Source organism: Phocoena phocoena, chromosome 10 (assembly GCF_963924675.1).
Source record: "Phocoena phocoena chromosome 10, mPhoPho1.1, whole genome shotgun sequence".
Classification (NCBI taxonomy): domain Eukaryota; kingdom Metazoa; phylum Chordata; class Mammalia; order Artiodactyla; family Phocoenidae; genus Phocoena; species Phocoena phocoena.
Window position 1 is genome coordinate 79,735,262 of NC_089228.1, and position 121,896 is coordinate 79,857,157.

The window sequence follows — 121,896 nt, forward strand, 5'->3', positions numbered from 1 at the left end:
ATACAAGTTGGAACATGCCCAAAGCAAAGAACTGCTTTCACTTTCTTTTATGATCCATGTGTGTTGATAGCTAGAAACACTAAAACTACTTGGCTGTGGACGGTACGTACCATCGCATCCTTCCATTGTGTGAGCAGGGGTTGCACCCATGTGTGCCTACACTCTAGCCATCACCATTCCCTGTAAACCGGGCTGTTGTGTGCCTCTGTGCTCTCGCAGCTGCTGTTCCCTCAGCTTGGAATGCTTCCCTCCCATCTTATCTGCTTATTCGACCTCATCCTTCATGGCTCACCTTGGAGCTTTTGCTGACCCTCTTAACACTAAAAAGCTAGGTGACTAGCACCTATTCTGCTTTTCCCGTAACATCCAGTGTGCCTCTCTTACAGCCCTTGTAACACTGTATTGTAATTATTTGTTTGTGTGTCCTCTCCACTAGATGGACGTTGAGGGGTTGTATCATGTTCATCTCCTTATCTTTAGGTCTTAGCAAAGTGCTCTTAGCAACCTAGGTCATTTTCAATAAATAGTTTCTGAAGAGATGAAAGAATTAAGAACAGAATACTGCATATTGAATGATTGCCACATATCCCTTTGTTACCAGACTAAATCTTATTTAGTATCCTCACAGCTTCCCTTCTCACCTAAACAATTTGCTGACCCCCTTATTAGAAATGTAGAAGGGTCAGGGCCAATTGGATTTGTCTAAACAGAAGACAGGAAGAAAAAGAGAGAGAGAGAGGGAAGAGAATGATGAGGGGGAGAGACTTAAAGCAGCCAAGCCTCATCTTGCTGCAGAGTTTACTGGACTCAATCTCAATAAAATTGGATCAGCTGGCACAGTTGTCCTCCAGCCCTGATTTAATAGAGGGACAAGTGTTGAATGCACCATTAAAAGGGTATGTGGGGGGCTTCCCTGGTGGCAGAGTGGTTGAGAGTCCGCTTGCCGATGCAGGGGGCACGGGTTCGTGCCCTGGTCTGGGAAGATCTCACATGCTGCGGAGTGGCTGAGCCCGTGTGCCACGGCCGCTGAGCCTGCGCGTCCGGAGCCTGTGCTCCTCAACGGGAGAGGCCACAACAGTGAGAGGCCCGCGTACCGCAAACAAAACAAAACAAAAACAGGGTATGTGGGAGGAAGGGATCCAAAGGAGCAGGTCAAAGGAGAAAATCATGCCCATTAGTGGCTGTGAAGAGAAGGGACACATTGCCTATTGCACACATGTCCCTTCCAAGAACCTCGGGATCCTGGAATCTGAGCACGCTGAGGCTGACTTCCCTGCCACCTGCTCCTGTGGTACCACTGATGATGAAGTGACTGACACAGTTCATTGCTGCCTTGAGCAGGTTACCTCTTTTTTTTTTTTTTTTTTTTTTGTGGTACGCGGGCCTCTCACTGTTGTGGCCTCTCCCGTTTCGGAGCACAGGCTCCGGACGCGCAGGCTCAGCGGCCATGGCTCACGGTCCCAGCCGCTCCGCAGCATGTGGGATCTTCCCGGACTGGGGCACGAACCCGTGTCCCCTGCATCGGCAGGCGGACTCTCAACCACTGCGCCACCAGGGAAGCCCAGGTTACCTCTTTTAACATCTATTTAAAAAAGAGAATAAAGATTCTCGTTTGTTGTTGTTATGAGCTCAGAAGCACAGTGCCCACAAAGCACCCTACAATTGCTATAATTAACTTTATTATATTTCTGTCCTGTAATAATCTACACTTAATTATAGTCCATGAGAAGTATACTTAGGTACAGAACTATGAACAACAGCCATTCATTTGTGTATTTATTTTATTAAGGCTATTTTTGAATAATATTGAAAATTATAAAAAAGAAAATTAAGTTTTCTGGGAATATCACCATTTAGAAATAATCATTATGAGGGTACAACCTTTTTCCTTTTTTTTTTTTTGTAGCGCATATATGTCTTTAAAAAAATTGGATCACACTTCACTATAACCTGCTTTGTTTTACCAAACCACAGAACTGCAGGAGCGTGTTTCTCTGTGCCATATAGTCCCTACAATTTTTGAAGACTGTACAGCATTCCATCTCATGCACGGACTCTAGTTAATTTGGTCAGGCCTCCCTCAGTGGTTATATCTTATCCCAGGGACTACTTGCCTTGTAAGCTTCCTGCTAGAAATTTTGGTTGGCATTGCCAGGATTCTAAGGCTCTGGTACAGACCCCCAGGCTGTCACATCATTCTTGGAGTCTCTCAGGAACATTTGGGGAGACAGACCTAGTGAAGTTGGGTCCCACACATGAGTGGCTTTCAGGTTCCTCCCTGTTGTCCTCAGGGCTGAAGGATCCCAGGTTAGTGGGAAGGGTAATCAGAGAAATAGAGAAATTCGACTCGACGAAGAAGGAGATTTTTGCTTTAGTTGGAACTCTTCTGGATGCCCCTTCTGTAGGCTGCATGCCTACAATTCAGTTTACTTCAGTTCAGTTCGTTACTTAAAAAAAAAAAAAATTGAGTGGTCTTTTCTGCAGCACATCCTACTAGGGACCCAGAATTAACCCTGTTCATTATTTGTCCTTCTCTCTCCCCTTCTCCCAGATGGGAAAGCATTTCACCTCAATTGCTTTTTCTTGTCGTTGTTTCCACCCCTAGGACACATCCCCTTCTAGTCCATTTCTAGATCGTTCTAGCATCCTCTAAGAGTTCTGGGGTAAATGATCGTGGACTCCTCGTCTAACTGAATTCCAAATATGCTAAGCATTCATGTTATTTGGTTCATTCATTCAACAATATTTTTCCAGCGTGTACTGTGTGTTAGGTCACATGGATTTGGCAATTAATAGCATGTACATAAACCTTGCTCTCTAGAAGCTTACAGTCCAATGGAGGAGCTAAAGAAGTAAATGGGGAATTACAAAATGATGTAACGATGTAAGAGAAGTCAGCTCGGGATGCTATGTCTCAAAAAAAAAAAAAGATGCTGTGTCTCATTACCCAAGTCCCTGAGCTCATTCAGAGAGGCATAAATATGAACTGGAGAAGATTCCAACACTTAGCTGTCCCATCCCAGTCTCATCTGGACAGGCCTAGCTCCCCCCTAAGCAGTGAAAAGAGACTCAGTAAACACCAGCTGAATTAAACTGGTCAATTGATGCAATGCTTTTTTTTTTCTTTTTTAAACCATTAAAACTCTGAAACCAAACCAGAATCAAGCATGAATAGTGCAATTGTTACTCTTCTTGTCCAAAATTGCCATTTTCATTTTTCCATCCTATTTAAAGGAACTGAGAGCCAAGATAAGTCCTCCAGACAGAAATCAGCTAAAAATCTATGGACTGAACACTGCCACTGCAGGGGATTCTGAGCCCCAGCTGTTCAACAGAGGATGGTGGATGGCTTTGCTCATCGGCCTAATTTAGATGACAGATGACTGACCAAAATGAGCCATCAGAGGGTATGTACCACCCCTAGCAATGCACCAACGAGGGAGTGGTAAAGTCCAAAGGTTCAACCTCAGTTTTCCATCCTGGGTAAATTCACATGGCCTCCTTTCTTTAGTAAATCTGAGAAATTTCCTTCCAAAATCTTCGTTTAGAACTCAGTCTGAATTGGAGTTGGGCAGACTGAAAAACGTTTACTTCTCAAAACTTTTGACGTCAGTCTTTGAAGTTCAATTTTTCTGATTTTCCCCATCCCCTACCCCCCCACCCCCACATTCCTCCCCCAGGATATAATGATTAAGAATCAGGAGCAAAGTGAATGGAAGAAACACAGTTTTCAGGACCTTTGAAGAGGGGAGCCTTTGGGGCTTTTTACTCTGAGGATTTTTAGTTGCAAATTTCTACTGAAGAGTAAGAAAAGGCCTCATATTTTAATATCCACATGTTTATTTGCCTTTAAATTACCATTTACAATTACATACTGTAATTGTAAATGGTAATTTACAATTGATCCAATTGATCCAATTACATACTGTATGTCTTAAATTTAAGTCTCATTTAGGAACAAATGTTAAAATTAACCCTTGTACACAACAAGTGTTGCTGGGATTTAGCAATTCATGTTATTTTATTAATAATATGAAGGTTTCCTGTTTGGTCACTTTATCATTCATTTTTTTTCAGTTTGCCATTGGTAACTCTTCAACCAGGAACTAGTTACCTAGAGGGGAGATCAGATGCAATGCCACACAACCTCAAACATGCTCAGGTTTACTGAGGTCCCAGGAGCAAGTTCTGCATCTTGTCTCTCTTGTCTACCTGTGTTAATTGGCTTGCTCCCGGAATTGTTAATTAATAGTTATTATTAAGAAATAAAAGGGAAAAAATAGGGGCTTCCCTGGTGGCGCAGTGGTTAAGGTTTCGCCTACCAGTGCAGGCGACACGGGTTCGAGCCCTGGTCCATGAAGATCCTGCATGCCACGGAGCAGCTGAGCCCGTGTGCCACAACTACTGAGCATGCGCTCTAGAGCCCGCGTGCCACAACTACTGAGCCCACGTGCCACAACTACTGAAGCCCAGGCGCCTAGAGCCCATGCTCCGCTACAAGAGAAGCCACCGCGGTGAGAAGACCATGCACTGCAATGAAGAGTAGCCCTCGTTCACCACAACTAGAGAAAGCCTGCTTGCAGCAACGGAGACCCAACACAGCCATAAATAAATAAATTTATTTTAAAAAGAGGAAAAGAAATAAAAGGGAAAAAATTAAAAGGAATGAACCACACCAGATGAAATCAAGCTAGCCTTTAATGAAACTTATCATTCCACTATTAAATGAGATAACATAGACACACAATATAAGAAAATCATTATTTTCATTTTCAATCTGATTCAACCATGGCTCATCAGCATCCTGTGTGTGAAATTGGTGAAATTAGTGTCATGGTCACTTTCCCAGTTGGCCAGATGGCAGGGTATGTAAATAGAAAAGCTAAGTATGGGCAGCTATCTGATGATGGAATGTTGAGGAACAGAAAGATTTGACTTAAGGGTTTACCAGCTAAAGAGTGTTTGTCACCATCAAGTTCTACAAAAATCAAGTCAGGACTTCCCTGGAGGTCCAGTGGTTAAAACTCTGTGCTTCCACCGCAGGGGACGCGGGTTCAATCCCTGGTGGGGGAACTAAGATCCCACATGCCATGCATCACAGCCAAAAAAAAATCAAGTCAGTAGCCACTGCAGTCGCTGACCTATGCAATACAAGTTGAAAGGAATTCAGGGCACTCTGTGCTCTGGGAAAACTGGCAGAACGGGTCCTCAGATAGTTGGATGTTTTCAGGAGAAAATTTTATGAACTCAAATTCTTGCATCTTCTCATACTGTACTTAGAAAAGCACTAAAACCATTAACTAAGATACCTGTTCCTCGTGACTAGCAGCCCTTTCTCCGGGATGTGTGCTTGACTGCATATACCCTTCACCAAAATCACATCGACACTGACCTCTTCAGAACAGTTCCTTGGAGCTATCTGAGAGGCTGTCTCCTGTGCTATAGTCCTCAGTAAGTCCCCAAATAAAACTGAAACTCACATTATCTGTTTTTATTTCAGTTGACAGGCTAAAAATTTAGATCTTTAAGTTTCCCCAGTTCCTCCCATGCCATTCCCTACATCTTTCCTTCAAGTAGAATTGGATCAGGGATCCTATAAGCAACCACTTACATGAAACTATTGCCTTTTTACCCACGTTTATCAAGCCCTTATTCTGTGATAGGCACAATGCTGAGTGTCTAATGTGTGCCTTTCATTCAATTCTAGCAATAGCTGCATGAAGTAGCTATGATTATTTCCATTTTACAAATAAGGAGCCTGAACCACAGAAAGGTTAAGTAATTCACCAAAGGCTCTAAGTGGTGGGGCTGGGTCACAGACTCAGAATGGTCTCACTTCCAAGACCACACTTCTAACCTCATCGCAAAGTGCCTCTCTTTTACTCTGCCAACATCACAAAGAAGTCAATGGCCCTCAGTCTTTTGTCATATGTGAAAAGAAAACCATAATAACTAGGGCTTTTAAACAGCTCTGTTTCTTGTGTAAGTTTTCACAAGTAGGTCTTGTAGTTGGTCTTCTTTTAGGATAGACCAGTATAAATGAGTATACTAGACATTCCAGGCAGATGGTTTAACTACATCACACTTCCATGTCTCCATGTTTACAGTAAGGCTAACATTTCTTACCCCTTTCCTACTTTACATAAAATTATGAAGTTTAGGGATATGATGTCATCACTTGCACTTTGGACTTCTTGGAGAAGCAATTCTATATAAACACACAGTAGAAGTGACAGAAAAACACTGTCAGTGTGGTACGTACATAGTATAAAATGGACCAAATTAATTCCTTAGAGCTTGGGACAAAAATAGCCCCTTAGTCTTGCATATCTATTTTTTAATCATGTTGCATATGCCTGTTCTGTGGCTTTCAAGAGCAGTCAGAAAGGGCACTGTGTCTGATAGAATGTGGATTGCAGTAAGAGTTTAGCATTCTTCTTTTAGAGGAAACACTGCAATCCAAGATCTGGCCTCTTTCCAGCTTTTGAAAAACCACAAGTCAAAATTTTGTTGCCATATGAGAGCGTTGCATGGAGGGACATTAGCTATGAATTTCTATATACTAGAGACTATTCTGTCTTTTGTGGATAAAAAAAAGTTAAGCAATAATTAATCTAAAAAACAAATGGAAAATTTTATTTGACCCAACCTGAGGATTATAACCCAGGGGACAGTCTCTTAGAGAGCTCTGAGGACTGTTCTGAAGAAGTAAAAGGGGAGGCCAGTATAGTTGTGATTTTGGAGAAGGGGGTACGTGCAACCAAGCACGCATCTTGGTAGAGGTGACCGCTATTTGCGAGGAACAGGTACCTTGGTTAATGGTTTTAGTGCTCCTCTAAGTATGGGAAGATGCAAAACACTGGATTCATAAAATCTTCTCCCGAAAATATCTAACTACCTGAGGGCCGGTTCTGTCAGTTTTCCCTCAGCACAAAAGACTTCATCCTGACCTTCGCCCTGAATTCCTTTCAGGGTGTTCTGCATAGGTCAGCGACTGCAGTGGCCAATGACTTGTTCCTTGTAGAAATGGACGGTGGGCAGCATTCTTCGTTTTACACTCCCTTCCCTTTAGTCTTAATTTTGACCAAGGTTTCGGAGGCATTTCGTGAGCACTTTGTCCCACAGCTCTAGGAATGCTCATTCCCAGGTCAGGCGAGGATTTGGTTGATAAGCCACTCAACGTGCTATTACTGGACTAGGCCCTGTTACCAGTGGCCAAAAGCCACTGGTGGATCACCTGTCTTACATTCCGTTATGGTCCAGGAAATGGTTCCCTCTTGTTGCCTCTTCCCACATCTAGAGTTACACTATTATAATCATTGATTTTGTAGAACTATATCTTTGATCAGTCGTTTCAAGTCGACTAATCATCATTAATTTTATTGGCGGCTCAGTCACACATTTGATGATGCAAGAAACAATCATCTTGTACAACAGGCAGAATACAAGTAATATAGCTGGTAGCATTCACAAGGTCAGAAGCAGGTATTTAAGTGAAGAGCTTTCATTAGGTGTGGCCCAGTATCTCCCCAGGTCATCTGACCAGTCTGCCAGTCTGCTCTGCATCAATAGCTGTCTTTAAGGGCAATGACATATTGTTATTGTATGTAAAGTTCACTAAAGACATCTGTAGGTACAAGGTGAGTGGTGGGTCACTGTGACCCCTTAAGGATTGACAAAGGAATGTTATCTTCTAAGGCGTTAAGTGGCTGACATCCAAAGAACAACTGGCATTTATGGTTGAGCAGGTGTTTCTGCCATTGGGGAGTCTAGCTAATGCAGAATGCAGATGCACAGTGAATGGTGGAGGGGAGGGAGGAGGCCAAAGGGCAGAGGAAAAGGTTTATGCTTAAAGTTTTCTTGGCTTAAAATATGAATTTTATGTCATCTCTTTTATGAAAGATCCAAGAGCCTCTTATAATGACTCAAAAATAATAATAAGGTCACTCTTTTTTCCAGAGTTACCAAAGTGGGCCATCATCTCAGAGTAGGAAATGAAAGGGGCCAGTGTGAGATCCAAGTAGTTTTAAAAGGCATGAAGGATATGAAAGTACTTAACACTACTGAACTGTATATTTTTTTTAATGGTTAAGGTGGTTAATTTTATATTATGCATATTTTACCACAATTAAAATGTTTTAAATTTTGTTATGTGTATTTAGCAAAGCAAATTTTATTTTTGTTGTTACTTTTTGGTTTGATCTCAATTTTTAATTTTTTTAAAGGATAGTTACCTTTTTAAAAAAATTTTATTTATTTATTTTTGGCTGTGCTGGGTCTTCGTTGCTGCGCGCAGGCTTTCTCTAGTTGTGGCGAGCGGGGTCTACTCTTCCTTGCGGTGCACGAGCTTCTCAATGCAGTGGCTTCTCTTGTTGTGAAGCATGGGCTCTAGGCGGGTGGGCTTCAGTAGTTGTGGCACGTGGCCTCAGTAGTTGTGGCGCACAGGCTTAGTTGCTCCGTGACATGTGGGATCTTCCACGACCAGGGCTCCGAACCCGTGTCCCCTGCACTGGCAGGCGGATTCTTAACCGCTGAGCCACCTGGGAAGCCTGATCTCAATTTTTTAAATTGTAGCATAGTTGATTTACAATATTACATTAATTTCAGGTGTACAGCATAGTGATTCAGTATTTTTGAAGAATATATTCTAAGTTATTACAAGATAATGGCTATAATTCCTTGTGCTATACAGTATATGCTCGTTGCCTATCTATTTTATACACAGTAGTTTGAATCTCTTAATCCCATAGGCCTATCTTGCCCCTCCTCTTCAGTAACAAGTTTGTTTTCTATACCTGTGAGTCTGTTTCTGTTTTGCATATACATTTGTTCGTATTATTTTTTAGATTCCACATGTAAGTGATTTCATACAGTATATAATGGAAAAGTGCCAGGTTTCAACAGACAAGAGTCGGGCCTGCCTGTCTCAGCAGAGTCATGAAATGAATTAAATGAATCTCTTAGAACAGCGCTGGTGTGGACCATCCTCCCAGGATCTGATGGGCCTCTCTTTTTTTCCGGATAATGAAGACTGCTTTTTTAACAGAAAAGCCAATTTGATATGTTAATTGACGTGGCGCAGCATGCGGGATCTTAATTCCCCCACCGGGGATCAAACCCGAGCGCCCTGCAGTGGAGTGCGGAGTCTTGAACTCCTGGACAGCCAGGGATGTACCGATGCTCCTATATCTTAAGTGTATTTTTCTTATGGTAAAATATGGACAGCATTGTGGGTGGGGAGGACAAGTCTGGGACCAAATGTGGAATTTCCTCTCCTGACCACCCCTCCCCGCCGTGTTTAAGTAGGTCACTGTTATCGGTACCCGCTAGAAGAGACAGGAGTATAGAAGTGGGTGCTAGCATGTCAGTATAAGAGGTGTGTTCCTGTGGTGCATAAGTCCTTCGAGGGTGTATCTCAGGGGTGTGAAAGTGTGCCTGCAATAGCCCTCCTGGGTGTGTCAAAACATGATTTCATAGGCAGAATGACCCTTAATGTGCAGATTCGGGTGGTGAGAGTAGATTGAATTCAGTCTTAAGATAAAAGATGAAGTTTGTTGTTTGTTCCCCCTCCCGAAAGACTTCGGCAGTGCCCCCCTGGGATGGGTCTCGGAAAGAACAGGACAGCGGTAGACTAGTCTCTTTTTCTCCCGTCCCCTTGGGCCTTTAAGGGGGCTGCGCGGATCTAACACCGGGCTGGAAGGAAGAGGCGTAAGTCAACTTCCTCGCCGGCTGCACCCGCGGCGGCCGTGGGCGCGCGGGTCTGCGCATCCCGCCCCCGGGTCGGGAAGGGGCGGAGCCGGGCGGAGCCCGCCCCCCGCGGTCCCCTCTTCCCTGCTGCTCCACTGAGAAGCGCTGGCCTCAGTCTCTGCAGCCTGCAGGAAGCTGAGAGCCGGGACCCCGGGCCGGGAGTGCGGGCTGGGCTGAGTGCACGGGCTCGGCCGCCGCTGCCGGTGAGTCCCGGGGCGGGCGGCGCGGAGCGGGGCGGGAGGCGCGTCAGGACCGGGCTATGGGGAGACCCCGGGCGCAAGCTCGGGGATGTCAGGCTCGCGACGTTGGGGAGCCCCAGACCCCAGCCCGGAGGAGCGTCGCGATGTGGAGAAACCCGAGCCCGGGGGCGGGGAGTCAGTGCCCCGGGGTTGGGGAGTCCGGGAGCCCTGAGGGCGAAGCGGCGGGTCAGGAAGGCGAAGTTGGGGCGTCCCAAAGCCCGAGCCTGGAGGACTGAGCGGTCAGGATCCTGACGTTGGAGAGGTCCGGAGGGTTGAGGAATGAGGGGTGCCCTGTCGGCATTCTTGGGGCGCCCTCGTCCGGGCGGAGGGAAGCAGAACCCGGGAAGGGAGTGCGGAGAGAGGAAGCCCGAGGCGGGCGGGGCGGGAGGGGAGCCCCGGAAAGCGTAGGGTGGGGCGAGGCGAGTGGCTTCTCCGGGGAAAGATGGAGGGGGCTTCTCCGAGAGGGCGGGCGCGGGAAGCGGAGTCGTGCGGGGAGCCTGGGGTTCTGTTCTGGAGGATAGGGGGGGTTGGAGGGCCGGAACGCCGCGGCGGAGGTCCGAGGTGGCGGGCTGAGGGGTGCGTCGGGGACTCAGGAAACATCTCGGCCTAGGGGACGCAATCCCCTTGGTGGAATGGGGTCATGGCAATCTCGAGAGGGCACCCACTCGAGAGAGCAAGACGGGCCACCCCAGACGGGGACAGGTTGGGACCCCGCACCAAGCGAGCTCGGGGAGTGTTGGGACCTTGGGCGGGGGGACCAGGGAGGGGCGAACCTCGCTGACCCCACGCGGGCACCGCAGCGCCCTGTGCGTCTGTGGGCCCTCAGGCACAGACTCACAAAAGGGAGACCCGCGGGCCGGACGGGCTTTTGGTTGCACCTCGTATTTCTGAGCTGGGTTAGAAGTGATTTTGCCCAGGGATCCGATGAGAAGAGTCTGGGCTTAAAAGAACAGTTCTGGAGTGAGTTTTCAAATGTACAGGTAAGCTCTACGTGTGTGTGTGTAATTTTTAGACTCACATGTGCTACTTGCTGCCCCCTCTCCTGTACTCTTGAGAGGCAGTTTCTGAGTAAAAACTGGAAGAAAATCAGGAAGGCGCTCTCCTGCACACATGCACACCCGAACCGCCCACAAATGCATTGCATTCCACAGCCGAGTAAACACGAGGAGTGCTGTACAGTGTTGGATTGTTTCTTTTGGCGAGGGCTCCCTTTACTGGAGTTAATAGGAGTTACCTGCATGGAAGGTGGACTGCCCTTGACTGCCCTCTTAGGATGTGCACAGCCTATACCCACCCCTGAGCCGCTACACCCTTGAACAAGTCACCCGGCAGGGCACTAGGCAGCTTAGGACCTCAGTGGATGGACATTCTAGAGTCTTTCTGAAGATAAACAAACGACCCGTACCCTGTCTGGTTTGTTTTTTTCTGTTGTTTGTCTTGGGTGCCTGGCTCCCTTTAATTAGTTAAATAATATTGACATATTAACATACCCTGTATGGTTAATTATGTGTTGTAATTAGTTTAATTATTTGATATAACAGCTAATTCTGGAAGACCCAGGGCCCTGGGAATCCTGTTAAGTGGATTTCTCCCTTAGAAGGTTCCTAGGCTTTAAGGGGCAGTGGGTGAGAGATGCCTCCCATTCCCTTTCTTTTCTGCTGTAGATACAGGTCCATCTTCTGATGGACACACACTGAGATTTGAGCTTCCTGGGAGGACCAAAGATTTTTGGCAACTAGCATATGTTGGGCCCTTTTTTTTCCCCCCTTCATGAAAAGGAAAGCTCTTCAGTAATTATGCAAGTTAGTGGAAGAGTGATCTATTCATTTCACAGGTATCATTTCAGGAGAAGCTTTTCTTTTATTTTCACCAGGGGGTGGTCAGAACCTTGAACCAAAATCTGCATTATTATTATTGCGCTGGCATATTTATCCACTTGGACGTAGAGCTAGCTGATTCTTCCAATTCTTTATCCAAACGTTAGGATAAATACGCCAGTATTTATACATTCAAATAAATGCATGTTTCTCCCCTTCAGAAGCCTCGGCTTGGCCAGCTGTGTACTAATTCTAGTGATGCTGTCATTGCTGAGAATAATTTTGGAGCTCCTGCTTTGGAGTTGCCTTCAGAGCTGGCAACACGGTGACTGAATTGCCTCTGTGATGGCAAACCTTCTGAAGCTGGGAAACAGCCAAGCCCTGTGTGGAGCCAACTGTGGTGGAGAATCGAGGTTGTAATAGGAAGTGTGTCCATTAAGGTAATGAAAGTCTTCTTGAAGGACTAGCAGGTCTACAGGGGTCATCCAGTAAAGAGTATATGTATGTGTTTAGGATTGTAAAGTAGTTGCTGTGAAATGCAACCTTCATTTGGATGTTCGTGCTCTGGCACGTGTGTAAAAAACTGGCCCTATAGTACCTTGCTATACCTTATGGCTTATTGGGCTGGAGAAAATAAGCCTTTCTTTTCCCCTTCCATGTACTCTTTACCAGGCAGTTTCCATCCCTTTGCATTTTTACAGAAAGCAAGATGAACAAAAGACTTGTTTTTTCAGAAAAAAATGTAGTCAGAAAGTCACTTACCCCATGGGTCATTAATGCCTGGTACCTGAGTTTTTATGTGAAAGAATCTATATAGAATCAAGTGGAAGAGAATGATTTCTGAAAATCCATTTCAGTTTTGTAATTCCATAGCACACAGCGTGAAAAATTAACATATCCTTTTTCTGCCATTGGTTCCATAAATTCCCAATTTTTTTTCAGGTTGTTAACCCAAAGCTTCATATAGCCATGGCTTGAATCTTGATTTAGCTGTGATCTTGGACAAGTTATCCATCTCTTTTGGCCTCAGTTTTTCTACCCTAAAATGAAGATATAGTGAGTAGGTACCTCATGGGACTGTGATGAAGATGAAATAAGATTATGCATATAGAGCCCTGAGATCAGTGCCCCATACATAAAGTCTTGCTCTTTGTGTTATTAATAGTGCTTATTGATAGTTTTGTATTAAAATTCCTTTTAAGCCATGTAGAAATTTATCATTTCCAAGTAATGACATTCCCTTTGGCTGGGCTTTGCAAATCAACATGTCAGTGAGAACACCTGGTTTTTACTCTCCTAGCCTCTCAGGAGTTTTTAAAGAGTCGCCTTTACTGCAACCAGAGCTAGCTACTTTATTTTGAATTCTGATATTTTAAAAAACGAACAGTCCTGTTTTGATTGTGTGTTAGGTATAAGAGTTTGGTCAAAAGCTGAAGGAAAATTGTTTAAAAGCTTCTACAATTTTTTCCCTTGATCCAATAAAATATTATTCTAACGACGTAGCTATAGTTTTCTTGGCATATATTGAAAGGGATGATTCTGGGGAACATTTGTTTCAGTTAAACGAGTTTTGTTCTGCTTTTTTTAAATGATAGGGAGGAAGAACCTGGCACTATGTTCTCAGCTCTTCCATAAATATCGACTTTAATCTTTTGCAGATTTATGAATTTTATTAAAAATATTTGCATACAAATAATTTTATCATAATTTTTAATCCAATGGTCCGGGGTTACTATGAAATAGAGATTTCATGGAATGTTCGACATTTAGTGAGAGTTCTCTGCGTTTCAGCGAAGTTTGTTCAGGAGACAGAGATATAAGAAACAGATTTCTTCCTCCAGAAGTTCACGTAATGTGCTCTTTTAGGACAATGCATTAGCAAGAGTATTTTTTCTCCTAATGGCTTATAGGGCAAAGGATTAATATGGATTTCACTGCATGTTCTTTTCCCTCAATTTCTTGGAGAAGGTTAAATATATAGATCTCTCAATAGTGTTCATATTTTTTGACGTGGATTAGATCCTGCTATGTACTCACATGCCATAAAAGGAGATAAGGGCTCTAAAAGTATTTAGTGAATTGTAAAGTGATACACAGTCTGCCTACCCTGTGGGGGCTGGATGGGGGGGGCACTCTGCATCCTCAGATTCAACCAACTGTGGATGGAAATGTCAAAAAAATTAATCCATAGTCGGGGATATATGTATATGTAAACTGATTCACTTTGTTATAAAGCAGAAACTAACACACCATTGTAAAGCAATTATATTCCAATAAAGATGTTAAAAAAATATTAATCCATAGTCAATCTGAGAAAGAAATGGAAAATCTTTATTTGAGCCAACCTGAGGATTATAACCCAGGGGACAGTCTCTTAGAGAGCTCTGAGGACTGTTCTGAAGAGGTAAAGGGGGAGGCCAGTATAGATGGGATTTTGGAGAAGGGGGTACGTGCAACCAAGCACGCATCTTGGTAGAGGTGACTGCTATTTGCGAGGAACAGGTACCTTGGTTAATGGTTTTAGTGCTCCTCTAAGTATGGGAAGATGCAAAACACTGGATTCATAAAATCTTCTCCCGAAAATATCTAACTACCTGAGGGCCGGTTCTGTCAGTTTTCCCTCAGCACAAAATGCTTCGTCCTGACCTTCGCCCTGAATTCCTTTCAGGGTGTTCTGCATAGGTCAGCGACTGCAGTGGCCAATGACTTGTTCCTTGTAGAAATGGACGGTGGGCAGCATTCTTCATCTTACACTCCCTTCCCTTTTAGTCTTAATTTCAGTCAAGGTTTAGGAGGCATTTCGTGAGCACTTTGTCCCACAGCTCTAGGAATGCTCATTCCCAGGTCAGGCGAGGATTTGGTTGATAAGCCACTCAACGTGCTATTACTGGACTAGGCCCTGTTACCAGTGGCCAAAAGCCACTGGTGGATCACCTGTCTTACATTCCGTTATGGTCCAGGAAAAGGTTCCCTCTTGTTGCTTCTTCCCACATCTAGAGTTACACTATTATAATCATTGATTTTGTAGAACTATATCTTTGATCAGTCGTTTCAAGTCGACTAATCATCATTAATTTTATTGGCGGCTCAGTCACACATTTGATGATGCAAGAAACAATCATCTTGTACAACAGGCAGAATACAAGTAATATAGCTGGTAGCATTCACAAGGTCAGAAGCAGGTATTTAAGTGAAGAGCTTTCATTAGGTGTGGCCCAGTATCTCCCCAGGTCATCTGACCAGTCTGCCAGTCTGCTCTGCATCAATAGCTGTCTTTAAGGGCAATGACATATTGTTATTGTATGTAAAGTTCACTAAAGACATCTGCAGGTACAAGGTGAGTGGTGGGTCACTGTGACCCCTTAAGGATTGACAAAGGAATGTTATCTTCTAAGGCGTTACGTGGCTGACATCCAAAGAACAACTGGCATTTATGGTTGAGCAGGTGTTTCTGCCATTGGGGAGTCTAGCTAATGCAGAATGCAGATGCACAGTGAATGGTGGAGGGGAGGGAGGAGGCCAAAGGGCAGAGGAAAATTTCATGTTTAAAATTTTCTTGTCTTGCCTTAAACTGTGAATTGAAATAAACATCAGAAAATATTTAGGAAAAAAATTCTAGAGAATTCCAAAAAACAAAACTTGAATTTGCCATGCGCAGGCAACTACTTATGTAGCATTTACTTTACATAGCATCTACATTGTATTTACAGTTATTTTCATAACATTTACATTGTATTAGGTGTTATAAGTAATCTAGAGATGTTTTAAAGTATATGGGAGAATGTGGGTTTGTTACATGCAAATACTATGCCATTGTATATAATGGACTTGAGCATCCACAGATTTTGGTATCTGAGGAGGGTCCTGGAACCAATCCCCCACAGATACTGAGGGATCACTGTATAACCATAGGATAGGGGGCTATTATTGTTGTTCCATACTTTCCCAGAGTGTTCTGATTATCACCTCCATAGCAGTGTTTGGCCCCTGCTCTATCTCTCTTCTGAATGGTGGTTTACACCCAGAAAACAATACAGCAGCGTGGTTTAGACTAGAGCAGTGGTTCTTAATAAAGAGCAGGGGCTGTGTTTTTGCATCCGCCCGCCCCCCAACCCACCAGGACATTTGGCAATGTCTGGAGATGTTTTTGATTTTCACAGGTGGGAAGAGGAGAGATGTTATTGACATCTAATGGGTAGAGGCCAGAGATTCTGCTAGGTATAGTATAATTCACAGGACATCCCCTTACAACAAAGAATTTTCCAGCCCCAAATGTCAGTAGCGCTGAGAGACCCTAGACTAGAGCAAGGGACCTGGAGTGGGGACCAACCTGTGTTAGCATCCTGGAACAACCCTGAGTGAGTTCCTTAACCTGAGTGTCTATAAAATGCAAGTCTGAAGTGCTAATGTGGAATAGGTGAGATAGTGTATATAAAGTACTTAGCTCACAGAGGTGCCCCGTGAATGGTAACTCTTAGTATTATGTCTGGTTGGTAAATCCAGGGACTATGCTTTAAATAGACAGCTTTGGCTTTTGAACCCATTGTGTACAGAATCAAGTCAGGTTTCATTTTTCTTTTTCTATAAATTTATTTATTTATTTATCTTTGGCTGTGTTGGGTCTTTGTTGCTACATGCGGGCTTTCTCTAGTTTCAGCTAGCGGGGGCTACTCTTCGTTGCGAGCTTCTTATTCCCTTGGCTTCTCTTGTTTTGGAGCACCAGCTCTAGGCGTGTGGGCCTCAGTAGTTGTGGCACGTGGGCTCAGTAGTCGTGGCTTGCAGGCTTTAGAGCGCAGGCTCAGTAGTTGTGGCACATGGACTTAGTTGCTCCGTGGCATGTGGGATCTTCCCAGACCAGGGCTCTAACGCGTGACTGCTGCATTGGCAAATGGATTCTCAACCACTGCGCCACCAGGGAAGCCCTGCTGGACGGTTTTCGAAGTGCTTTTATATACCTTGTCAAATACAACTTTTGCAACCACCCTGTGAGGCATGGAAGGCAGATAGCATATTGATTTTTTTTTAACAGATGAAGGAAACTTGGGGCTGGAGATGGTAAGAAATTTGTCAAAGTCACAGTGAGAAAAGGGCAAAAACAGGGACTCAAAGCCAGGTTGAGTAGCTTCCGATTACTGCTACAGGGCTCCATCCACCACACCTTTCTGTCTCTTCTGATGTAGATGGAGCATGAACTTGATGCAACTTCAAATAATACATCAAAATAATAACTATTGACTGAACATCTACTGATGTCAGGAAATGTACAGTTGACCCTTGAGCAACCTGGGGGTTAGGAGTGCCAACCTTATGTGTGGCCTGGGTAGTCCTGGCTGAGAAGGAACCTGAACAGTGACCCTGTGGAGTGAGATTTGATGGACTTCTGGGAAGTGGTCTGAGAAGCAAAGGATATCTTGTTCGTTCACGCGTTTGTTTGTTCATTCATTCATCAGTATTAAGGGCTTACCAGGGCCAGGGTCTATGCTGAACACGGGGTAAAGATGGAATGTTGAACCCAAATGCAGTCCCTGCCCCTACAGAGGTGACAGTTTGGAGTTGAGTTGTAGGGAGGATGTTTTGCTTCAGAGGTAGGTGGGGAAAGGATTCCTCAAGGCTTTTTCATACCTGTGCACAGAGCTGAAGCGGAGCTCAGGCCATGTGTAAGTAGAAGGTGCTGGTTGGCTGTACTCAGGAGCTTAGAGTGGAAGAATAAGACCTCATGTTATGGGGATATATGTACATGTATAGCTGATTCACTTTGTTATAAAGCAGAAACTAACACACCATTGTAAAGCAGTTATACTCCAATAAAGATGTTTAAAAAATAATTAATTAAAAAAGAAAAAAAAGACCTCATGTTATCCATGTCAATATCCATGACATTCAGAACCCCACTTCCCCAAAGGTGGGGAACCGCCCTCTGCTGGAAATCACCTGGGTTGGACAATCAGGTTGAGTTAAGCCTGGGGCTTAGGGAAGTCTTTCGTCCTCAGCGTGTCTGGCAGGGTACAAACTCCAAACCATCTAGATTGCTAATAAACTGACCCTGTTGTCTTATGTGACGAAGACTCCATACTATAGCAGAGCAGGGCTTGTTGAATGAGTGAATTAATAATAATTATAATAAATGTTAGTCTATGATAGAGGTAATGGGAGACTTCAAGATTTCGAGACGAACACACCCAGAGAAGAACCGAGCTCTCCCCCTTTCCAGGCTGAGCTGGTTCCTGGGACTGTAAGAACCTAAAGGAGATCAGATATAGGGTTATTGATTTAAGAGGCTTTTGTTGGTCTTGAGACACTAGCATTAAGGGCATCTTAGGGTGATGTAGTCCAAGATTAAGAAAAGCAAAGAAGAAAAAAAAAAACACCTCAATTCTTAAGGAATAGATAATTTGTTGCTTTTCACCAGTAGCTTGAAACTATGTATTTGCCCTATTCTTGCACCTGCTCTTTGGAGTCTGAGAGGATTTCCCAAGAGGTTCAAGATAAGTCTATAGTCTAGAAACTGGAGAAGGGCTACCCTTACCCAAACCACTTGAAGATGGAATGAAAATACACATACTCTGCTGCATATTGCCTGTAGATCGTACTTTTGTGAGAAATGAGACTTTGTTGGTGAAAACTATCTTCTCATTTTCCTTTTAGACTCAAATTGGTTGTATAAAATATAGAAGAAAAAGGAGGAGGATGTAAAATCCAATGATGAGTGTAGTGGCTCTTGAATTAGGAAATTTATATTCTCCCTGGTGTATTTCACTCCATCCAAAGAATTCATTCCAGGAGTCTCATCTTAGCTTTTCTACTCCTGCACTTAAGCAAGATAAGGGCATCAATATTGTGTTCTTGAGTTGCCAGGAAGCCTGAGCACTTGATAAAGTCGCATTAGTCAGTGTCATGCATGGGCTAATGCTTGGGTTGGAACTGGCAGCAGTGGTAGAATGTCACCCAAACAGACAGCACCAAGAATTTCATTGAAACTGGGCAGCATTTCAGGCAGGTAGAAACTGGTTCATCAAATCTCACTGTGGCGAAGAGGTTCAGGTTAATTCATGAAGTACGTGCACAATTTTGTCCCATGAAAGAAAAAAAAAATAAACTATTTATAATTATGTGGCTGTGTTATGTCTTATGGCCTGGAGGACCATCGTGTCTAGATATATTGACCTAATTCCAAAGGGGGTAATGATAATACACCCACGTGTGCATGAAGGCATACAGAAGCATAAAATACCTACTGTGTATTGAACAATTCCTGTGTGTCAGGCATTGTGCAATGCGCTTTTTTTTTTTTTTTTTAACCTTGTCTCTACTCCCAGAAACAAGTTTAGGAGAGAGAGATCCCAGTTTACCAATGAGAAAAAGAAATGAAGTGGCTTGCTCAAGGCCACTACAGTTAGTAAGTATCAGAGCTGGTTATAGATTTCGGAGAGGGCCTGGGGCAGATGAGTTTGGGTTTAATAAAGGGCTCCCTTACAATGCATCTGTAACCTGGAATGGGTCCAGGGTGGGATTTCCTGTCCGCCCAGCTCATCACCCTATTTAAGGGATTCTGGAAGCTCGGAGTTACTAGATTTATATATGTGGTTCCCTGAACCTATTGAAAGCATAAGCTCAGGGGGGCAGGGGCTGGGGATAGTGCGTTGAGCCCATCTTCATGATTTCATATGCCTACAAAACCACATACTGTATATGTGTGTCAAACAGCTGCACAGACCATTAAAACTTGAAAGTCCTTTGCTTTAGGCTGGGGTGATAGTAGCTTCATTTAGAGCCACCTGCCAGCTCATCTAAACTCTGGCCTGTGATTAGGTGTATCTGGCTGAAAGATACAGGGTGATGAATCATTTAATGGATGTTGATTTAGAAAACTTTCAAAGCATGGAGAACTTACAATAATCACTTTAAAACAGGTTTCATGGGACTTCCCTGGTGGTCCAGTCTTAAGACCCCGCGCTTCCACTTCTGGGGGCACAGGTTTCATCTCTGGTCAGGGAACTAAGATCCTACATGCCTCACAGTTTGGCAAAAAAAAACAACAAAAAAAAAACAGGTTTGATGATGAAAAGATTGGGCAATAATGGATGGCCTAGAGTGACAGTGAAGTTCTCAGTTGCAACCCCCTGACCCCCCATCTTGCTGGCCCCAGAGCCAACTCATGTCTCTAGAGAGGCAAGCTGTGATCCTGGTTCCTTTTGAACCTAGAAATGACAGCTTCAAGACCCTCTCTGATCTAGGACAGATTGCATTAGTTGAGCGCATGTTGTGTGCTAGCAGTTTTACCTGTATTATCTTCTCTCTCTCTTAAACTTTCTATTATAGAATATTTCAGACAGACAGAGGTGCACAGAATAGTAGAATACACCTCCATGTGCCTATCCCCAACTTCAGCAATTACCAACTCATGGCCAACTTCTCTACATACACCTTACCTCCAAATGATTTTGAAGCAAACCCAAGCCACCATTTCATGATTTGGGAGCATTTCAGAATGCATTTCTAAAAGATGAGGGCTCTTTTATCATAATTCTTTAAACATGACAACAACCCTATTAGGTACCACTCTATCCTTATTTTATAGGTAAAGACAGTGAGACACAAGGAGGTTAAATTATTTGCCCAAGGTCATCCAAGGCAGAGTCAGGATTCAAACCCAAGTTGCCTAACTCCAAAGCCTGTCCTGTTAACCACCACATTGTGTTAAGGTAGCCATTAGACCCCTCTGCTCTAGCTAATCCTACACTGTGGAATTGGATCCTGGAAGCAGGAAAATAAACTCCCAGGGACAACACTATTGATTTCTGTGAATTCAACCACCCAGTCATTGCTGCAAGCAGGGTCTATTTAGGTACATAGGGTTAGAATGGCTGTGAAAGTCTTAGACTTGTCATCTCAAGGAATGAAAGGACTGGCCTGAAATATTAATGGATCCTCTTTGGGCAGCAAATCTGACAAAGCAGTCAAACCCTTATCGTGCTAGTGTTTGAAAGGGTGGAGAAACCCACAATGAAAAGGACTTCACAGAGAATATGACTGTCGTGCTCTGGCTGCCAAGGGAAGTAAAAGGTTTCTTTTAAAATGAATTTTCCTCTGGTTTTCTCTCTTGGCAGAAGGAATCATAGTCTTCCCACTGAGTCTTTTCAGTTTGTTTCTAGCACAGCTAATTGTGTTTATTTGTCTCCAGAATCACATGTCTGCCTCCTCTCCCTGGCCTTTTCTTAAGGTATCTTGCCTGCTCTGTACTACGGTTGCTGCCAAAAACGTTCCCCTCACCTGGGAGCGGTTGGCTGACAACACAGAGTAGATGTTGGGAGGCCACCTGTCTCTCCAGAGATCTGACCTGGCCTCAGGCGTCCAAGCCCACCTCAGGGGAGAGGGAGAGAGATTATATAAGCTGGTGGGGAAAGGAACCGTGTCATTTGCCTTGTGGCTACCCTTTTGGCCCATCAGGGTTAAGAACAGAGCAGAAAACACGTTGATTGACTGATCAGGAGCTTTGCTAGTTCAAGTTCAAGAAATTGATTCTCCATTTTTTCCTATCAAAACAAGCATCACACTGACTTTTCTGTTTAATACTTTTCCTTTGGCTTTGGGAATCGCTGACTTTTAAGTGATTCTCAAACCTCAGTTTCTTTTCTTACCCCCTTCCCCATGAAGTCCAATCACAGAAGCCATGAAATCACTGGAGGACTACCCAGCCCTTCTTAATCCTCTCACCTGTGAAGCACTAAATGGTGGTCCTTGTCAGGGTGCAGGTGAGGACGAGCCTAGAAATTCCACCTTTGACTCTCTCTGGGAACACCATGAGACCACTTTATCAGACAGTAACAATTTCTGGGTCCGTGAGGACCTCAGCCTGTGTCTTTTTCAGGGAACATCTGTTTTCCTTAAACCTTTGCTGTTGCAAATCTTTGAAATTATTTATTTATTTATTTTGGCTGTGCCAGGTCTTAGTTGTGGCACGTGGGATCTTTTTTTTTTTTTTTGAAGTTGCGGCATGCGGACTTCTTAGTTGCAGCATGAGGGTTTCTTAGTTGGAGCGTGCATGTGGGATCTAGTTTCCCAACCAGGGATCAAACCTGGGCCCCGCATTGGGAGCACAGAGTCTTACCCACTGGACCACTAGGGAGGTCCCTGAAATAATTTTTTATGATTGCTGGGACTTCTACTTTTTGAAAACTAAGGAAAATAGTAGACTGTGAGTTGCTAGCTCTTCATCATAGAGTCGGCTCAGGGATGGCAAATACATGGCTTTGTGCCACGGCCCCCTTCTGAGCCTGGTGTCCCCCAGGAGCGGTGGCAGACTTGTACATTGATCACAGCATCTTCTCTGGAGCTTGCCGGGGCCTGAATGCCTCTCAGTGTGGGACCCCAGGAAGCCAGTTACCAAGAGTGTGGCCTAGGGTTGACACCTCTGTGCCCTTTTCTAAGTAAGTGGTCTTTAAAGCCCTTCCCACACTAAAATCTCTTGAGCCTTTCTGCCTGTGGTCACATTGGGTCCCTAACAGCAAGGGACCAGCTCTCTCCTCTTTCACCAAGAATCAGATTAAAGGGAGGGGATGTGTTACCACTCAAGCATGCTAAACCCTTTCTGGAAAGCAGATGATGGGGAAAATGTTTTAAACATTGATGGTTCACGGAGGAATTGGAGGTCGTGACTCTTCCTTTCCAACCCATAGTGGGTTTGTAGATTGGGTTTGTAATTTGGTTGGTGAGTCAGTAAGACTAATTAAAGCCATCCTTTTTATGGAGAACCAGAATGTTTAATGCCCAAGGGGAATATAAAGGAAATGGGATCCCAAAGCCTGTCCTTTAGGAGTTCCTAATCTGGTAGAGCAGTTGTATTAAGTTGAATTTAGATTCAGTGTCGTTTAATGAGATGCAAGGAGAAATTTAGTGCCTGGTTATAATTAACTCACTCTCAGCTGACTAACATCCGTGCGAAGACATTTGGAGGGCATTAAGGTAATGCCTGTGAAGCAATAGGACTTCCTTGACAGAAGATGTTGTAAGTATTTATGACCATATTATAGATAATGTACAGGGCTGTAAGGAATGGTTTGGGCCCATCTGTAGTCACCAGAAATTGTTACCCTCTGATAAGCTGGTCAGGCAGAAGCTGCAAGGGCTGCTGCAGGCCTGGCTGTCTCCAGGATGGTTAACAGAGGATGCCGAGCTGCTGTCTGGGAGGTTAAGATCAGGCTGGTGTGCGTGTGTGTGGTTTTCTCTTGTTTTAATCAACAGTACATTCTTTTACAAGAAAACGTCAAGAAAAGTCTTTTCGCAAGAAAAAGCTCATTTTGGAGTGCTCTGACTTAGCAGCAAGGACCGGCAGAGGTACTTTTTCCATTTCAGAAATCTCAACAGTACAGTGAGGGCAGAGGAAGGGAGAGGGGGAAAACCGTATAGGTCAAAGAACGCATTAGATTGACCAAGTATTCTAAAGGTATTTTTCAAAAAATCAGGTTAGATTTAGAATCCCTCTCCTAAGTGTGTACTTTTTTTTTTCCCCCCGGTACGCAGGCCTCTCACTGTTGTGGCCTCTCCCGTTGCGGAGCACAGGCTCCGCACGCGCAGGCTCAGCGGCCATGGCTCACGGGCCCAGCCGCTCCACGGCACGTGGGATCTTCCGGGACCGGGGCATGAACCTGTGTCCCCTGCATCGGCAGGCGGACTCTCAACCACTGCGCCACCAGGGAAGCCCCTGGCTTACTATTATTCTTTACTTTCTTCATCTTTTAGGACATCATATAAAATAAGCCAAAAAACATCATTTGCTGTTGTCATTCAGGAACGTCCAAAGTATTTGAATTCTCTGGTGTGGATAAGTGGCCTGTGAGGCTGAAATAGCGAGCTGGGGAATAATTGCAACTTTTCAGTAGATACTACAATCCTTTGTGGAAGGGAGCACTGGGGCAGTGGAACTGCAAGTACTGTGCTGACCTTGAACTTTTCTCGTAACAATAAGTGCTTGTCTCTTCCCAAGACCATATGATCTGTGGAACTTGCTGGAATAGCTTCTGGCTGGTACTGTGTCTTTTGTTTTCTACCGGCACCCTGGGACTTGAGAATGCACTCTGGAGTTTAAAAGCATCTTATTTGAATGCTGACTTGATGGTGAGCTTATATAATTGGCTATTAGACACTGAATAAGCTTAAAACTTGGAAGTGACACTTTTTGGACCTGTAGTCATCTTGTCTTAGGCTTGTAATGACATTCTTTTTTTTTTCCCTTCAACTTTAATTCAGAAATATCAAATTGTTGGCCTTTAATATTCTAAGTTTACAGATGGCGCTACTGGTGCCAGAAGGATTGTGGTTTATTTTTAAGTATGTGATTCATTTAATTTGAGGAGAGTAGGATTTGGGCCTTCTGCCTTGCAGCTCACTTTACCTCCAAGATCAATACAACTTCAAAGGAGAAGTTGTCTGTTTCTTAATGGTGTTTATAATGGCTGTGGCTTGTTGATATTAATGACCGAGTATCTACTTCAGGGTAGCTTTGATTAATCAAAGTCTTCAATTAAACTAATATTTACTGACATATTCTACTTTGAAGACAAAAACATCAAAACACAAGAAAATAAAGTCCTGTTAGAACTTTTATTTAAGAACAACTTCCCAGTAAATCCTTAGGTTCACCACAGGCACCATCCAGTCTTCTTGACCATTGGTACCTCCATCATCCAAGCTGCGTCATGACCAGACATCCAGAAGGAGATGAAGGACCTGGACAGTTCTGAATTATCAAAATTATCACTTACACATTTAGGAAAGTGAACTAATGCATTTTAGAATGATGTTCAATAAATGAGACTGGAACAGAAAGCACTTCCTGAATAGGGTAGACATTCAGGGCATGGCCTCTGGAGTGAGCCTACCTGGTTCTGGATTCTGGCTCCACTACTTCCTGTCTAGGTGACCTTGGGCAAGACACTTAACCTCTTTCCTCATCTGTACAGTAGGTAGGAAGAATAAGTCCCATGTCATAGAGTTGTGAGGAATGATTGTGAGTTAATAACATGCAAAGAACTTAGAACGGTGCCCAGTGTAGAATAAGTGCTCCTTATACTGAGTTACTATAATAACTATTACTGGCGACTAGATAAAGAGGAGCACCAGGTAAAGATGAGGGAAAAATATATCTCTGGTTTCTGACTTGAGCACCTGGCTGAAGTGATTTACTGAACAGAAACAAGGAACATGGGATAGAAATAGGTTTAGTAGAGGAAGCTCAATTCTCTCTGTGGGTTGTATTCATTTTCAGGTATCTTTGTTACAGCTGAGCAGAGATAACCTTGTGGGCATTAAATAAGCCCCATTCCATGTAATGACTAAGTTTTCTGTGTACTATGGGTTCTCTCCTTGGTTTTCTTATGGATTTCTTGTGAGCTGTCAGAAGCAAATTAAACTCCAGGTGCTCAGAATTTCCATCTGAATAATATTGAACATAATAACGGCACATAGTAAACTCAGCAAATGCTTTCAAAGGGTCCTAAGGGGGAATTCCCTGGCGATCCAGTGGTTAGGACTCCGTGCTTCCACTGCAGGGGGCCTGGGCTCGATCCCTGGTCAGGGAACTAAGATCCCACAAGCCTCATGGCTCAGCCAAAAAAAAAATGTCCTAAGTAGCTTGGATAAAGGTTTTATATATATATATATATATATATATATATATATATATATATATATATACACACACACACACACATCTATCTATCTATATATTTGACAACTGTAGGACCTCATATAAGTGGAATCATACAGCATTTGTCTTTTTGTCTCTGGCTTATATCTCTTAGCATAATGTCCTCCAGGTTCATCCATGGAGGTTCATATATATATATGATGGTCAAAGCCAAGATTGAGATTTTGACATAGAAACAAGGAAGGTAAAAGCCAGTATACTTTTAGTATGTCTTTCTTTCATTCATCCATTTGTTCACTCATTCTTACAATAAATATTTACTGAGCACTTTTTGTACAAGCCAAGTAATGTTCTAGGTACCAGCGGATACATAAGTGAACAAACAGACAAAAATACCTCTGCTAATGGGGCTTATATTCTGGGCCAGCAGCAGGGCTAGGACAGACAATAAACTTAATAAATAAAAATAATATCTTAACCTCATACCCATTAGAGTGGCTACAGTCAATAGCCAGAAAATAACAAGTGTTGACAAGGATGCAGAGAAGTTGGAACTCTTTTGCACTATTGTGAGAATGTGAAATGGTGCACTCACTGTGGAAAATGGTATGGCAGTTCCTCAGAAACTTAAAAAATAGAATTACCAATGATCCAGCAATTCCACTTCTGAGTATATACCCATAAGAACTGAAAGCAGTCTTTAAGAAATACTTGCACACTTACATTCATAGCAGTGTTATTCACAATAGTCTAAAAGGTGGAAGCACCCTAAAGGTACGTCAGTGGATGAGTATATACATATTCATATAGTATATACATACAATGAATATTATTCAGCCTTAAAAAGGAAGGATATTCTGACACATGGTCTACAACATTGGTGAACCTGGAGGACGTTATGCTAAGTGAAATAAGACACAAAAAGACACATGCTGTATGATTCAACATATATGAGGTACTTGGAGTAGTCAAATTCATAGAGACAGAAATTAGAAGGATGTTTGCCAGGAGCTGGAGGAAGTGGGAATTGGAGAATTGTTGTTTACTGGGTGTAGAATTTCAGTTTTGCAAGATGAGGGGAGTTCTGGAGGTGGATGGTGGTGATGGTTGCACAACAATGTGAATGCACTTAACACTACTGAACAGTACAGCTAAAAAGGGTTAAGATGGGGAATTTTATCTTAGGTGTATGTACCACAATTTTTTTTTTTTTTTTTTTGCGGTACGCGGGCCTCTCACTGCTGTGGCCTCTCCCGTTGCGGAGCACAGGCTCCGGACACGCAGGCTCAGCGGCCATGGCTCACGGGTCCAGCCGCTCCACGGCATGTGGGATCTTCCCGGACCGGGGCACGAACCCGTGTCCCCTGCATCGGCAGGTGGACTCTCAACCGCTGCGCCACCAGGGAAGCCCTGTACCACAATTTTTTAAAAAAATATGAGAAAGACTATAATACGTTAGGTCACAAGGTGAAAAGTACAATAGAAAACCGAAAAAAGAGTAAAGCAGAGTATCGGGGTTCTAGAGAGCTCTGGAGGGTGCAAATGCAGTATTAGATCAATAGGGAAGTGGGGAGGCCCCTTTCGACTGAAGAAAAACGCACAGCCTAAAAGTTGCAAGTTAAGTTTTATTCAGGGGCCTCACCGAGGGCTGACTATAACCCAGGAGATAGCCTCTCAGACAGCTTTGAGGATCTGCTCTAAAGAGGTAAGGCAGGAGCCAGGATATATGGGAGTTTTTGCTCAAAACAAAACAAAACACGTAGTTGAACATCAAAAGATCACTGCTAGTCACACAAACCAGACATCTCAAGTTAATGATTTCAGTGTTTATCTATGGGAAGATACAAGAGTCTGGGCTCATTGAAATTATTCCGTAGATGTACATCTTAACTCTGTAGGGCCAATATCCTGTTTTTCTCCACCCTGAATTCCCCTCAAGTCTCACTGTAGTGGGGGCTGCAGTGACTGACAGCTTGCTGGTGGGCAGCATTCATTGTTTACTGGAATGGCAGGCAACATGTTTTGTCTGCACCTCCTTGAGAAGGTGAGATTTGAGCAAGGCCTGGAAGGAGTTGTCTGTCCCTCGGCTGTGATTACAGTCGGTGTCTAGATCGTCCAGGGCCCCCAGATGATGTGTGGCGAGGCCCGGGCAATGATCACGTGGTATGTATCTGTAAAGTTCACGAGCGGTGGGCAGCTGACGCAGAAACTGTGGACATGGGCATTTCAACTCAACTGGAAAAACAATCCAGGCACTCCGGTAGCACTTTGCACAGATTATAATCAGATGTCATCTGAGACTTGAGGTTATATTACAGTAAAGAGAAATGGTTGTTCTTATACTTGGCCCTTCCTACAGTCAAACTCCATAACCTAGAAACAACAGTCAGGAGTTTGATTTTTTAATTACACCTAAGTTTGCATGTTGTTGTTTAGCCCGTTTCCAATACATGTTTTAAACTCCGTAAGACTAGGATTTTCAGGGCTTCAGCTGAGCTTTCTGTCAACCCCAAACTAGGCAGTGCAGCTCAAGAGTACTTACTTCTGTTTTTCTCCATCTGGTAGGTCATATGGCATGGAGTGGTGAGCTGCTTAGAAAAATCCTGTGATCTGGACATGTTACATTACTAATTTATGAGGCTGGTATAAAGAGGTATCACCTTACCATCATTTAAGCCACTACTTTGTACTCACGAAAAAAATTGAAAGAGGTTTGCAGCAGTGGATTCTTGAATTGATTTTTTTTACATCTCATTTTTTAATCTTTTCCATGTCTAATCAAAAAGAAGTACAATGAGCATGAATCTCTACTTTGGAATCAGGAAGAGATCTGTCACCATGCCCCCACCTCCACGGCACTGAACTTGGAGGGGAGATGAACATCTGTAGGTATCAGGCACCTTTGCCCCTTCACGATCCTGGCCCCAGGCGAGGATCCTGAAGCCACACCAGCAGCCACTGAAAACACACATGCTGTTTGCGACTCTCTCCCCAGACTAAAGTTGCACAGTCATTGCTAAAGTTGCAGGGGCGAGGTGAAGGGAGGAGAAGCGTAATTCCTCTCTAGGTCCTGTCTACGCTGATGGCAATGAGCATAGGTTGACTGAAGAAGCACAGCACCAAGCTCAAAAACAGCCCCATCCTCACCCCCCAACCCATGTTTTGGTAACACTCTTATCTGCCCAATGTTTGCTTTTAGTTCTGAACAAAATTATTTTTATGCCACACGGCTTGTGAGATCTCTGTTCCCCGACCAGGTGTTGAACCCAGGTCACGGCAATGAAAGCCCGGAATCCTAACCACTTGGCCACCAGGGAACTCCCTGAACAAAATTCTTATAAAATTTTTGGCATAAACGTGGTATCTTGGGAGCTTTGAAGAGAGGAGGAAGAATATTTTCCTTGATCTTTATGCACAAGCAGCTGCCTACAGGCATTTGGCCCTTGGTGGTTATCAAGCTGAGTGTCCCCCTCTACATGCATTTTCTCCCAACACAGAGTGTGGACAGTAGAGACAGGCTTCTCTTGGTGGTGAAATGATAATTCATGGGAAGGTAGCACCCTTTAGGTATATACTGTTGTCATTAGATATAAGTCATTCCGCGGTGATAGCAGTACTTAGTAGCAAAAGAAGGAAGGAAAGTTCAGTGGACTCCACATTCATTCATTGAGGGTCTACTCTGGGCAAGTCTACGTGCCAGGCTCTAAGTTGCGGGGAGGGAATTTAATGCCACATGAGACAGTGCTTGCCCGTAAGGCCTGCTAGGGATATAGAAGTACCCAAACAACCACAGGACAAAGTTATATGTGATGACATCATTTTGTGACACAAACTTGCAGGTTGCAGGAGAAGGGATATTGCTTTGGGTAGATCGGAAGGTGGGGAGGAATCACCCTCTGAGAGGTGCCTTCAGGAATGGGTGAGGTTTTCTAAGGTAGAGATAGGGAGGAGCCCCTTCCAGGTAAAGGGAACAGCCTGGCCTAAGACCTGAAGGGGAATCCCCCTTCTAGACCCACAGCTAAGAAGACCACACTGCAGCCTTGTTTGTCATAGCAAATACAGGAAATAACCTGCATGTCTGTCCACAGGAGGATGGACAAATAAATTGGGGCATTTGGAAAATATTCAGCAGAGAAAATGAATCAATTAGAGAATCATGTAGCAATTAATATGGAAAAAACACAAAACATTAAATGAAAGAAAGAAGGCTGCAGGAGGTTAGGTGCAAAATTTATATAAAGATTAAAATATCCAAAACAATATATATAGTTTACGGATTTTTATTTTTATTTATTTATTTTTAATTTTAAACATTAACTTATTTATTTTCGGCTGCATTGGGTCTTCGTTGCTGCGTGCGGGCTTTTTTCTAGTTGCCGCGAGCGGGGGCTACTCTTCGTTGCAGTGTGCAGGCTTCTCATCGTGGTGGCTTCTCTTGTTGTGGAGCATGGGCTCTAGGCGCATGGGCTGCAGTAATTGTGGCTTGCGGGCACTAGAGCGCAGGCTCAGTAGTTCTGGCGCAAGGGCTTAGTTGCTCCGCGGCATGTGGGATCTTCCCAGAACAGGGCTCGAACCCGCGTCCCCTGCATTGGCAGGCGGGTTCTTAACCACTGCGCCACCAGGGAAGCCCTGGATTTTTAATTTTATGATTTTTTATTATATCATTACATGTAGTTATATAATTTTATAATCTCATAATGTTTTCATATGAAAATATTAGTGGGAATGAAAAACACCAGGTTCAGTGTATAGTGGCTGCTGCTGGGGAGGAAGGAAAGGAATGAGTGATTATAGGAGGCTGGGTCCCAGTTACCTGCGTTATAGGCATAGGTGATACATACAGGCATGCGTACGCACGGTCATAAATATGTATACACACACATACACATACATACGTACACGCATATATTTATATACATGCATATGTATATTTTTTACTTGATGTATAGTTGATTTACAATGTTATGTTAGTTTCTGGTGAACGGCAGTGATTCATATATGTGTGTATATATATATATATATATATATGTACATTCTTTTTCATATTCTTTTCCATTATGGTTTATTTACAGGATATTGACTATAGTTCCCTGTGCTATACAGTAAGACCTTTTTGCTTGTCTATTTTATATATAGTAGTTTGTGTCTGGTAATCCCAAACTCCTAATTTATCCCTCCCCGACCCCTTTCCCCTTTGGTAACCGTACATTTGTTTCTATGTCTGGGAGTCTGTTTCTGTTTTGTAAATAAATTCATTTGTAGCATATTTTAGATTCCACATATAAGTAATATATGGTATTTGTCTTTCTGGCTTACCTCACTTAGTATGATCATCTCTAGATCCATCCAGGTTGCTGCAAATGGCATTATTTCATTCTTTTTTATGGCTGAGTAATATTCCATTGTATATTTACCTCATCTTCTTTATCCATTCATCTGTTGATAGACATTTAGGTTGTTTCCATGTCTTGGCTATTGTGAATAGTAATGCTATGAACACTGGGTGCATGTATCTTTTCGAATTAGAGTTTTCTCTGGATCATGATTATATTTTAAAATCTGAAGTAGGGCTTCCCTGGTGGCACAGTGATTAAGAATCCGCCTGCCAATGCAGGGGACACGGGTTCCAGCCCTGGTCCGGGAAGATCCCACATGCTGTGGAGCAACTAAGCCCATGCGCCACAACTACTGAGCCTGCATTCCAGAGCCTGCGAGCCACAACTCCTGAACCCCAGGCGCCTAGGGCCCGTGCTCTGCAACAGGAGAAGCCACCACAACGAGAAGCCCACACACCGCAACGAAGAGTAGCCCCCGCTCACCGCAACTAGAGAAAGCCCATGCACAGCAACAAAGACCCAACGCAGCCAAAAATAAATAAATAAAAAAAATTTTAAATACCTTTAAAAAACTTTTTAAAAAATAAAATCTGAAGTAAATATGACATAAGATTTGACAAGCAATTGTTTGTCGTATCATCCTTTATACTTTTCTGTATATTTGAAGTATTTTGTAATTTCAAAATGAAAGTCACAGGGCATGTTTAGGAATAGTAAATGGTATATAGATCAGTGGTTTTCGAACTTTAATGTGACCCTTAGTAAGAGATATATTTTATTTTAGGAACCAGGAGTTTCATGACAGTACTTATCCTTAATGTGTGAGGTGCACCCTGACATGTATTTTATTTTAGGAACCAGGAGTTTCATGACAGTACTTATCCTTAATGTGTGAGGTGCACCCTGACATGTTCTGTTCTCTTCACTCTGTTTTGTTCTTCATGAAATCGACAGTGGATAATGTTGAGGATGTGGATCAGGGCAGGGAAGAGTTTGACGGCAGCCTCAGGGATTTGAGCTTTACTTGGCGGAGAGGAGAGGGCTCCCGGCAGCTTTGGGGCATTATCCTCATCAGAGCTGAACTTTAGCTGAATCAAATCAGACGGAACTGTGGCCAGAGATTGGAGGAGGCGAGGTCGTTTAGGTTATCATCATGGTTTAGCTGGGACAGTGTACCAGCCTGCAGGGGAGTGAGAGAAGGAATATACTGCAATTTAAACAAAAAGTGGGGGGGGGGGGCAGGATTTGATGACTGGAATGTGAGGGAAGGAGGAAAAGGAGAAATTTCACTTTGATTTCAAGGCTTGGTGACTAGGAGATTGGTCATACTGGTAACAGAACTAGGCACAGCCGAGGTTTGATTTTTTGATTGCTTTTTATTTATTTTTTTTTGGCTGTGCCACTCGGCATGTGGAATCTTAGTTCCCTGACCAGGGATGAAACTCACGCCCCCTGCAGTAGAAGTGTGAAGTCTTAACCACTGGACTGCCAGGGAAGTCCCAGCAAAAGTTTGGTTTTAAACACACAAAGCTTAAGATGCTGATGGGATCTCCAGATGGATAAAGTGAAGTCTTGTTGTGGTTAAAAGGCACGGATACAACATGGTCTCATAATGTTTGATGCGTTTTTATAGCAGTACACAGTACTGATGAGGGAAACAGAAAAATTCGATGTCATCAGGGTGGGGCTGGGTGGCAGGCGTGGAGTGCTCCAGGGTAGAAGCAAAGGGGCTGGCACGTTGGGATGGCAGTGGGGCAGGTGAAGCAGGTGAAGTAAGACAGAAGGGCTGGGGGTTATGAGGAGCCTGGAGCGTGTGAACTGGTGTGAGGAAATAGTCCAGGTGGAAACTAGGAGTACTGTGATCAGGAAGGAGGAATGTCAAATCTGAGATCCTGGAGCTCGAGTAACCCCGAGTGAGAAACCACGACCGCCTTATTGCAAGCCGGGTTGTAACAGGATGGAGATGAAGACCAGAGCAGTGCGAGGATTCACAGCTGTTGGTCTGAACTGAATAATCAACTTTTCCGATGAAACTTGCCTGTGGAATAACTAAGGATTTTTAACCAGCTCAGCTACTGATTATGAGTTTCTCCTTCAAATTGTAGAAAAGGCCATAGTGGAGAGGGGTTCCCTTAGGAGAGCCTCCTGGAGTGTCCTGGGAGAGGGCTCTGGACAACATAGCCAGATGTCCCAGCGGGAGTCAGGATTCCTAGCCTGCTGTCAGCTCACAGGCAGACGGGCTCCCACGTCTTATCCACCTCTTCCTATTCCATTTGTGTTTTATGGGCTTTCTTTTTCGGAGACCTAGGTGGCTGGGCTCTTGAGCACGAAAGTCAGAAGCAGTGCCTCTACCTTAGGGCTGATTCGGTTTAGAGCTGTGAATAAATCACTTCGATTCTCTGTGTCTCGGGGCGGGGGAGTTCAGGATTAACACGTACACACTACTATATATAAAATAAATAACCAATAAGGACCTACTGTATAGCACAGGGAACTATATTTAATATCTTCTAATAACCTATAATGGAAAAAATCTGAAAAAGAATATATATGTATGTATGTATAACAGAATCACTTTGCTGTACACCTGAAACTAACACAACATTGTAAATCAACTATACTTAGATAAAAATTATTTTTTAAAAATTAAAAATGCAAATTTTTATATACATAAAAAGATAATAGTGGAAACTCAAAAAAATTCTCCATGCCTCAGTTATTCTCACAATTAAGTAACACAAACATAGATTTTTTTAATGCCTTGAGTGACTTCCTTGTACAACTCAATGAATTTCACAATTTAATGTAAAGAAGGCACACGTACAACCAGCTATATCATAAGGCTAAGGGGATATAACAGGTTGTGATTAATTCTGCTCGAGTCTGTTGCTAAACTTCACAGAGGAGGTTATAGCTGAGCCTGGATTTGAGAGAGAAGCAGGGTTTGCCAGGCGTAGAGGGGTACTTGGCGATGCAAAGTGTGTGGCTTGTTCAGGGAACCAGGACAGTCTGTTCTGCTTTTTTCTATGCAATGAGAATAAAAAACTAGGTCTCCTAACTCCTGCTCCAATGTTCTTTTACTTTAGTTTTCTTCTGCCTCAATGTTCTTTTACTTTAGTTTTCTTCTGCCTGGCCTCCCTTCCCTGCATCTTTGCTTAGGCATTCTTGGGCACAAAAGTACCAATGATAGGAGGAAATAGACTAAAAGTCATCTGGTGATTGGAAATCTGGTGAACAATTTAAATATTGTTATGGATACCTCCCAAGTGGATGAACTACACCCAGATAAACAACATCCAAGTCAGATGTTATTTCCTGTTGAAAAATCCCTAACATGTTCCTTGTCTAAAATCTCACCGGTTTTACCTTTAGAAGCAAAGAGGGCCAAAGGAGAGTCTTCTTTCACTCTGTTTTTGAACAATCATCCATTGACACATTCTGGGCCACCTTTCCTCTGATAATTGCTGATAGGAGGAATAAAGGATGGGTAAGTCCGTGTTTCTGTCTCAGGGAACTTGCAACCCAGGAGGGCTCTCTGCACACACAGCAGGGAAGTAGAAGTAGCACGTAAGTGCAGACGTTCTGCTAACCGAAACGTGTGGAGTATAGGTAGGTAAGCACTCTGGGAGGAAAGAAATTAAGATGACCTGGAGAAAACTTCATGGCCAATGTGGGATTGAACTAAGGCCTTGAGGCTGTCTAAAGAGAAACTGAGAATGAAGCGACCTGCTTGATTCTTGGTAGCAAATAAAAAGCCGAGGTCTTGGGACCACCAGGAGAGTGTACAGCATTAGCTGCAAAGGGGTTAACGTTGAATTGCTAGGAAACGCCGAACACCTTACACAGCGCACCAACCCGGCTTTCCTTGGTTATCAGATTCTTCTATGGAAAGTACATTTCCAGTATTGATTTCCTGCCAGTGGCAATCTGCGGCTCTCTTCGGAGTTCACCTGGGCTGGCCCGGGTCCCAGCAGGTTTGCCGATAGGTGATGAAGCTTCCTACAGGCGAGAGGCTGCATAGCTGAAGCCAGACCATGCCAAATGAAGCCAGTGGTTACACTCTTGTGGAAAGTTCTGGGAGGCTTCCTGTCCCCAGGCTTTAATTAACAGGCCGTTCTGACATCAGAGCTTACCTTTACCCAAACAAGCAGTCTCTGAAGGAAAAGAATCACCATACCAGCCAGCCTGGCCATTGACCTTAGACTGCTCAATGCATTCTAAACTGTTCCCAGCTCCTCCAAATTCTCCTGCTAGAATTAAACACAGATACTACTTACTGCATGTGGGTGGTGCATTCTGGGTCTGTAGTGATGCGTTTTGAAAATAGTACCTGCTCAAGTGAGGAGGTGAGCTGAGATGTGGGAAGGATGGGAAGTAACAAAAAAGAAAATACAAGGAATCCCAGCTGAGAGTTCCAACTGGAGAAAGAAAAATCCCCAGGGCAGAGCAGCAAATTATAAGGCCGTCTTTTCTTTCTCCTGTCCATGTTAGGCGGAGCCACAGAGGAAGAGGTTCAGAGGTGGAGGGGTCACTGAGTCCAGGTGACATGTGTTCCTGGCACACTGGCACACAGGTGTGCCTCGCCTTTTTTATAGGCAGGGTTCAGCAGCGCCAGGTACCCACAAGGTGGGGGATTGACTCCCTCCTTAACTCTGTTTGGGTTTGTGCGCTGCGGGAAAAGTCTTACGACAATATTGCATATACTGGTTTTCCCAAGCTAAGAGAACATGATTGCTGCCTTACCAGCAGATGTTACACATTTTTTTCCCCTTTAACCCCCCCGCCCCCAGCCCCATGACCATTAGCTTACATCCGTGGTGGCAAGTATAGCTAGGTTACTCCTGCGGACAAAAAGTGTTGCCTGCCATTCCAGTAAACAGTGAATGTTGTCCAGCATCAAGCCCTCATCCACTGCAGCTGCCCCTGCGGTGAGCCCTGAGGGGAATTCAGGGTGGAGAAAAACTGGATACTGGCCCTACATAGTTAAGATGCATATCAGAGGAATAATTTCAATGAGCCCAGACTCTTGCATCTGCCCATACATAGAAAAGCACTAAAATCATTAACTGGAGATGTCTGTTTTTCGAGATTAGCAGTGATCTTGCGATGTTCTACTACATGTTGTTGTTTTTCCAACAGAAACTCCTATATATCCAGGCTCCTCCCTCACCTCTTTGGAGCAGATCCTCAGAGTATGTGAGAAGCTGACTCCTGGCCTATAGTCCTCAGTAAGGTCCCCGAATAAAACATAATTCTCAACTTTTAGGTTGTGTGTTTTTTCTCTAGTTGACACTCCTGACAATAACTTTATTACATGATCTGATAACTAGTTGAGCTCAAAATCCACAGAATGGTACAAATAAGTATGTATTCCTTTATAATGCTGGGGTGTTTTGGCAGGTGGGGGGAGGATGTACTAATTAACTGTACTAATTAATCGTTTTACCAGTTTTTACAGATTTCTGTCAAATATTCCTATTTGTTGAATAGCAGTAACTTCATTTATAAAAGTAGTAAATATTCATCGTAAAAAGTATTATAACAATAGTATCGACTCCAGATGAAAAGTAAAATTCCCGTCATCCCACCACTTAGCAATATCTCTATCAATGTTTTGATTATTTTCAATTCCATACTTTTTCTGTGCCATAGGTATATCATTACAAAAATGGGATGCATACTTTTAATTTGCTTCTTCCTTGTACTAATGTCTTTCATTTATGTATTTATTCAGCAAATCTTTGTTGAGCATCTACTATGTGCTGGTCAGTCACTGTTCTAAGTGTCGGGGAGACTGCAGTGAGAAACAAACGGAGCACACGTTTATGTCCTGTGTATCTCTCTATAACAATAAGTGTAATATATCTACATAATTATTTTAATGGGTGTGTAGTATCCTATTGTACAGATTTTATCATCATTAAATCAGATCTCCCATTTTTGGATGTTGAAATGCTGTTTGTGTTTTAGGTTTTCTTAAATATGGAGTGGATATGCATTAATGGTTGGTGGATCTGAATCCATGTTAAAATTGTATCCGCTCAAAATAGGATTCTGCCGCTCTTTAAAATATGACTTTATAAATAGTGGTATGATACTTGGCAGATGTGGCTGCAAAGATCAGTGTGGGCCCAGCAGCCTCTCACTTGATGGATGACTGGGGGGGTCCTGGGGTTGTCTGAGGCCACTGCAAGTCCACCTCTGTCTCTGGTCAGACCAGAGGCTGCTCACAGCAGGGTTCCAGGCCTTATAAATGGGCATCAAGCTGGCATTTTGGCTTCTGTTCCTTCTCAGCCATTTATGGCTTTGCAGCATTGTGGGAGGCTGGGCTTCTGTGGATTCTGGAAGCGTTTCTCTGCCGTCTTTGATGGAAATTGCTGTTCTTTTGTTCTCTGTCCAGCAACCAGCAGGCCACCTTCCTGACATCTGCATGAGGCCGTGACACGAGGTGATGTCACAGGATCTGTTTGTTGGTGACTTCAGCACACTGCTGGATCTTCAGCACGAAGCAAAACATAGTCCAGACGAATTTCTTAGCATTAGAACGTATAGAGATGATACCCTCAGTTTTATGGACAAAGACACAAGTGTAGAGAAGTTGAGTGGTTTGCCTAAAATCCCATAGTCAGTGGTAGAGCTGGAACTGCTAATTCCTCATCCAGGGCTTCTCCAGGGAATCAGCTATTCCAAGTTTGTGGTCAGTTCCCATAGGGCCCTTGTAATAGATCAGGGAACACCATTGCTTTAGAGTCCTCTATTTGGCCTCCAGATAAAATGTCATCAGTACCAGACTATGTCCGTTTTGCAAACATGGAGCTTTTAGTTTTTTTAGACGGCATACTCTAGGTGTAAAACTATTAGCATTATTAATAGTTTTAAAGGAGGACCTGAGATAAAACTTTAAGATTGGACCCGTAAATAGTCCAAGGCATGATGTAACATTTTATAACACTTTCTTGTGAATGTTAACTGAATTCATGGTGTAGATGTTGTTGTACTCAAGAAATAGAACTTTTAATTCCAATCCCATTATAATCTAAATCTAATTAAAGCTCTTAATAAAGCAGTTGGAAGAATCCCAGAAATGTAACCAAAAATATTAAATTCCTTTTCAATTTTCAAAGATTGCATTAAAATCAATTATAAGGTAGAAAAAATATATATTACTAAATTATAACCCTTCTGTGCGTTCTTTAGTTGAAATATTGCTGGTACTTTAATGTGCATGGTTTGCCTTTTCAAAGCATCATTCAGCTACTGTCCATTTTATTATTATCCACTCTCTTTATTTCCTGAGAGGTAGAGAGACAGGAAATCATCTCCCACCCACCCTTGTTTATGAGGAAAATGACCCTGAGTAGCTGAATGTCTTGGGCATGGCCACATAGCTCATTGTATAGAGCAAATATTAACAGCCAGACTTCCCGACTTGCAAACCATTATTTCTTTTTTTCCCTTAACCTGGCAGAACAGAAGGAAATTGGTGCCATACGTCTGGGCCTAAAGAACTATTTGTTCAGTAAATCATGATTAGGTGTATGATTATTTTATATGCCACATATCATCTTGGACATAGGAACTCGCATGCCACACAGCCCCTGCCCTTAAAGCAGCCGGGTGTGGTGGGAAGTGAGCTCATCACCAAGGGTCAGGGCCCCAGGAGAGAAGTGTGATGGGGAGGCAAGGCCAGGGTAGGTGGGGCACCCTCATCCAGCCTGGGGTTAGCAAAGCCCACAGGCAGAGCTGGCGCCTGGGCAGAGTGTTGATGAGCTGGGGTTGCTGGAGCCGCCCTTGTGTGCAGAAGCATACAGGGGAGATAGAGAGTGTTGTATCTTTGAAAAACTCCCAGTGTTATGATCCAAGCCATCCAAGTGGCCTGGGTGTGGGCTCTGGGAAAGGAGGCTGGAATAGGACCTGGGAAGGAGGTCTACAGAAGGGCCTGTTTGCACGGGCTGAGAGTTTGTGTGGTAAACAATGGTGCGCTCTTGAGGGACTTTGGGGAGGGGAGTAGTGAGCAGTTTCCGCTTTTAAACTATCACCGTGAAGTGGTTTGGAGACTAGAGGGCGGGTTTGGGGATATGAGGTGGGGGAACCATCTCTTGAGGAAGAAAGGTCAGTTATGAGGCCGCTGTTTTCCTCATCAACACAAGTTCATCTTGAAGGCCCAAATCAAGGGGGAGCGGTAGAAATGGAGAGGACAAGTGCATTCCAGAAACGTTGAGATAAAATCAACAGGCCTCCGTGACTGATCAGAGGTAGGGACAGGTCAAGTCTGGGCTGAAGGAGGAGGCTGAAGAGGTTGAGTTTGAAATGCCCGTGGGATATTCAGTTGGACAAAACCGCAGCTGCTGGATATTTGAATCCAAACTCAGGAAAGATCTGGCTGGAGGCATGTATTTGGGGATCCTATGATAACAGGGCCTGGCTGAAGAGAAAGCCTGCGTGCAGCAACTAAGACCCAACACAGCCAAAAATAAATTAATTAATAACTTTTAAAAAAAGAATGTGGATCAACCATAGAGCTTTTTCAGAGCAAGGACTGTCTGCTCAACAATATTCCAGGCTACCAAGGCCACAGAGGAAGAATAAAATAAGACCACCTACCTCAAGCTGCTTACAAGAAGAGTCAAACTTCACGAATCAACAGCCGCCACCAGACCGCACGTAACGGAGTGTTAAGTGGAGAGAAATACAAACAGGCCTCTACGGAGCAGAGCTGCTCCTGGGAGGATAGGACTTACACATGTGAAGGGGTGAGGGGCGGGCCTTCCAGGAAAGGGGCAGAACACGACCCAGGATGCTACGGCCTCTGTGGGCCCACGAGCAGAGGGGCCGCTGCGGAAGACAGAGGAAGTGAGTGCGGCGGGTGGCGTGGCATTAGCGAAGGGAGTTTCGGTTTGATGTTGCAGAAGGAAGAGGGGAGGTTTCTCATCCGTGGAGGGTTTTTTTGGTTTTTTTTTTTTTTTTTTTTTTTTTTGCGGTACGCGGGCTTCTCACTGCTGTGGTCTCTCCTGTTGCGGAGCACAGGCTCCGGACGCGCAGGCTCAGCGGCCATGGCTCACGGGCCCAGCCGCTCCGCGGCATGTGGTATCTTCCCGGACTGGGGCACGAACCCGTGTCCCCTACATCGGCAGGCGGACTCAACCACGGCGCCACCAGGGAAACCCCAACCCTGGAGATTTTGCTTGTTCAATCCTTATGTCACCTGAGCTCGGGGGACTCATGCTATAGACCGGTGCCTCCTCTCCTGGCTTAAGTGACACCGCCCTCTGTGGTCCCGCCTCTGCTTTCTTCTTCCATCACCCTGTCAACTGTGGCGTCTGTCCCCAGGGTTCCACCATCGGCCCCCTTTTCTGCCTCTGGTACCTCTCACACAGACACTTCTGCCATGTCCTTGGCAGATTCTCAACCACTGCACCACCAGGGAAGCCCAAGTTAAACACTTGTGAGGGCTGAAATTTGTTGCATACAGATTTGGGTTCTCAGGAGAGGCAAGTCCAAAACCACTTGCTTTCCAGAGCATAATTAAAAAAAAATACACACACAGTCTTTGCAATTAGATTTCATTAAATTTAGGCTACATGTTAATTTTGTTCAGCTCATAAGATTTCTCAGGATAGGGCTTTCCTGGTGGCACAGTGGTTAGGAATCCACCTGCCAATGCGGGGGACACAGGTTTGAGTCCTGGTCCGGGAAGATCCCACATGCAGTGGAGCAACTAAGCCCGTGCACCACAACTGCTGAGCCTGCGCTCCAGAGCCCACGAGCCGCAACTACTGAGCCTGTGTGCCACAACTACTGAAGCCTGCATACCTAGAGCCCGTGCTCTGCAACAAGAGCAGCCACTGCAATGAGAAGCCCATGCACCACAACGAAGAGTAGCCCCCGCTCGCCACAACTAGAGAAAGCCTGCGTGCAGCAACGAAGACCGAACACAACCAAAAATTAATTAATTAATTATAAAAAAAAGATTTCTCAGAATATGCCTTGGTTTTTACCAACCTGATTGATGACTCATTTGACCTTGAGGTTCAAGTAACTATTGCTTATCTCAGATGTTCAAGTTCCCAGTGAAATTAGTGGGTAATTTAAGATTAGGTGCTCAAGAAATGTAGGCTCTCATTACTAATATCAACATTGATAATTTTTGTATTTCGATATAATACTTCTTACTAAATAAAATACATAAAAAAGCTTTGTATGGATGAAGAGTGCTTTTGTCTTTGCCAGTTCAAGACTATTTGAGACTTGATTTGGAGTGGTTTACAAGATCCCTCATTTAAAGCGCCCTCTTGTGTCATTACAATGATGTGCAACTCTACAATGGATGGCGCCAAGGGACAGAATATAATGTCTAAGTGAAGGGTTGGTCTTCACCAAGATGGTTCTAGCCATTGAAACAGGGGAGGAGCATATGTGACAGAAATGCTGGCTGGTGGGTAAATGTTGTGGTAGTAGATTGCAGAAGTCTCTTCTGATTGATTGCATTTTCTCAATAAAATAGGAAGAAGGTTAGGCTGAGTGAGGATGGATGAAGAAGTATAGGAGATTTGAAGAGAGAAAACTACTAGGTTCCACTAGGAAGACATTGGGATAATAGACAATGAATATACAGCTAGATCTTTTCATGTCATTAAATACATTCACAACATATTTCTAATGTTTGCTCACAATTCTGTTTTACGGCTTAAATTATGGTTCTATGATTTTTTAAAACCAGTTTCCTATTGTTGAACAAGGAAGTTCTTTCCAATTTCTTACTGTTATAAATAAAATGGAACAGTGTCTCTTGCTATACCATTCCTTAAAAAAAAAAAAACAACTTTTGTACTGATAGAGCCTGTCTGATGATTACATTTTTTTTTTTTATTTTAGCGATTTTTAGTGAGTTTGTGTTGGTAGCTCACTGTGATTTTTTTTTTTACGTTGGCGGTAGGAGTTTATTAATTAATTAATTTATTTTTGCTGTGTTGGGTCTTCGTTTCTGTGCGAGGGCTTTCTCTAGTTGTGGCAAGCAGGGGCCACTCTTCATCGCGGTGCGCGGGCCTCTCACTATCGCGGCCCCTCTTGTTGCGGAGCACAGGCTCCAGACGCGCAGGCTCAGTAGTTGTGACACACGGGCCTAGTTGCTCCGCGGCATGTGGGATCCTCCCAGACCAGGGTTCGAACCCGTGTCCCCTGCATTGGCAGGCAGATTCTCAACCACTGCACCACCAGGGAAGCCCCACTGTGATTTTTAAAAAATAATTAATTAATTTATTTATTTTTGGCCATGTTGGGTCTTCGTTGCTGTGCACAGGCTTTCTCAACTTGCGGCGAGTGGGGGCTACTCTTTCATTGCGGTGTGCAGGCTTTTTATTGCAGTGGCTTCTCTTGTTGCAGAGCATGGGCTCTAGGCACATGGGTTTCAGTAGTTGTGGCACGTGGGCTCAGTAGTTGTGGCTCATGTGCCCTGGACCGCAGGCTTAGTAGTTGCGGCGTACGGGCTTAGTTGCTCTGCAGCATGTGGGATCTTCCCAGACCAGGGCTTGAACCCGTGTCCCCTGCATTGGCAGGTGGATTCTTAGCCACTGCGCCACCAGGGAAGGCCTGAGGGTTACATTTTAATGTCATCTAGCAAACTCGAAAGCTTTAAAGGTACCCTCACTTACCTTCTAGATGTCATTAAAATGGGGTGACTGACATTCCCATTTTACAAGATGTGACTTTGCCTCACACCGTAGTGAGCAGTAGAGACAAAGTCAGAATGTCAGAGCAGTAAGCGATCTTGGTCCAACTCTATTATTCTACATACGAAAAAAAAAAAGGAAGCTCAAAGAAGTTGTCTGCAGTCCCGCCTCCCCAGCTGCACTAGCAAACCCATAGTTCCCTCGCTGTCTTTGCTCAGCAGCCCCTCACCGCATCTTTGCCCATTTTACTCTTGTTTCTTGTAGGTTGCATCCCCGTGTAGCCATGACGACTGCCATCCTGGAGCGTCTGAGCACCCTGTCTGTGAGTGGACAGCATCTGCGCCGCCTGCCCAAGATTTTGGAGGATGGGCTGCCCAAGATGCCCGGCACCGTCCTGGAGACTGACGTGCCCCAGCTCTTCCGGGAGCCCTACATCCATGCTGGGTACCGCCCCACCGGCCACGAGTGGCGTTACTACTTCTTCAGCCTCTTCCAGAAACACAACGAGGTGGTCAACGTCTGGACCCACTTGCTGGCGGCTCTGGCCGTCCTCTTGCGGTTCTGGGCCTTTGTGGAGGCCGAGGGCCTGCCGTGGACCTCTGCCCACGCGCTGCCCCTGCTCCTCTACGTCCTGTCCTCCATCACTTACCTCACCTTCAGCCTCCTGGCCCACCTGCTGCAGTCCAAGTCCGAGCTCTCCCACTACACCTTCTACTTTGTGGACTATGTGGGCGTGAGCGTTTACCAGTATGGCAGTGCCCTGGTCCACTTCTTCTACACCTCCGACCAGGCCTGGTACGAGCACTTCTGGCTTTTCTTCCTGCCCGCAGCCGCCTTCTGTGGCTGGTTATCTTGCGCCGGCTGCTGCTACGCTAAGTATCGGTACCGCAGGCCTTACCCAGTCATGAGGAAGATCTGTCAGGTGGTGCCGGCGGGGCTTGCCTTCATCCTGGACATCAGCCCCGTGGCACATCGCGTGGTTCTGTGCCACCTGTCTGGCTGCCAGGAGCAGGCGGTCTGGTACCACTCCCTGCAGATTGTCTTCTTCCTGGTCAGTGCCTACTTCTTCTCCTGCCCGGTTCCAGAGAAGTACTTCCCGGGTTCCTGTGACATCGTGGGCCACGGGCATCAGATCTTCCACGCCTTTCTGTCTGTCTGCACACTGTCCCAGCTGGAGGCCATCCTCCTAGACTACAGGGGGCGACAGGAGATCTTCCTGCAACGCCACAGCCCCCTGTCCATCTACATGGCCTGCCTCTCCTTCTTCTTCTTGGTCACCTGCAGTGCAGCCACTGCAGCCTTCTTGAGGCAAAAAATCAAGGCCAGACTGACCAAGAAAGATTCTTGAGGCCGGCAGGTAGGGTGCGGTGTGGAGTTGGCTTGATATGATTTGGGGAAAACTTGAATCAGCAGTAGGAGTTGACTTTTTGTTTTTTAGAGCAGGCTTTTAAATGAGTACATATTTCCAAGGGTGGCTATGGCTATGGCATTAGGAAGCCAAAGGGTCCAAGAGTTTTGCTGTTATTGTTGTGAATGAAAGTATCCCTTTATCCTCTGGGCTGTAGCCTTACGAGACACAGGAAGGGAAGGGACCTTGGCTAAGATTCATCGGACACTGAATTAAGAACCATCTTCATGCCTGAAAATTTAGTAGAATTCCGACTGTGGCTGCCAGGGGCAAGGCCTGGTGTAAAGGGATAATCCAACTGGACTGGAGAAGTTAGGAGGTGGCTGGACCACACTGTATTGAAATGAGCATTCTTCTATGATGCTGGTCTTCGGTAATTGGGTACATTGACCCAAGGACCCGATTTCATTTGGATTTCAGATCGTCCTGGGTGGAGAAGTCAGAATCTTCAAGAATATTCCGTAAAACCCTCAGACCTCGTGAATTACTCGGTTCGTCTCACTTCCGGTCCCTTCTCTGGCCCACTCTAGCACCGACCCTTTTCTCAGGATGATGTCTGCCTGGCTGTTTTCTCCCAAGTGCTGTTCACTCCCATCTGTACCTTGCATGATGATAGAGAGGACGATGAAGCAGTCATACTTCCAGGAAATGCTTGGATCCATGGGGACATTCAGGAAACTTACTCTCATATAATACTAATGGAAACAGTAGTAGAAAGTACAGTGCCAAGAGCCATCAGGAGGTCCAGCCAGCAAGCATGGATACCGTTTGGTGTCATGGGACCCTTCTGGTTTATACCTGTGCGTTGCAGGATTACTTGAGATCTATTAGGGCTGCCTTACATGCCAGAAGATCTGGAGCTTTCTCCAGAGCATCTTCTCCAGATTTTGACCAGCATGTTCAAAAAGCCCCTGGTAGAGTGAATTGGTTCTGAGAGTCCCACTAGGGATCTGATTATTTCAAGAGGAACTCAAGGTCCAGCCTCTTAAATAGATGCTGCCCCACGAAGGACCCGCACAACTACCCTAGTTCAGGTCCTCGGGGAGGCAGTGGTACCTCAGCTTAGAGCATTAAATTAATCAAGCCCCAGGACAGGCACATGTGTGCATTCATGGTGGATTGGTCCCTGAAGGCTCCTTTGGGTGAGGATGGTGAACTGGGCACCCTGTAGCCAGAATGTTCTGTTTAGGACATAGCTGCCCAGCAGCTTCTATGGGGTAGGGGGGGCTTGCGGTTGATGTGTTCTGGCCATGCAGCCCCCCTGAGGACTGTCTTCTGCACTGATCCAGTGAAGGGGGCTGCATTGGAACCCTCCCCAGAGGCTGTATTTCCTATCAATATAAGGTCTGTTTACTAAAAAGGGAGGTGGGTTTTCATTCCAGTTTGATGAACCTCCTCTCTTCCTAGATTACTTTGTTGTCTTCATATCTTTGTTTTCTTCCTTTCTCTTGAGAGATGTGTAGAGTTTGTGCCTTATAAATGGAAATGTACGAACTTAATACACTTAATACATGGCCTTGTGGAATTTTCAGTTTGGGGTTATAGGGATAAGAAAAAAAGAATTAATTGCCTTCCAAACCATGGATGAAAAAACTTATGAATATCAGAATTGCTTATCCATCAGAAGGCTCTTTCAACCTGTATTTTGGAGGGAAAAATTCAACTGAGCCTTTCCTGTAATCTTTATATCAAGAACGCATATGTCGGGACTTCCCTGGCAGTCCAGCGGTTAAGACTCCCCGCTTCCACTGCAGGGGGTGCGGGTTCAATCCCTGGCTGGGGAACTAAGATCCTGCATGCCATGGGGTGGCCAAAAAAAAAAAAAAAAAAAGCAAGCATATGTCTTGTCAGTTATGTTGTTTTCCTAGATGGATTTCTCCTGGGAATCCTCATATACCTGAACTTCTGTGCTACCCAAGTGTCTTACACGAGCTTCTGGCATCCAGGCCAAATTCACTGCCAATAAAGTGAGCAACACCAAACCGGTTGAACTGATGAACAAGGGAATGGAAAGTTGTGTCACACAACACTGCAAGTAGAGGGTCAGTTTTTTTTTTTGTTTTTTTTTTTGCGGTACGCGGGCCCCTCACTGTTGTGGCCTCTCCCGTTGCGGAGCACAGGCTCCGGACGCACAGGCTCAGCGGCCATGGCTCACGGGCCCAGCCGCTCCACGGCATGTGGGATCTTCCCGGACCGGGGCACGAACCCGTGTCCCCTGCATCGGCAGGCGGACTCTCAACCACTGCGCCACCAGGGAAGCCCGAGGGTCAGTTTAAATGGAGATGAGAAAGTGTCTGAAATGTCGGTAATTATGGATTCAGAGGCTATCTTCTTTTAAAAATTGGAAGGAAGATGTAAGGCAAGCTCTTGCATGTAACCGTGGTGGCCATGGTGGGCAGAGATCTTTAGGCCAAATGCAGGTATTTTTTAAGGGAGAAAATACAAGGTATAGCAGTGATCTTCCAACGCCATCCGCAGCCCAGTGCCGGTCTGCACACTTATTCGTCTGTGACAAGATACGTACAGAGAGACACTAAACTCTTAGATATGAACATAAAATTCATAACATTTTGATTTTAATTTACCCAAGTATTGGTCCCTCAAGTACTGGAAATTTACAAAAAAAATTTTCACCAGAGATATTTGAGAAGAGTTGAGGGACTACTATCTGGTTAGAAATTCCAGTATCTCATGAGAAATAGAGAAACAGGAGATGCAGCCGTTTTTAAATACTCAGACTCTTGAGGGGTTAAATACTCCTTTTAAAACATTTTCATTCAAACGATTGAATCAGTAAGGAAGAGACCTAGTTTGTTTAAAAGGAATAATAAGTATTTGATAAAGGGGATGGTTCTTCTTATTCCACCAAAGCCAAAAGTTGACATCTATTGGAAATTCTACTGTCATTGCTCTTTTTTACTAAGGCTTTCAACCTATTAAAATGTAAATGCCTCTGGGAAAAAAAACTAAACTATTAGTCATTTACGTCTTGGGAATAAAATGCGTATTGTATGTGGCCCCCTACTCAGGGTAGAGAGAGGGAATAACAGGATGCAGCGAACTGGGGACCTATTTGCCTGTTTGTTTCCCTCTTGCAAGCACTTCCTGACCTATATTTACTAGGGAGCTAATGTTAATACCCTTCAGGTGTTAGGGTTTCCTCTCCCACCTTGGCTGAAAGTACCTCACTCGGTAATACTATTCTCAGTCCTCTACTGGAAGCTTGAAATAGTAGGCGCTCAAGCCATGGAATGGAGGTAGTTCTTTCCTGCCTCTGTTGCCCACCTGTTCACCAGTTGTACCCTGATGCTTGAAAACATTAGGTTCTTCAGTTGCCACGCTGTAGTTTCAAATGGGCCCTCCAGGTGGTGCTTACGTCTTACTCAGAGAAGCCATGACCATTGTCCCCAAGGCCTCCGCCTAATTTTGTTGTTCCTAGGGTTTTGCTTGACTGCTTGGCAAAGAAAAAATAGAACTATTTTCTGTTTATATAAATCTACTTACACAAATGACCGTCAAACAGATTTTGTAAATGCATTATTGTACTGTCATCAGCTACCTTGTGTCTTTGACAAGGCCTATCTTAAAGAAAGGTTTCATCTAGACAGATATTACCAGAAGGAGATCAGGACACTTCCTAGCCACCTAGAAGTAGGAAAGTATAAAAGCTTTGAAAAAAATCTCCATACCCCAAATCCCAAAATATTCTCCCCCTTCCCCAAATCCCCACTTGTGAGTAGATCAAATTGGGCCCCCTTCCCCAAAAGCTATGGAGTTGATTTCTCTAAGGATTTTCAATCTAATTGAATAAATATTTTAATCTCATGGACAATAGTGTTAAATATTCCAAACTTTTGAATTGATAGACTGTATTTTTTGAAACCTAAAGATTATGAACTATACTATTGTTATACCGTAACAGGTACTATGGTTGTGAAATGTGGCACCTGTCAACCAAAGGATTCTGTGGCCTTAACTATTAGATTTAAATAGCTGTGGAAAAGGTGATTCTACTGTCACCATAACAGGAAGAAAACAGCATTCTCTGGCTAGAGGTTTCACTGATAAAATTATGGATACCCCTCTCGCCCAAATGCTTTTTATCACCAGTAGGCAGTTTGCACATACTTCTGTTGTCACTGCTAATAGTTTAACCACTTTTCAGTTACTGATTATGAGCATCTCTTGGTGGCAGACTCCATGTTGGCTCTGGAGATACCACAGTGAGGGTAAAAAACTGGGACCCTCCATGCTAACGGAGGACCAGTGTCTTCCCACCTTGGGCCATCATGGGGGCCCCACTCCAGCACTTGGTTCCAGTCACAGCCTGAGGGTCAGATGGCCTGCCAAACCCACGGGAGGCTGGGACCTGCTTTGGGCCAGCCCCTTTTCAAAAGGATTGAGCTCTCTCCTTTCCCCTCCAGAGGTTGGAAACACTTCCCACTCCAGCAAGGCTGTCACCTTAGAGTCACCTCAACCTTTCTTGATACTCCTGCTGCCTCCCCAGCCCATCTTCCTGCCCTCTATTTGATTTAATCCAGTCCTGGGGAATCCTTGACACAGCCAGACACAGAGAGAAGCCCTATATTTCCACAGGTTGTATAGACTTCCCATAAAGCCCATCCTTTAGGGAAAGGGATGTAGGGTTCCAACCTGAGTGCAAGTTCCTGATTTGGTAAGTTGGAAACAGCATGCTATAACCTGGCTGCCTCCTTTGGGGGGGAAAAAAATCCACCTTATCCCTTATGGAATGTTTTTAGAAATATTTAATATAGAAAGAAAATCATTGCATTAAAGAGAAAATTCATTTAGATATTAACTTTGGGAGCATATCTATATAAGGTAAGGGCACTTCTTACCAAAATGATTTTCATAGGAAATTATGCACTGTGTTTTAGACTCTAGGAGGCCTTGGCCAATTCAAAGGCTCCAGAATAACAGCTCAGGTTATACAGAGCGCTGTGCTTCCCCAGACATTTCCACAACCATTTGCTTTCCTAAAGAGTCATGTGAGGTAAAACCAAAAAGAGTTCCATTAAACCGGAAAACACACTAAGAAAGTAGAAGGATTGCTTCAGAGTCACACAACTAGGAGTGTTTAAACTCAAAGTCCTTTTTCCTTCAGATAAATTCAGGGCCCAGCTAAATCGAAACATCAGCACCAAATATTTGCAGAGCCCTTTGCAGTGTGTAAAGCACTTTTTAACGTATTGTGTATACTTTACCTAATCTCATTTTAACTTTTGTTCCTAAATACCTCATGAATAGCCAGGGTCATATCACTTCTTTGGGGGTTAAGAAGTACATCGTGGATGTCCTTGGATATCAAATAAAGCATTCTCTGCATCTCATGGTCTCAGAAGCCGGAAAGTTCCATTGGCTGTAGGCCCTCAGTGGCCTAGATTTTAAAGTCAAATCTCACTCTCCGGTCATGGCTTCTTGAAAATACCTTTGAATCCTGGGAAGAGAAACCAAGTATTGATAATCTCGCCAAGATGATACAACCCTGCCCTCTGCTCTTTCACTGGGATTGTCAATTCTTCAAACGATTGGCTCTCCCAGGGATTCTGACAAGTGACAATGACTTTAAAAATGTTTCTCTGGGGGCTTCCCTGGTGGCGCAGTGGTTGAGAGTCCGCCTGCCGATGCAGGGGACACGGGTTTGTGCCCGGTCCGGGAGGATCCCACGTGCCGCGGAGCGGCTGGGCCCGTGAGCCATGGCTGCTGAGCCTGCGCGTCCAGAGCCTGTGCTCTGCTACGGGAGAGGCCACAACAGTGAAAGGCCCGCGTAACGTTTCTCTGCCTCATAAAAGAGTTTTGCACACATTAGTAGGAAGGCCCCCTCAAAAGTCATTGGTTATTTCTCATTTCCAAGTAATAAAGGCTTATTAAAGAAAATGCTAAAAAATGGAGAAAAAGGATAATTCATGAACACATCACTAAAATGAGTCCCTTCAGAGTAAGAATAAGCCCATGTCAAAATGTTGTCAATACGTAAATTAGCAGTGTGATATAAAGCTTCCTGAAAAGCCAGAAGTTAGGAATTTTTAGGCAACCTAATACTTTGATTCTGTAAAGTACAAAAAAAAATCAATCAACAGTCTGGCTCAGTTTACAGTCACATGACACTCCCTTCTGACATTTACGAAGGTAATTTGCTGATGCTGTGGCTGGGACAGGGGCTCATGAAACAAAGCCAATGATACATTATCTCGAGTTGAAAGAACTCTGTGTGAATCCAGCCCCACACTCCACAAACACTGAGCCCACAGGTGCCAGTCCATGTTCTAGGCACCAGGGATATAGCCATGGACAAAACAAATCCCAGCCCTGACAGAGCCTTACCCTCAGCAGTGGGGGGTGAGGGCAAGATAAACAACAAACCGGGACTTCCCTGGCGGTCCTGTGGTTAGGATTCTGTGCCTTCACTGCAAAGGGGCACGGGTTCAATCCCTGGTGGGGGAACTAAGATCCCACAAGCTGCGCGGCCAAAAATAAAATGACAAACCAAATAAATACATCAGAGAGTTAAGGTGTTAGAAGGTGTTGGTGCCAAGGAGAAACAGAAAGCAAGGAAGGAGAGGCCAGAGGGATGGAGTGAGTGTGCAACTTTAACCAGAATCAGGGGAGACTACAGAAAGAGGTGTGTGTGTGTGTTTTTCTCCCCGGGGGAAGAGGGAAGAATTGCAAGGGCCCTGAGGCCAGAGCCTGCCTGAACAGAGAGGGGTCGAGAGGGGCCGAGGAGTCAGACAGAGGTGAGGACAGATTGTGAGATCCTTGTAAGGACTCGGCTTTTACTGTAACTTCAGGATGGGGAATGCTGGGGAAGAATCCTGCCCAAGAAAACTGCAGGGTAGCCATTTATCTATGTGGACTAATTACTAATTGCACATGACCTTTGCTGGCAGAACGTAGAGCAAATTCTGTTGCCTGCCGTCTACCGGAAACCAGGTTATCATTAAGTTTTTCTACTTGTGGGCTTAGCCCTCTAGGTTGCATTCCTGTGGACACAATCTCGTGCTCACAGGATTCTTCCCAAATTCTCGGAGCATTTTTTAAGCTCACAGAATGCTGACCTCCACGTCCCAGACAGGCTTTGAATGCTTCCTTAAGTTCTGCTGACCCCGGTTTGTGCTCTGGGTAATCCTCCAGGCAGAAATGCAGTGAAACATCCAGGGCAGAACCTGCAAACCAGGAATAATAACAACTTGAACAGTGTACGTTATTTAGTGCTCACTCCTTGTCAAGTCCTTCACTGAGCTGTTTGCTTAGATTCTTTCCTTTAACCCTCATGTAATCCTCGGGAGGTAGGTACTGTTACTGCTCCCACTTTATAAATGAGGAAACTGGTAGATTAAATAAATTTCCCCCAAACTACCTGCTATTAAGTAATAGAATCTCACAGAAACTCAGACCTTTACCAATTGGGTGAACTGGAAAAACTGTAGAATGAAAGGGAAATGTAATGAGGATTTTTTTTTCCTCTGATAAATGAAATAAACAGAAAGAGGCAGTTTTTGTTTCATTTCTAGACACTTTGGCCAAGAACATTCCCTAGGCTGTGACCGTTGATGTGATGCCAATGGTGAGATTCATAAATATACTTTGTGCTGGACTCCAACACACACCTGGTCACATTAGTCTCCGAGGCCATCACGTTAGTCTCAGAGGCCATCTGTAACCACCTGGATGACCTCCAAGGACTCCAGGCAGCTTGAAGAACCACCGATTCTCCTCACATCATTTCCCTATGCTTCTCCCATGAAGCCTTCTTTGCCTTCAGAACCTGTTAAAAATACCATAGTCCTCAAAGTCAATCAGAACACTGTTCCAGTTAAAACAATTTCTTAAAAGCAACTTAATAGCAACATGCAAAACATCTCCATTCAGTGTATTTTCTTTTTCCAACAAGAACAAATCAGTTCAGAACCTGACTAATTTTGCTGCTGGGGGAAAAAACAGCACAAAGTTTGTGCTCAATCACTCCAAGTGGCAATTGTCTTAATTGTTAGGATTTCTACCACTTCCCCTGAGCAGGGAACTGTGGGTTCTATGCAAACTCGCCCACCTGCCCGGTGAGCTCCTGAAATTTCTCACCAGAGTGGGAGCTCACTGCCCTGGGGAAGGGTCACTCTCCACCCATGACAGATTAAGGCGTATGTCATTCCCCCAGGGTTCTGCGTGTGTTTGGGTGGGAGTTCCTCCTTCGTCACTCTGTCTGCATGTCACAGACCATCACAAGCAACAGCAGAGAACCTTCCTGCAGTGCCCAGACCCACCTGGACAGGTTAGCAGTCTGGTCCTTTTACACTGTGGTCCCCAGGGGTTCTCAGCCTATGGAGGAAACCCCACTTCTCCACTCACTGTTTTTACTTTTTTTTTTTAGTTGAAGTATAGTTGATTTACAATGTTGTGTTAGTTTCAGATGTACAGCAAAGTGATTCAGTCATACATATACATATATCCACTCTTTTAGATTCTTTTCCATATAGGCCATTACAGAGTATTGAGTAGAGTTCCCTGTGCTATACAGTAGGTCCTTATTAGTTATCTATTTTATATAGAGTAGTGTTCATATGTCAATCCCAATCCCAATTTATCCCTCCTCTCATTTTTTACTTCTTGATTCACATCTGTTATGTCGTGAATTACATCCCCCCTGCAAAGATATGTTGATGTCCTCGGAGAATAGCCAGGGTCGTATCACTTCTGTGGGGGTTAAGAAGTACATCGTGGGTGTCCTTGGATATCAAAGCATTCTCTGCATCTCATGGTCTCCTCGGAAGCCAGAAAGTGGCCTTCTTTGGAAATGGCAGCTGCAGATGTAAGGAGGTAATACTGGAGTAGGGTGGCCCCTTAGTCCAAGGTGACCGATGTCCTTATAGGAAGAGAGAGACACGGAGAAAAGGTGAGGACGCACAGCCCCGTGACAGCACAGGGACACACGTTGGGGAGAACAGTCACGGCAACAGAGGCCAAGGCTGGAGTTATGCAGGCAGGGAGGGTCAAGGGTGGACGGGAGCAACCAGAGGCCAGGAGGGAGGGTGTGGCCCTGCTGGGACCATGATGTCCAACTTCTGGCCTCCAGAATTGTTGGAGCAGAACTTTCTGCTGTTTAAGCCCCTCCGTTGTGCTGTGTGATGTCTGCCCTAGGAAATTAACACCTGGTTCAGGGCCGTTCTCAGTTTTTACTTCTATCAGCTGATACAATCTGGCTGTCCAGTGGCCCTGGGCTCAGCCTCAGGGGGAGGAGAGAACATGGAGACCCCATTGTCCCCACCCCCACTCCATTAAAGGGAGAAATGGGATTTGTGGTCTCATGGGTGAACTCAGTGGAAATACTCCTGGGAAGCTTGTCACTCGTGTGATGCAGTAGCACCTCTGTGGCAGGAGGTTAAATACAGAGAAGAAATTCCAAAATGCCAGTTTCAGTACTCGACCCAGTGAAGCAGGGGCCCCTGGGCCCCTTGGCAGCTTCCCTCCCAGGTCCTTGCCTCTTCTCAGCTCCCACAGCGACATGTCCACCTGCGTGCCTTCACCTTCGGCTGCAGAGGCTGCAAAGCCACAGTCTGCGCTCCATCCCAGTGGTGACAGAAGGGAGGTGGTGACCACAGGAACAGGGCAAAGGTCGGGGCACTGTGGGAAGCTCCGGTCCCCAGCCTCCTCCACAGCACACGGGAGGAGGCCGGTGCTTTTCTGTAACCCAAACCGCAAGGAGAGTTTGGAGTCCCACCCCCTAAAGGGATCTGGGGTGCGTGTGTGTGTGTGTGTCTGTGTATCTGTGTGTATCTGTGTTTCTGTGTCTCTGTGTATCTGTGTGTGTCTGCGTGTCTGTGTCTGTGTATCTGTGTGTGTCTGTGTGTTTGTCTCTGTGTGTGTCTCTGTGTGTGTGTCTCTATGTATCTGTGTGTGTCTGTGTGTATCTGTGTGTCTGTGTGTATCTGTGTGTATTTGTGTGTCTGTGTGTCTGTGTGTATCTGTGTGTGTCTGTGTGTTTCTGTGTCTCTGTGTATCTGTGTCTGTGTCTGTGTGTGTGTCTGCATGTCTGTGTGTGTATGTATCTGTGTGTGTCTGTGTGTATCTGTGTGTGTATGTATCTGTGTGTGTCTGTGTATATCTGTGTGTGTGTGTATCTGTGTGTTTCTGTGTCTATGTGTATCTGTGTGTCTGTGTGTCTGCGTGTCCGTGTGTATCTGTGTGTTTCTGTGTGTGTATCTGTGTGTGTGTGTCTGTGAGTCTGCGTGTCTGTGTGTATCTGTGTGTGTGTGTCTGTGTGTATCTGTGTGTTTCTGTGTCTGTATGTATCTGTGTGTCTGCGAGTCTGTGTGTATCTTTGTGTTTCTGTGTCTGTGTGTCTGTGTCTGCGTGTCTGTGTTTAGCTGTGTGTGTATGTCTGTGTGTGTCTGTGTCTGTGTGTGTGTGTGTCTGTCTCTGTGAGATGTTTGGAGGGTACAAGAGGAAAGACCTAAGTCACATGTGCCAAACCTTCTAAATGTTACACAGGCTTTAAAAGGCCTAACACACTTGCCCCCTTCTCTGTCTTCCTTTTACCTTCCTGTCTTTAGTTGATCATCCACAATTTTTCCAAGTCCCCAGTCACTCTTCAAACAGTCCACTCAGAAGAGTCCCCTCGACCACGCTAATGGCAAACAGTCCCTGGGTACTTCCTATGTGCCAGGCACCATGCTTCATACTTACATATACTAACTCATTTAATGCTCACAACAACCTTATGAGTTGCAAATAATTATTATTATATGTTTATAGTAAAGAAGGGTTAAGACACTCCCACAGTTCACAGATCTGGTAAGTGATAGAATCAGGACCCGTACCCAGGCCATCTGGCTCCAGAGTCCATACTTTTTATTATAGAAAATTTCAGTATATACAAAAGTAGACAGAAATGTTTAATGAAGTGTTTAGTCATGTCAACAAGGGTCAACTCACGGGCAGTCTGGTGTCATCTATGCTCACTTATTTGTTCCTTCTCATATTATTCTGAAACAAATTCCAGACATCTTATCATTTTCTCCATGATACACACTTGGGTATGTATCTCTAAAGGTTTTTAGAGAAGATGAAGACATTCTTGCAAAACCATCATGCCTAAAAAATTGAAGAACAATTTCTTAACATTCTCACACTCGAATTCCCAGCGGTCTCATAAATGGCATTGTTACTTTTAAAGTGTATTTGTTTGAATCAGGATCTCAACAGGGCCCACAAGTTACAGTCGGTCGACTTGTCATTTGTCTCTTTTAAACTATTGGTTTCCCTAACACTTCACTCTTTGTCCCCCTCCCTGCAATTCATTTGTTGGCCAAAAAGGGTCATCTGTCCTGAAGAGCTTCCTACAGTCAGTACTCTCTACCTACACGTCGTTCCGCCTCTGGGGAGCTATGATACGGACTCCTTCTGTATCGTATTTCAGACAGGGAACAGTTCTAGACCCTAGACCCACTGGGGCTCCATAAAATCATAACTAACATTTATACCTGTGAGTATGCACATTTGGGGGAGACAGGACCCATAGCTTTCACTAGGTTTTCAAAACGATTAATGATCATTAATTCTGGTCCAGACTTTTCATTTTAGAGATGAAGAAACCAGAAACACAGGTAGGTAAGTTGTCCAAGCTCACACAAATATTCAAGACACAGTGAGGACATGAATGTAGCCCTCAGGGCGCCCAAACAGGCATTTCACTTTCTGTTCCATGCTGCATACATTCTGCTCGTTTCATGCCGGATATGTGAGAGGAGAGAAGGATGAGTGGATTGAGATATTCAGAGGGAGAGGAGGAATCAGAGGCATTTCCCCATGTTCAAGGGTGCCATTGACCTGGATCAATGGATTCGTGCCCTGTCCACATTTGGAATCTAAACCTATAATCAATATTACTGCCATATCACTCTAACACTTCTTTTCTCCATCCTGTGAAGAACCTGATTAAGGCACAGATGTCTTACGAGCTGGATGCTAAGATCAATGATCCCTCATGTGCTGAAGGAAGAATATCCTTCCCAGCTGTGTGACGATTGAGGTTGAGTGTAAGAAATACCCGATTAGTAACCAGTCATTAACCCATGGTTTCTTAATCTCTTTTGATCTGGGGATTTCTCATCAGTAAAATGAGGGGCTGGGTTGTGTTAATCACTTTCCAAGTTTTTTGACTCTGACCGCACTAATACCCACAATGCCAATGTGTATGTTTTTATACATCTTAAAATACTTTTTCACTGAATTATTCTTACCCATTCAACATGGGATGCATCCTGATCATTTACACTCTATTTCTTTTTTAAAAAAAATTCTAGTTGTCACAATCATTAAGATGGTTTTAAGACCTAGTAATGGGGATCCACTGGCTATTTGAAAAATACTTTACTGGGTGATTTTCAAGTCATCATTTACTTGGTCAGTCATTTTACAACTGTTTATTGAGTATTTAAGAGGTGTTAGACACTGTGGTGGAAGCTGAGAAAATGGCACTGAACAAAACAAAACACTTATCCTGTGCTTACATCCTATGGAACCTCTAATTCTGTGAGGTCATGTTTGATAGGATTTTTCAGAGGGAAGGGAATTCTGAGTAAATCAGCTAAAGTCATAGAATGGGTTTGACTTAGAGGAAAAAGCATCAGAAACACAAGTTTTTTCAACCCTCTGGCAGGAGCTCACTGCAAAACTAAAATAGCCTAAACCCAAACTGTGTGATTTTTGTGTCAAATGAAGATTTCCTGTGGGTCCTAAATCTGTTCCAGAATCTGCTTAGAAATCAGGGCTTCTCTCACCTTTCTCCATACCTTGCAAAGATCAAAGTGGTTGACAGGCACGCTTTTCAGATAATCGATTCCAGAGACCACGGAGTGATAGAAATGAAGGGTAGAGAGCATCTGACTGAGGGACACGCCCTTGCAAGGTGTCATCTCCATAGTCACTCACTAGCCACACCCCCAGTACTTCCAAACCTGCAGGTGGGTCATTGAGTTTGCTTTTCAGAAACCTTGCTGTACCGTTTTCTTCCAGCAGAGGGCAGTAACGCACCACAATCACTGCAGAAAGGCCCGCGCGCGCGCACATGCAACCTGCTTGATATCTGTCCTGTGATGTTAGGTACTGAAGAATAAGGATGTCCCAGGATTTTAAACAAATTCTAGGTAAAGCGAGCTCCGGGAAAAATGCTGAAAAAGGAGACTTTTATTTTAGGTGGCTGCTTGCAGCCTCTGCCTTCCGACCCCTCCCATCAGGAGTCCCTGTGAGACGTCATCCAGCCTCAGAGAGGTCCTCTTTCAGGTTTGGCCCCCTGGCAGTCTGATCTTCCCATTTTTTTCCATTCTCCAAGCTTTGTAGCACCCTCTAAGGTCATGCAACGTCCCTGTGGCCTTCTGAGTCCAGGCTTTATGTACAGCCTTCCAAACATCACACTTTCTACTTTAGCTGCTGGGGATGGTCAGGCTCCCGCCCTCTCCTATATATTCCACAGGTGGGAAGTGGTGAGTGCAGGTTGATGGTGAGTGCAATCCATGCTGAGTCATCCTGATTGGGAGAAGTAGGCTGTAAACTCTTTTTTTTTTTTTTTTTTTTTTTTGCGGTACGCGGGCCCCTCACTGTTGTGGCCTCTCCCGCCGTGGAGCACAGGCTCCGGACGCGCAGGCTCAGCGGCCATGGCTCACGGGCCCAGCCGCTCCGCGGCATGTGGGATCCTCGGGCTGGGGCATGAACCCGCGTCCCCTGCATCGGCAGGCAGACTCTCAACCACTGCGCCACCAGGGAAGCCCAGGCTGTAAACTCTTAATCACACCCACCCTTCTCAGGGTTCAAGCGGTTTTCTGACGCCCTTTCTTCCCTCCTCTTCACAGACCTGTACCTGCGCTTTTTAGCACTGATGCAGTATGGCCTGGCTTCCCCTCCTCAGAGGTGATGGCATTTTTACAAGGCCACAGGCCAAGAGAATTTTCCTTCACCTTACATTTCTACGTGTGTCCGAAAGTAGTTAAAACGCTCTGTTAACCATTTAACTAGTGTGCTCTTCTGGGAAAGAAAGACATTTGAGCAGAAGGCACTCCTCCAATAGAAACAGATGCCACAAAGAAAAATGTATTTAGGCACGATTCACCTTTTCCAAGCCCCACTGGCTCCTTCCCTATCCAGCCCAGGGAATACAGACCCAAGTGCAACCCTGCAGTTAGTCCAGGAGGGCTCTTCTGAGTGTCTCCTAATGCCATGGATTTACTTTTATTAAGAGAAAGGGCAGCAAGGGATCATGTAACTGGGAAGAGTAAGGTTACCTTGAAGAGTCAGCAAGGATTACAGTTCCCAGTGATTCTGAGGTTGAACTTGCCATTTTGAAATATTCTCCCAGTGGCTGCCTTCTGTTGAATGGGAAAAAAAAAAATGCACAACCTAAAAGTTGAGAGTTATGTTTTATTCGATGGACTTTCTGAGGACTCCAGCCAGGAAGACAACCTCTCAGATAGCTCCGAGGGACTGCTCCAAAGAGGTAAGGGAGGAGCCCAAATGCATAGTTTTTGCAACAAAAACCAGGTAGGTGGAACATCAAAAGATTACTGCTAGGGCTTCCCTGGTGGCGCAGTGGTTGAGAGTCCACCTGCCGATGCAGGGGACACGGGTTCGTGCCCCGGTCCGGGAGGATCCCACATTCCGCGGAGTGGCTGGGCCCGTGAGCCATGGCCGCTGACCCTGAGTGTCCGGAGCCTGTGCTCCACAACGGGAGAGGCCACAACAGTGAGAGGCCCACGTACCGCAAAAAAAAAAAAAAAAAAAAAAAGATTACTGCTAGTCACAAAACGCAGACATCTCAAGTTAGTGAATTTAGTGCTTTTCTTTGTATCGGAAGGCGCCAGAGTCTGGGCTCATTGAACTCATTCCTTTTATATGCACCTTAGCTATTTGGGCCAATAGCCTGCTTTTCTCCATCCTGAGTTCCCACAGGGTGCACAGTTGTGGGGAGATGCAGTGGCTGCTGACTTGATGGTTGGAGACATCCGTTATTTACTGATATGGCAGGTGACATGCTTTGTCCACACTTCCCTTCTAGGTCAGTGGCTAAGATATAATGCAATGGACAGATACTTTTAAACGTTTTCAGGGGCTTCACTGGTGGCGCAGTGGTTGAGAGTCCGCCTGCCGACGCAGCGGACGCGGGTTCGTGCACCGGTCTGCGAAGATCGCACATGCCGCGGTGCGGCTGGGCCTGTGAGCCATGGCCGCTGAGCCTGAGCGTCTGGAACCTGTGCTCCGCAACGGGAGAGGCCACAACAGTGAGAGGCCCGCGTACCACAAAAAAAAAAAAAAGTCTTCAGTATCTTCAACAATGCATTGATTTTTTAAAAAAAAGGTTTTAAACACCTACATTAAGGTACTACACCAGTAGAAATTTAAAAAAAAAAATTGTAAAGGTGAAAAAAAGAGAGGGGACAAAAATGGGAACTAGAAGTAGTTGGGGAGAGGAAGTGTTATTAGAAAAGAAACTCGGGGCTTCCCCGGTGGTGTGGTGGTTAAGAATCCGCCTGCCAATGCAGGGGACACGGGTTCGAGCCCTGGTCTGGGAAGATCCCACATGCCGCAGAGCAGCTAAGCCCGTGGGCCACAACTGCTGAGCCTGGGCTCTAGAGCCCGCAGGCCACGACTACTGAGCCCACGTGCCACAACTACTGAAGCCCGCGTGCCTAGAGCCCTGTGCTCTGCAGCAAGAGAAGCCACCACAATAAGCCCACACACCACAATGAAGAGTAGCCCCTGCTCGCCGAGGCTAGAGAAAGCCTGCGTGCAGCAACGAAGCCCCAATGCAGCCAAAAATAAAATTAATTAATTTTAAAAAAAAGGAAAGAAATTCTTTGGGCAGGGTGTGGAGACAGCCACCAATAACTGCTTCAGTTACCACTAGTGGATTGATGTCCTGGGCCCCATGAGGTTTACACCTATTAGTGAAACCCAACAGGGGGATTTGCTTGGACAAGAAGCAGTAAAACTAAAGCTGCTGTGTCTGTATTGGCAGTAAACTACCCCATGATGCGGATGCCTTCTGATTGAGGTCTGTTACTTTATCATGTTCCTAAACTGGCTCATTATCAGAAACAGCTGTTATAAAAATCAGATGCCTGAGACTCCTTTCAGACCCGATGAATCCAATGTCTGGGCAGCTGGGTTTTGTTTGCTTTTTTTCTTTTTAAGCTCCTCAGTGCTGCTGGATAGCTTGTTTTTTCTTTCCTGAAAATGTTTCAGGAATAGGATTACATTTCTTTTAAGGGATAGTAATTTAAACAAGTTTTGTAAAAAGAGTACCTATGATTTTGATAATATGTCGCCACACTTATTTGCTTTTTTCTTATGACTTAGTTTTCTCTTTGAAGGAGATGCGTTTCCCCTCTTGGTTCTGATCTTTTCATTACAGCTGCAAGTAGGTAGATACTAGAGACGTGGAGAATTGACACGAGCGCCCTGTAGCTCTTCAGTCAACAAATATTGAGTGTCCTGCGGTGAATGTGTAAGACCCAAAGGCCCGGCCAACAACTGGGAGGGTGCAGAAGTGCAGGGATTGACAGTAGAATAAAGAAAGGTAAAGTGGAAAAACCAGAATGCTGTAGTGGGAGGATTAGGGACCAGATGGTTGCATTTGTTCATTGAACATCCTTGAGCAACAGAGTTATAACCACGAATAATCCGCAACCCCTGGTCCCAGGGAAGCACGGGTCCGAGAAAGGTAACACTTTCAACCGGAACCAACCACTGACACTTCAGTGTGAACTGGGACAAGAGCCCTTTTCCCACAGGTGGGAGAAGAGAGAGCGGGCGGAGCGCGGTGAGGACTGCGTGGGAGCGCAGGAAGGACCGCCCCTTCCCCTCTAACTGATCTAAGGGCCCGCCCCGACCCTGGACCTCAAGGCGAGAACCATCCCGTCATCACAAGTGCCTCCTCTCGCCCCTCCCACCCGCTCTCACGTCGCTAGGTCCCGAGAGGGGAGGGGCGGGGCCAGCTCGCCGAGGCCACACTCCCGCGAGAGCGCCCAGTCCCGCGGGCTGCGCACGCGCAGATCCAGTACGCCTGCGCCTCAGGCCCGGGCGCTCTGCCGCGAGCTCTCGGGGTGTTTGGCGTTACCAAGGAGCCGCTGGCCCCCACGGCAAGGCGGGAGGACCAAACCCGACCGAGGTGGCCGCGGCGAGAGCGGGTGCGATGATGTCCAACCCATTGCATGGCCTGCCCTTTCTCCCGGGCATGTCCTTTAAGGACTCCACGGTGAGGACTTCTCTGCCCAACCCCCTGCCCCCACCCCCGGGCGGCCTCGGAGGGCTCGCAGCTGCTTGAAAGATTGCGTCTCCTTTCTCGTCCGCTCGAGTTTGTCCTCTTTCCCTTCAAACCCGTCCCTCTGCCCCAACCTTGTTCTCTTTTCTCCCTCACCCAGCCTTACCCTCCCTGTCCCATTTTGCCCTCCGCCCATTCCTCTCTAGTTTTTCCACTCCACCCTGGCAGTGTCTTGGCCTCCCAGCGTTCTTACTTGCTGCTCTCCTCAAGCCTCTGCCTCCTCTAGATCACTGACTTCCCCACCTTGCTCCCGAGCTCCCCCTCGGTCCTCTCTCTAGCTCATTCTCCCACCCCCATACCCTTCTCTGATGAGCTCCACCCTTAAACCCTCCCTCCTAGTCTGGGCCCTTTCCCCGAATCAGCCTCTCTACACCTTCATCCTTATTTCCACAGCCCCATCCCACCCACTCTCCCCAGGCCTATCTTTCCCGCCCGCGTTCTTCCTCTTCTGAATCCTAGACCTAGTAAGCGCTCCCACTCCCAGCTGCATTTCCTGTCTTATTTACCACTTCCACCCATTGGCTTCTTTCTGCCAGGTCTTTTATTGCAGTCTCCTCCCTTCGTATTTATGCGTCTACCACATCTCGTCCCTTTTCTACAGTCTGGTCCCACCTTCACCCTGTTCTTGTTTAACCTTCTTTCCCAGTTGTCCTTTCTCCAAAAGTTAGGCTTTCAACGCTTGGCCGTCTTCCTCCCAAACCATCTTCAGGTGCTTTGTAGGAGATAATTCCACATAAATTCCCTCCACTACAGTTGATTCGTTGCTGTTTTTTCTTCTCCTAGCCCTTTTCTTTTCGCTTTAACATTTTTGTAAAAGATTCCTATTTAGATTTTGTTTCACTCTTCCCCTACTTTGTGTTTTTAGTTGCATCCTGTAGACAAAATTGAAGAGAAAAAAAAATAGGCTTGTGTTTTTTTTCTCTGACATAGTTTAGCCCTTGACAAAATTATTATTTAATTCTGAAATTTCAGGGTTACTGAAATATATGTTGGAATATCAACATTAAGATTCAGCAGGCCGATAGGCTGATTATCAGAGATGAAACGATAATTTATATTTATATAGTTTAATAATTTAAACTATTAGTTCCTCTCCCTGATCATGAAGGTCAGATAAAATACATAGTCAATTTATTTTCTTTGGGAGAATGAATTGAAATTGACTGTTTGGTGAGGGAATTTGGATTCTGAATCTCTTCTTCATAGTTATTCCTGCATTAAGACACAGCATTGTAGATTTTTTGCTTCAGTGGACTTTTCAGTTTTATGAAACTTAAAAATGTTGTAGGCACGTTCCTGCCCTGTGCAGGAACAGCTTACCATTTGCTGTTGGTGAGTGTGGGTTACCCATGGGGCAGGGTTGATTTGATTTGGGATTACAGAGGTGTGGGTTGGAGGTGCCAGGCTCTGAGAACATATATTGCCGTACTACAAGTAAGATGAACTGTGCATTGGACATCTTTCAGATTTTAAATACACTGGCCAAGTGTCAGCCAATTTGCCTTATTTTGATATGTGAAAAACATGATCACTATCTTCAGCCGTGAAAGACTAGGTATGTGTAACTCTCAAGACCTTCAGAAGATGAACCACAGGAACTAAGGTGGGGAGCCTGAGGTGGCCTTGCTTGGGGTGCCCTTGAAGTCCACTGATAAAGGTCGTATAGCTGAGTGATGGTAGAGATGTCTGTCTCAAACGGGAAAAGCAAATGAAGCAGATGATGTTGCTTCTGTCTTTAGAGGTGGGAGAAGAGGAGCTTGAAGTTACACAGGTTACCCAGTGATGAAGTCACCTCAGCCCATTTTGTTCTGTGTCATTTGTGTTATGTCCTGTCAACTGATATGTGACCTTGAATGTACAACCCATAAAATAAAGTTCACAGTCCATAACTCTTAGCAAAAGAAGTTTACTCTATTGCACCTTTTATGCTAGTACAGATCCTGAGAGATGGTTGGTTGTTGGGCTGCAAAGAAATTAGGTAGGTAAGTCAGTAATTTTTTTCATAAAAAACATTTTATGATTTATGTGTGTATATATATGTATGTGTGTAAATATGATTTTGAAAGCAACATTGCGAAGAACAGAAAAAGGAAAAAAATTTCCATAAAATTAACATAATCTCTAATTTTCCCTTCCACTTTTTTCCAACTTTATTGAGATATATAATTGATGTATAAATTTAAAGTGTACGACCTGTTGATTTGATATGCTTGTATTTTGCAAAATGATCACCACCATAGCATTAGCTAACACCTCCATCCAGTCATATAATTACCATTTCCTTTTTGTGATGAGAACATTTAAGATCTACTCTCTTAACTTTCAAGTATATAATACACCATTGTTAGCTATAATCATGCTGTACGTTAGATCCTCAGAATGATTTCATTTTATAACTGAATAAACTGGAAGTTTGTATCCTTTGACCACTCTCTCCCCATTTCTTCTACCTCCACCCCCTGTTAACCACCACTCTACTCTCTGTTTCTATGAGTTTGGATTTTTTAGATTCCACATATAAATGATATCATGCATACAGTATTTGTCTTTCTCTTGCTGAAGTTTTTCACTTGACATAATGCCCTCAAGTTTCATCCAAGTTGTCAGAAATGGTAGGATTTCCTTCTTTCTCATGGCTGCATACTATTTCATTGTATATACATGTATAGATAGGTATATACACATTCATACACACATATATGTCATATCTTTATCCATTGCTTGAAACATTGTTTCCATATCTTGGCTATTATGAATAATGCTGTATTGAACAAGGGGGTGCAGGTATCTCTTCAAGATCCTCTTTTCATTACCTTTGGATATATACCCAGAAATGAGATTGCTGGATTGTGTGGTAGTTCTGTTTTTAATTTTTTGAGGAACCTCCACACGGTTTTCCATAATGGCTGTACCAATTTACATTCCCACAAGGGTTTTTTTCTCCACATCCTTTTCAACAGTTGTTAGCTCTTGTCTTTTTGATGATAGCCATCCTAGCAGGTGTGAGATGTTATCTAATTGTGGTTTTAATTGGCATTTCCTTGATGATTAGTGATGTCAAGCACCTTTTCACATACCTCTTGGCCATTTGTATGTCTTCTTTTGGAAAAATATCTATTCAGTTCCTCTACCCGTTTTTTTTCCTCTGCCCATTTTTTAACCAGACTTTGTTTATTTGGATTGTTTTTGTTTTGCTATTGGGTTATATGAGTTCTTTATATATTGGATATTAACCCCTTATTAGGTACATGATCTGCACATTTTCCTCCCATTCTGTAGGTTGCCTTTTCATTTTGTTGATGGTTTCTTTTGCTGTGCAGAAGCTTTTCAGTTTAATGTAGTCCCATTTATTTACTTATTTTTGCTTTTGTTTCTTATGCTTTTGTTGTCAGATCCAAAAAATCATTGCCTAGAACAATGTCAAGGAGCTTTCCTATGTTTTCTTCTAGGAGTTTTACAGTTTCAGGTCTTATGTTTAAGTCTAATCCATTTTGAATTAATTTTTGTGAGTGGTGTAAGATAGGGATCCAGTTTCATTCTTCTGCATGTGGTTATCCAGTTTTCCCAACGCCATTTATTAAAGAGACTATCCTTTTTTCATTGTGTATTCTTGGCTTTCTTGCCAAAGATTAGTTGACTGTATATGTGAGGGTTCATTTCTGGGCTCTCCATTCTGTTCCATTGGTCTATGTGTCTATTTTTCTGCCAATACATATTGTTTTGATTACTGTAGTTTTGTAGTATAGTTTGAAATCAGGATGCCTCCAACTTTGTTGTTCTTTCTCAGGATTGCTTGGCTATTAAGAGTCTTTTGTGGCTCCATAAAAATTTTAGGATTTTTTTTTTCTATTTTTGTGAAAAATGCCATTGGAATTTTGATACTGATTGCATTGACTCTTAGATGGCTTCGGGTAGTATGGACATTTTAGTAATATTAATTCTTCCAAAACATGAATATGCGTTTCTTTTCATTTATTTGTGTTATCTTCAGTTTCTTTCATCAAAAGCTTGTAGTTTTCAGTGTACAGGCCTTTCACCTCCTTGGTTAAATTTATTCCTAAGTATTTTATTGTTTTTGATGCTATCATAAATGAGATTGTTTTCTTAATTTCTCTTTCAGGTAGTTCACTGTTGGTATGTAGAAACACAGCTGATTTTTTGTATGTTGATTTCTGTATCCTGGAATTTTACTGAATTTGTTGACTCGTTCTAACAGTTTTTTGGTGGAGTCATTAAGGTTTATAAGTATAAGATCATATCATCTGCAAACAAAGACAGTTTTACTTCTTCCTTTCCTATTTGGATGCCATTTATTTCTTTTTCTTGCCTGATTGCTCTAACAAGGACTTCCAGTACTATGTTGAATAGTAATGGTGAGAGTAGGCATTCTTCTCTTGTTACTGATCTTAGAGGAAAAGCTTTCAACCTTTCACCTTTGAGTATGATGTTAGTTGTAGGTTTGTCATCTATGGACTTTATTGTGTTGAGGTATGTTCCTTCTATACCCAATTTTTTGAGCATTTTTATCATGAAAGGATATTGTATTTTGCCAAATGCATTTTCTGCATCTGTTGAGATGATCATGTGATTTTTATCTTTCATTCTGTTGATGTGATGTATCACATTTATTTATTTGCACATGTTAAACCATCCTTGCATCTCAGAAATCAGTCCCACTTGACCATGGTGTATGACTCTTTTAATGTGCTGCTGAATTTGGTTTGCTGGTATTTTGTTGAGGATTTTTACATCTGTGTTCATCAGAGATATTGGTCTGTAATTTTATTGTAGTTTCCTTATCTGGCTTTGGTATCAGGGTAATGCTAGTTTTATAAAATGAGTTTGGGAGTGTTCCCTCCTCTTCAGTTTTTTGGAAGCATTTGAGAAGGACTGGCATTAATTCTGCTTTAAATGTTTGGTAGAATTCACCAGTGGTAGAATTCACCAGTGAAACCATCTGGTCCCAAGCTTTTCTCTATTAGGAGGTTTTTGATTCCTGATTCAGTTTCCTTACTTGTTATTGGTCTGTTCAGATTTTCTATTTCTTCATGATTCAATCTTGCTAGGTTGTACATTTCTAGGAGTTTATCGATTTCTTCTAGGTTATCCAGTTTGTTGGCATGTAATTATTCATAGTAGACTCTCATGCTTCTTTGTATTTCTATACTATCAGTTATAATGTCTCCCTTTTCATTCTGATTTTGAGTCCTCTCTCTTTTTTCTTAATCAGTTAGCTAAAGGTTTGTCAATTTTGTTTGTCTTTTCAAAAAAACAGCTTAGTTTCTTTGATCATTTCTATTGTTTTTCTAGTGTCTATTTCATTTATTTCTGCTCTGATCTTTATTATTTCCTTTCTTCTGCTGACTTTGGGCTTAGTTCTTCTTTTTCTAGTTTCTTGAGGTATAAAGTGAAGTGGTTTATTTGAGATCTTATTTCTCAATGCAGGCATATATCATAAACTTAAACCTGCTCTTGCAGCATCCTGTAGATTTTCATTTTTGTGCTTCCATTTTCATCTGTTCAAGATTTTTAAAATTTCCCTTTGATTTCTTTGACTCATTGGTTGTTCAGGAGTGTGTTTTTTAATTTTCACATATTTGTGAATTTTCCAGCTTTCCTTCACTTATTGATTTCTAGTTTCATGCCATTGTAATTGGAAAAGACACTTGGTATGATTTCAGTCTTCTTAAATTGCTGAGACTTATTTTGTGGCCTATCATATGATCTATACTGGAGAATGTTTTGCACATGCTTGAGAATAAAGAGTGCTGCTGTTGAATGGATTGTTCTGTATGTGTGTGTTAGGTCTCTTTGATCTAAAGTATGGTTCAAGTGCAGTGTTTTCCTTGTTGATTTTTTTTCTCTGGCTGATCTGTCCATTGTTGAGAGTGGGGTACTGAAGTCCCTTGCTATAATTGTTTTGTTGTCTATTTTGCCCTTCAGATCAACTGTATTTGTTCACATAAAAATCTACCCTTTTACTCCCCGCCCCTTATTTTTTTGATGTCACCATTTACATCTTTTTGTATAGTGTATCCATTAACAAATTGTTGAAGCTAGGGTTAAGTAGTCTTTATAGTAAAGTAGATAACACATCACCATGTTACAGTATTAGGGTGTCTCCATTTACCTTTACCAGTGTGTTGTATAGTTTCATGTTACTAATAAACACCTTTTTGTTTCAGCTCAAAGAACTCTTTTCAGCATTTCATGTAAGGCAAACTCAGTGGTGACAAAGTCCTTTAGCTTATACTTATTAGGAAAAGTCTTTATCTTGCCTTCCTTTCTGAAGGACAACTTTTCTGGGTAAAGTACTCTTGGTTGGCAGTTTTTTTCTTCATCGCTTTCTAGAGGCCTAAGCTGGCTGCCTGTGTGGTTCCTGGGCTCTGCTGGGGACAGGGGAGAGGAGGGAGCCAGGAGGGACTCAGGTGGTGGCCTGGGCAACCCTGAATGCCTGTGGGACAAAAGCTGGTGAAGTCTGCAGGGGATACATGGCAGCTGCAGCTATGCTGGCTGTTGGCTGTGGGTCAAAATCTGCTGTTTGTCTGCCAAGCAGGTCTCTGTGAACCACAGTGGCTCCCACTGAATGGGTGCTGCCAGTAGCCCCTACTTTTTTCTTCCTTGTTCCTAACTGGCTCTGTACACTTCTACTTCACTAGTCTGTGGGATGAAACTGAGGTGGGACCTTCGTGCAGTGTCTCCAAACGACTGGAGAGCTGACTGCCCACTCTGCTTTTCCTTTCCTGGTTGAGGGGAAGTTGCATCCTGGGGCTGAACAGTGCTGGCTTGGGGGATGGGATGATGCAGAGAAAATGGGTTGTCTTCCTTCTCTTCCTGTGTGAATATCCTCAGTTTTTTGTTTTACTGTGTTGCTGAAACCTCCTAAATGGACTCTGGACCTCTTCCAGAGGTGTTCATGGACAGCTGTCCAACCATTGATCTTTGTGGAGGGATGGGGAGGCTGGGTATCCTACGCCACTGTTTTGGTCTCCTCTGCCTTCAAAAATATTTCCTTTCCACTTTTTTTCTGTAATCTTTTGTTTTTTCCATTTACCAATAAAAATGTGTTGATTGTAAAAAAAAAAAAAAACCATAATCAGAAATGTATAGTACAGACAGAGAACATTCTCCAAGTCTAGCCTTTTTTGTGCACGTGTTTGCATGCTTATAATTAATGATGCATATAATTTTGTAAGCTGCTTTTTTGGACTTATTAAATCATAAATATTTTTCCCAGATTACCACATGGTCTTTAATGGCTGCATAATAGCCCATTAGGTGAGCTTTCCGTCAGTTACTCATGCTTGTCTTTTAGATTGTTTCCCATGGCATGTTTTACTATTGTAATTATAACTATTATAATCTACTATTATAATTATAACTATTGAACATTATAATGGTCAGCCTTAGGCATATTGTTCTTTCCTGTAATTTTGGGTTATATCCTTAAAGAATTGGGGGTGGAATTATTGAGTTCAAGTCTGTTCAATTTAAGTCTGTAATATCCATTTGCTTTCCAAAAAGTTATATGAATATATTAGCATCACTGTAGCAAGAGGGCCTTTGTTTCATTTCAGGTAAAAATTCATTTCACAGAACTAGATCTTCTCAGTTCCATGGTTTATGACCACCAGATAAAATGAAAAACATGGGAAGACTAGTACAAAATTAGGAGTATACATGTGATAATATTTTAGCCTTTTGTGGAAAGTGAGTTGGTAATTAAATTGGACTTTCAGCAGCAGGGCTTTAAGTTTTATTTTAAGATCAGGCTGCTGCATCCCTCCTTTCTGACCGAGTGTTTTAGCTTAAAATACAAGAACCTTCTAAAGTAGGTAAACTTTTTGATGTAAGGTTTGTGGATGTTTATAAACAAAGGTTGAAGTTATATTTTTGAAAGTTAGCTTTTTTACCTAACAAATATTTATAATATAAAGACACACTTCGTTTTTTTCTTCAGAAAACAGCATTTCATAGAAGCCAGACGCTTGGCTATAGGAATGGCTATGCAGTTGTTCGACATCCAACAGTTGGGATCGGCGGGGACCGGCTCCAGGTCAGCCAGCTGTCTCAGGCTGAGCTGGACAAGCTGGCCAGCAAGGCACCAGTCCTCACGTACGGCCAGCCCAAGCAGGCCCCGCGCGCAGAATTCATTCCTGCCTATGTGGCTTTCGACAAAAAGGTATCATCTGGGATGGAAGGGTACCCCTTGAATTCAAATCTCTGAGAGCCAACTGTTTGCAGAAAAGTCAACAGTAAACCACAGCCTCTCCAGACACTCTGAGGAGAAAATTGTTCAAATGCCCCAACCCTTAGTCATAGACAGCTGAACTCAGGATTGAAAGACCCTTTCTTTACTCAGGAAGCCGATTACAGAAAATAATTCCCTGTAGACGTCACTGAAATATTTTCTAAATACAGTTTAAAAAAGTTGGATGAGTTCTGAATTCTTGAGTTCATATTGCTATGTTTACCTGTTCTGTGTTTTCTACTTTTTAAAAATCCTATATTCTGTAGTAATGACAAATCCTTAATCTCTGTGTAGTGCAGAGTGTCATCGTGACGATGACTTCATCTGTTGTCGGTTTTCTCCAGGCTGTCTCCGTAAGTTTTGTTTTTCAGGGAACGTTTCAGATTTGGCATAATATAACCAAAGGGTAGTATAACATTTTTGTTTGTGTCTTATTTACCCTTATGCTTTTGTAATGTGAGTTACTTTATTTCCGTCTGTTAACATTTCCACATCATCCTTGATTTTCCTTGTCACTGAGCTTCCTCTTTTCACTAAGGTGAGCTTGTCCTAACCCTAGCCATGCAGCAGAATTACTGGTGGGACTTTTAAGAAACTTGGATGTTGCCCCAGCCCTCACTGATTCTAATTTCTAGATGATTTTTATGTATAACGGCTGTGAGAACTACTGACTAGTTTTTATAAGTTAGCTTTCTTCATTTACTCCTAGCCTATCTTATTTCTCTCTTTTTTTGGTCTTACGTTTCATTTTATTATTTTTGTTAAATGTCTATACCATTTTCATCCAGCTGGCCAATCTTTATTAATAAATAAAAATTTATTAATAAAGATATTTTGTACCTTCCAGCCTCTGTTGAAGCTAGAGGCTGGAAGGTACAAAATAATCTAGTGGTGAAAATATGCCATTTACATTAATAATCACTTAATTAAAATTTTTTTTAATGTATCAGATGTAATCTATATCATCTCCCCTTCCCCATCTCAACTAACTCATTTGATACAAACACGTTGACATGTCCACTTATAGGCTGAACCTAAACATCCATATCAATGATATGATTGGGTATTTCTTTACCTTTTTCTTGTTTCTCTTGTTTATTTACAGCTGTGACAGGCACTGCAAAACCAGCAGAAAAGGGAAACGGGTGAAAATACAAGAGAGGAGTGGGATAGGCATTTAACAGTTTATCAAGATACAAATGGTTAGGTTCAATTTTTACTGAAAACAATCGCAAATAACTATCGTAAACTAGAACGTGATAAAGTATTAATGAGGGACTTCCCTGATGGTCCAGTGGTTAAGACTTTGCCTTCCAATGCAGGGGGTGCAGGTTCGACCCCTGGTCGGGGAGCTAAGATCCCACATGCCTCGCGACCAAAAAACCAAAACATAAAGCAGAAGCAATATTGTAACAAATTCAGTAAAGACTTAAGAAAAAAAGTATTAATGAAATTCAAAGAGGGAGAATTGTGCCAGAATAGGAAGTAAGCTTCTTAGTTTTTGTTTTTCTATGTAATTTTATGCTAATTGTCATTACTTAATTTATACTTTTAAAATATTATTTGTAATTAATTTCTTTAAAGATAGTGCTCATGAAAAGAATATTTACATTTTTGTTTTCCTATTCGTTTTACTTGGATCATCACCATTTCCTATAAATGATTCTTACCATAGATAATGAGGTAGAGTAGTTAAATGCATGGTTTTGAAACTAGGATTTTTTTGTGTGATAAGAAAACTATGGGTTTTCTGAATTAGATCAGAGTTTAAATTTTTTGGTAATACCCAGAAGTCCACTTAATAGCCAACATATTTGTCCATGTTTTGGACATTCTTTGTACTGTTCCTCATCCTTAGAATGTAAGTATTTCTTATGCAGATTATAAAGATCAGGATATCTCCAAGGAGTGCCTGCATCTTTCTCTTTGCTCCCGTACGGTTCTCGTCATCATCACCCACTGTATCCATTTCCCAGGCTAACTTCCCACTCTGTGTTCCTCTTTCATCCTCTTCATCTTTAACTTCCATCCTGCTGCCATTTCAAACACTCAGGTGAGTATTTCTCTACCTAGGGTCATACCATCTTGTCTTAAGAAACCTTCTTTCTACTTGTAACCCTTTAAGCAACTTTTTTCCTCCCTTGATTGTCACTTCACTTAGAAGCTGACTTCTTCACCCTCGAGCCCCAAACTACTTTTTCTTAGTAGCCAGTGTTGTTTTACTTGTCAGATCTGGAGAGGTTTTCTTTACCAGCATTCTCTTTTACCTGTTTACAACATCTGCCATTGCTGACCCCCTTTACTCTTTGAAACTCTGCTTTTCTTTTGCTACCAGGACTCTTCACTCTCCTGGTTTTCTTCTCTCTGTCTATCTCTCTCAATGCTCCTGCTCTGGCCTTCCTTCCTCCTCTCATTTATTAACGGTAAGTGTTTTCAAGGTTCTGTTCTCATTCCTTATTCTATATTGTTGAGAGATTTCACCCACTTTTGTGTTTTCAGCTGTCATCTCAAGGTAGACAACTGTCAATGTTTATTTCCAATTCTGACCTCATTGAAACTCCAGACCTGCCGCGGGATCTCTTCACCTGATGAGCTGTTGGCACCTCTGTAGCTCAGCTCATCACCTTTTCCCGCAGATGTGCTCCTTCTGTGTTCCCCTCGGTAATCCAAGCTTGAAGAGCTTGAAACCTGAGCCACGTTTGGCTCTTTCTTGCTTCACTCCCCACATTCAGTGATTTGCCGAGTCGAGTATCTCTCACTTCCCTTTCCTCTCCCGCTATCTTAGTTCAGACAAGCAGCGTGTTAACAGCTAACATGTCGTTAACTGTTGTATTAGTCTCATGTTTTTTATGCTCATAACAGGTCTACTGCTTGGTTTATTCCCCAAAGCACAGCTCTCATGATATCACTTCTCAGGGGGAACATTACCACTACCCAGCTGCTCTAGCCCCCAGTTGAAAGTCATCCTTTTTAAAAAATTTATTTTATTTTATTTTTTTAATTGAAGTATAGTTGATTTACAATGTGTGTTTCAGGTGTACAGCAAAGTGGTTCAGTTATACATATATATATATATCTATTTCAGATTCTTTTCCCTTATTATTATAAGGTTATTATACAAAATATTGAGTATAGTTCCCTGAGTTATACAGTGGGTCCTTGTTGGTTATTTATTTCACATATAGCAGTATGTATCTGTTAATCCCAAACTCCTAATTTATCCCCCCCTTCCTGAAAGTCATCCTTGACTCTTCTTTTCCCTCAAAACCCACATCCAATCTTATCATCAAGCTCTGTCATTTCTGTCTCTAAAATATATAACTAATCCATTTACATATTTCCAACTCCACTATTAACATTAATTCATTTCCCACAGAACAGCCAGGCCTGTCTTTTAAAAATAAATTTCAGAACATGTCACGTACTGACCAAAATACTTCTCCATGGCTTTCTCATCATATACACAACTGTACAGGTTTCCTGCAGTCACCACGAGACCTGGCCCTAACTGCTGTTTCTGCAGCTTTTTCCTGGGCCTCTCTTTTCCTCACCCACTGTGTTTCAGTCACACTAGATTTATTTTCCTTATTTTCTTGAGATTGTAATACACCACCCCAGGACCTTTGCATGTGCTGTTCCCCCTACCTGGAATAGCTTTCCCTCTGCTCTTAAGCAGCTGACTCCATCTCATCCTTCAGTGTGACTTACTATGAAGCTTTTTCTGGCCACTATGCTAAGGTGGTCCCTCTGTATTTTTCTCTATCATTTTTTTGTTTCCTTCACAGTAGTGTGTTACAGTTTGTATTGCTGATTTGTTTAGTGTTTATCTGTCCTACTTGAGTGTATACTTCATTAGCGCAAGGACTCATCTGGTCTATTCTGTGATTGGTACTCAATAAATATTAGTTGAAAAAAATGAGATGAATCATTATTTAAGAAATAAAATTAACATATTAGTGTCACTGCTGAAAATTGGCAAGCTGAGCATGCAATGCACAGATATAATAAACTAAAAATAATTTAAAAAGTGTACCTAGGCTTTTTATAATTGTATGTGATATGAAAATATTCAGCATCTTCCCCATCAATTTGACATCATTGCGAATAGTGCCAAGTTTCTTGGGGCATTCTGAGCACTTCCTGGGAGTTAGGAGACGTGGATTCTAATTCTGGGTGTTGTGTTGGCACCTTGAGGACTCTCAGTATTTAGTGTCCTCATCTATATAATTAGTTAGAATACATGTAGGAATCTACCCAGCTGTAAAATTCCATGAAAAATAAATTTTTAAACACAGTATCTAAATATTACTTTTTCCTTCCTTTTTACATAATATATTTCCTTCTTATTCTACCTGGGAAAGCTAATGTTATCTTAACTACTTGCTAAACAGTTTTCCTAGATTAACTCTTTTCTAGTCATTTCTTTCTGGGTGGAGCACAGAACTCTTAATTCTGTTCTTAATAAGTAGCTAAGTGCCTTTTTGATTAACAGTCAAATAAATAAGTACATTCAGGGTTAGAGTATTTTTTCCTGAGTCTTCACATGTTGGTCTGGCTCTCTGTAATATGACTTACATGGTGAAAACATGTAGTTTTAGCCATATGTATAGATCATATGCCAGAGGAAACCCAAGTACTTTATTGCACAAACTGATTCATATTAAAAAATCAGAGATAAATGTACAGACAGAAAAAAACTTCTAGGGTTTTTTTTTTAATGGGTAAAATTTTTTACCACTTACAGTTTATGTCAGACAACAAACTGCCAAATAACCGAGAACATAAGAATTTAGTGCCCTAGTTAACTGAATAGTCAGTTTCTTCAATAAATACCAAATATACCATATATACATAATCAGTTACTTCTTTTCCCTGCACAATCTGAATGTACTAGAATGAATATAAAGTGAACACTTTTACTGTGCATTATTTAATTTTGCATTATTTCATTTTTCTTTGCTTCAAAAGGAATGTTTTGGATTTTACAAAGTGATCATGTGGTCACAATTCACTACTGTAAATGTACAAAGATAGGAGATTAGGATTCATTTGTACTGATCACATGGCATAAGTCTATAAGGTTTGTTTTTAAATAACTCATTATCATTAACATTTTAAAATACAGGATGCAAAAAATTCTGATTATTTGAGCCTTTAAAATGTGTGTGTATCTTTTCCCAGCCTCCCATTCTGAGGCCAGGTTCCTGTTGCCAAAGGTATTTTCATCCCTTTCATCTTAGAAAACAGATGGCATAGGAAACTGGGGGTGCCCCAGGCTTCAATCTTTCGTTTTCTTCTTTGTCTATGCTCACTACTTTGGTCCAGACTCATGCCTTGAAATGTCCTTTACGCAAGCAGTCCCCAACCTTTTTGGCACCTCAGACCGGTTTCGTGGAAGACGGTTTTTCCACGGACCCCGGGGAGAGGGGCGGGTAAAGGTTTCGGGATGATTCAAGTGCATTACACTTACTGTGCACTTTATTTCTATTATTATTACATTGTAATATATAGTGAAATAATTCTGCTGACAGGAGGCGGAGCTCAGGTGGTAACGCAATCGATGGGGAGCAGCTGTAAATACGGATGAAGTTTCACTTGCCCGCCAGCCACCCATGTCCTGCTGTGCGGCCCGGGGGTTGGGGACCCCTGCTTTACACAGTGAATTGTGTCCTGAATTCTACATGTAACTGCCTATCTGACATCTCCTCTTGAATGTTCAATGGATATCTGAAACTAAACGTGTTCAAAACCAAACCCCTAATTTTGTTTCCCACCCCCCCAAACCTGCTCCACTGCATTCTGCTCTGTATCAGATTGACAGCAGTTCCATTTTCTCGGTTGCTCAGGTCAGAATGTTGAGTCATCCTGATTCTCCTCTAATACTGGCTTCTTTCCCAAAACCCAGCCCTGCGTCTCAGGTTGCCTCCTGCCACAGTAACCGTGCATGCTGAATTCAGGAAGTCTAAAATCCAGCTCACCGTCTGCTCTACAGAGTTATCTTCTCAGGTAAATCTGTGTAAGCCTGTGGCTCAGGTACAGACCATTTCGTACGTGAATTACTGATCATGTCCTCTTTCAATTCTTTGCAACTGTTGTAAAATGTTACTTTAAAAGGATCTTTGTCTTTTGCTTTTACCATATGATTTTTCTCCTTTAAACATTCCATTACATTCATCCATCTCATCTTTTTATTATGAGTTTTAAGGTCTTGACTCCATTATATTCATATTTCTCCTATGCAGCTGCCCGTTCTCTTTTGCTTTTTATCTTGTTCTTCCACAGCAGACATTATATATTATCTCATCTTCCCATCCATTGAGCCATAATTGTCTTCACTAAAGAGTCTCCTTGGTTTGTTCCTCTTACTCTAGTAGAGGTTTGGGTTAACACTCTTGCCTCCCTGAAGCATCATTCTAATACGTTCTTGCCCTGAAAAGAAGTATTAAAAATAGAATTATAGACATTTAAAAATCCCAACGCATGTCAACATGAGCTTTTTTTTTTTTTGGCCACGCCGCGCCGCTTGTAGGATCTTAGTGCACAGACCAGGGCTCGAACCGGCGTCCTTGTCAGTGAAAGCGCAGAGTCCTAACCACTGGACCACCAGGGAATTCCCAACATAAGCTTTTTATATTGTTTTTAAGTGTTTTTTCAAACGTACAGTAGATGTGTCATTTTGACTTTACACTGATGCTGATGCTTCCAGAGGACACGCCACCCAAGAGTCTATGGTGGATTGTTGATTTGAGAGTCATTCATATAGAGTCTCTAAGAATGAATGTCATTAATGTGCATCTACAAGGGACTGCACTCCTAAAGAAATGGACTGGAGACTTCATTTTCATTTTGAAACCAAAAGTCATAGTCTCTTATTCTTTCTGGAAATTCTAAGAGGGATTTTTGACATTGAAGTAAAGCTAGTAGAGTTAAGATCTTTAAGCCATCTTGTCAAGGAACGTGTTAATAAACAGTCTAACACGTAGTTTGAATATTTAGAGCAGAGGCCAGCAGGCTTTTTCTGTGAAGAGCCAAATAATAAATATTTTGGGCTTTGCAGCTGTCTTTGTCTGTTCGAGCTGCCATAATAAAATACAGACAGACAGGTGACTTAAACAATAGAAATTAATTTTCTCACAGTTCTGGAGGCTTCAAGTCCAAGATCAGGACTCCTGCTAATTTGGTTTCTGGTGAAGTCTCTCTTCCTGGCTTCCAGAGAGATGCCTTCTTGCTGTGTCCTCACGTGGCCGTTCCTCAGTGCCTGTGGGCTAAGAGAGGGGGGAGCTCTCTTCCTCTTCTTACAAAGCCACCGGTTCTGTTGGATTAGGGCCCCACCCTTAGGGCTCATTTAATCCGAATTACCTCCTAAAGACCCTATTTCCAAATACAGTCACGTTGGGGGTTAGGGTTCCAACATATGAGTATTGTGGGGGTGGCAGACAGTTCAGTCCATAGCAGCAGCCCAGCTACTCAGCTCTGCCCTCGTAATGGGAAAGCAACCATTAGCAATTACGTGTTAATTATTTCGTATAATTTCCATGTGTTTTGAATTTTTATTCTTCTTTTGATTTTTCAACAATTTAAATATGAAAACATTCTTAGCTTGCAGGTTATACAGAAACAGGTGGCAGGGGTAGGTTTGTCCCGTGATCGTAGTTTGGCAGCCCTTGACTTAGAAGATGGGAGTGATGAGTATTCGAATCTCCCTGAGTGGTTCTCTGCACAGGAAGGTACTTGGTATTTTTGGATGAGACACTAATACACCATTTTTCCCTCCTTTTTGTATTACAGGTGCTGAAATTTGATGCCTATTTCCAAGAAGATGTTCCTCTGTCAACTGAGGAACATTACAGGATCCGCCAAGTGAACATTTACTACTATCTGGAAGATGACAGCATGTCTGTCATAGAGCCTGTTGTGGAAAACTCCGGGATCCCTCAAGGCAAGTTAATCAAACGGCAGCGCCTAGCCAAGAATGACCGGGGAGACCATTACCATTGGAAAGACCTAAACCGAGGAATAAACATCACAATTTATGGCAGAACTTTTCGCATTGTTGACTGTGACAAGTTCACACAGGTATAGTATATGTTTTTGGAAGCTGTGGTGCTTAGGCATTATTCTAATCTACGGAAGGATACATGTCACTTGTTAGGGTAAGAGGAGGGCACTGATCATCTGTCCTGAGTGGATTATTGTGTAGGTTAATTTGGCATTTGTCTATGTCCTACATGCCATCACTATGTAGTGACATCATTTTTTTCAAAATGATATTGCTACATATCCATTCAAATAAAGTTAAATTCCCTTCACAGCTGAATCATTTGATAAGAAATCAGTTCACATGCCAGTTCAGACAGAGAATAGGGGAGCTAGTTCCCTTGATGGGGTAGAAATATGGAAGAGGCACTGGGCAATTTAGCTGAAGTTTGGGTTTACAAAAATAACACTACCACTATTAGCAGATATGAGCCTAAAATTTTTTGTACAATTCGTATTTTTTCCGTAACTCATACTTGCTTTGTTCTAGGGAAACTTGATATCTAAAGAATTCCTGGAATAAAAGCATTTTTAAAGGAAAACACTTTTTTACAGTGAGAAAAATCCTCCATTTCTCTATTTCGTAAATATGGATTTTTTGATAACTTATACTTAATTATAGAGAGAGAGAGAGGAAGAAGCGAGTGAGAGAGAGCACTTTCTTTAGCACAAAGTGTAGGTATTAGGAAATAAATTCCAAATATGTTTCACTTAAAAAAAATTTTAGTAGCAAAATTACAGTTCCTGAATTTTTTATGCCTTTAATCCCATGTGACCTAATGCCACATGTGATTAATTTTTACCATGCACTGAGCTCCTGTGAGTTCACTCATTTATTTTTTTCATTTAGTAATTTATTTAGCAAATGGTTACTGAGTGTCTGCTGTGTGCCAGGCACTGTTCTAGGTGCCAGGTATAAGTATTTGCCCTTGTGGAGGTTATTACATTCTGGTTGGAGGAGACAAATAATAAGCAAACAAATGTATAATATGTCAGATGCTGCTAAGAGCTATGGAAGGAACTAAAGAGAGTAAAGGAGATGGGAGTTGGAGGGGGCACGATATGTAAAGGCTGGGCAGGGAAGGCCTCACTGATGAGATGATGCAGGGACAGGACCTCAGGGCAGTGAGGAAAGGAGCCATGGCATCCTTGGCTTGTCTCCCCAGAGCTGCCGAGAAAACCGTGTAGAAGGTGGAGGTGCCAGACCATCTCTGAGATACTGTCCCCTTCAAATGTGTTCTGATCTCTCATTTTTTAGGTTTTGAAGTTCTTTTTATCTTAGGCAGTTCCAGAATTGTGCTGACAGTGAAAAATTATGAAATGTATAAATTTAAGGTTTTACAATTGTTTTTACAATTGTGTCTTTACAGACAGTTTGAACATTTGCAAGTTGATCACTGAGCCATTGATCTAAGCCAGTTACAGTCAGTTCTCATTATTAGTGGTAGTTACATTCAGTGCAGTCGCCACAAACACTGAGTTAGCAAATACTGAACCATTGCTCCTAAGAGAAATACAGAGTTAGGTTTCTACAAGCTTCTGGTCAAAATGTTACCTTGTTCTGTGTGTTCTTTCTGTTTACAGACGCCATATTTAAAATATATTGTTGATTCATTAACATTGAGGTCATGGCCAAAGCACTGTAAGTCATGCCTGAATGAAGCTTAGCTGACACTTGTATTTTTTCCTTAAGATACATCACAGCTGCCTTCTTTTCTGTGGTAAAATATACATAACCTGAAATTTAGCACTTTAACCATTTTTAGATGTACAGTTCAGTGGCACTGAGTACATATCACAGTCTTCTTGTACTGAGAACAGAAAACAGCACTGCTCTTTGGGGGCTACTTCAGACAGCAAAATCACCAACAGAAAGCACTTAAGTGAGAAAAAGTGGCTCCAAATAGACCATGAAAAGGACACGTTTTCACCAGGAAAGCTGAAAACAAGAAGGCAGAACTTCACGTTGTTCAGCCTCAGCTGGCAACTCAGAATTTTCACTGCTCTGTGCACAGCTGCAAAGGACCACAAAAGCGCCACAAGGGTTGATTACAAATAAGTTTTAGCAAGAGGACAAATTTGTAAATACAGAAATTTGTGAATAATGGGGATCAGCTGTATTTTAATTACTAATGATAGACAAGAGCTGAGTATTTCAGGCACTGATGATTAGATTGAATTATGTTTTCAATAATTGATGTTAGGTTACAAGTTGGCTTCTATAACAGTTTGAGATTTGTTCACATCTTATCTAATTTGATGGTTTTCACTACAGCTGGACCTATGAGTGGATAAGGAGGAGACTGGCTTTATAGTGTGATTTGGACAAGGAACTACCTCCATTCACACATATCATCATCACCATCCCTTCTCACCCACTCCTCATGGCTCCACATAAATGGTCCTATAGACAGAATGAACTGAACATGTTAAAAAATAGAGCTCCAGAACTCAGCTAGAATTTATTATTTTCACTAAAGTATTACTGCTGGTGTCACAGATGTGAATCCTACTCCACAGATACAGGTGCACAAGAAATGTTATTTTGTTTTTTAAAAGTAACTTAAGACCTAATTGAGCCCCAGTCAAACTGGCCTGGTGTTTCTGTTCGCCCTCAGCTTTGCCAAAGATTCTAAGCCCTAAGGATAGCAAGTAAGCAGCAGCACTTGCAGACCCAAAGGGGTTATCTACGCAGGGTCCCTAGGTTGTCCAGTGACCAAGGGCACCTCCCTGAAGCTTGGTGCTGAGTAAGAGACTGGACTCTGAGCATCTGTGCTGACTGGCTGCACCTGTTCTCCAAGCGTCCCTGCAGAGACCTGGGGAGTCTTGCTCTTCTAAGGCCTACCAACCTGTGTGTGTTTTCCAGTCTGGGGAAATCTCCCCCTTTCTGTCTTCTTGCCCTCAAAGACATTCCCTTCTCTCCCCTCCTCCTGGGACACCTTAGAATAATCAATTCAAGGAGTTTAGGCTTTTTCTAAGAGACAGGAAGAACAGTCAACTTCAGGAAGCTTCTACATTCCTCCCGAAATCCCTAAAGTAAGGTTAATAAAGGGCCTGGTTATCAGTTGTAAGCAACAAAAAGGAGTAAAACACCCATTAAATTTCTCAGTCAATAATCCTGCTACACTAGTAGACCATCTCAAGGGAGGGGAGAATTTTATTGTCATCTGCAATTCAGTACTTTTAGTAGATGTTGAGATCATAATATTTTAATATTGAAGGATATAGGGGGGACTTCCCTGGTGGCACAGTGGTTAGGAATCTGCCTGCCAACGCAGGGGACACAGGTTCGAGCCCTGGTCCGGGAAGGTCCCACATGCTACGGAGCATCTAAGCCTGTGTGCCCCAGCTACTGAGCCTGTGCTCTAGAGCCCGTGAGCCACAACTACTGAGCCCGCCTGCCCCTGCCGCAACTACTGAAGCCCGCGCACCACAATGAAGAGTAACCCCTGCTCGTCACAACTAGAGAAAGCCCATATGCAGCAATGAAGACCCAACACAGCCAAAAACTAATAATAATAAATAATTTTTTTTAAATAAGAAAGATATTGGAGACTGCCTAATAAAACTTTAAATACTAAGATTATAAGCTAGTTAGCAGAGCTGATACTAGAACCCATGTATTTTGGCCCTCAGTTCTGTATATTTTCTGTTGAATTGTCCAAAAGCAAACCACACAATTCCCAAAAGAAACCCAGATTTCAGATTAATTTCCAGTTCCACAATGTAAACAGATCCCAGGAAATTGTTCTTTTCTGGTCAACAAAAAAGATAGTTTATTGTGCTTTTAAGAAGAATTGTCAAGTTGTATTAAAATATATAGTGACTTAAAATATTTTATTTACTCATAATTAGCAAAATAAAATTCAGTGATCACATCAAGTTCAGATGCTTTCTTTAACTTTTTTAGTGAGATTTGAGCACTTGATTCATCTTTCCTATTTGGCTGAAATATTTTTTGGTCTAAAATAATTAGTGGGTATGCTTTCTTTTCTTTTTTTGCGGGAAGTACTTAATCATATATTTGTTTTAAATGAGATGGAAAGCTGGGGATTTGATTTCAGCTTAACTTTGCCATTGTGTAGCTTGCCCCCAAACCTGATATGAATTACGTATTGTTCAAACTGTGATGTACGTATGTAAGCAATCCTAGTACTCCCTCTGTTCCTGGGCACCTACTTAAATCTAATTGATCTGAATTCATATTTGAAGCCAGTTACCTTACCATCATGTCTTCCATTTATACTTAAGGTAATTATCAGTTATTATCTGCATTATAGAACTGGGTCAATCAAAGGCTTAGTACTGCTAAGACATGTTCAAGCTGCAAACTAATGGTTAAGGTGGGCAGTAGCTTAGAAATTCTTATTATACTTATTTTTACAGCATCACTTAATATTTACTTTGAGAAGCTTCAAGAAAGATAATCATTATTAATTTTGAATTATGTAGGTATTTTTGGAAAGTCAAGGAATTGAACTAAATCCACCAGAGAAGATGGCTCTTGATCCTTACACTGAACTCCGGAAACAGCCTCTTCGTAAGTATGTGACCCCAACAGACTTTGATCAACTCAAGCAGTTTCTCACCTTTGACAAACAAGTAAGTGACCCGGTAGGTTTACTTGTTTCCAAATGCAGCACTGCTTATTAGCAAGTTATTTTGGTAGATGTGTATTTTGAAACATTACATCTGTAATTTAACTGGTCAGATACAGTGCTATCTTTCTGGGGTTAGAGGTACAGGAATGCCTAAATTTCATATCAGGTTCAAAGATGATTGTGGAGTTAAGTCTTGTGAGCTCCACCAAACTTTTAAATCTTAAAGCAATTGCTGAGCAATGTCTGCTCCCTGCTTTTTACTTCTAACCACCTACTTCTTTTCTCAAATATGAATTAATGTCAAAGAATCCTTTGGGAAACCTTAAATGAATTATTGGGATATTTCAAAGCTATTGCATATATGTAGGTTTCTAGTGTTAAACTAGTAATTTCACAGCATTCCCATTGCAGATGCTTCCTTGTTCAATTTTATATTGATGTGTGAGTACAGAATGTTCTGGGTATTTTCCAGCTTTGTTCCAACCTTCCTATCTTCCCCTTGTGGACTGGTGTTATTTGAGTCTTCTCCTTTACTGTATTAAAGGGAAAGAGAAAACAGATCACCCTCAGTGTTTCTTTGCTGCTTTTTTCTCTCAGACATCTAATTCCTTTTAGTTCAGAAAATTTTACCTAGCACTAGCAAGGTCTTTTAAGAACATTCTTTATATCAGTCATATGTCTGTCATTATTTTGTATTTAAAGATTGTATTGTTGATACTGTTACTAGAAAGAACAGTTGAAAGAGCTAAAAAAAGACTCATTAATAAATGAAAATTCTTTCCATACTAATTATATACAAACCATTTACATGTACCTTTATTAATATGCATAAAGCACTGAACAAAGGGCCCACTGCTGTTTTAATTCAGCTTCTCTTTCACTGACTAATATTTTGGATCAAAATGAATCATTCTTTCTCAGCACAAGCTTATAAGACTATTATTTAATACTTTCCAGCTGTTGACATCTGGCATGATTTCAGATGTTTTTGTATCTTTGGTGAATACTTTGTTTTTAACCATCTGAGATTATGTCATAGTCTTTCTGGTTAATCTTTTCATCATTGTCTGATACAGAAATGCCAAAATAGCTAAGTTAAACTCTCCACCTGTAGAATTTTTACTTAAGTCACTGCTTTGGGTTCCTCAAAGGTTCTTCGATTCTATGCGATCTGGGATGATACAGACAGCATGTTTGGTGAATGTCGGACCTACATTATTCATTACTATCTTATGGATGATACAGTGGAAATTCGAGAGGTCCACGAACGGAATGATGGACGAGATCCCTTCCCACTCCTCATGAGCCGCCAGCGCATGCCCAAGGTTTTGGTGGAGAATGCAAGTATGTGTGATTCAGTTTATCCTCTGTTAATTGGGACCTTTCCTGGATCTCAAAGGAGTTAATCAGTGTTGTCATTCACTTGGGAGGTGCTTGCTGTGTGCTTTAGGTACTCAAAAAGTGGCTTTCCCATAACTTCCCTCCTTTACTGGCCCCTCGATCCAAGCTTGTATCTGAAATGGTCTGGCAGAGATGACTGATACCAAGATCAAGGGAACAAAACCAAAACAGCAGTGGAAGATTTATTTAAAGTGTGGAAGAGCAAGGCTTCTGAGCTGAAGCAATTTCATGTCAGATTTTTAGTGCATTTCTAAAACAAGCTTGTTTTCATTCAGAGATACAGCTTACCATTTCCTTATGTGCTTTTCAGACTTTGCTTCTCACCTCAACCACTTCCTAATCAGGAAGTTTCTATGTGGGATAACTTCAGATGGGAAAAGGCATGTCTGTGGTTCATAATGGTGGATCCCCATTGTATCAACCCTTGGTCTTTCTTTGCTGATATAAAATAACCTTATCAATGGGAGTGTGAGAATGCAAACAAAATGCAGCTGAGACAGGCTGTCTGTCACTAGTTCTCTGGAATAAGTAGACTTGCTTTAGTTATTGACTTAATAGTTTAAGAATTTTCTCTTACAAAAGTGTCATCTTGGTCACATGTAATGACCAATGTTTGGATGGCTGACAGAACTCTGTAATAAATACTTTGGGGTTTTTTTTGTTTTGTTTTTTAACTCTATTTTTTGGAACTAAGAGATAAGAAATTCCAGGTATTGAGCAAGAGATTTGTCTTAGAGGTTATAAACAAATTGGCTGTCTGAAAGCTAAATCCAGCCTACTCACGTGTATTGCTTGGTCTGCACAGTGTTTTTTAAAAATGCAGTTATTTGGGGGCAAGGAGGTGGAGATTTCCATTACCGGGAGAGTGGATAATCAGAATGTGGTGAAGGTATATCCTGATAAATATGTAATAGAAGCAAAATGTACAAGAAAGCAAATGGATGCATCTTAAATGCATAGTGCTGTGTAGAAAAAAAGTTAAAAGGAGATGTATAACACAATACCATTTACATGAAGTAAAATGCACACAAAACAGTGTAAATATTCAGATAATCAGAAAGCTGCTCATTAGCATGGTTGCATGTGAGGCAGAGGAGAATGAGATTGGGGAAAAGGATAAAAGGGAGTAAAAATTGTCATTTTTAAATTAAGAGACTTAACATTAAGCACCTCTTTTTTTGAGAAATGAGAATAATTGCTAACACAGTTTACATTCTCAAATAGCGATAACTAGATCCATGCCCTAGTTCAACTTAGTCCGGCTGCTGCCTGCTGTGTTTCTTCTACTTAGCTCCCATAGAACCCTCTTACAATTCTGTGACACTGGGACTAATATACTAATTTTGGCCTTCCAGAATGCTTAAATGAGCCTGCAGTGCCTGCCATCTGGAGCTAACAAACGTCAGAGTTATGATTAAGAAGAATGGGGATGTATTCAGGGTGGCATGAAAAAAGTGTCAGTAAATCTCTTGAACTCTCAGGTTCCATGTTTGTTTTCTGCCTTATCAATGTGCCTTATCATTGTGGCCTATGTTTAGACTTTTCAATATGTAATCATCCTCATCTATAACTTCCCAAATGTTAACAATCTTCAGCAGGGGTAGATGGAAAGGCAGCCTGGTGACCTATGCAGGGTCATTTGAAAAGGTAGAACACATATCTTTTTGTGAAAGTTATTGTTAGTCTTGCAGACAGAAAAGGCTAAGCTTCCATCAGCTACATAATTCCTTTAACTGGAACCATGGTGTTAAAGTGTCTGACTGACTCCCAGAGGCATTAATCCAATGGATAATTTTTATTGAATTCAGTTAAACAAGGGTTAAATATCTGCTATGGGAACTATGTCATGTGCTAAGTGCTGTGCTATGGAGGATAAGATGAAAATGTAACTCCTAGACCTAGAATCCCTGTCCTTCAGTCACTTCTAGCGGCTGGGGAGACAAGTAATATAAATACTCAAAGCTCTTAAACAGTAACACAAGTGCTCCAGATTATCTGATTGCTAACTAGTTATGTCATGTAGACAAAGCTCAGAAGAAGAGGTGTGAGCTAGAAAGACTAAAGGCTTTGCGGGAGAGCTGGGTGTGGACCTAAACAATGGACCCTTACTAGGAAAAATCTAATGTATAGAAAGGAAATGATTCCAGAAGTAAGATCTGAGATATAAGAAGTGATAAAGAAAATGGTAAAATGTAGGTAAATCTAAATAAACATTGACTATACAAACTAAAGGAACAATGTTAAATTTGAGGGGCTTAAAACATATCAAAGTAAAATTAGAGTATATTACAGTAATGATATTGGAGCAGTGATAGGATTAAAAAGCAACAAATTTTGAAAAATGTTTGGGTATTTTTATGGATTATTTATTTTTATTGAAATAAAATTAACTTACAATACTATATTAGTTTCAGGTGTACAACACAGTGATCTGATACTTTTATACATTACAAAATGATCACCAGGATAATTTAGTTATCATCTGTCACCACACAAAGTTTTTACAGTATCATTATTGTTATTTTCAGTGTTCCCCTGACAACTCTAATGCGTAGCCAGGCTTTTTTTTTTTTTAATATTTATTTATTTATTTGGTTGCGGCCGGGTCTTAGTTGTGGCACGTGTGCTCCTTAGTGGTGGCTGGCGGGCTTCTTATTTGTGGATCGCAGACTCCTTAGTTGCCGCTCACTGGCTGCTTAGTTGTGGCATGTGGGCTCTTTAGTTGCGGCTTGCCGGCTCCTTGGTTGTGGTGTGCATGTGGGATCTAGTTCCCTGACCAGAGATCAAACCCGGGCCCCCTGCATTTGGAGCATGGCATCTTAACCACTGCGCCACCAGGGAAGTCCCTACAGTATCATTGACTATATTCCCTATGCTGTACATTACACCCCCATGACTTATTTATTTTACAACTAAAGTTTGTACCTCTTAGTTTCCCTCATCAATTACACTCATCATCTTACCCCACTCCCCTCTGAGAACCACCAGTTAGTTCTCTGTATCTATGAGTCTGTTTCTGTTTTGTTATGTTTATTCTTTTGTTTTACTTTTTTAGATTCCACATACAAGTGAAATGCAGTATTTGTCTTTCTCTGTCTGACTTATTTCACTTAGCATAATACCCTTTAGATCCATGTTGTCAAAAATAGCAAGATTTCATTCTTTTTTATCGTTGAGTAATATTGTGTGTGTGTGTGTGTGTGTGTGTGTGTATGTGTGTATACAGCACTTTCTTATTATCCATTCATCTATCCATGGACATTTAGGTTGCTTCCATATCTTGGCTATTGTAAATAATGCTGTAGTGAACAGAGGGGTGCATAAATCTTTTTGAATTAGTGTTTTTTTTTTTCCCCAGAAAAATACCCAGAAGTGGAATTGGTGGATCTCATGATAGTTCTGTTTTTAATTTTTTGAGGAATCTCCATACTGTTTTCCATAGTAGCTGCACTGATTTTACATTCCCACCAACAGTGCACAAGGGTTCCCTTTCCTCCACATCCTCGCCAACATTTGTTATTTGTTGTCGTCTTGATAATAGCCATTCTGAGAGGTGTGATGTGGTATCTCATTGTGGGTTTGATTTGTGTTTCTCTGGTGATTAGTGATGTTGAGCATCTTTTCATATGCCTGTTGGCCATCTGTATGTCTTCCTTGGAAAAATGTCTATTCAGGTCCTCAGACCATTTTTTTAATCAGGCGGGTTTTTTGTTTGATGTCAAGTTGTATGAGTTCTTTCTATATTTTGGATATTAAACCCCTTATCAGATTTATTATTTGCAAATAGCTTCTCCCATTCAGTAGGTTGCCTTTTTGTTTGATTCCTTGTTTCCTTCATTGTGCAAAAGCTTTTTAGTTTGTTGTAGTCCCATTGGTTTATTTTTGCTTTTGTATCCCTTGCCTGAGGAGACATATCCAAAAAAAAATGTTTCTAAGACTGATGTCAAAGAATGTACTGCTTATGTATTCTAATAGGAGTTTTATGGTTTCAATTCTTACATGTAAATTTTAATTCTATTTTGAGTTAATTTTTGTATATGGTGTGAGTAAGTAGTCCAGTTTGATTCTTTTAACGTGTGGCTGTCCAGTTTTCTCCACACCACTTATTGAAGAGTCTGTCTTTTCCCCATTGTGTATGCTTGCCTGATTTGTCATAGAGTAATTGATCATATAAGTGTGGGTTTATTTCTGGGCTCTTTGTTCTGTTCCATTGATCTATGTGCCAGTACCATACTCTTGATTATTGCAGGATTGTAGTATAGTTTGAAATTAGTGAGCATGGTACCTCCAGTTTTGTTTTTCTTTCTCAAGATTGTTTTGGCTATTCAGAGCCTTATGTGTTTCCATACAAATTTTAGAATTATTTGTTCTAGTTCTGTGGAAAATGCCATTGGTATTTTGATAGGGACTGCATTGAATCTGCAGACTAGGTAATATGTTTATTTTAACAATATTAATTCTTCCAATCCATGAGCACAGTGTATCTTTCCATTTGTTTGTGTTGTCTTCAGTTTCTCTCGTCAGAGTCTTAACAGTTTTCTGAGTAAAAGTATTTTACCTCCTTGGTTAGATTTATTTCTAGGTATTTTATTCTTTTTGATGCAGTTGTAAATGGATTTGTTTTCTCTTTCTGTTAGTTCTTTGTTAGCATATAGAATTGCAACAGATTTCTGTATATTTTGTATCTTATGGCTTTACTGAATTCATTTATTAGTTCTAAGTTTTATTGTGGCACCTTTAGGATTTTATATATATAGTACCATATCATCTGCAAACGGTAGCAGTTTTACTTTTTCCTTTCCAACTTGGATTCCTTTTATTTCTTTTTCTTGTCTGATTGCTATGGCTAGGACTTCCAATACTATGGTGAATAAAATTGGAGTGAGTGGTCTTCCTTCTCTTGTTTCTAGTCTTCGACAAAATGCTTTAAGTTTTTTACTGTTGAGTGTGAAGTTAGCTGTGGGCTTGTCATGTATGGCCTTTATTAAGTTGAGGAAAGTTCCCTCTCTGCCCACTTTGTTGAGAGCTTTTATCATACATGGATGCTGAATTTCACCAAAAGCTTTTTTTGCACCTATTGAGATGATCATATGATTTTTATTCTGCAATTTGTTAATCACATTGATTGATTTGTGGGTTTTGAACCATCCTTGCACCCCTGGGATAAATCCTACTTGATCGTATTGTATTATGCTTTTAACATAGTGCTGTATCCTGTTTGCTAATGTTTTTTGAGGGTTTTTGAATCTATGTTCATCAGTGATATTGGCCTACAATTTTCTTTTCTTGTGGTGCCTTTGTCTGGTTTTGGTATCAAGGTGATGCTGGCCTCATGGAGTGAGTTCAGAAGCATTTCTCCTCCTTCAATTATTTGGAATACTTTAGAAGGTTAGGTATTAACTCTTCTTTAAATGTTTAATAGAATTCACCTGTGAAGCCCTCTGGTCCTAGACTTTTGTTTCTTGGGGTTATTTGATTACTGATTCAATGTCATTACTAATAATCAGTCTATTCATATTTTCTATATCTTCCTGATTCAGTCTTAGGAGATGGTGTGTTTTTAGGAATTTATCCATTTATTCTAGGTCGTCCATTTTGCTGACGTGTAATTGTTCATACTAATCTCTTATGATTCTTTGTATTCCTATGGTGTCAGTTGTAACTTCTCTTTCATTTTTGATTTTATTTATTTGGATCCTTTCTCATTTTTTAGTTGATGAATCTGGCTAAAGTTTTATAATTTTGTTTATCTTTTCAAAGAAACACCTCTTAGTTTCATTGATCTTTTCTGTTGTTTTTTTTAGTCTCTATTTCATTTATTTCCTCTCTGATCTTTATTATTTCTTTCCTTCTACTCACTTTGGATTCTGCTTATTCTTCTTTTTCTACTTCCTTTAGGTGTAAGGTTAGATTGAGATTTTTTATTTCCTGAGGTAGGCTTATATTGCTATACACTTTCCTCTTAGAACTGCTTTTGCTGTGTCCCATAGCATTTTGTATCATTGTGTTTCCGTTTTCATTTGTCTCCAGGTATTTTTTATTTCCTCTTTGATTTCTGCAGTGACCAACTGGTTGTTTTGTACTATATTGTTTAGCCTCCACACATTTGGGTTTCTTACAGTGTTTTTTCTTTATTTTATTGAAGTATAGTTGATTTACAATGTTGTGTTAATTTCTATACAGCAAAGTGGTTCAGTTATATGTATATATACGTATATACACACACACACACACACACACACACACACACATTCTTTTTATATTCTTTTCCATTATGGTTTATCACAGGATGTTGAATATTGTTCCTTGTGCTATACAGTAGAAACTTTTTGTTTATCCGTTCTATATATCATAGTTTACATCTGCTAACCGCAAACTCAGAATCCATCCCTCCCACACCCCGCCCCTGGCAACCACAAGTCTGTTCTCTGTCTGTGAGTCTGTTTCTGTTTTGTAGATAGGTTCATTTGTGTCATATTTTAGATTCCACATATAAGTGATATCATATGATATTTGTCTTTCTCCTTCTGACTTAGCTAGTAAGGTAATCTCAAGGTCTACAGTTTTTTTTTTTCCTTGTAGTTGATTTCTAGTTTCATGGTGTTGTGGTTAGAGAAGATGCTTCATATGATTTCAGTCTTCTTAAATTTACTGAGACTTGTTTTGTGGCCTAGCATGTGATCTGTCCTGGAGAATGTTCCATGTGCACTTGAAAAGAATGTATTCTGCTGCTTTCGGATGGAATGTTCTATATATTTCTATTAAGTTCATCTGGTCTAATGTCATTTAAGGCCAGTGTTTCCTTTTTGATTTTCTGTCTGGATGATCTGTCCATTGATGTAACTGGAGTGGTAAAGTCCCCTTCTATTATTGTGTTACCGTCAGTTTCTCCTTTTGTTTGTTAATAGTTGCCTTATGTACTTAGGTGCTTCTATGTTGGCTGTATATATATTTACAATTATTACATCTTTTTGGATTGATCCCTTTATCATTATGTAATGCCCTTTCTTGTCTCTTTTTACAGGCTTTGTTTTAAAGTCTACTTGGTATGATATAAATATTGGTACCCCAGCTTTCTTTTCATTTTCATTTGCATGGAATACCCTTTCTCATCCTCTCACTTTCAGTCTGTCTGTCTTAGGTCTGAAGTGAGTCCCTTGTAAGCAGCATGTAGATGGATCTTGTTTTTTTATTCATTCAGCCCCTCCATGTCTTTTGATTGGAGCATTTAGTCCACTTACATTTAAAGTAATAATTATTGGGGAATTCTCTGGCAGTCCAGTGGCTGGGACTCTGTGTTTTCACTGTCAAGGGCGTGGCTTTGTTCCCTGGTCAGGGAACTGAGATCCTACAAGCCACATGGCGTGGCCAAAAAAAGAGAATAATGCCACAGAGTCATGAGCTGTGTCCTCCACTGCCCATCACTTCCTGGGGTGACTCAGAGAGCTCTAGTAGGGTTGGGCACTAGACACTGGGAGAAGGAACCATTGGTCTGTAGGGCGTTTAAGATGTGTGATTGGGAAGCAGCCAACCCTTTTCTTTTGGCAAATCAAGGGCTGGAGCGTTAGGTTTTCTGAATGCTGTAGCAGAACCTTAGCCTCCTTCCTTATTTTCTTAGCAATTATCAGTTAGGATAGTACCAATCCCCCTCTCATGCCCCCTGTCATCAGAGTTCTGGGGCCAAGCTTTGTGGTTCCAGCTACAAAGTGTGGCACCTTACTAGAACTGACTGATGATCTTATGGTTTCCATGGAGGCCAAGTTGCAGGGAATCAGTCTTAAACAATCAACACCTAGTTTTCATAAGAGAGTGTGACAAGTTAGATTTATTCCAAAAATGGAAGGTTGATTCTACGTTTGAAAATCTGTTGATTTCCCAGATGAACGGATTACTGGAACCATTGTGCTGACTGTCCCTGCCTCTTGGCACAGGACTAGATCAGACTGCCCTCGTAGCAGTGACCACAATTGAAATGAAACCATGTTTTGTGTGTTTAGAGTCTGTGGCCCCGAATAGAATGTTTTCTCCATCAAGGCAGGAATTTTATCCATACTGTTAATTGTTATAATCTCTGTATTCAGCAGTGTACCTGGTACACGGTATATGTGGTCACTAATAATTTGTTAGATGAACGGATAAATGGGTGGGTGGTTGAAGTAAGTGACTTGGACCCCCCACCATAGATCCAATACTCTGTCTTTATAGAAGGACATTTATTCTTTTCTCTTTTAATGATTCCTTCTAAGTGTTAATTCTACTAAGATTGGTGACCTCTAGGGATAGTTCAAGCCGAATATGGGAGAGAGACTTTACAGAAACAATCTGGGTTATTATTTATGTGTCCTGTTCGCAGATGGAAATACTCAGCCCTGTGTTCTGCAGGGAGTGTGGAGGAGTCCCTGACCCTCGGTCAGAGCTGAAGCCTGCACTCCCTCTGGTTCTCAGGAATGCCTGGCTGCTGTGTGTCAGTCTTTCTTCCCATCCTCATTCCTTTTCTTTCCTCTCCCTGCTGTCTTTTGTTAGAGAACTTCCCTCGGTGTGTGCTGGAAATCTCAGACAAGGAGGTGTTGGAATGGTATACTGCCAAAGACTTCATTGTTGGGAAGCCACTCACTATACTTGGGAGAACTTTCTTCATTTATGATTGTGATCCATTTACTCGGCAGTATTACAAAGAAAAATTTGGAATCTCTGATTTACCACGCATTGATGTGAGCAAGAAGGAACCACCTCCTGTGAAACAGGTAACAGGACACTGGTTCTGAGGTTAGAGAGAGAGTTCATCTTCTGATGCATTAATAGAAATTTAAGGAAAAGGATAAAAAAGGCTCTTATGTGAATACCCAATAAAAAAAATGGACAAAGCATGTGAAATAGAGCAGTTCACAAAAGAACTACAAATGGCTAATGAACATATGGAAAGACCCTCAATTGATAATCAAACAAAGAGAAATGAAAATAATGAGGTTTAGGATCTGTTTGATTTAAAAAGACTCACAGTATCCAGTGTTTGCCCTGGTGTGATGCAGTAGGCATTTCGTGTACTGTTAATAGGCGAACAATGAGAAAAACTTTTCTGAAGGGCAGTTTGTCTCATTTAAACTTTTTCAAAATAAAATATCACGTATCTCTTGACCCAGAAAATCTGGTTTGGGGATTTTAAATAGATATATGTGAGGATGTGTAGTGTAGCATTACTTATAATAAAGTGTAAGGACATTGGCAGAATAAATTACAGAATATCCATCCATATAATTAGAGGACTATAAGACTTGTTAAAAAAAGAGGGAGTCTGTGCATATTAACATGAGAAGATGTCCATAACATTTTTAAGGGATTGTGAATACATGACATGGCACTATTTTTGTAGATTACTGTATACAACATCTGCTTATATTACTGAGGAAAAGACCCGGAGGAATGTTTCCCCGGGCTATTAACAGTGGTTAGTTCACCGTGGGAAGGGGAGGGAGGGAGGGAAGTGGGAGATGACCAGGGAGCTTTCTTTCTATACTGTGTGGTTGTAATTTCGCTTTTTTTTTTGGCCATGCCACATGGCTTATGGGATCTTAGTTCCCTGACCAGGACTTGAACCCATGTCCCCTGCAGTGGAAGCGTGGAGTCCTAACCACTGGACCACCAGGGAGTTCCCTCAATTTCAGTTTTTATAGCAAGCCTTGTGTTACTTTAATAATTTTAAAGCTTTTTGATTAAAAAAAAGACATCTTTTAAAATTCCAGACCCCTAAGGCATTTCATTTTTTCTTGCCTATTTATCAAACCCTTTTACTTAAAAAGTGATTGGGAGGGCTTCCCTGGTGGCGCAGTGGTTGCGAGTCCACCTGCCGGTGCAGGGGACACGGGTTCGTGCCCCGGTCCGGGAAGATCCCACGTGCTGCGGAGCAGCTGGGCCCATGAGCCATGGCCGCTGAGCCTGTGCGTCTGGAGCCTGTGCTCCGCAACGGGAGAGGCCACAACAGTGAGAGGCCCGTGTACCAAAAAAAAAAAAAAAAGTGATTGGGGGCAAAACAAAAACTGATTCACTGAAGATGTTGGAAGACGGTGTTCTTTAATTGCAACATCGCTCTCCTTAAAATCACGCGGAACCCCAAAATTCAGTTCTGTGCACCTTGTCAAAGTCCACTCTGAGAGTAAGTTCATGTTGTCTTTAATGCACCAAAATAATAATTTAATAAACTTGAACCTTCAGAGTGGCTCAGCCATATATTTTAGAGTTTGAAATGACAATTGCATGTTTTCAGAATTACACAGCAGATTCAACAAGCATCTAAAGTGTTAAGGCCACAGTGTCGTAGACCAAAACACTGGTGCTTGTCGTACCTATTTGGGGCAGGAACAACTCAAACAACCTCTTTGTTGCCCATGTATAAAATAGTGTGTTAGCACCTGCGGCCCATCTTTATTTTGCCAGCGTGTGTATAAAATAATGTCCGTGGGCTTTTTTCTTTTTGAAAGACACTACTGGAATGATGGAATGATTGAATTCCTCCAGCCTGGGCCCCTGCCTTCCCCGCATCTGCTGCCCATGCTGCTTGCACTTAGCCTCCAATTCTACTGAATTACAGGTGGTTCTGCATCCTGTTTTATTCCCCTGGACTTTCGCTAATGCTCTTTCTCCTGCTTGAACCACTTCTCCATCATTTCTCTACATGGCTTTTTCTTAACTCTCACAACTCAGTGTAGGCTTTCTCTCTTCCAAGAAAGCTTCTCTGAAGTCCCAGGCAGGGCTCGCCCCCCATCGTCTGTGTTCCTGGGATACTCTGTGCCTCCCTCCACTAGCACTTATCGTATTAAAACATCTGTTTATGAATTTTTCTGTGAGACTAAGTTCCTTGACAGCAGGACCACTGTTCATCTTTGTGCTCCTAGCACCTAACACAGTGCCTGGCAAATAGGAAGTATGTGGTGTGTTTCCTGGATAGACTGAAGAAGACTGCCTAGGCAGTATGTATTTGTTCCCCTCAAAGGCAAGTGATATCTTAGGCAAGGCTTTTAGAAGCAACATCTTATAAAAAACAATTACAAAGAAGGATTTGGATTTTGGTGCTAGGCGTTCCTGGGGCAATAAAGCTTCCAGAAGGGAGTGTGGGTGATGATAGTGCCTCTTGCTGTCAGTTTTTCCTCTGATAGAACTCCTTACCCATGAATGTGCTCATGGATTAAGAATTAAAATAAAACCCATGTCCCTATGCCCCAGTTTTGGGGGCAGCATTTGATGCAGTCTACAGGAAAAATACCATGTGAACAGATCTAGATTTTGATCAACCAAACTACTCCACCACTTGAGTTTATAGATAAATATTGTGTGAGATTGCAGTCCAGGCATCACAATGAAAAGTACAAGGGTAATCCTGTTAAATGTCAAACATTCTCATAAGGAGGAGTCTCACCTAACCAGGAAGTAGGATGGGGAGGGCTTGTAGCACACTGGTGCACTTTTCCTAGTGGACGGCTTTGTTCTGTGTTTTGAGCTGATAAAAGCTTTGAGTCCTAGAATAGCCCTGCTCTCCATCCTCATTACTATCACCTTACCACCCCCCAAACTTGTCTTCTAAAGAAAGAAAGGGAGGGAAGACTTGGATAGAGAGCAGAGAGAACTGGAGAACCACTATAGATTTTGGTTTGTTTGTTTTGCCCTGTCTCAGTCACTCTGTATAATACAATGTTTTCTCCATCCTTACATATGGCACATTAATTATAGTGTTTGGTCAGTTTATTTTCTCTATAATAAATAATTCTGCTACAAATAAATCCTCTCTGCCTCTCCATGAAAGTCTTTGTTGGAAATGAGTAGGAAAGCTCCACTTACCAAGCAGCAAATACTTTTTAGCTCTCCTCAATCATTACCTCTCAGTCATCTAAACTCTACACAATGTAGTTGGAACACAGGGATGAGAGCCGTAGCAGGTTCTAGAGGGACCAAGCCAGAGTCAAGCTGATGGGCAGGGACAGAAGTGGATATGCAGTGCGTATATGTAATTTGAGAATCTCGATACCCAGGTCAGGCTGATCTGCCAGATCAGGAGTAAGTCCACATGGATCCAGAAGCCAGATGTGCTGGATCCATCTGGAGACATGCTAGTAGGGAGGAGGAAGAAGCCAAGACCAGGAGAGCTCATTTGCCGTGGAGCTGGCCTCTGAAGGCAGCATCTGAAGGATGAGGGACTCTTAAGACTTTGTGTGTGCGTGCATTATTAAGAAAGCCTGGGCAGAAGCTCTGGAAGGTGGGTCATACGAATAGGAGTGTCTAGGCGTGATAATGTCCAGTCAGAGGAATGGTTCTAATTTAGAACAGGACCCAGGCGGTAGCTTGGAGCATGAAGAGCATGGTGCCAGGACCACAGGCACAGGGGCTGATATTTAGAGAAGGTCTTTATTCCAAGCAGAGGAAATGAGATGCAACTTGGGAAAACTAGGTAGAAGCCTGTTAAAACAAAAGGAATTTGAGAGGAAGGTGCTCAGAAACTTAACCTCCCTATTTTAAAACTCCTTAACCTCCCCCCACACCCCCCAACCAGGCTGCTCTCACTGTGTATTGATATTAGACTCCACCACTGTGCATTTCCGCCCACCTCCAGAGTAAGTCAGCTTAGCATGCAGTGCCTCACCCCAAGTCCTTCTGTCCATTGGCAGCCGTGTATATTCACTGAGTAGTGGTTTTGCATTTGGAGCAAATTAAGTCATTGTCCATCTACTGGATCCATTAGTCATATTCCAGCCATGAAGATCACAGTAACTACAGCCCAGGAAGTGGGTGAAGGATCAGTGTTCTAAGCACCCCACCTTGGATGAACATAGCAGAGTCCCTGGTTTCTGAGGGAGTCCCCTGTTGCAGGTGGAGCAGGGCTCATATAGACTAACTTGTTAAAGTCCCTGAATACAGTATATTAAAAGATTTGGGGAGGGTATCTACAAGTAAAAGCATGGTACAAGCTAGTTTGCTGAGAAAGCATAGCAGAAAGGAGAGAAAAAGAACTCAGCTGCAGTCCGCCTAGCATTGATGAGAGGGAGGAAAATAACCTCTGAACTAAAGTTTTTTTTTTTAGATACATGATTTTTTATTATTATTTTTAAATTTTTATTTATTTTTATTTTTGGCTGTGTTGGGCCTTCGTTTCTGTGCGAGAGCTTTCTCTAGTTGCAGCGAGTGGGGGCCACTCTTCATAGCGGTGTGCGGGCCTCTCACTATCGTGGCCTCTCTTGTTGCGGAGCACAGGCTCCAGACGCGCAGGCTCAGTAGTTGTGGCTCACGGGCCTAGTTGCTCCTCGGCATGTGGAATCTTCCCAGACCAGGGCTCGAACCCATGTCCCCTGCATTGGCAGGCAGATTCTCAACCACTGTGCCACCAGGGAAGCCCTCTACTTAAGTTTTTAGACAAACAAATCTTAGCATCCTCTAGCGGTGCTTTCAGCCCTTCATGGAACCTAAATGAAAAACATAGGTTCATCCTAAATTTTCACACTCACCAAATAACCTTTGCATCTGGAATTTAGTTCCATGAGTTTGCTCCTTCTCTAGGAAAGGGGAATCCTGTGTGGACAGGGGAGTGTGAGTTCTCAGTGAAGTATGGCTATCATTCTCTTAGGCAAAAATGAAGAAATAAAAATAGGGACTTCCCTGGTGGCGCAGTGGTTAAGAATCCGCCTGCCAATGCAGGGTACACGTGTTCAAGCTCTGGTCCGGGAAGATCCCACATGCCTCGGAGCAACTAAGCCTGTGCGCCACAACTACTGAGCCCAAGCCACAGCTACTGAAGCCCACATGCCCAGAGCCCATGCTCCGCAATAAACAGAAGCCACTGCAATGAGAAGCCTGTGCACTGCAACGAAGAGTAGCCCCTGCTCACTGCAACTAGAGAAAGCCCGCGCGCAGCAACGAAGACCCAATGCAGCCAAAAATCAATAAATAAAATTAAAATTTTTTAAAGAAAGAAATTAAAATATTAGAAATACGGAGGTAACTCGGAAGTAAGTAGCATGAACCAAGTCCTAACACCCCCACCTTACCCCTACCTCCAACACACACACGTGCCCACTTTGGGTGAATTGAGAAAACAGTTTCCAGATCTGCCCGGCTGAGACCCACATCCCAGACAAAGAAGTCACAGACAGACCCATGGGCTTCACCGTGCTGGAGGGCCACAGGGGCCAGGATTGGGGCTGGGGGCAGGGCCAGGCTCTGCTTTGGCAGTGGACATCAGTGATAGATTAAGATTAAATCCAGCCCTGAGGGTTACTTTGTAGCATCATCAGTCACTTGTGTGAGCAGTGATCATGGTGTAAAATCTATAAAGAGGAATGGACTATGTGATATGTTATTTTTTTCTGATTACATTTGTATATGTAGAAATTGCTTTTAAATAAATGTTTTCTAGATTTTAAAAAGAAACTTACAGTTACCTTTAATTTTTAGAACAAGGAGCATCTGCTTTATTTCTTACTTCCTGTGTTTCTTCAGGAATTACCTCCCTATAACGGTTTTGGACTAGTTGAAGACTCTGCTCAGAATTGCTTTGCGCTCATTCCAAAAGCTCCAAAAAAAGATGTTATTAAAATGCTGATGAATGAGAACAAGGTGCTTCGTTATTTGGCTGCACTGGTGAGGACAATTTTTGTTTTTTAATTTATTTTATTTACTTTATTTTTGGCTGCACTGGGTCTTCGCCGGTGCACGTGGGCCCTCTCTAGTTGTGACCAGGGGCCACTCTTCGTTGTGGTGCACAGGCCTCTGCTGTGGAGCACAGGTTCTAGGTGCACGGGCTTCAGCAGTTGTGGCACACGGGCTCAGTAGTTGTGGCTCGCCAGCTCCGGAGCGCAGGCTCAGTACCTGCGGCGCATGGGTCCAGCCGCTCCGCAGCATGCGGGATCCTCCCGGACCAGGACCCGAACCCGCGTCCCCCTCACCGGCAGGCAGACTCCCAACCACTGCACCACCAGGGAAGCCCCAAGGACAACTTTTATATCCTAAGATTCTGTTCTGTCTCAGTACTGTGCACAGTTGTCTGTTTTGTCTGTAAGCTCTAGAGTAACAGCTGTCAGAGTTCTGTGTTTATTTAAACAACCATTGGTTCCAACCTTCAGGCAGGTTGGATAGTATTAAGTATGGTGCCCCTGAACCAAGACCTAGCTCAAGTCCTATCTGCCCTCACAGTCTTTCTTAAATCATTAATCTCTCTATCCCTCAAATTTTGACAGGCATTTTGGCCGTTTTTATTAAGCAATTATGAAAGCTTGACTTACATTCAAATTATCTATTTGTGTGCCTTTCCAGTGAACTGTGATTTTCTTGAGGGTAGGGACCATGTCTTAGTAATTTTTATCATTGGTAGATATCTAGCTTGATGTATTTTATATTCATTAAATGTGACAAATGGAATCATACTAATTTAATAGATGTGAACTTTGAGAGGTCATATGGCTAGTGGCTGAGAGGTTTGGAAACAGACATAAATTCAAATCCTGAGTGTTCCACTCACTGGCTGAATTACCTGAAGCAAATTACTGATAATAATTCAAAGGATAATGTCTTTAAAAATAGGAAAAAAAAGCAGAAATAGAAATATAACCATTTTATTTAGAAATATAGACATAAATAGGAGAAATTGAAATAAGTTACACTGGGAATAGAAATGTATTTGAAAAAATAAAAATTAAATGAGAACATAGTTGACTAATGTATATTTTAAATATTGAAAAAGCTTTGAAACAAGGGAGTTCTAGCAAATTCTAGGTCAACTAGAACACTCCATACATTAAGAATTCTGATTAATGAAGGTTTTGCATTGTTGCTAAGTTCTTTGAGTTACTGTTAAAGTTCAAGAGGTTTGTTGAATTATGACATAGTAACTATGACCTCCTTGAGGGCAGGGGTCATGTCTCTTTAGACTTTGTAGGTACTCAATAACTGTTGGATGAATGGGTAAATGAATTTATTTACACATACACTGTCTGTGAGTCAGGCAATATAATATACTCATTTTATGTTTCAAAACATAAGGATCAGAGAGGCTAATTGATGTGTCCCAGGTCTTAACTGCTTAGACAGAGACAGGACTAGGACTCAACCTAACGAAAAATATAATTCGAAAAGGTACATGCACCCCAATGTTCATAGCAGCACTATTTACAATAGGCAAGACATGGAAGCAACCTAAATGTCCACTGACAGATGAATGGATAAAGAAGTTGTGGCATATATATGTATTTATGTATGTATGTATGTATATACACACACACACAGACACACATACGTACATACAATGGACTGTTACTCAGCCATAAAAAGGAATGAAATAATGCCATTTGCAGCAACATGATGGACCTGGAGATTATCATACAGTAGAATTTCAATGAACAAATGGAGAAGAGAAGAGTGCAATAGAAAATTACCATTAAGCACACACCTCAGCAGTACTTGTTGCTGACAAGGTCCATCAACGGATGCTAAAATTAGTGGGAAAACCTTTGAGGAGAAACAAGATTTTCATGGTTTCAAAGTACCTCCCTCAAGATATTTACTAACTGCAAAGGGAAAGATGGTAACTTTACAGGGGAGAAACCCACCAGGCATCTTCTTAACCAAGTGATCAAGTTCAACATCACCAATAAAAAGATGTTTTGTTATCATGAACTCCTTGATATGCACAGAGAAGGACGTGTTTTTTTCCCCCCCTGTGGTATTTTTGCCAAAGATGCAAAAGTGAGATGCGTGAGGGACAGTCAACAAAATAATTGACCAGTACTTATGTCAGGGTCATGAAAGACAAGAGCAGACTGAGGAACTGTCACAAATTGGATGAGATTAAAGAGAAATAACAACTAATGCAGTATAGGATCCTGAAACAGAGAAAGAACATAAGTGGAAAACAGGTGAAATTTGAATAAGGACAGTAGTTTATTTAAAGCATTATACCATCATTTTCTGGGTTTGATAACTGTGCTATGATTATGATTATGATAACTGTGCTATGATATTACTGTTAGGTGAGGCTTGGTGATGGGCTTACGAGAATTCTCAACTATGCAACTTTTCTCTAAGTCTGATAAACTTAGTTCAAAATAAAATGGCAAAAACAATTTAAAAAATTTTTTAAATACTCCTTCCTGCCAGGGTGAGCTGTTGCTCCCAACCCCCTTGTACACCCGTGCCTGTAGTCCTGCTCAGAACTTTATTTTATTCTAAGTGTGATGGGAATCCTCTGGAGGTTTGAGAGGAGAGGAATGATGTGATTTTATTTTTATTTGTTTAAAAAAATTTTTTTTTATTATAAGGGTGTTCAACGAAAAAAGTTTGGAGACTGTCAGGGAATGGTATGAGGAAATTATTTTACTAAGAGGAAATCCAATGACTTTCTCTACTAAATGAGAAATTATGACACAAATAATTCCATGGTCTGAATGAGAAGGTGTGTGCTGAAATTGTGATGTGAGAGGATTTTAGTCAAGAATAAGCATGTCTGTATTTAGGCTTGTTCAGTCTGGAATTTGTTTCTCGGCGATTTGATTTAGGAAAAGTCTTATCAACAACGTAGTTTCTCAGAATCACTTCAACTCTATGACATGTTACTCCTTCCTCCCTTCTTAAATTTTCTTTTTTAAATTATGTATAAAAATGGATTTGTTTAAAGGCATAAGCTTTGCCTAATCACTTTAGTGTCCTCGAAGTTGAACATAATGTCAGCCACGAGGTTTCAGACTGGCAGCCTGTGGACAGAATGTAGCCCATATGTTTTCTTTGGCCTACCTGGTGCTTTTAAAGAGTTGAAGTCAACATTTTAAAGTCAGGGTTTTTATATAGTAATCCAGATTTCTGTTTTCTCATGAAAAATTGGATCTAGCAACATTGGGCCTATATTCATTCCCACATGGCAACAATCAAGTGGAGGTGAGTTGGGGCAGCCTCCCTTAGATGAGGTATGTCCTTTCCCGGTCCCCGGAGCCCCACCCCATACTGTTCATTTATATTATACTTCATATGTTAGGCTTATATTGTACCCTAGTCCCCGTAGATATTTCAGTTTGAGGCTTCTGCGTAGATCACGTACCTTCATAATATCCTCTTTTCTTCACCTTTCCAGGAATCCCCCATCCCAGAGGACAAAGACCGCCGATTTGTCTTCTCTTATTTTCTAGCCACTGACATGATCAGTATCTTTGAGCCTCCTGTTCGCAATTCTGGTATCATTGGGGGCAAGTATCTTGGCAGAACTAAAGTTGTCAAACCAGGCTCCTCGGTGGAAAACCCCATCTATTATGGCCCCAGTGACTTCTTCATTGGTGCTGTGATTGAGGGTAAGTCTCAACACAGTTTAGGCTCTCTTTCTGGCCAAGTGAATGGGTTCTTCTTATTGGGAATTTAATTCAGTTAACCCTTGTAGGAAGCAGTTAGTTTGCAGTCCAGCTGTACATGTGGTACAGTGTATAAATCTCCTTTATCAATTAAACTGTAAATTAGTTGCATTTGTTGGCTGTAGATGAAAACTCTGAGCTCCCTAAACACCGAGCAAACTAGTGCATATTAGTTTAGAGAGCAACTGAAAGTTCATTAGTCTAGGTCACAAATACATATCTGTGAATTTTTACTCTCGGTTGCCTGATAAGAACATAACCAGGCAAAATGTATTTCTACCCTTTCCCCAGTGTTTGGCCACCGGTTCGTCATCCTTGATACAGACAACTGTGTTCTGAAATACATGGAGAGCAATGCTGCCCAGTATTCACCAGAAGCACTCCTGTCAGTTCAGAGCCGTGTTCGAAAGCAAGAAGCTCCTGCACCAGAATTGGACAAGTATGTTTGACCATCTAAGGTCCATTTTGGCTTTGGCACAATGAGATATTCAGGAAGCAGTTCTTAAAATGAATGGATGATCACATTTTAGATTTTCAGATTTCCCTCACCAATGAAAGGTCTTAGACAACCTAGGTTACCTGGGTCCAATATAATAACTAGTAACTTAGAACTTTTTCAACTTCATATATTTAGCAAATAATTATTGAGTGCCTTGTATGTATCAGACACTATCACTAGGCCCTTAGGCTTTTATCAGTAAACAAAATAGACCAGAAGTTGCTGCCCTCATGGAGTTGACCCTCTAAGCAGCGGGAGATAGCTAATAAACAGCACCAGTAAGTTAGTTATGCAGTGTGTTGGGTGATGAGTGCTGTGGGGAAGTGGAGCAAAACAAGGGTGATAAGGGTTCTGGAAGGTGGGGGTGGGTTGCAGTTGGTTGGGGGAGGTGGTCACACCTTGAGAAGGTGGCACTGAGCAGACACGTGAAGGTAAAGGAGTCAGCTGCGTGGACGTGTGGAGGGAGAGCTTTCCAGGAAGAGAGGGAGCAGTGAGTGCTAAGACTCTACGTATTAGCACACTCGGAGCACACAGGTAACACTGGCAAGAAGTAGGCCGGTGAGTGGCGGCAGTGGAGGAGTGAGGAAGAGAAGCAGAAGCTGGAGGTAGGAAGTTAGCAAGGGCCCAGGTTGTGTAGGACCTGCTAGGTCTCTGGAAGGGTGGTGGCTTTCCTCTGAGTGAAAGCGAGAGCCACCATGGGGCTTCCGAGTAGAGGAGGGGCACCATTTGACATGTGTTTTAAAAGAAGGGGCTGTTGTGTTAAGAATAGATTCAGAGGGAGATTAGTTAGGAGAATGTGGCAGTGATCTAGGCAAGAGGTGACGGTGCATGGACCAGGGTAGTATCAGTGAAGGTGGGGAGAAGTGGTCTGATGTGGGGTATATTTTAAGGTAGAGCTAATAAGGATTCAGACAGATGATATAGGGGAGATACGAGAGTAGGTAAGGATGACTAAGGTTTTTGGCCTGAGCAGCTGGAAAGGAGTTGCCAGCAACTGAGATGGGGAAGAAGTCTACTGTGGGTAGAGGAGGGTTTTTTCTGGCAGGGCGGAGGCAGGAGGGATTTCAGTTTGGGATATATTAGGGTTTTTTTTTTTTTTCGTTTTGTTTTTAAATTTTTATTTAATTTTATTTATTTTTTGGCTATGTTGGGTCTTCATTGCTGCACACAGGCTTTCTCTAGTCGCGGCGAGAGGATGCTACTCTTCGTTGCAGTGTGCAGGCTTCTCATTGCAGTGGTTTCTTTTGTTGCAGAGCATGGACTCTAGGTGCGTGGGCTTCAGTAGTTGTGGTCCGCAGGCTCAGTAGTTGTGGCTCGCAGGCTCTAGAGCACAGGCTCAGTAGTTGTGGCGCACGAGCTTAGTTGCTCCATGGGTTTGGAGATCTTCCCCGACCAGGGCTCCAAACCCATGTCCCCTGCATTGGCAGGCGGATTCTTAACCACTGCGCCACCCGGGACGTCCAGTGTACTAGGTTTAAGATACCTATTAGATATTCAAGTAGAGAGATCAAACGGGCTGTTGGATATATAAATCTGGAGCTCAGGTGAGAGGTCTGGGGCTGTGGGAGTTGTGGGCATATAGATGATATTTTCAGCCATGAGACTGGGTGAAATCTCTCAGGTAGTCAATTGCAGACAAAGAAGAGAGAATAGCACCAAGGATTGCGCTCTGGGGTTCTCCAGCACTGAGTTGGGAAGAGAAACTGAGCAGGACGACTAGTGAGGCAGGAAGAAAACCAAGTGGGTGTGGTGTCCTGAATCCAGGCTGTCCCCTTTTGCACAGTAGGGACTGTAAACGTGACCATGAGAACAATCTCAGCACCAATGGGAAAATTTACTGCTGTTCTGCAACTTTAAAAAATTTTTATCAAAACATGAAAAGCTCTGATGGTTATAAATGTACAGGGAAATGAAAAATAGTAAAATTGATTTTTGTTAGTGCACTGTAATTTAAGACATTGGCAACATTGAGAATTAAAAGTGTTTTATTTCTTTATAAAAAGCATATTAAGAGTAGTTGGAACAGTGCTTGCCTTCTTGTCATGTAACTTATGATACAGAGTGAACGTCTTTTCTGTACCTCGGCAAATTGTCATATTCATTTCCAAGTTTGGATTGACTTCCAACATTTTATTATTTTTGCTTTCAATGTTGCGAAATACATCCTAGAGTTCCTTTAATGAGTGAAATATCTCAGAGTTCTTTTAATGTGAAGTTTTTTGTTTGCTGGCATCTGGGATATCGTCATCCTTTTTTTTCTTTTTTTGGCTACATTGGGTCTTCGTTGCGGTGCGCGGGCTTCTCACTGCAGTGGTTTCTCTTGCTGCAAAGCATGGGCTCCAGGTGCATGGGCTTCAGTAGTTGTGGCTCGAGGGCTCTAGAGTGCAGGCTCAGTAGTTGTGGTGCACGGGTTTAGTTGCTCCAAGGCATGTGTCTTCATCCTTTTCGTTACAACCACTTCCCTCATTTATGTCAATAAGCCAGCCTTTGCTAGGGTCCTCTGCCTGCACATCGAGAGTCTCTTAAACCACAGCAGTGTCAGCATTCCCACGGTCAGCTATTTCTTCTCTAACTCGATTGTGTTTGACTTGAATTCTGCTTCTAGCTCTACCTCTTTTGGTTTCTTTGCCATGCTTTCATGTTTGTTGACCAGTTCTCTCTTTCAGTTATTCATTTTTGTAAAATGTCACTTGAGTTTATCCTTTAGAGAAAAGGAGGCAACATAAGCTACACACTTTGCTGTCTGTGTGTGACTTGAAAAACAGATGCCCAGTGATCAGTCACTGACAGTCTTTCAAAGAAGTGATATATGATTGTCGCTGATCGTGATGCACATCTATTATTTGTGTAATGATTCGTGGACTGAAAATCTGACAATTTGCACTTGAGGCAGTTACTCACAGTTACTAACTGAAATTTGAACTGTGTTGTTGAGGGTCTGGGTTATTTAACCAGATGGTGGTAAGTGAAATTCATGCATATCTGAGCCTTGCAAAAACAAGAATTGCCTGCAAATCAAGGAAGACAGTGATTCATTGTGTCACATGGGGATTTAGCAATGTGTAGGGGACACTGGGGACCTCAGTGCAGACTTCCACTGGAATAGGAGGGGCGGGAGTGGGCTTAAGAGAATGGGAGGAGAGGAATTTGAGCTTGGAAGTATAGCCCCCTCTTGAGGAAGTTGGTGCAAAGGGGAACAGAAAAATGGGGGAGTAGCTGGCCGGCAAAGTGGGGTCAAGAGAAGGTATTGGTGTCTTAGAATAAGATAAAGAGAAATTCAAGTTCTGGGTTAAGAAATCCATGGCTATCCTTGTTTTGATCCTCACTTTACCCCTCTTCTCTTGTGATGGGTCAGAGAGGTGAATGAGAGAAGATGCTTGAAGGTGATATGAATACAAAGGTCATGATCTAAGGAAATACAAATCCTGTATTTGAGTAATCATTGCTAAGAATAATGAAAAGGGATCCTGAGTACTTGTCAGGCCTAAGAACTTTTTATATCAAGTGTTAGTTGCAGGATGATGAAATTTGCAGTTAGCCATCTTCCTTCTCTGAGCTGGAAGATTAAAACAGTGCACAAGTGGTTGGAGTATTGACTTCATCTGAAGTTCTTTTCAGGCTTGGGTCTTCATTGCTGTACACTGAACTCAGACTTACAGATAACAGATTGCTCATAAGCCCACTCCTCTGCACAAACCCTCCCCCCGTGTGAAGAGCATGAACACCCGCGTGTTCGCGTATCTTGTCCTTGTTTGGTTGACTTGCCCGTCTGTGCTCTTCAGCTTCAGGAGGACCCTCCTCCCCTGCTCGACAATCCTTTCCATCCTCTCTTTTTCACTTGCAGCAGTTTTTCCCATATAGGCATTTCCAAATATTCTCACTTTCTTTTCCATTTTCTTGAAGCCCCAAGCACCTCCATATTCACTTTGCAAATGGTCTCAGACAGACCCAGTGATCCAGTGTGAGCTGCTTCTGTTTTCCTACTCTTCACCTTAGAGTGTTTCTTTACTTATCTCTTTACCTTCTTGTCACAGCTAAGTAGCTCCCATTTCTCCAAATTTAATTCTTTTGTGTCTGTCACCGCCTCCTCTCTGACTGCCCTCGTATCCAGACACTCTTCAGAAGTTGTTTACTTGAGGTTACTGATTGTTTTCCAATCTAATGGTCTCTTGTCATTTATTCATTAATTCAGTGATATTGGCACCTGCACCATATGCCAGACTTTAATAAACATCTAGGCAGCCAGGTGAGGGAATAGGAGCTCATTGTCTAGGGCAGAGGTTGAGGTTGGCAGACTTTTTTGCAAAGAGTAGTAAATAATTCAGGTTTGTAGGCCATACCAGAATCTCTGTTGTAACTACTCAGCTGTGCACCCGTGGGGTGAAAGCAGCCATAGACAATGTGTAAATGAGTAGGTGTAGCTGTATTTTGATTAAACTTTATTTAGAAAAACAGGCTGCCGGCTGGCTTTGGCCTCTGGGCTAACCCCCTGGTCTAGTGTTGAGCCTTTCTGATCTACATATAATATAAATTACTCTTTACCACCCCCTTTTTGAAACCCTTTCTTTTGAGTTCTAGAAAGTCAGAGTCTCTGATACTCCTCCTACTTCCCTGGAAGCTTGTTCTTTGTATCTTTTTCCTATTTCTGTCTACTAGGTTGGAGTTTCTCAAGGTTCTGGTTTTGGTCCTCCTGTTCTCTTTCTCTAAACTTTGGACAATCTCATCACATCGTAGAGTGTCTGAATAAGTCGCTCGCCATCCTGGCGTTCTCCTGATTCTGCTCCCAGACTCCTGTCTGCCTGCTCGATGGGTCTCCATGCATCTGAGCCACCAGCACCTCTCACTTCGTACAGCTAAAAATGAGACCACTGTTGTCTTCACCTTCCTGGCACACCTGCTGTTCCTTCGTCCTTCTTCCTTCTTTCTGTTCATCTGTCTCATCAAGTGGCGATGACAGTGAGTTGTGATAATGTGTGTAAAGCACCAGCCTGGTGTCTGGCACACAGGAGGCAAGCAGTGAATGTCAGCTCCCCTCTTTCTCTTGGTCACCTCAGGGCTCCATTTACCTTGATTTGAAACCTCCTCTTCTATTCTGCACCATATTCAATATGCTGCTAAGTTCTTTTATTTTATTCTACGATATCTCTTGCCTCTGACTTCTTTTCATTCTCACCACCATTTCCTAATTTAAAGCACTCAGTCAGTTTGGAATTGCATTTATCTGAACTTAACAGCAGCAGTAACAACAGAAACAAATTTATATTAGCTTAACCCAGTGGAGTTTTATGTTTTCTTATGGAACACAATGTCTGGAGGTCAGTGGTCCAGAGCTTTCCCAGCCCAATAGAGACCTGACTTCTCTCTCGCCTCAGATATTCTGAGCAAGTAGCTTTTGTCCTCATGCTTTTCTCTCTGTGGTTACAAGTGAATGTTCCATTTCCAGGACTGCATCTATATTCCAGGCAGGAAGAGGGGAAGGACAAAGAGGTAAGAGACTGAAAAGCCAATCTTGCCATGTCTTTCCTGTTTTTTTTTTTTGCAGTACGCGGGCCTCTCACCTTTGCGGCCTCTCCCGTTGTGGAGCACAGGCTCCGGACGCGCAGGCTCAGCGGCCGTGGCTCACGGGCCCAGCCGCTCTGCGGCATGTGGGATCCTCCCGGACCGGGGCACGAACCCGTGCCCCCTGCACCGGCAGGCGGACTCCCAACCACTGCGCCACCAGGGAAGCCCCTCTTTCCTGTTTTTAAAGGGCTTATCCAGAAGCACCACCTAGCGACTTCTCCTTACATCTCATTGTCTGGGCTGTATCACTCGGCCACTCCTGATTGCTGCTCCAGACAAAGTGAGGGCTCTGTTAGGAAAAAGGAGAGGGTGAATATTGGGCAGGTACCCACTAGTGTTTGCTGAGGCACCCACAGTGCCTCCTGACTCATCTGCCCACCTCCACTCTCTTCCTTAATCCATTGCACACAGTGACCAGACCAGTCATCCCGGAACTTGGCTCCAAATTCATCATACTACTTCTCTGCCAATTTTATTGAGGTATAATTAACAAAACCATATATATTTAAAGCGTACAATGTGATGATTTGATATACATATATATTGTGAAGTGATTATCACAGTCAAGTCAGTTAACACATCCCCCATCTCACATAGTTACCATTTATTCTTGTGGGTGAGTGGCGGGAATGCTTAAAATCTACTCTCTTAGCAAATTTCAGGTATACAGAACTATATGGTCACAGTACTGTGCCTTAGGTCCCCAGAACTTATTCACCTTGTAACTGAGTGTACCCTTTGACCAACATCTCCTTTTTCCCCTACTCACCAGCCCCTGGCAACCACCCTTCCACTCTCTGTTTTTATGAGTTCAGCATTTTTTAATATGTCTAAAATCACTAGTCATAATGTCCTTCAGGTTCATTTATGTTGTTGCAAGAGGCAGGACTTCTTTTTTAAATCCATTCATCTCTCAAGGGACAGTTTGGTTGTTTCCATATCTTGGCTATTGTGAATCATGCTACAAAGAACATGAGAGTGCACATGTCTCTTGGGGATACTAATTTTGTTTCCTTCATATATATATATATATACACACCCAGAAGTGGGATTGTTGGAGCATATGGTAGCTCTATTTTTAATTGTTTGAGGAACCTCTTTACTGTTTTCCATAGTGGCTGCACCAATTCCCACCACTGTTGGGAATTGCTGTCCTAAGAGGTGTGAGGTGATACCTCACTGTGGTTTTGATTTCCATTTCCCTGATGATTAGCGATGCTGAGCATCTTTTCTTGTACCTATTGTCCATTTGTATGTCCTCTTCGGAAAAATGTCTCTTTAGTTCTGCCCATTTTTTAATCGAATTGTTTGGGTTTTTTGCTGTTGATACATGTGAATTCCTTGTATATTTCAGATCTTAATGCCTTATCAGATATATGGTTTGTGCTATGGTTTGAATGTTTGTGTCCCCCCAGAATTCATTTTGATGTCCTGATGTGATGCTATTAAGAGGTGGAGCCTTTGGGAGGTAATTAATGGCTTTATAAAGAAGGCCTCAGAAGCTGACTAGCCCCCTTCCACCTTTCAAGGACACAATGAGAAAACACTGGCCATGAATCAGGAAGAGAGCCCTCACTAGCCACCACATGGAATCTGTGGCGCCATGATCTTGGACTTCTAGCCTCCAGAACTGTGATAAATACATTTCTGTTGTTTATAAGCGACCCAGTCTCTAGTTTTTTGTTATAGCAGCCCGAATGGACAAAGACAGTTTGCAAATATTTTCTCCCACTCTGTTGATTATTTTGTTTTGTCGATGATTTCCTTTTCCATGCAGAAGCTTTTTAGTTTGATGTAGTCCTACTTGTTTATTTTTGTTTTTTGTTGCCTGTGCTTTTGGTGTCATATCCAAAAAATCATTGCCAAGAATAGTGTCAAGGACCTTTTTTCCTATGTTTTCTTCTAGGAGTTTTACGGTTTCGGGTCTTATGTTTAGGTCTTCAATGCATTTTGAGTTAATTTTTTTGAATTGTATAAAATAGGGATGCAGTTTCTTTCTTTTTTTTTTTTAAATAGGTCTTTATTGGAGTATAATTGCTTCACATTACGGTGGTAGTTTCTGTTGTACAGCAAAGTTAATCAGCCATATGCATACATATATCCCCATATCCCCTCCCTCTTGAGCCTCTATCCCACCCCTCTAGGTCGTCACAAAGCACCAAGCTGATCTCCCTGTGCTATGCTGCTGCTTCCCACTAGCTAACTGTTACATGTTGATGTTACTCTCACTTTGCCCCAGCTTCCCCCTCTGTCTCCGCCCCCCGCCATGTCCTCAAGTCCATTCTCTATGTCTGCGTCTTTATTCCTGCCCTGCCACTAGGTTCATCAGTACCACTTTTTTTTAGATTGCATATGTATGTGTTAGTATACAGTATTTGTTTTTCTCTTTCTGACTTACTTCACTCTGTATGACAGACTCTAGGTCCATCCACCTCACTACAGATAACTCAGTTTCGTTTCTTTTTATGGCTGAGTAATATTCCATTGTATATATGTGCCACATCTTCTTTATCCGTTCATCTGTCGATGGACATTTAGGTTGCTTCCATATCCTGGCTATTGTAAACAGTGCTTCAATGAACATTGTGGTACATACGTCTTTTTTTTTTTTTTGCGGTATGCGGGCCTCTCCCTATTGTGGCCTCTCCCGTTGCGGAACACAGGCTCCGGACGCGCAGGCTCAGCGGCCATGGCTCATGGCCCAGCTGCTCCATGGCATGTGGGATCTTCCTGGACCGGGGCACAAACCTGTGTCCCCTGCATCGGCAGGCAGACTCTCAACCACTGCGCCACCAGGGAAGCCCCGTACGTCTCTTTTTGAATTATGGTTTTCTCAGGGTATATGCCCAGTAGTGAGATTGCTGGGTCATATGGTAGTTCTACTTTAGTTTTTTAAGAAATCTCTGTACTGTTCTCCATAGTGGTTGTATCAATTTACATTCCCACCAACAGTGCAGGAGGGTTCCCTTTTCACCACATCCCCTCTTGCATTTATTGTTCTAGATTTTTTGATAATGGCCATTCTGACCAGTGTGAGGTGATACCTCATTGTAGTTTCGGTTTGCATTTCTCTAATAATTAGTGATGTTGAGCATCTTTTCATGTGCCTCTTGGCCATCTGTATATCTTCTTTGGTGAAATGTCTATTTAGGTCTTCCACCCATTTTTTAATTGGATTATTTGGTTTTTTTGATATTGAGCTCCATGAGCTGTTTGTATATTTTAGAGATTAATCCTTTGTCCATTGTTTCATTTGCAAATATTTTATCCCATTCTGAGGGTTGTCTTTTTGTCTTGTTTATGTTTTCCTTTGCTATGCAAAAGCTTTTAAGTTTCATTAGGTCCCATTTGTTTATTTTTGTTTTTATTTTCATTACTCTAGGAGGTGGGTCAAAAAAGATCTTGCTGTGGTTTATGTCAGAGTGTTTTTCCTATGTTTTCCTCTAAGTTTTATAGTGTCTGATCTTACATTTAGGTCTTTAATCCATTTTGAGTTTATTTTTGTGTATGGTGTTAGGGAGTGTTCTAATTTCATTCTTTCACATGTAGCTGTCCAGTTTTCCCAGCACCACTTATTGAAGAGGCTGTCTTTTCTCCATTGTACGTTCTTGCCTCCTTTGTCGTAAATTAGGTGATCATATGTGCGTGGGTCTGTCTCTGGGCTTTCTGTCCCGTACCATTGATCTATATTTCTGTTTTTGTGCCAGTACCATACTGTCTTGATTACTGTAGCTTTGTAGTATAGTCAAAAGTCGGGGAGCCTGATTCCTCCAGCTCCGTTTTTCTTTCTCAAGATTGCTTTGGCTATTCGGGATCTTTTGTGTCTCCATATGAATAGTAAAATTTTTTGTTCTAATTCTGTGAAGAATGCCGTTGTTAGTTTGATAGGGACTGCATAGAATCTGTAGATTGCTTTGGGTAGTATAGTCATTTTCGCAATATTGATTCTTCCAATCCAAGAACATAGTATATTTCTCCATCTGTTTCTGTCATCTTTGATTTCTTTCATTAGTGTTTTATAGTTTTCTGAGTACAAGTCTTTCACCTCTTTATGTAGGTTTATTCCTAGGTATTTTGTTCTTTTTGTTGCAGTGGTAAATGGGATTGTCTCCTCAATTTCTCTTTCTGATTTTTCATTGTTAGTGTATAGGAATGCCAGAGATTTCTGTGCATTAATTTTGTATCCTGCAACCTTACCAAATTCATTGATTAGTTCTAGTAGTTTTCTGGTGGTACAGGATTTTCTATGTATCATGTCATCTGCAAACAGTGACAATTTTACTTCTTCTTTTCCAATTTGTATTCCTTTTATTTCTTTTTCTCCTCTGATTGCCATGGCTAGGGCTTCCAAAACTATGTTGAATAATAGTGGCGAGAGTGGACATCCTTGTCTTGTTCCTGATCTTAGTGGAAATGCTTTCAGTTTTTCATCATTGAGTATGATGTTTGCCGTGGGTTTGTCATATATGGCCTTTATTATGTTGAGGTAGGTTCCCTCTATGCCCATTTTCTGGAGAGGTTTTATCATAAATGGGTGTTGAATTTTGTCAAAAGCTTTTTCTGCATCTATTGAGATGATCATATGGTTTTTATTCCTTAATTTGTTAATATGGCGTATCACATTGATTGACTTATGTATACTGAAGAATCCTTGCATCCCTGGGATAAATCCCACTTGATCATGGTGTATGATCCTTTTAATATGTTGTTGGATTCTGTTAGCTAGTATTTTGTTCAGGATTTTTACATCTGTCTTCATTAGTGATATTGGTCTGTAATATTCTTTTTTTGTGATATCTTTTTCTGGTTTTGGTATCAGGGTGATGGTGGCTTCGTAGAATGAATTTGGGAGTGTTCCTCCCTCTGCAAGTTTTTGGAAGAGTTTGAGAAGGATCAGTGTTAGCTCTTCTCTAAATGTTTGATAGAATTCTCCTGTGAAGCCATCTGGTCCTGGACTTTTGTTTGTTGGATGATTTTTAATTACAGTTTCAATTTAATTACTTGTGATAGGTCTGTTTATACTTTCTAATTCTTCCTGGTTCAGTCCTGGAAAATTGTACCTTTCCAAGAATTTGTCCATTTCTTCGTGGTTGTCCATTTTATTGGCATATAGTTGTTTGTAGTAGTCTCTTATAATCCTTTGTATTTCTGCAGTGTCAGTTGTGATTTCTCCTTTTTCATTTCTAATTTTATTGATCTGTGTCCTCTCTCTTTTTTTCTTGATGAGTCTGGCTAAGGGTTTATCAATTTTATCTTCTCAAAGAACCAGCTTTTAGTTTTATTGATCTTTGCTATTGTTTTCTTTGTTTCTATTTCTTTTATTTCTGCTCTGATCTTTATGATTTCTTTCCTTCTACTGACTTTGGGTTTTCTTTGTTCTTCTTTCTGTAGTTGCTTCAGGTGTAGGTTTAGATTGTTTATTTGAGATTTTTCTTGTTTCTTGAGGTGAGATTGAATTGCTATAAACTTCCCTCTTAGAACTGCTTTTGCTGCGTCCCATAGGTTGTGGGTTGTCGTGTTTTCATTGTCATTTGTTTCTGTGTATTTTTTTATTTCTTCTTTGATTTCTTCAGTGATCTCTTGGTTATTTAGTAGCGCACTGTTTAGCTTCCATGTATTTGTGTTTTTACAGTTTTTTTCCTGTAATTGATTCCCAGTCTCATAGCGTTGTGGTCAGAAAAGATGCTTGATATGATTTCAGTTTTCTTAAATTTTCTGAGGCTTGATTTGTGACCCAAGATGTGATCTATCCTGGAGAATCTTCCGTGTGCACTTGAAAAGAAAGTGTATTCTGCTACTTTCAGGCAGAATGTTCTTATAAATATCAATTAAACCTATCTGGTCTGTTGTGTCATTTAAAGGTTGTGTTTCCTTATTTATTTTCTGTTTGATCTGTCCTTTGGTGTGAGTGGGGTGTTAAAGTCCCCTACTATTATTGTGTTACTGTCGATTTCCCCTTTCATGGTTGTTAGCATTTGCCTTAGGTATTGGGGTGTTCCTATGTTGGGTGCATAAACATTTACAATTGCTATATCTTCTACTTGGATTGATCCCTTGATCATTATGTACTGTCCTTCCTTATCTTTTGTAACAGTCTTTATTTTAAAGTCTATTTTATCTGATATGAGTATTGCTGCTCCAGCTTTCTTTTGATTTCCATTTGCATGGAGTATCTTTTTCCATCCCTTCACTTTCAGTCTGTATGTGTCCCTAGGTCTGAAGTGGGTCTCTTGTAGACAGCATATATATGGGCCTGTTTTTGTATCCATTCAGCCAGTCTGTGTCTTTTGGTTGGGGCATTTAATCCATTTACATTCAGGGTTATTATCAATATGTATGTTCCTGTTACCGTTTTCTCAACTGTTTTTGGTTTGTTTTTGTGGGTCTTTTTCTTCTCTTGTGTTTCCTGCCTAGAGAAGTTTCTTTAGCATTTGTTGTAAAGCTGATTTGATAGTGCTGAATTCTCTTAGCTTTTGCTTGTCTGAAAAGCTTTTGATTTTTTTCCATTGAATCTGAATGAGATCCTTGCTGGGTAGAGTAATCTTGGTTGTAGGTTTTTCTCTTTCATCACTTTAAGTATATCCTGCCACTCCCTTCTGGCCTGCAGAGTTTCTGCTGAAAAATCAGCTGATAACCTTATGGGGATTCCTTTGTATGTTATTTTTTGTTTTTCCCTTGCCGCTTTTAGTGTTTTTTCTTTGAAATTAATTTTGGTTAGTTTTGTGTCTTGGTGTGCTTCTCCTAGAGTTTATCCTGCATGGGGCTCTCTGTGCTTCCTGGATTTGGGTGACTATTTCCTTTCCCATGTTAGGGAAGTTTTCAACTATAATCTCTTCAAATATTTTCTCAGATACTTTCTTTTTCTCCTCCTCTTCTGGGACCCCTATAATTTGAATGTGGTGCGTTTAGTGTTGTCCCAGAGGTCTCTGACATTGTCTTCAATTGTTTTCATTCTTTTTTGTTTATTCTGCTCCTCAGCAGTTATTTCCACCATTTTGTCTTCCAGCTCACTTATTCGTTCTTCTGCCTCAGTTATTCTGTTATTGATTCCTTCTAGTGTATTTTTCATTTCAGTTATTGTGTTGTTCATCTCTGTTTCTTCTTTAGTTCTTCTAGATCTTTGTTAAACATTTCTTGTATTGTCTCAATCCGTTCCTCCATTATATTTCTGAGATTCTGGATCACGTTTACTATCATTACTCTGAATTCTTTTTCAGGTAGATTGCCTATTTCCTCTTCATTTGTTTGGTCTTGTAGGTTTTTACCTTGCTGCTTCATCTGTGACATATTTTTTTGTCATCTCATTTTTTTTTTTTTTTTAATGTGTGGGATTGTGTTCCTGTCTTACTGGTTGTTTGGCCTGTGGCTTCCAACACTGGAGTTTGTAGGCTGTTGGATAGAGCTGGGTCTTGGTGCCAAGATGAGGACCTCCAGGAGACCTCACTCCGATAAGTATTCCCTGGGGTCTGAGGTTCTCTGTTAGTCCAGTGGTTCAGACTCAGAGCTCCCACCACAGGAGCTTCGGCCTGAACCCTGGCTCGTGATCCAAGATCCCACAAGCCGTGCGGGGCGGCAACAAAAGAAAGGAGAACAATAACAAAGTAAAAAATATAATTAGACTAGGAAACTAACAGATATGTTAGAAAGAATATAAAAATAAAAATATAGATGAAACAACAACCAGAAGATAAAACAGAACCACAATAGTAAAAAAGAGGAGGATAAAATTTTTTTTAAAAAAAGGTGGAAAAGGCCTTGGCTGTGGAGGGCAGGGCCTAAACAGGAGTGGGGTTTGGGTGGTGGGCAGGGCCTATGCTTAGGACCCACAGGGCTGGAAAAGGTCCTGGAGGCTGTTGGGGGTGGGGCTTAGGCTTAACAGAGGGGGCCCAGGCGTCCCTCCTGCCTCCAGTCTCAGAGGACAGGGGACCCCACCTGGGAGTCCAGTAGGCTTCCTGGGCTCGAGTGGGTGGGGCAGACACCCACTGGTCCTGGAGAGTCTCTCCCACCTGCCTCTTCTGTTCTCCCCCTACACCCCCAGGGCCACCTCGGCCTGCAGGGGTCCTCTGAGGGCGTAGGACCTGGCCTGAGAGTCGGGCAGACTTCCCTGGCCCATTGGGCAGGGGAAATGCTGGGTGCCCTCCCCACTGATCTGAGCCCCTGAGGGTGCCTCCAGGTGTGCAAACCCCTCCCCCCTCCTCAGCCGCCCCTCAGGGGCTCTGGTCCTGTCTGGCCTCCACTTCTCCTCCCCACTCAGTCCCCTGATGTCCTACCAGTTCGCTTGGGGGTTCTTCCTGTCTCCTTGGGCATCAAGGTCCCCCACCAGCGTCCAGCAGGCACCCTAGTTGTGGGGAGACAGGAACTCTGTGTCTTCCCACACTGCCATCTTGACTCCGCCCCCAGTTTCATTCTTTTGCATGTGGATATCCAGTTTTCCCAGCACCATTTACTGAAGTCTATCCTTTCTCCATTGTGTATTCTTGGCACCCTTGTTAAAGATTAGTTGACCATATATGTGTGGGCTTATTTCTGGGCTCTCTGTTCTATTCCTTTGGTCTATGTGTCTGTTTTTATAGCAGTTCCATACTGATTTGCTTACTATAGCTTTGTAATACAGCTGGAAATCAGGACGTGTGATGCCTCCAGCTTTGTTCTTCTTTCTCAGTATCACTTTGGCTATTTGGGTTTTTATTTTGTTTTTCGTAGTTCCATATGAATTTTAGGATTTTTTTTCTATTTCTGTGAAAAATGCCATTGGAATTTTGGTGGGGATTGCATTGAATCTATAGATGGCTTTGCATAGTATGAACATTTTAACAGTGTTAATTCTTCCAATTCAAGAATACAAAATATCTTTCCATTTGCCTTCTTCGGTTTCTTTGATCAATGTCTTACAGTTTTCAATGTATAGGCCTTTCACCTTCTTGGTTAAATTTATTACTAAGTAATTTTTAAAAAGCTATTGTAAATGAAATCATTTTCTTAATTTTTCTTTCGATAGTTCATTGTCACTATAGAGAAAAGCAACTAATTTTTAAATAAATTATTTATTTTATTTTGGGCTGCATTGGGTCTTTGTTGCTGCGCATGGGCTTTAGTTGCAGCGAGTGGGGGCTACTCTGTTGCGGTGCACGGGCTTCTCATTGCAGTGGCTTCTCTTGTTGCAGAGCATGGGCTCTAAGTGCGTGGGCTCCAGTAGTTGTGGCACACAGGCTCAGTAGTTGTGGCTCACGGGCTCTGGAGTGCAGGCTCAGTAGTTGTGGCGCACAGGCTTTGTTGCTCTGCGGCATGTGGGATCCTCCCGGACCAGGGCTCGAACCCATGTCCCCTGCACTGGCAGGTGGATTCTTAACTACTGTGCCACCAGGGAAGTTCAAAAGCAACTAAGTTTTGTATGTTGGTTTTGTATACTGAATTTGTTGATCACTTCTGACAGTTTTTTGGTAGTCTTTAGCATTTTCTAAAGACTAATATACGGTATTAAGATCATGTCATCTGGAAACAAAGTTTTACTTCCTCCTTTCCTGTTTGGATGCCTTTCATTTCTTTTTCTTGCCTAATTTCTCTGGCTAGGTCTGTGTTGAATAGAAGTGGCAAGAGTAGGTATCTTTGTCTTGTTCCTGATCTTACAGAGTGGGCATCATTGTCTTGTTCACTACTGGGTATGAAGTTAGCTGGGGGCTTGTCATGTGTGGCCTTTATAACATTGAGGTACATTCTTTCTATACCTAATTTGTTGAGAGTTTTCATCATGAAAGAATGTTGAATTTTGTCAGATGCTTTTTCTGTATTTATTGAGATGATCATACGATTTTTATTCTTCATTCTGTTAATGTGGTGTATTGATTTGTGTATGTTGAATCATCCTTGCATGGTAAGGATAAATCCCACTTGATCATGATGTACGATCCTTTTAATGTGCTGTTGAATTCAGTATGCTAGTGTTTTGTTGAGGACTTTTGTGTTCACCAGGGATATTGGTCTATAATTTTCTTTTCTTGTAGTGTCCTTGTTTGGTGTTGATGTCAAAATAATGCTGGCCTTGTAGTATGAATTTGGGAGTGTTTCCTCCTCTTCAGTTTTTTGGAGGAGTTTGAGAAGGATTGGTATTCTTTAAATGTTTGGTACAATTCACCATGAAACTGTCTGGTCCCGGGCTTTTCTTTGTTGGGAGGTTTTTGACTACTGATTAAATCTCCTTACTTGTTATTGGTCTGTTCAGATTTTCTATTTCTTCATGATTCAGGCTTGGTAGGTTGTATGTTTCCAGGAATTTATCCATTTCTTCCAGGTTATCCAGTCTGTTGATGTGTAATTGTTCATGGTAGTCTCTTCCAGCCCTTTGTATTTCTGTGGTATTAGTTGTAATGTCTCCTCTCATTTCTGATTTTAAGTCTGTTCTCTTTTTTTAAAAATTCGTCAAGCTAAAAGTTGGTCAGTTTTGTTTATATTTTTTTAAAAAACAGCTCTTAGTTTCACTGATCTTTTCTGTAATTTTTCTAGTCTCTCTTTATATCTGCTCTGATCTTTATTATTTCCTTTTTTCTGCTAACTTCAGGCTTAGTTTTTTTCTTTTTTTAGTTCCTTGAGGTATAAACTAGGTTGTTTATGTGAGATCTTTCTTTTTTCTATTATTTATTTATTTTGCCTGCGCCACGCGGCTTGCAGGATCTTTGGTCCCCCACCAGCGATTGAACCCAGGCCACTGCAGTGAAAGCACCAAGTCCTAACCACTGGTCCGCCAGGGAACTCCCTCTTTTTTCTTAATGTAGGCATTTATTACTGTGAACTTCCCTCTTAGAACTGCTTTTGCTGCATCCCATAAATTTTGGTGTGTAGTACAAGGGACCCTTGAACAACACAGGTTTGAACTGTGTCATCTACTTATATGCACATTTTTTCAGTAAATATGTATTATACTACTACACAATTCTTAGTGCGTTGAATCTGCAGATACAGTCAGCCCTCCAAATATGTGGTTCCGTAAGTTATATGCAGATTTTTGACTGTGTGAAGGGTTGATGCCCCTAAACCCTGCTTTGTTCAAGGGTCACCTGTATTTCCATTTTTGCTTCTAGATATTTCGTTTCCTTTTTGATCCTCTTTGATTTCTTCATCATACTACTGTTTTTTTTTTTTTTTTTGCGGTTCGCGGGCCTCTCACTGCTGTGGCCTCTCCCATTGTGGAGCACAGGCTCCGGACGCGCAGGCTCAGCGGCCATGGCTCACGGGCCCAGCCGCTCCGCGGCATGTGGGATCTTCCTGGACCAGGGCACGAACCCGTGTCCCCTGCATCGGCAGGTGGACTCTCAACCACTGCGCCACCAGGGAAGTCCCCATCATACTACTTTTAAGTCTGTTTCTAAAACATTTATTTTTAGATTCTGTAACATAGATGATGACAATTGTGCGACTCCCACAAACACCAGACTTGGGGGTGGTAGTGGTGGTAGATTTGGCTCTTTGCAGGGATTTAATAGACGGCAGCAAGGGAGGCTGAGCCTAGTCAGGGTTCCTGCTGTGAGCTCAGCCATCTGCCAGCCCCTGCAGGCAAGTGTTCAGTTATTGATCGGCTCAGCATCAGAGCTGTTTGTCGTCAGATGCTTCCCCCAGCTTCACCAAGTGAGAACTTCAGCCACTGAGGTAAGACCATTCGAGAATAAACACCACATCCATCCATCTCCTCTCTCCACAGCCAGCAAATGGAAGAGGACCCAGGCGTGCAGGAACTGGAGGCCCTGATAGACACGATCCAGAGGCAAGGGAAAGATCGCCCGTGCAGGGACAACATCCGCAAGATGTTTCAAATTTATGACAAGGAAGCTTCAGGACATGTGGACAGGGAGACGTTCTTTAAAATCTGTGACTCTTTTCACCTCCCAGTTGATGATTCCTTGGTTAAGGAGGTGAGTAGGAGTTCCTGTTCGGGGTTGATTGCAGAGGCTGGGCACCGCTCACTCGTTGCCAAAGGCAGTTGCATTTGTATTTCATTTTAACTGGGGAAGACTTGGGGTGTTCACATCAGATCTGCTGTTTGGTCCTGATTATGGCATTTGCCCTCGACTCTAGCATTGGCGTCCTTTCCTAACTGCTGCTGTAGGGCATCTCTTTAAGTGGGCAGGGGCCAGACAGCACAGAGCGGCCAGTGAACCATGTCAGGGCTAAAGGAGGGTGGCTGCCAACGGCAGATTGAAAAGGTGGACTGAGCAGGATGGTGGGAGCCTTTGACACCTTCACAGCCTACGTTAGCCCATCAGTAGGGCTGGCGTGGGATAGGGCGTGACTGCTGCCCTGGACAGCAGCATCCGCCAGTAGGGGTCCATGGTCAGCTGCCAGTGGAGGGATGACATGGACGATCTCCTCCGAGAGTTTCCATGAGGGAGCTGGAGAGGGCATTTCATACCTCTTTTTCGTTATAAACCCCTTTGACCAGGGTTCCCCTAGAAGTCGGGACAGACTTTCTCGCACCGTTGCCAACGATGGTGGCTAATGTTATTGAGACATTCTCACTGATGAAGAACACTGTGATGCTGTAGTCCTTCTTAATGATACGTTAGGAAAAAGGGATGTTTGGAAGTTAGGTGTCATTTAGGGAAGCCTTCTGTTTGGGGCCAGTGTGACTAGGTTGGAGATGAGGGTTTTTCAGATGGGAACATTAGCAAGGAGTGAGGGAGGCAGGTAGAAGGATAACAGTTCAAGTGGGCCAAATGCCCATCTAGCTTCCCAAGTCTCAGGCTGACAGCACACCCAGCCTTCGATTTCTAAGTCATTTGTGCTATCTGTGACCTGACCTGGGAGAGAGGAGCTGCAGTCAGGGGAGGTGGGACAGGGAAAGCAGGGGCGGGATGGATTTGCACGTCCTTAAAGTGGCCACAGCGGATCACTGTGCTTACTGCCACTCACAGGTGTCTTAGGGTACTTGGTCTGAGCAGTGACATGACTCGATTTTTCTTTTAGGCTGTGATAGCAGCAACCTCTGCTATTCTAAGTCTTACTCTGTGCTGACTGGATGGACAGTCTTGTAATTGAATAAAGAACAGAAATGCTTCGGGAATGATAGTGCTCTTACAAATGTCAAACCTGAAACCTTGGGCAGGCCATTTACTCCATCTGAGCTTTGATCTCGTGAAGATGGGGATACTCTTACCTACCTTCCCGGTTTACAGGACCGTTTCAGAATCAGCCAAGGATGTATAAGAAGCCTGAGCTGGTTTACAAAGGCAGGGACAGGCAGTAACGAGCGCTGTGCAGACGAGCTGCAGGCAGCCCGTCTGCCTCTCACGGGCTCCCCTTCTCGCTCCCGCAGCTCGTCAGGATGTGCTCTCACGGAGAAGACAAGATTGACTACTATAACTTCGTCCGTGCTTTCTCCAGCTGACCTGCTGAGGACAGGAAGCACAGTATTTTGAGGTTGGGCCTACGTATACCTGTACTCTTCATAGAGGCATTTACAGAGCTCTTGAAACTATATTTCCTTTTTGGTTCTTTTACCACTGAAGTCTAAATTAAATTGGATCTTGTAGGAGCTAAGGTTGGTGCCTTATTTAGGGAGGGGAGATAGGGGTGTTGTGATGGTTAATTTTATGTGTCAACTTGACTAGATATGGGGTGCCTAGACATTTCTGGGTGTGTCTGTGAGGCCGTTTCTGGGTGAGGTTAATATTTGAGTTGGTGGATGGAGTAAAGCAGATGGCCCTCTCCAATGTGGGTGGGCCCCACCCATTCCATTAAAGGCTTGAATAGAACAAAAAGGCTGACCTTTCCCTAATGAGAGAGAAGTCCTTCGGCCTGCTTTGACATCGGCTTTTTCCTGCTTTTGGACTCAAACTGAGACATTGGCTCTTCTGGGGCTCCAGCCCGCTGGCCTTCAGACAGGAACTACTCCATCAGCACTCAGAGGCCTCCAGGTCTCTGGCTACAGATACTGGAGCTTGTCAGCTTCCTCGGTTACAGGAGCCAATTCCTTAATCGTCAGTCTCTTTCTCTATATATA

General features: G+C 42.5%; 2 protein-coding genes across 2 annotated transcripts; both read left to right on the plus strand.

Annotated features, from left to right (window-relative positions):
* Positions 1–42,736: 42,736 nt before the first annotated feature.
* On the plus strand, positions 42,737–43,801 carry PAQR8 (progestin and adipoQ receptor family member 8). Its single transcript, XM_065886170.1, has one exon. It carries the CDS (start codon positions 42,737–42,739, stop codon positions 43,799–43,801), a length of 1,065 nt encoding a protein of 354 aa, XP_065742242.1.
* A 17,192-nt stretch (positions 43,802–60,993) lies between these two features.
* On the plus strand, positions 60,994–121,433 carry EFHC1 (EF-hand domain containing 1). Its single transcript, XM_065885323.1, has 11 exons — positions 60,994–61,121; positions 69,148–69,369; positions 77,227–77,514; positions 81,928–82,077; positions 83,228–83,420; positions 92,001–92,221; positions 97,956–98,096; positions 101,575–101,788; positions 102,137–102,284; positions 119,599–119,809; positions 121,210–121,433. Exons 1-11 carry the CDS (start codon positions 61,059–61,061, stop codon positions 121,279–121,281), a joined length of 1,923 nt encoding a protein of 640 aa, XP_065741395.1. The 5' UTR covers positions 60,994–61,058; the 3' UTR covers positions 121,282–121,433.
* Positions 121,434–121,896: the final 463 nt, after the last annotated feature.

Bases quoted from the DNA above. Each gene is read 5' to 3' on its own strand.
- PAQR8 (XM_065886170.1), top strand. From the start codon at position 42,737: ATGACGACTGCCATCCTGGAGCGTCTGAGCACCCTGTCTGTGAGTGGA.
- EFHC1 (XM_065885323.1), top strand. From the start codon at position 61,059: ATGATGTCCAACCCATTGCATGGCCTGCCCTTTCTCCCGGGCATGTCC. The intron at 83,421-92,000 runs GTATGTGTGATT...GTCTTTTGTTAG, and splicing joins GGTTTTGGTGGAGAATGCAA to AGAACTTCCCTCGGTGTGTG. The intron at 98,097-101,574 runs GTGAGGACAATT...TCACCTTTCCAG, and splicing joins TTCGTTATTTGGCTGCACTG to GAATCCCCCATCCCAGAGGA.